The following is a 144,179-nucleotide window of genomic DNA, read 5'->3' as shown; positions in this document are numbered from 1 at the left end:
TACGAACATGGAAATATCTACACCGCCATCTGTATGAACATGTGAATATCTACACCGCCATCCATATGAACATGGAAATATCTACACCGCTAACTGTATGAACATGGAAATATCTACACCGCTATCTGTATGAACATTGAAATATCTACACCGCTATCTGTATGAACATGCAAATATCCACACAGCTATCTGTATATCAATGGAAATATCTGCACTGCTATCTCTATAAACATGGAAATAACTACACCGCTATCTGTATAAACTTGGAAATATCTACACCGCCATCTCTATGAACATGGAAATATCTACACCGCCATATATATGAACATGTAAATATCTACACCGCCATCTGTATGAACATGGAAATATCTTCACCGCCATCTGTATGAACATGGATATATCTACACCGGCATCTGGATGAACATGGAAATATCTACACCGCTATCTGCATGAACATGGAAATATCTACACAGCTATCTGCATACACATGGAAATAACTACACAGATTTCTCTATAAATATGGAAATACCTACAGCGCTATCTCTATAAACTTCGAAATATCTACACTGCCATCTGTATTAACATGGAAATATCTACACCGCCATCTGTACAAACATGGAGATATCTACACCGCCATCTGTATTAAGATGGAAATATCTACACTGCTATCTGTATAAACATGGAAATATCTGCCCAACTATCTGTATAAACATGGAAATATCCGCACCGCTATCTGTATAAACATGGAAATCTCTACACCGCTATCTGCATAAACATGGAAATACCCACACCGCTATCTGTGTAAACATGGAAATGTCTACACCGCTTTCTGTGTAAACATGGAAATATCTACACCGCCATCAGTGTAAACATGAAAATACCTACACCGCCATTTCAATAAACATGGAAATATCTACAGCGCCATCTGTATGAACATGTAAATATCTACACCGCCATCTGTATGAACATGGAAATATCTACACCGCTAACTGTATGTACATGGAAAACTTACACCGCTATCTCTATGAACATGGAAATATCTACACCACTATCTGTATGAACTTGGAAATATCTACACCACTGTCTGTATGAACATGGAAATATCTACACCGCTATCTTTATGAACATGGAAATATCTACACAGCTATCTGTATGAACATGCAAATATCTACACAGCTATCTGTATATCAATGGAAATATCTACACTGCTATCTCTATAACCATGGAAATAACTACACTGCTATCTATATAAACATGGAAATATCTACACCGCCATCTCTATGAACATGGAAATATCTACACCGCCACTTGTATGAGCATGGAAATATCTACACCGCCATCTCTATGAACATGGAAATATCTACACCGCCATTTGTATGAACATGGAATTATCTACACCGCCATCTGTATGAACATGGAAATATCTTCACCGCCATCTGTATGAACACGGATATATCTACACCAGCATCTGGATGAACATGGAAATATCTACACTGCTATCTGCATGAACATGGAAATATCTACAAAGCGATCTGCATTTACATGGAAATATCTACACAGATTTCTCTATAAATATGGAAATAAGTACAGCGCTATCTCTATAAACTTCAAAATATCTACATTGCCATGTGTATGAACATGGAGATATCTACACCGCCATCTGTATTAAGATGGAAATATATACACCGCTATCTGTACAAACATGGAAATATCTACAGCGCTATCTGTATAAACATGGAAATAACTACACCGCCATCTAAATAAACATGGAAATATCTACACCGCTATCTGTATGAACATGGAAATATCTACAATGCTATCTCTATAAACTTGGAAATATCTACACCGCTATCTGTATAAACCAGGAAATATCTAGACTGCCATCTCTATAAACATGTAAATATCTACTCTGCCCTCTGTATGAACATAGAAATATTTACACCACCATCTCTATAAATGTGGAATTATTTACACTGCTATCTGTATGAACATGGAAATATCTACACCGCTATCTGTATGAACATGCAAATATCTACAATGCTATCTGTATATCAATGGAAATATCTACACTGCTATCTCTATAAACATGGAAATAACTACACTACTATCTGTATAAAGATGGAAATATCTACACCGCCATCTCTATGAACATGGAATTATCTACACCACCATTTGTATGAACATGGAAATATCTACACCGCCATCTGTATGAACATGGAAATATCTCCACCGCCATCTGTATGAACATGGATATATCTACACCAGCATCTGGATGAACATGGAAATATCTACACTGCTTTCTGCATGAACATGGAAATATCTACACAGCTATCTGCATATACATGGAAATATCTACACAGATTTCTCTATAAACATGGAAATAACTACAGTGCTATCTCTATAATCTTCGAAATATCTACACCGCCATCTGTATGAACATGGAAATATCTACACCGCCATCTGTACGAACATTAACATATCTACACCGCCATCTGTATTAAGATGGAAATATCTACACCGCTATCTGTATAAACATGGAAATAACTTCACCGCTATCTGTATAAACATGGAAATATCTACAACGCTGTCTCTATAAACTTAGAAATAACTACACGACGATCTCTATAAACATGGAAATATCTAGACTGCCATCTCTATAAACATGGAAATATCTACACCACCATCTGTATAAACATGGAAATAACTATACCGCTATCTGCATAAACATGGAAATATCTACACCGCCATCTCTATGAACATGGAAATATCTACACCGCCATCTGCACGAACATGGAAATCTTTACACCGACATCTGTATGAACACGTAAATATCTACACCGCCATCTGTATGAACATGGAAATATCTACACCGCTAACTGTATGAACATGGAAATATCTACACCTCTATCTGTATGAACATGGAAATATCTACACCGTTATCTGTATGAACATGGAAATATCTACACCGCTATCTGTTTGAACATGGAAATATCTACACCGCTATCTGTATGAACATTGAAATATCTACACCGCTATCTGTATGAACATGGAAATATCTACACAGCTATCTGTATGAACATGCAAGTATCTACACAGCTATCTGTATATCAATGGAAATATCTACACTGCTATCTCTATATCCATGGAAATAACTACACTGCCATCTGTATAAACATGGAAATATCTACACCGCCATCTCTATTAACATGGAAATATCTACACCGCCATTTGTATGAGCATGGAAATATCTACATCGCCTTCTCTATTAACATGGAAATATCTTCACCGCCATCTGTATGAACACGGATATATCTACACCGGCATCTGGATGAACATGGAAATATCTACACTGCTATCTGCATGAACATGGAAATATCTACAAAGCGATCTGCATTTACATGGAAATATCTACACAGATTTCTCTATAAATATGGAAATAAGTACAGCGCTATCTCTATAAACTTCAAAATATCTACATTGCCATGTGTATGAACATGGAGATATCTACACCGCCATCTGTATTAAGATGGAAATATATACACCGCTATCTGTATAAACATGGAAATATCTACAGCGCTATCTGAATAAACATGGAAATATCTACACCGCCATCTGAATAAACATGGAAATATCTACACCGCTATCTGTATGAACATGGAAATATCTACAATGCTATCTCTATAAACTTGGAAATATCTACACCGCTATCTGTATAAACCAGGAAATATCTAGACTGCCATCTCTATAAACATGTAAATATCTACACTGCCATCTGTATGAACATAGAAATATTTACACCACCATCTCTATAAATGTGGAATTATATACACCGCTATCTGTATGAACATGGAAATATCTACACCGCTATCAGTATGAACATTGAAATATCTACACCGCTATCTGCATGAACATGCAAATATCCACACAGCTATCTGTATATCAATGGAAATATCTACACTGCTATCTCTATAAACATGGAAATAACTACACCGCTATCTGTATAAACTTGGAAATATCTACACCGCCATCTCTATGATCATGGAAATATCTACACCGCCATATATATGAACATGTAAATATCTACACCGCCATCTGTATGAACATGGAAATATCTTCACCGCCATCTGTATGAACATGGATATATCTACACTGGCATCTGGATGAACATGGAAATATCTACACCGCTATCTGCATGAACATGGAAATATCTACACAGCTATCTGCATACACATGGAAATATCTACACAGATTTCTCTATAAATATGGAAATAACTACAGCGCTATCTCTATAAACTTCGAAATATCTACACTGCCATCTGTATTAACAGGGAAATATCTACACCGCCATCTGTACGAACATGGAGATATCTACACCGCCATCTGTATTAAGATGGAAGTATCTACACTGCTATCTGCATAAACATGGAAATATCTGCCCAACTATCTGTATAAACATGGAAATATCCGCACTGCTATCTGTATAAACATGGAAATCTCTACATCGCTATCTGCATAAACATGGAAATACCCACACCGCTATCTGTGTAAACATGGAAATGTCTACACCGCTTTCAGTGTAAACATGGAAATATCTACACCGCCATCTGTGTAAACATGAAAATACCTACACCGCCATCTCAATAAACATGGAAATGTCTACAGCGCCATCTGTATGAACATGTAAATATCTACACCGCCATCTGTATGAACATGGAAATATCTACACCGCTAACTGTATGTACATGGAAATATCTACACCGCTATCTCTATGAACATGGAAATATCTACACCACTATCTGTATGAACTTGGAAATGTCTACACCGCTATCTGTATGAACATGGAAATATCTACACCGCTATCTTTATGAACATGGAAATATCTACACAGCTATCTGTATGAACATGCAAATATCTACACAGCTATCTGTATATCAATGAAAATATCTACACTGCTATCTCTATAACCTTGGAAATAACTACACTGCTATCTATATAAACATGGAAATATCTACACCGCCATCTCTATGAACATGGAAATATCTACACCGCCATTTGTATGAGCATGGAAATATCTACACCGCCATCTCTATGAATATGGAAATATATACACCGCCATTTGTATGAACATGGAATTATCTACACCGCCATCTGTATGAACATGGAAATATCTTCACCGCCATCTGTATGAAAACGGATATATCTACACCAGCATCTGGATGAACATGGAAATATCTACACTGCTATCTGCATGAACATGGAAATATCTACAAAGCGATCTGCATTTACATGGAAATATCTACACAGATTTCTCTATAAATATGGAAATAACTACAGCGCTATCTCTATAAACTTCAAAATATCTACATTGCCATGTGTATGAACATGGAGATATCTACACCGCCATCTGTATTAAGATGGAAATATATACACCGCTATCTGTATAAACATGGAAATATCTACAGCGCTATCTGTATAAACATGGAAATATCTACACCGCCATCTGAATAAACATGGAAATATCTACACCGCTATCTGTATGAACATGGAAATATCTACAATGCTATCTCTATAAACTTGGAAATATCTACACCGCTATCTGTATAAACCAGGAAATATCTAGACTGCCATCTCTATAAACATGTAAATATCTACACTGCCATCTGTATGAACATAGAAATATTTACACCACCATCTCTATAAATGTGGAATTATTTACACCGCTATCTGTATGAACATGGAAATATCTAAACCGCTATCTGTATGAACATGGAAATATCTACACCGCTATCTGTATGAACATGGAAATATCTACACCGCTATCTGTATGAACATGGAAATATCTATACCGCTATCTGTATGAACTTGGAAATAACTACACCGCTGTTTGTATGAACATGGAAATATCTACACCGCTATCTGTATGAACATGGAAATATCTTCACCGCTATCTGTATAAACATGGAAATATCTGCACCGCTATCTGCATAAACTTGGAAATATCTACACTGCTATCTGTATAAACATGGAAATATCCACACGGCTATCTGTGTAAACATGGAAATATCTTCACCGCTATCTGTATAAAGACGGAAATAACTACACCGCTATCTCTACAAACATGGCAATATCTACACCGCTATCTGTATAAATATGGAAATATCTACACCGCAGTCTCTATAAACTTGGAAATAACTACACCACTATCACTATAAACATCGAAATATCTAGACCGCCATCTGTATAAACATGTAAATATCTACACCGCTATCTGCATAAACATGGAAATATCTACGCCACCATCTCTATGAACATGGAAACATCTAAACCGCCATCTGTACGAACAAGGAGATATCTACACCGCCATCTGTATTAAGATGGAAATATCTACACCGCTATCTGTATAAACATGGAAATATCTGCACCACTATCTGTATAAACATGGAAATATCTACACCGCTATCTGCATAAACATGGAAATATCCACACCGCTATCTGTGTAAACATGGAAATGTCTACAGCGCTATCTGTGTAAACATGGAAATATCTACACCGCCATCTGTGTAAACATGAAAATATCTACACCGCCATCTGTATAAACATGGAAATATCTACACTGCCATCTGTATGAACATGGAAATATCTAAACCGCCATCCCTATAAACGAGGAAATATCTACACCGTTATCTGTATGAACTTGGAAATATCTACACTATCTGTATAAAATTGGAATTATCTACACCACTATCTCTATAAACATGGAAATACCTACAACGCTAACTGTATAAACATGCAAATATCTACACCGCTATCTGTATAAACATGGAAATATCTTCACCGCTATCTGTATAAACATGGAAATATCTACAACGCTGTCTCTATAAACTTGGAAAAACCTACACCACTATCTCTATAAACATGCAAATATCTAGACCGCCATGTCTATAAACATGGAAATATCTTCACCACCATCTGTATAAACTTGGAAATATCTATACCGCTATCTGCATAAACATGGAAATATCTACACCGCCATCTGTATGAACATGGAAATATCTACACCGCTAACTGTATGAACATGGAAATATCTACACTGCTATCTGTATGAACATCGAAATATCTACACCGTTATCTGTATGAACATGGAAATATCTACACCACCGTCTGTATGAGCATGGAAATATCTACACCGCCATCTGTATGAACATGGAATTTTCTACAACGCAATCTGTACGAAAATGGACATATATACACCGCCATCTTTATTAAGATGGAAATATCTACACCGCTATCTGTATAAACATGGAAATATCTGCCCAACTATCTGTATAAACATGGAAATATCCGCACCGCTATCTATATAAACATGGAAATATCTACACCGCTATCTGCATAAACATGGAAATATCCACACCGCTATCTGAGTAAACATGGAAATATCTACACCAACATCTTTGTAAACATGAAAATATCTACACCGCCATCTCTATAAACATGGCAATACCTACAACGCCATCTGTATGAACATGGAAATATCTACACCGCCATCTCTATAAACGTGGAAATATCTACACTGCAATCTGTATAAAATTGGAATTATCTTCACCACTATCTCTATAAACATGGAAATATCTACACCACTATCTGTATAAACATGGAAATATCTACACCGCTATCTGTATAAACATGGAAATATCTTCACCGCTATCAGTATAAACATGGAAATATCTACACCGCCATCTCTATAAACGTGGAAATATCTACACTGCAATCTGTATAAAATTGGAATTATCTTCACCACTATCTCTATAAACATGGAAATATCTACACCACTATCTGTATAAACATGGAAATATCTACACCGCTATCTGTATAAACATGGAAATATCTTCACCGCTATCAGTATAAACATGGAAATATCTACACCACCATCTGTATAAACATTGAAATATCTACACCGCTATCTGTATGAACATGCAAATATCTACACAGCTATCTGTATATCAATGGAAATATCAACACTGCTATCTCTATAAACATGGAAATAACTACACTGCTATCAGTATAAACATGGAAATATCTACACCGCCACCTGTATGAACATGGAAATATCTACACTACCATCCGTACGAACATGGAAATATCTACACCGCCGTCTGTATGAACGTGTAAATATCTACACCGCCATCTGTATGAACATGGAAATATCTTCACCGCCATCTGTATGAACATGGATATATCTACACCGGCATCTGGATGAAGACGGAAATATCTACACCGCTATCTGCATGAATATGGAAATATCTACATAGCTATCTGCATATACATGGAAATATCTACACAGATTTCTCTATAAAAATGAAAATAACTACACTGCTATCTATATAAACTTCGAAATATCTACCATGCCATCTGTATGAACATGGAAATATCTACACCGCCATCTGTACGAACATGGAGATATCTACACCGCCATCTGTATTAAGATGGTAATATATACACCGCTATCTGTATAAACATGGAAATATCTGCCCAACTATCTGTATAAACATGGAAATATCTGCACCGCTATCTGTATAAACATGGAAATATCTACACCGCTATCTGCATAAACATGGAAATATCCACACCGCTGTCTGTGTAAACATGGAAATGCCTACACCGCTTTCTGTGTAAACATGGAAATATCTACACCGCCATCTGTGTAAACATGAAAATATCTACACCGCCATCTCTATAAACATGGCAATAAGTACAACGCCATCTCTATGAACATGGAAATATCTACACCGCCATCTGTATAAACGTGGAAATATCTACACCGCTATCTGTATCAACTTGGAAATATCTACACTACTATCTGTATAAAATTGGAATTATCTACACCACTATCTCTATAAACATGGAAATATCTACACCGCTATCTGTATAAACATTTAAATATCTACACCGCTATCTGTATTAACATGGAAATATCTTCACCGCAATCTGTATAAACATGGAAATATCTACAACGCTGTCTCTATAAACTTGGAAATAACTACACCACTATCTCTATAAACATGGAAATATCTAGACAGCCATCTCTATAAGCATGGAAATATCTACACCACCATCTGTATAAACATGGAAATATCTATACCGCTATCTGCATAAACATAGTAGTATTTACACCGCCATCTCTATGAACATGGAAATATCAACACCGCCATCTGTACGAACATGGAAATACCTACACCGCCATCTGTATGAACATGTAAATATCTACACAGCCATTTGTATAAACATGGAAATACCTACACCGCTAACTGTATGAACATGGAAATATGTTCACCGCTATCTGTATGTACATGGAAATATCTGCATCATTATCTGTATGAACATGGAAATATCTACACCGCTATTTGTATGAACATGCAAATATCTACACAGCTATCTATATATCAATGGAAATATCTACAGTGCTTTCTCTATAAACTTGGAAATGACTACACTGCTATCTGTATAAACATGTAAATATCTACATCGCCACCTGTATGAACATGGAAATATCTACACTGCCATCCATACGAACATGGAAATATCTACAGCGCCATCTGTATGAATATGTAAATATCTACACCGCCATCTGTATGAACATGGAAATATCTACACGGCTAAGTGTATGAACTTGGAAATATCTACACCGCTATCTGTATGAACATGGAAATATCTACACCGCTATCTGTATGAACATGGAAATATCTACACCGCTATCTGTATGAACATGGAAATTAATTCACCGCTATCTGTATGAACATGCAAATATCTACACAGCTATCTGTATATCAGTGGAAATATCTACACTGCTATCTCTATAACCATGGAAATAACTACACTGCTATCTGTATAAACATGTAAATAACTACACAGCCATCTCTATGAACATGGAAATATCTACACCGCCATTTGTATGAGCATGGAAATATCTACACCGCCATCTCTATGAACTTGGAAATATCTTCACCGCCATCTCTATGAACTTGGAAATATCTACACTGCCATCTGTAGGAACATGGAAATATCTTCACCGCCATCTGTATGAACATGGATATATCTACACCGGCATCTGGATGAACATGGAAATATCTACACTGCTATCTGCATGAACATGGAAATATCTACACAGCTATCTGAATATACATGGAAATATCCACAGATTTCTCTATAAATATGGAAATAACTACAGCGCTATCTCTATAAACTTCGAAATATCTACACCGCCATCTGTATGAACATGGAATTATCTACAATGCAATCTGTACGAACATGGACATATCTACACCGGATTCTGTATTAAGATGGAAATATCTACACCGCTATCTGTCTAAACATGGAAATATCTGCCCAACTATCTGTATAAACATGGAAATATCCGCACCGCTATCTGTATAAACATGGAAAGATCTACACCGCTATCTGCATAAACATGGAAATATCCACACCGCTATCTGTGTAAACATGGAAGTGTCTACACCGCTATCTGTGTAAACATGGAAATATCTACACCGACATCTGTGTAAACATGAAAATATCTACACTGCCATCTGTACGAACATGGCAATATCTGCACCGCCATCTGTATGAATATGGAAATATCTACACCGCCATCTGAATGAACATGGATATATCTACACAGCCATCTGGATGAACATGGAAATATCTACACTGCTATCTGTATGAACATTTAAATATCTACACCGTTATCTGTATGAACATGGAAATATCTGCACCGCTATCGGTATAAACATTTAAATATCTACACCGCTATCTGTATTAACATGGAAATATCTTCACCGCTATCTGCATAAACATGGAAATATCTACAACGCTGTCTCTATAAACTTGGAAATAACTACACCACTATCTCTATAAACATGGAAATATATAGACCGCCATCTCTATAATCATGGAAATATCTACACCACCATCTGTATAAACATGGAAATATCTATACCGCTATCTGCCTAAACATAGAAATAACTACACCGCCATCTCTATGAACATGGAAATATCAACAGCGCCATCTGTACGAACATGGAAATATCTACACCGCCATCTGTATGAACATGTAAATATCTACACCGCCATCTCTATGAACATGGAAATACCTACACAGCTAACTGTATGAACATGGAAATATGTTCACCGCTATCTGTATGAACATGGAAATATCTACACCGTTATCTGTATGAACATGGAAATATCTACACCGCTATTTGTATGAACATGAAAATATCTACACAGCTATCTGTATATCAATGGAAATATCTACACTGCTATCTCTATAAACTTGGAAATAACGACACTGCTATCTGTTTAAACATGTAAATATCTACACCGCCACCTGTATGAGCATGGAAATATCTACACTGCCATCCATACGAACATGGAAATATCTACACCGCCATCTGTATGAACATGTAAATATCAACACCGCCATCTGTATGAACATGGAAATATCTACACCGCTAATTGTATGAACATAGAAATATCTACACCGCTATCTGTATGAACATGGAAATATCTACAACGCTATCTGTATGAACATGGAAATATCTACACCGCTATCTGTATGAACATGGAAATATCTACACCGCTATCTGTATGAACATGGAAATTTCTACACCGCTATCTGTATGAACATGCAAATATCTACACAGCTATCTGTATATCAATGGAAATATCTACACTGCTATCTCTATAAACATGGAAATAACTACACTACTATCTGTATAAACATGGAAATATCTACACCGCCATCTCTATGAACATGGAAATATCTACACCGCCATTTGTATGAACATGGAAATATCTACAACGCCATCTCTATGAACATGGAAATATCTACACAGCCATTTGTATGAACATGGAAATATCTACACCGCCATCTGTATGAACATGGAAATATCTTCACCGCTATCCGTAAGAACATGGATATATCTACACCGGCATCTGGATGAAGATGGAAATATCTACACCGCTATCTGCCTGAACATGGAAATATCTACACAGCTATCTGCATATAGATGGAAATATCTACACAGATTTCTCTATAAATATGGAAATAACTACAGCGCTATCTCTATAAACTTCGAAATATCTACACCGCCATCTGTATGAACATGGAAATATCTACACCGCCATCTGTACGAACATTTACATATCTACACCGCCATCTGTATTAAGATGGAAATATCTACACCGCTATCTGTATAAACATGGAAATATCTGCACCACTATCTGTATAAACATGGAAATAACCGCACCGCTATCTGTCTAAACATGGAAATGTCTACACCGCTATCAGTGTAAACACGGAAATATCTACACCGCCATCTGTGTAAACATGAAAACATCTGCACCGCCATCTCTATAAACATGGAAATATCTACACCGCCATCTGAATGAACATGGAAATATCTACACCGCCATCTGTATAAACGTGGAAATATCTACACCGCTATCTGTATGAACTTGGAAATATCTACACTGCTATCTGTATAAAATTGGAATTATCTACACCACTATCTCTATAAACATGGAAATATCTACACCACTATCTGTATAAACATGCAAATATCTACACCGCTATCTGTATAAACATGGAAATATCTTCACCACTACCTGTATAAACATGGAAATATCTACAACGCTGTCTCTATAAACTTGGAAATAACTACACGACTATCTCTATAAACATGGAAATATCTAGACTGCCATCTCTATAAACATGGAAATATGTACACCACCATCTGTATAAACATGGAAATATCTACACCGCTAACTGTATGAACTTGGAAATATCTTCAGGGCTATCTGTATGAACATGGAAATATCTACACCGTTATTTGTATGAACATGGAAATATCTACACCGTTGTTTGTATGAACATGGAAATATCTACACCGCTATGTGTATGAACAAGGAAATATCTACACCGCTATCTGTATGAACATGGAAATATCTACACCGCTAACTGTATAAACATGGAAATATCTACACCGCTATCTGTATGAACATGAAAATATCTACACAGACATCCGTATATCAAAGGAAATATCTACACTGCTATCTCTATAAACATGGATATAACCACACTGCTATCTGTATAAACAAGGAAATATCTACACCGCCACCTGTATGAACAAGGAAATATCTACACTGCCATCCGTACGAACATGGAAATATCTACACTGCCATCTATATGAACACGTAAATATCTACACCGCCACCTGTATGAACATGGAAATGTCTACACCGCTAACTGTGTGAACTTGGAAATTCCAACACCGCTATCTGTATGAACATAGAAATATCTCTACTGCTATCTGTATGAACATGGAAATATCTACACCGCTATCTGTATGAACATCTAAATATCTACTCAGCTATCTGTATGAACATGCAAATATCTACACAGCTATCTGTATATCAATGGAAATACCTACACTGCTATCTCTATAACAATGGAAATAACTACACTGCTATCTGCATAATCATGGAAATATCTACACCGCCATCTCGATGAACATGGAAATATCTACACCGCCATTTGTATGAGCATGAAAATATCTACACCGCCATCTCTATGAACATGGAAATATCTACACCGCCATCTCTATGAACATGGAAATATCTACACCACCATCTCTATGAAGATGGAAATATCTTCACCACCATCTGTATGAACACGGATATATCTACACCAGCATCTGGATGAACATGGAAATATCTACACCGCTATCTGCATGAACATGGAAATATCTACAAAGCTATCTGCATATACATGGAAATATCTACATAGATTTCTCTATAAATATGGAAATAACTACAGCGCTATCTCTATAAACTTCGAAATATCTACACCGCCATCTGTATTAAGATGGAAATATCTACGTCGTTATCTGTAAAAACATGGAAATATCTGCCCAACTATCTGTATAAACATGGAAATATCCGCACCGCTATCTATATAAACATGGAAATATCTACACCGCTATCTGCATAAACATGGAAATATCCACACCGCTATCTGTGTAAACATGGAAATGTCTACAACGCTATCTGTGTAAAGATGGAAATATCTACACCGCCATCTGAGTAAACATGAAAATATCTACACCACCATCTCTATAAACATGGAAATATCTACACCGCCATCTGTATGAACATGGAAGTATCTACACCGCCATCTCTATAAACGTGGAAATATCTACACCGCTATCTGTATGAACTTGGAAATATCTACACTGCTATCTGTATAAATTTGGAATTACCTACACCACTATCTCTATAAACATGGAAATATCTAGACCGCCATCTCTATAAACATGGAAATATCTACACCACCATCTGCATAAACATGGAAATATCTATACCGCTATCTGCATAAACATGGAAATAACTACGCCTCCATCTCTATGAACATGCAAATATCTACAACGCCATCTATATGAACATGGAAGCATCTACTCCACTAACTTTATGAACATGGAAATATCTACACCGCTATCTGCATGAACATGGAAATAGCTACACCGTTATCTGTATGAACATGGAAATATCTACACCGTTATCTGTATGAACATGGAAATCCCTACACCGCTATGTGTATGAACATGGAAATATCTACACTGCTATCTGTATGAACATGGAAATATCCACACCGCTATCTGTATGAACATGCAAATATCTACAAAGCTATCTGTATATCAACGGGAATATCTACACTGCTATCTCTATAAACATGGAAATATCTACACTGCTATCTGTATAAACATGGAAATATCTACACCGCCACCTGTATGAACATGGAAATATCTACACCGCCATTTGTACGAACATGGAAATATCTACACCGCCATCTGTATGAACATGTAAATATCTACATCGCCGTCCATATGAACATGGAAATATCTACACCGCTAACTGTATGAACATGGAAATATCTACACCGTTATCTGTATGAACATGGAAATAACTACACCGCTATCTGTATGGAGAAGGAAATATCTACACCGCTATCTGTATGAACATGGAAATATCTACACCGCTATCTGTATGAACATGGAAATATCTACACCGCTATCTGTATGAACATGGAAATATCTACACCGCTAACTGTATCAACAAGGAAATATCTATACCGCTATCTGTATGAACATGCACATATCTACACAGCTATCTGTATATCAATGGAAATATTTACACTGCTATCTCTATAAACATGGAAATATCTACACTGCTATCTGTATAAACATGGAAATATCCACACCGCTATCTGTGTAAACATGGAAATGTCTACACCGCTGTCAGTGTAAACATGGAAATATCTACACCGCCATCTCTATAAACAAGGAAATATCTACCCAACCTTCTGTATAAACATGGAAATATCTATACCGCTATCTGCATAAACATGAAAATATCAACTCCTCCATCTCTATGAACATGGAAATATCTACACCGCCATCTGCACGAACATGGAAATATCTACACCGCCATCTGTATGAACTTGTAAATAACTAAACCGCCATCTGTTTGAACATGGAAATATCTACACCGCTAAGTGTATGAACTTGGAAATATCTACACCGCCACCTGTATGAACATGGAAATATCTACACCGCCATCCATACGAACATGGAAATATCTACACCGCTATCTGCATAAACAAGGAAATATCCACACCGCTATCTGTGTAAACATGGAAATGTCTACACCACTATCAGTGTAAACATGGAAATATCTACCCCGCCATCTGTGTAAACATGAAAATATCAACACCGCCATCTCTATAAACATGGAAATATCTACACCGCCATCTGTATGAACTTAGAAATAACTACACTGCTATCTGTATAATATTGAAATTATCTACACCACTATCTCTATAAACATGGAAATATCTGCACCGCTATCTGTATAAACATGGAAATATCTACACCGCTATCTGTATAAACATGGAAATATCTTCACCACTATCTGTATAAACATGGAAATATCTAGACCGCTGTCTCTATAAACTTGGAAATAACTACACCACTATCTCTGTAAACATGGAAATATCTAGACCACCATCTCTATTAACACGGAAATATCTACACCACCATCTGTATAAACATGGAAATATCTATAACGCTATCTGCATAAACATGAAAATATCTACACCGCCATCTCTATGAACATGGAAATATCTACACCGCCATCTGTACGAACATGGAAATATCTATACCGCCATCTGTATGAACATGGAAATATCTACACCACCATCTGTATGAACATGGAAATATCTACACTGCTAACTGTATGAACATGGAAATATCTACACCGCTGTCTGTATGAACACGGAAATATCTACACCGTTATCTGTATGAACATGGAAATATCTACACCACTATCTGTATGAACATGGAAATATCTACACCGCTATCTGTACAAACATGGAAATATCTACACCGCTATCTGTATGAACATGCAAATATCTACACAGCTATCTGTATATCAATGGAAATATCTACACTGCTATCTCTGTAAACATTGAAATAACTACAATGCTATCTGTATAAATATGGAAATATCTACACCGCCACCTGTATGAATATGGAAATATCTTCACCGCCATCTGTATGAACATGGATATATGTACACCGACATCTGGATGAAGATGGAAATATCTACACCGCAATCTGCATGAAGATGGAAATATCTACACAGCTATCTGAATATACCTGGAAATATCTACACAGATTTCTCTGTAAATATGGAAATAACTACAGCGCTATCTCTATAAACTTCGAAATATCTACACCACCATCTGTAGGAAGATGGAAATATCTACACCGCTAACTGTATGAACATGGAAATATCTACACCACTATTGGTATGAACATGGAAATACCTACACCGCAATCTGTATGAACATGGAAATATCTACACCGCTATCTGTATGAACTTGGAAATATCTACACCGCTATCTGTATGAACTTAGAAATAACTACACTGCTATCTGTATAAAATTGGAATTATCTACACCACTATCTCTATAAACATGGAAATATATACACCGCTATCTGTATAAACATGGAAATATCTACACCGCTATCTGTATAAACATGGAAATATCTTCACCGCTGTCTGTATAAACATGGAAATATCTACAACGCTGTCTCTATAAACTTGGAAATAACTACACCACTGTCTCTATAAACATGGAAATATTTACACAGCCATCTGTACGAACATGTAAGTATCTACACCGCTATCTGTATAAAATTGAAATTATCTACACCACTATCTCTATAATCATTCTAATAACTACACTGCTATCTGTATGAACATAGAAATATCTACACCGACATCTTATGAACATGGAAATATCTACACCGCCATTTTTATGAACCTGGAAATATCTACACCGCCATCTCTATGAACATGGAAATATCTACACCGCCATTTGTATGAACATGGAAATATCTACACCGCCATCTGTATGAACATGGAAATATCTTCACCACCATCTGTATGAACATGGATATATCTACACCGGCATCTGGATGAACATGGAAATATCTACACGGCTATCTGCATGAACATGGATATATCTACACAGCTATCTGCATATACATGGAAATATCTACACAGATATCTCTATAAATGTGGAAATATCTACAGCGCTATCTCTATAAACTTCGAAATATCTACACCGCCATCTGTATGAACATGGAAATATCTACACCGCCATCTGAACGAACATGGACATATCTACACCGCCATCTGTAATTAAGATGGAAATATCTACACCGCTATCTGTATAAACATGGAAATATCTGCCCATCTGTATAAACGTGGAAATATCCGCACCACTATCTGTATAAACATGGAAATAACCGCACCGCTATCTGTATAAACATGGAAATATCAACACCGCTATCTGCATAAACATGGAAATATCCACACCGCTATCTGTGTAAACATGGAAATGTCTACACCGCTATCTAGGTAAACATGGAAATATCTACACCGCCATCTGTGTAAACATGAAAATATCTACACTGCCATCTCTACAAACGTGGAAATATCTACACCGCTATCTGTATGAACTTAGAAATATCTACACTGCTATCTGTATAAAATTGGAATTATCTACACCACTATCTCTATAAACATGGAAATATCTACACCGCTATCTGTATGAACATGGAAATATCTACACCGCTATCTGTATAAACATGGAAATATCTGCCCAACTATCCGTATAAACATGGAAATATCCGCACCGCTCTCTGTATAAACATGGAAATATCTACACTGCTCTCTGCATAAACATGGAAATATCCACACCGCTATCTGTGTAAACATGGAAATATCTACACCGCCATCTGTTTAAACATGAAAATATCTACACCGCCATCCCTATAAACATGGAAATATCTACAATGCCATCTGTATGAACATGGAAATATCTACACCGCCATCTCTATAAACGTGGAAATATCTACACCACTATCTGTATGAACTTTGAAATATCTACACTGCTCTCTGTATAAAATAAATTATCTACACCACTATCACTATAAACATGGAAATATCTTCACCGCTATCTGTATAAACATGGAAATATCTAGAACGCTGTCTCTATAAACGTGGAAATAACTACACCACTATCTCTGTAAACATGGAAATATCTGGACCGCCATCTCTATAAACACGGAAATAGCTACACCACCGTCTGTATAAACATGGAAATATGTATAACGCTATCTGCATAAACATGAAAATATCTACACCGCCATCTCTATGAACATGGAAATATCTACACCGCCATCTGTATGAACATGTAAATATCTACACCACCATCTGTATGAACATGGAAATATCTACACCGCCACCTGTATGAATATGGAAATATCTACACTGCCATCCATACGAACATGGAAATATCTACACCGCCATCTGTATGAACATGTAAATATCTACACCGCCATCTTTATGAACATGGAAATATCTACACCGCTAACTGTATGAACATGGAAATATCTACACCACTATTGGTATGAACATGGAAATACCTACACCGCTATCTGTATGAACATGGAAATATCTACACCGCTTTCTGTATGAACTTGGAAATATCTACACCGCTATCTGTATGAACTTAGAAATAACTACACTGCTATCTGTATAAAATTGGAATTATCTACACCACTATCTCTATAAAAATGGAAATATCTACACCGCTATCTGTATAAACATGGAAATATCTACACCGCTATCTGTATAAACATGGAAATATCTTCACCGCTGTCTGTATAAACATGGAAATATCTACAACGCTGTCTCTATAAACTTGGAAATAACTACACCACTGTCTCTATAAACATGGAAATATTTACACAGCCATCTGTACGAACATGTAAGTATCTACACCGCTATCTGTATAAAATTGAAATTATCTACACCACTATCTCTATAATCATTCAAATAACTACACTGCTATCTGTATGAACATAGAAATATCTACACCGACATCTTATGAACATGGAAATATCTACACCGCCATCTGTTTAAACATGAAAATATCTACACCGCCATCCCTATAAACATGGAAATATCTACAATGCCATCTGTATGAACATGGAAATATCTACACCGCCATCTCTATAAACGTGGAAATATCTATACCACTATCTGTATGAACTTGGAAATATCTACACTGCTCTCTGTATAAAATTGAAATTATCTACACCACTATCTCTATAAACATGGAAATATCTTCACCGCTATCTGTATAAACATGGAAATATCTAGAACGCTGTCTCTATAAACGTGGAAATAACTACACCACTATCTCTGTAAACATGGAAATATCTGGACCGCCATCTCTATAAACACGGAAATAGCTACACCACCGTCTGTATAAACATGGAAATATGTAAAACGCTATCTGCATAAACATGAAAATATCTACACCGCCATGTCTATGAACATGGAAATATCTACACCGCCATCTGTACGAACATGGAAATATCTATACCGCCATCTGTATGAACATGTAAATATCTACACCACCATCTGTATGAACATGGAAATATCTACACCGCTAACTGTATGAACATGGAAATATCTACACCGCTATCTGTATGAACATGGAAATATCTACACCGTTATCTGTATGAACATGGAAATATCTACACCGCTATCTGTATGAACATGGAAATATCTACACCGCTATCTGTACGAACATGGAAATATCTACACCGCTATCTGTATGAACATGTAAATATCTACAGAGCTATCTGTATATCAAAGGAAATATCTACACTGCTATCTCTGTAAACATGGAAATAACTACACTGCTATCTGCATAAATATGGAAATATCTACACCGCCACCTGTATGAATATGGAAATATCTACACTGCCATCCGTACGAACATGGAAATATCTACACCGCCATCTGTATGAACATGTAAATATCTACACCGCCATCTTTATGAACATGGAAATATCTACACCGCTATCTGTATAAAATTGAAATTATCTACACCACTATCTCTATAATCATTCAAATAACTACACTGCTATCTGTATGAACATAGAAATATCTACACCGACATCTTATGAACATGGAAATATCTACACCGCCATTTTTATGAACCTGGAAATATCTACACTGCCATCTCTATGAACATGGAAATATCTACACCGCCATTTGTATGAACATGGAAATATCTACACCGCCATCTGTATGAACATGTAAATATCTACACCGCCATCTTTATGAACATGTAAGTATCTACACCGCTGTCTGTATGAACATGGAAATATCTACACCGCTATCTGTATGAACATGGAAATATCTACACCGCTATCTGTGTGAACATGGAAATATCTTCACCGCTATCTGTATGAACATGGATATATCTACACCGCCATCTGGATGAACATGGAAATATCTACAGCGCCATCTTTAGGAACATGGAAATATCTACACTGCTATATTTATAAACATGAAAATAACTACACTGCTATCTGTATAAACATGGATATATCTACACCGCTCTCTCTATAAACTTGGAAATAACTATACCACTATCTCTGTAAACATGGAAATATCTAGACCCCCATCTCTATAATCATGGAAATATCTACACCGCCATCTGTATAAACATGGAAATATCTATACCGCTGTCTGTATAAACATGGAAATATCTTCAAGGCTACCTCTATATACTTGGAAATATCTACACTGCTTTGTGTATCAAGATGGAAATATCTACGCCGCTATCTGTGTAAACATGGAAATATCTAAACCGAACTCTGTATAAACATGGAAATATCTACACTGCCATCTGTATGGACATGGAAATATCTACACCGCCATCCGTATGAACATGGAAACATCTACACCGCCATCTCTATGAGCATGGAAATATCTACACCGCCATCTCTATGAACATGGAAATATCTACACCGCCATCTGTTTGAACATGTAAATATCTTCACCGCCATCTGTAGGAACATGGAAATATCTACACCGCCATCTGTATGAACATGGAAATATCTACACCGCTATCTGTATGAACTTGGAAATACCTACACTGCTATCTGTATGAACATGGAAATATCTACACCGCTATCTGTCTGAACAAGGAAATATCTACACCGCTATCTGTATGAACATGGATATATCTAGACAGCTATCTGCATGTCAATGGATATATCTTCACCCCTATCTACATGAACATGGAAATAACTACACCGCTATCTGTATAAACATGGAAATATCTACACCGCCATCTCTTTGAACATGGAAATATCTACACAGCCATGTTGTATGAAAATGGAAATATCTACAACGCCATCTGTATGAACATGGAAATATCTTCACCGCCATCTGTATGAACATGGATATATCTACACCGCCATCTGAATGAACATGGAAACATCTACACCGATATCTGTATGAACATGGAAATATCCACACAGCTATCTGCATATAAATCGAAATATCTACACAGCTTTCTCTATAAACATGGAAATAACTACACCGCTATCTCTATAAACTTGGAAATATCTACACCGCTATCTGTATGAACATGGAAATATCTACACCGCCATCTGTAGGAACATGGAAATTTCTACACCGCCATCTCTATGAACATGGAAATATCTACACCACCATCTGTATGAACGTGAAATATCTTCATCGCCATCTGTATGAACATATATATATCTACACCGCCATCTGGATGAACATGGAAATATCTACACCGCTATCTGGATGAACGTGGAAATATCTACACCGCTATTTGTATGAACGTTGAAATATCAACACAGCTATCTGCATATACATGGAAATATCTACACAGCTTTCTCTATACACATGGAAATAACTGCACCGCTATCTGTATGAACATGAAAATATGTACACCACCATCTGTAGGAACATGGAAATATCTACACCGCTATCTGTATGAACATGGAAATATCTACACCGCCATCTCTATGAACATGGAAATATCTACACCGCCATCTCTATGAACATGGAAATATCTTCACCGCCATCTGTATGAACATGGAAATATCTACACCGCCATGACTATGAGCATGGAAATATCTACACTGCCATCTCTATGAACATGGAAATATCTACACCGCCATCTGTTTGAACATGTAAATATCTTCACCGCCATCTGTATGAACATGGAAATATCTACACCGCCATCTGTATGAACATGGAAATATCTACACCGCTAACTGAACGTGGAAATATTTACACCGCTCTCTGTATGAACATGGAAATATGTACACCGCTATCTGTATGAACTTGGAAATACCTACACCGCAATCTGTATGAACATGGAAATATCTACACCGCTATCTGTCTGAACATGGAAATATCTAAACCGCTATCTGTATGAACATGGATATATCTAGACAGCTATCTGTATATCAATGGAAATATCTTCACCCCTATCTACATAAAGATGGAAATAACTACACCGCTATCTGTATAAACATGGAAATATCTACACCGCCATCTCTAGGAACATGGAAATAACTTCACAGCCATTTGTATGAAAATGGAAATATGTACACCGCCGTCTGCATGAACATGGAAATATCTTCACCGCCATCTGTATAAACATGGATATATCTACACCGCCATCTGCATGAACATGGAAATATCTACACCGCTATCTGTATGAACATGGAATATCTACACAGCTTTCTGCATATAAATAGAAATATCTACACAGCTTTCTCTATACACATGGAAATAACTACACCGCTATCTATAAACTCGGAAATATCTACACCGCTATCTGTATGAACATGGAAATATCTACACCGCCATCTGTAGGAACATGGAAATTTCTACACCGCCATCTGTATGAACATGGAAATATCTACACTGCTGTCTGTATGAACATGGAAATATATACACCGCTATCTGTATGAACATGGAAATATCTACACCGCTATCTGTGTGAACATGGAAATATCTTCACCGCCATCTGTATGAACACGGATATATCTACACCGCCATCTGGATGAACATGGAAATATCTACAACGCCATCTTTAGGAACATGGAAATATCTACACTGCTATATTTATAAGCATGAAAATAACTACACTGCTATCTGTATAAACATGGATATATCTACACCGCTCTCTCTATACACTTGGAAATAACTACACCACTATCTCTGTAAACATGGAAATATCTAGAACCCATCTCTATAATCATGGAAATATCTACACCGCCATCTGTATAAACATGGAAATATCTATACCGCTATCTGTATAAACATGGAAATATCTTCAACGCTATCATTATAAACACGGAAATATCTACAACGCTACCTCTATAAACTTGGAAATATCTACACCGCTTTGTGTATCAAGATGGAAATATCTACGCCGCTATCTGAGTAAACATGGAAATATCTAAACCGAACTCTGTATAAACATGGAAATATCTACACCGCCATCCGTATGGACATGGAAATATCTACACCGCCATCCGTATGAACATGGAAACATCTACACCGCCATCTCTATGAGCATAGAAATATCTACAACGCCATCTCTATGAACATGGAAATATGTACACCGCCATCTGTTTGAACATGTAAATATCTTCACCGCCATCTGTATGAACATGGAAATATCTACACCGCCATCTGTATGAACATGGATATATCTACACCGTTATCTGTATGAACATGGAAATATCTACACCGCTATCTGTATGAACTTGGAAATACCTACACCGCCATATGTATGAACATGGAAATATCTACACCACTATCTGTATGAACATGGATATATCTACACCGTTATCTGTATGAACATGGAAATATCTACACCGCTATCTGTATGAACGTGGAAATATCTACACCGCTATCTGTATGAACTTGGAAATACCTACACCGCCATATGTATGAACATGGAAATATCTACACCACTATCTGTATGAACATGGATATATCTACACCGTTATCTGTATGAACATGGAAATATCTACACCGCTATCTGTATGAACTTGGAAATACCTACACCGCCATATGTATGAACATGGAAATATCTACACCACTATCTGTATGAACATGGATATATCTACACCGTTATCTGTATGAACATGGAAATATCTACACCTCTATCTGTATGAACATGGAAATATCTACACCGTTATCTGTATGAACATGGAAATATCTACACCGCTATCTGCCTGAACATGGAAATATCTACACCACTATCTGTATGAACATGGATATATCTAGACAGCGATCTGTATATCAATGGAAATACCTTCACCCCTATCTACATAAACATGGAAATAACTACACCGCTATCTGTATAAACATGGAAATATCTACACAGCCATCTCTTTGAACATGGAAATATCTACACAGCCATTTGTATGAACATGGAAATATCTACACCGCCATCTGTATGAACATGGAAATATCTTCACCGCCATCTGTATGAACATAGATATATCTACACCGCCATCTGAATGAACATGGAAATATCTACACCGCTATCTGTATGAACATGGAAATATCTACACAGCTATCGGCATATAAATGGAAATATCTACACAGCATTCTCTATAAACATGGAAATAACTACACCGCTATCTCTATCAACTTGGAAATATCTACACCGCAATCTGTATGAACATGGAAATATCTACACCGCCATCTGTAGGAACAAGGAAATATCTACACCGCCATCTGTATGAACATGGAAATATCTACACCGCCATCTGTACGAACATGGGAATATCTACACCGCTATCTCTATAAACATGGAAATATCTACACCGCCATCCGTATAAACGTGGAAATATCTACACCGCCATCTCTATGAACATGGATATATCTACACCGCCATTTGCATGAACATGGAAATATCTACACCGCCATCTGTATGAACATGGAAATATCTTCAGCGCCATCTGAATGAACATGGATATATCTACACCGCCATCTGGATGAACATGGAAATATCTACACCGCTATCTGTATGAACATTGAAATATCAACACAGCTGTCTGCATATTCATGGAAATATCTACACAGCTTTCTCTATATACATGGAAATAACTCTACCGCTATCTGTATGAACATGGAAATATCTACACCACCATCTGTATGAGCATGGTAATATCTAAACCGCCATTTCTATGAACATGGAAATATCTACACCGCCATCTGTTTGAACATGTAAATAACTTCACCGCCATCTATATGAACATGGAAATATCTACACAGCTAACTGTATGAACATGGAAATATCTACACCGCTATCTGTATGAACATGGAAATATCTACACCGCTATCTGTATGAACATGGAAATATCTACACTGCTATCTGTATGAACATGGAAATATCTACACCGCTATCTGTACGAACATGGAAATAACTACACCGCTATCTGTATGAACATGGATATATCTACACAGCTATCTGTATATCAATGGAAATATCTTCACCCCTATCTATATAAACATGGAAATAACTACACCGCTAACTGTATAAACATCGAAATATCTACACCGCCATCTCTATGAACATGGAAATATCTACACAGCCATTTGTATGAACATGGAAATATCTACACCGCCATCTGTATGAACATGGAAATATCTTCACCGCCATCTGTATGAACATGGATATATCTTCACCGCCATCTTTATGAACATGGAAATATCTTCACCGCCATCTGTATGAACATGGATATATCTACACCGCTATCTGAATGAACATGGAAATATCTACACCGCCATCTTTAGGAACATGGAAATATCTACACCACCATCTGTATGAACACAGAAATTTCTACACCACCATCTCTGTGTGCATGGTAATATCTACACCGCCATTTCTATGAACATGGAAATATCTACACCGCCATCTGTTTGTAAAGGTAAATATCTTCACCGCCACCTATATGAACATGGAAATATCTACACCGCCATCTGAATGAATATGCAAATATCCAAACCGCTAACTGTTTGAACATGGAAATATCTACACCGCAATCTGTATGAACATGGAAATATCTACACCGCTATCTGTATGAACTTGGAAATATCTACACCGCTATCTGTATGAACATGGAAATATCTACACCGCTATCTGTATGAACTTGGATATATCTACACAGCTATCTGTGTATCAATGGAAATATCTACCCTTCTATCCCGATAAACATGGAAATAACAACACCGCTATCGGTATAAACATGGAAATATCTACACCACCCTCTCTATGGACATGGAAATATCTACACCGCCATCTGTATGAACATGGAAATATTTACACCGCTATCTGTATGAACATGGAAATATCTACACAGCTATCTGCATATACATGGAATTATCTACACAGCTTTCGCTATAAACATGGAAGTAACTACACCGCTATCTGTATGAACATGGAAATATCTTCACCGCCATCTCTATGCACATGGATACATCTACACCGCCATCTGGATGGGCATGGAAATATATACACCGCTGTCTGTATGAACATGGAAATGTCTACACAGCTATCTGAATATACTTGGAAATATCTACACAGCTTTCTCTATAAACATGGAAATAACTACACCGCTATCTGTATGAACATGGAAATATCTACACCGTCATCTGTAGGAACATTGAAATATCTACACCGCCATCTGTATGAACATGGAAATATCTTCACCGCCATCTGTATGAAAATGGAAGTATCTACACCGCTAACTGTATGAACATGCAAATATCTACACCGCTATCTGTATGAACATGGAAATATCTACACCACCATCTGTTTCAACATGTAAATACCTTCACCGCCATCTGTATGAACATGGAAATATCTACACTGCCATCTGTATGTACATGGAAATATCTACATCGCTAACTGTATGAACATGGAAATATCGACACCGTTATCTCTATGAACATGGAAATATCTACACCGATATCTGTCTGAACATGGAAATATCTACACCGCTATTTGTATGAACATGGATATATCTACACAGCTATCTGTATATCAATGGAAATATCTGCATTTCTATCTCTGTAAACATGGAAATAACTACACTGCCATCTGTATAAACATGGAAATATGTACACCGCCATCTCTATGAACATGGAAATATCTACACCGCTATCTGCATGAACATGGAAATACCTACACCGCCATCTGTATGAACATGGAAATATCTTCACCGCCATTTGTATGAACATGGATATATCTACACCGCCATCTGAATGAACATGGAAATACCTACACCGCTATCTGTATGAACATGGAAATATCTACACAGCTATCTGCATATACATGGAAATATCTACACAGCTTTCTCTATAAACATGGAAATAACTACACCGCTATCTCTATAAACTTGGAAATATCTACACCGCTATCTGTATGAACATGGAAATATCTTCACCGCCATCTGTATCAACATGGAAATATCTACACCAATAACTGTATGAACATGGAAATATCTACACCGCCACTTGTATGAACATGGAAATATCTATACCGCCATCTGTATCAACATGGAAATATCTACACCGCCATCTGTAGGAACATGGAAATATCTACACCACCATCTGCATCAACATGGAAATATCTACACCGCCAGCTGCATGAACATGGAAATATCTTCACTGCCATCTGTAAGAACATGGAAATATCTGAACCGCCGTTTCTATGAACATGGAAATATCTGCACCGCCATCTGTTTGAGCATGTAAATATCTTCAACGCCATCTATATGAACATGGAAATATCTACACCGCCTTCTGTATGAACATGGAAATATCTACACCGCTAACTGTATGAACATGGAAATATCTACACCGCTATCTGTATGAACATGGAAATATCTACACCGCTATCTGTATGAACATGGAAATATCTACACCGCTATCTGTATGAACATGGAAATATCTACACCGCTATCTGTATGAACATGGAAATATCTACACCGCTATCTGTACGAACATGGATATATCTACACAGCTATCTGTATATCAATGGTAATATCTACACTGCTATCTCTATAAACATGGAAATAATTACACAGCTCTCGGTATAAATAGGGAAATATCTACACCGCCGTCTCTATGAACATGGACATATTTACACCGCCATTTGTACGAAGATGGATATATCTACACCGCCATCTGGATGAACATGGAGATATCTACACCGCTATCTGGATGAACATGGAAATATCTACAGCGCTATCTATATGAACATTGAAATATCAACACAGCAATCTGCATATACATGGAAATATATACACAGCTTTCTCTATACACATGGAAATAACTGCACCGCTATCTGTATGAACATGAAAATATCTACACCACCATCTGTAGGAACATGGAAATATCTACACCGTCATCTGTATGAACATGGAAATATCTACACCGCCATCTCTGTGAACATGGAAATACCTTCACAGCCATCTGTATAAACATGGAAATATCTACACCCCCATCTTAAGGAACATGGAAATATCTACACAGCTATCTGAATATACATGGAAATATCTACACAGATTTCTATATAAACATGGAAATAACTACACCGCCATCTGTATGAACATGGAAATATCTTCACCGCCCTCTGTATGAACATGGATATATCTACACCGCCATCTGTATGAACATGGAAATATCTACACCGCTGTCTGTATTAACATGGAAATATCTACACAGCTATCTGCATATACATGGAAATATCTACACAGTTTTCTCTATAATGATGGAAATAACTACACCGCTATCTGTATGAACACGGAAATATCTACACCGCCATCTGTAGGAACATGGAAATATCTACACAGCCATCTGTACGAACATGGAAATATCTTCACCGCCATCTGTATGAACATGGAAATATCTAAACGGCTAACTGTATAAACATGCAAATATCTACACCGCTATATGTATGAACATGGAAATATCTACACCTATATCTGTATGAAGATGGAAATATCTACACCGATATCTGTATATCAATGGAAATATCTAAACTGCTATCTTTATAAACATGAAAATAACTACACCGCTATCTGTATAAACATGTATATATCTACACCACTCTCTCTATAAACTTGGAAATAACTACACTACTATATCTGAAAACATGGAAAAATCTAGACCGCCATTTCTATAATCATGGAAATATCTACACCGCCATCTGTATAAACATGGAAATATCTATACCGCTATCTGTATAAACATGGAAATATCTACAATGCTATCATTATAAACACAGAAATATCTACACCGCTACCTCTATAAACTTGGAAATATCTACACCGCTTTGTGTATCAAGATGGAAATATCTACACCGCTATCTGTGTAAACATGGAAATATCTAAAGCGAACTCTGAATAAACATGGAAATATCTACACCGCCATCCGTATGGACATGGAAATATCTACACCGCCATCCGTCTGAACATGGAAACATCTACACCGCCATCTCTATGAGCATGGAAATATCTACACCGCCATCTCTATGAACATGGAAATATCTACACCGCCATCTGTTTGAACATGTAAATATCTTCACCGCCATCTGTATGAACATGGAAATATCTACACCACCATCTGTATGAACATGGAAATATCTACACCGCTAAACTGTATGAACGTGGAAATATTTACACCGCTATCTGTATGAACATGGAAATATCTACACCGCTATCTGTATGAACTTGGAAATATCTACACCGCTATCCGTATGAACATGGAAATACCTACACCGCTATCTGTCTGAACATGGAAATATCTACACCGCTATTTGTATGAACATGGATATATCTACACAGTTATCTGTACATCAATGGAAATATCTTCACCCCTATCTATATAAATATGGAAATAACTACACCGCTATCTGCATATACATGGAAATATCTACACCGCCTTCTCTATGAACAAGGAAATATCTACACAGCCATTTGTATGAACATGGAAATATTTACACCGCCATCTGTATGAACATGGAAATATCTTCACCACCATCTGTATGAACATAGATATATCTACACCGCCATCTGAATGAACATGGAAATATCTACACCGCTATCTGTATGAACATGGAAGTATCTACACAGCTATCGGCATATAAATGGAAATATCTACACAGCTTTCTCTATAAACATGGAAATAACTACACCGCTATCTCTATCAACTTGGAAATATCTACACCGCAATCTGTATGAACATGGAAATATCTACACCGCCATCTGTAGGAACAAGGAAATATCTACACCGCCATCTGTATGAACATGGAAACATCCACACCGCCATCTGTAAGAACATGGGAATATCTACACCGCTATCTCTATAAACATGGAAATATCTACACCGCCATCGGTAAAAACGTGGAAATATCTACATCGCCATCTCTATGAACATGGATATATCTACACCGCCATTTGTATGAACATGGAAATATCTACACCGCCATCTGTATGAACATGGAAATATCTTCACTGCCATCTGTATGAACATGGATATATCTACACCGCCATCTGGATGAACATGGAAATATCTACACCGCTATCTGTATGAACATTGAAATATCAACACAGCCATCTGCATATACATGGAAATATCTACACAGCTTTCTCAATATACATGGAAATAACTCTACCGCTATCTGTATGAACATGGAAATATCTACACCGCTATCTGTATGAACATGGAAATATCTACACCGCTATCTTTATGAACATGGATATACCTACATCACCATCTGTAGGAACATGGAAATATCTACACAGCCATCCGTATGAACATGGAAATATCTACACAACCATCTGTATGAGCATGGTAATATCTACACCGCCATTTCTATGAACATGGAAATATCTACACCGCCATCTGTTTGAACATGTAAATAACTTCACCGCCATCTATATGAACATGGAAATATCTACACCGCTAACTGTATGAACATGGAAATATCTACACCGCTATCTGTATGAACATGGAAATATCTACACTGCTATCTGTATGAACATGGAAATATCTACACTGCTATCTGTATGAACATGGAAATATCTACACCGCTATCTGTATGAACATGGAAATATCTACACCGCTATCCGAATGAACATGGATATATCTACACAGCTATCTGCATATACATGGAAATATCTACACAGTTTTCTCTATAATGATGGAAATAACTACACCGCTATCTGTATGAACACAGAAATATCTACACTGCCATCTGTAGGAACATGGAAATATCTACACAGCCTTCTGTACGAACATGGAAATACCTTCACCGCCATCTGTATGAACATGGAAATATCTAAAAGGCTAACTGTATGAACATGCAAATACCTACACCGCTATATGTATGAACATGGAAATATCTACACCTATATCTGTATGAAGATGGAAATATCTACACCGATATCTGTATATCAATGGAAATATCTACACTGCTATCTTTATAAACATGAAAATAACTACACTGCTATCTGTATAAACATGTATATATCTACACCACTCTCTCTATAAACTTGGAAATAACTACACCACTATATCTGAAAACATGGAAAAATCTAGACCGCCATTTCTATAATCATGGAAATATCTACACCGCCATCTGTATAAACATGGAAATATCTATACCGCTATCTGTAGAAACATGGAAATATCTACAATGCTATCATTATAAACACGGAATTATCTACACCGCTACCTCTATAAACTTGGAAATATCTACACCGCTTTGTGTATCAAGATGGAAATATCTACACCGCTATCTGTGTAAACATGGAAATAACTAAAGCGAACTCTGAAGAAACATGGAAATATCTACACCACCATCCGTATGGACATGGAAATATCTACACCGCCATCCGTCTGAACATGGAAACATCTACACCACCATCTCTATGGGCATGGAAATATCTACACCGCCATCTCTATGAACATGGAAATATCTACACCGCCATCTGTTTGAACATGTAAATATCTTCACCGCCATCTGTATGAACATGGAAATATCTACACCGCAATCTGTATGAACATGGAAATATCTACACCGCTAAACTGTATGAACGTGGAAATATTTACACCGCTATCAGTATGAACATGGAAATATCTACACCGCTATCTGTATGAACTTGGAAATATCTACACCGCTATCTGTATGAACATGGAAATACCTACACCGCTATCTGTCTGAACATGGAAATATCTACACCGCTATTTGTATGAACATGGATATATCTACACAGTTATCTGTATATCAATGGAAATATCTTCACCCCTATCTATATAAATATGGAAATAACTACATGGCTGTCTGCATAAACATGGAAATATCTACACCGCCATCTCTATGAACAAGGAAATATCTACACAGCCATTTGTATGAACATGGAAATATCTACACCGCCATCTGTATGAACATGGAAATATCTTCACCACCATCTGTATGAACATAGATATATCTACACCGCCATCTGAATGAACATGGAAATATCTACACCGCTATCTGTATGAACACGGAAATATCTACACAGCTATCGGCATATAAATGGAAATATCTACACAGCTTTCTCTATAAACATGGAAATAACTACACCGCTATCTCTATCAACTTGGAAATATCTACACCGCAATCTGTATGAACATGGAAATATCTACACCGCCATCTGTAGGAACAAGGAAATATCTACACCGCCATCTGTATGAACACGGAAACATCCACACCGCCATCTGTAAGAACATGGGAATATCTACACCGCTATCTCTATAAACATGGAAATATCTACACCGCCATCCGTAAAAACGTGGAAATATCTACACCGCCATCTCTATGAACATGGATATATCTACACCGCCATTTGTATGAACATGGAAATATCTACACCGCCATCTGTATGAACATGGAAATATCTTCACTGCCATCTGTATGAACATGGATATATCTACACCGCCATCTGGATGAACATGGAAATATCTACACCACTATCTGTATGAACATTGAAATATCAACACAGCCATCTGCATATACATGGAAATATCTACACAGATTTCTCTATATACGTGGAAATAACTATACCGCTATCTGTATGAACATGGAAATATCTACACCGCTATCTGTATGAACATGGAAATATCTACACCGCTATCTGTATGAACATGGATATACCTACATCGACATCTGTAGGAACATGGAAATATCTACACCACCATCTGTATGAGCATGGTAATATCTACACCGCCATTTCTATGAACATGGAAATATCTACACCGCCATCTGTTTGAACATGTAAATAACTTCACCGCCATCTATATGAACATGGAAATATCTACACCGCTAACTGTATGAACATGGAAATATCTACACCACTATCTATATGAACATCGAAATATCAACACAGCTATCTGCATATACATGGAAATATCCACACAGCTTTCTCTATATACATGGAAATAACTACACCGCTATCTGTAGGAACATGGAAATATCTACACCGCCATGTGTAGGAACATGGAAATATCTACACCGCCATCTGTATGAACATGGAAACATCTACACCGCTATGTGAATGAACATGGAAATATCTTCACCGCCATCTGTAAGAAGATGGAAATATCTACACCGTTAACTGTATGAACATGGAAATATCTACACCGCGAACTGTATGAACATGGAAACACCTACACCGCTATCTGTATGAACATGGAAATATCTACACCGCTATCTGTATGAACATGGAAATATCTACACTGCTATCTGTATGAACATGAAAATATCTACACCGCTATCTGTATGAACATGGAAATATCTACACCGCTATCTGAATGAACATGGATATATCTATACAGCTATCTGTATATCAATGGAAATATCTTCACCCCTATCTATATAAACATGTAAATAACTACACCTCTATCTGTATAAACATGGAAATATCTACACCGTCATCTCTATGAACATGGAAATATCTACACAGCCATTTGTATGAACATGGAAATATCTACACCGCCATCTGTATGAACATGGAAATATCTTTACCGCCATCTGTATGAACATGGATATATCTACACCGCCATCTGAATGAACATGGAAATATCTACACCGCTATCTGTATGAACATGGATATATCTACACAGCTATCTGCATATAAATGGAAATATCTACACAGCTTTCTATATAAACATGGAAATAACTACACCGCTATCTCTATGAACTTGGAAATATCGACACCGCTATCTGTATGAACATGGACATATCTACACAGCCATCTGTAGGAACATGGAAATATCTACACCGCCTTCTGTATGAACATGGAAACATCTACACCGCCATCTGTAGGAAAATGGGAATATCTACACCCCTATCTCTATAAACATGGAAATATCTACACCGCCATCTGTATAAACATGGAAATATCTGCACTGCCATCTCTATGAACATGGATATACCTACACCGCCATTTGTATGAACATGGAAATATGTACACCCCCATCTGTATGAACATGGAATTATCTTCACCGCCATCTGTATGAACATGGATATATCTACACCGCCATCTGGATGAACATGGAAATATCTACACCGCTATCTATATGAACTTTGAAATATCAACACAGCTATCTGCATATACATGGAAATATCTACACAGCTTTCTCTATATACATGGAAATAACTATACCGCTATCTGTATGAACATGGATATATCTACACCGCCAGCAGGATGAGCATGCAAATATCTACACCGCTATCTGCATGAACATCGAAATATCAACACAGCTATCTGCATATACATGGAAATATCCACACAGCTTTCTCTATATACATGGAAATAACTACACCGCTATCTGTAGGAACATGGAAATATCTACACCGCCATGTGTAGGAACATGGAAATGTCTTCACCGCCATCTGTATGAACATGGAAATATCTACACCGATAACTGTATGAACATGGAAATATCTACACCGCTAACTGTATGAACATGGAAATATCTACACCGCTATCTGTATGAACATGGAAATATCTACACCGTTATCTGTATGAACATGGAAATATCTACACCGCTATCTGTATGAACATGGAAATATCTACACCGCTATCTGTACGAATATGGAAATATCTACACCGCTATCTGTATGAACATGTAAATATCTACAGAGCTATCTGTATATCAAAGGAAATATCTACACTGCTATCTCTGTAAACATGGAAATAACTACACTGCTATCTGCATAAATATGGAAATATCTACACCGCCACCTGTATGAATATGGAAATATCTACACAGCCATCCGTACGAACATGGAAATATCTACACCGCCATCCGTACGAACATGGAAATATCTACACCGCCATCTGTATGAACATGTAAATATCTACACCGCCATCTTTATGAACATGGAAATATCTACACCGCTAACTGTATGAACATGGAAATATCTACACCACTATTGGTATGAACATGGAAATACCTACACCGCTATCTGTATGAACATGGAAATATCTACACCGCTATCTGTATGAACTTGGAAATATCTACACCGCTGTCTGTATGAACTTAGAAATAACTACACTGCTATCTGTATAAAATTGGAATTATCTACACCACTATCTCTATAAACATGGAAATATCTACACCGCTATCTGTATAAACATGGAAATATCTTCACCGCTGTCTGTATAAACATGGAAATATCTACAACGTTGTCTCTATAAACTTGGAAATAACTACACCACTGTCTCTATAAACATGGAAATATTTACACAGCCATCTGTACGAACATGTAAGTATCTACACCGCTATCTGTATAAAATTGAAATTATCTACACCACTATCTCTATAATCATTCAAATAACTACACTGCTATCTGTATGAACATAGAAATATCTACACCGACATCTTATGAACATGGAAATATCTACACCGCCGTTTTTATGAACCTGGAAATATCTACACCGCCATCTCTATGAACATGGAAATATCTACACCGCCATTTGTATGAACATGGAAATATCTACACCGCCATCTGTATGAACATGGAAATATCTTCACCACCATCTGTATGAACATGGATATATCTACACCGGCATCTGGATGAACATGGAAATATCTACACGGCTATCTGCATGAACATGGATATATCTACACAGCTATCTGCATATACATGGAAATATCTACACAGATATCTCTATAAATGTGGAAATATCTACAGCCCTATCTCTATAAACTTCGAAATATCTACACCGCCATCTGTATGAACATGGAATTATCTACACCGCCATCTGAACGAACATGGACATATCTACACCGCCATCTGTAATTAAGATGGAAATATCTACACCGCTATCTGTATAAACATGGAAATATCTGCCCATCTGTATAAACGTGGAAATATCCGCACCACTATCTGTATAAACATGGAAATAACCGCACCGCTATCTGTATAAACATGGAAATATCAACACCGCTATCTGCATAAACATGGAAATATCCACACCGCTATCTGTGTAAACATGGAAATGTCTACACCGCTATCTAGGTAAACATGGAAATATCTACACCGCCATCTGTGTAAACATGAAAATATCTACACTGCCATCTCTACAAACGTGGAAATATCTACACCGCTATCTGTATGAACTTAGAAATATCTACACTGCTATCTGTATAAAATTGGAATTATCTACACCACTATCTCTATAAACATGGAAATATCTACACCGCTATCTGTATGAACATGGAAATATCTACACCGCTATCTGTATAAACATGGAAATATCTGCCCAACTATCCGTATAAACATGGAAATATCCGCACCGCTCTCTGTATAAACATGGAAATATCTACACTGCTCTCTGCATAAACATGGAAATATCCACACCGCTATCTGTGTAAACATGGAAATATCTACACCGCCATCTGTGTAAACATGAAAATATCTACACCGCCATCCCTATAAACATGGAAATATCTACAATGCCATCTGTATGAACATGGAAATATCTACACCGCCATCTCTATAAACGTGGAAATATCTATACCACTATCTGTATGAACTTGGAAATATCTACACTGCTCTCTGTATAAAATTGAAATTATCTACACCACTATCTCTATAAACATGGAAATATCTTCACCGCTATCTGTATAAACATGGAAATATCTAGAACGCTGTCTCTATAAACGTGGAAATAACTACACCACTATCTCTGTAAACATGGAAATATCTGGACCGCCATCTCTATAAACACGGAAATAGCTACACCACCGTCTGTATAAACATGGAAATATGTATAACGCTATCTGCATAAACATGAAAATATCTACACCGCCATCTCTATGAACATGGAAATATCTACACCGCCATCTGTACGAACATGGAAATATCTATACCGCCATCTGTATGAACATGTAAATATCTACACCACCATCTGTATGATCATGGAAATATCTACACCGCTAACTGTATGAACATGGAAATATCTACACCGCTATCTGTATGAACATGGAAATATCTACACCGTTATCTGTATGAACATGGAAATATCTACACCGCTATCTGTATGAACATGGAAATATCTACACCGCTATCTGTACGAACATGGAAATATCTACACCACTATCTGTATGAACATGTAAATATCTACAGAGCTATCTGTATATCAAAGGAAATATCTACACTGCTATCTCTGTAAACATGGAAATAACTACACTGCTATCTGCATAAATATGGAAATATCTACACCGCCACCTGTATGAATATGGAAATATCTACACTGCCATCCGTACGAACATGGAAATATCTACACCGCCATCTGTATGAACATGTAAATATCTACACCGCCATCTTTATGAACATGGAAATATCTACACCGCTAACTGTATGAACATGGAAATATCTACACCACTATTGGTATGAACATGGAAATACCTACACCGCTATCTGTATGAACATGGAAATATCTACACCGCTTTCTGTATGAACTTGGAAATATCTACACCTCTATCTGTATGAACTTAGAAATAACTACACTGCTATCTGTATAAAATTGGAATTATCTACACCACTATCTCTATAAACATGGAAATATCTACACCGCTATCTGTATAAACATGGAAATATCTACACCGCTATCTGTATAAACATGGAAATATCTTCACCGCTGTCTGTATAAACATGGAAATATCTACAACGCTGTCTCTATAAACTTGGAAATAACTACACCACTGTCTCTATAAACATGGAAATATTTACACAGCCATCTGTACGAACATGTAAGTATCTACACCGCTATCTGTATAAAATTGAAATTATCTACACCACTATCTCTATAATCATTCAAATAACTACACTGCTATCTGTATGAACATAGAAATATCTACACCGACATCTTATGAACATGGAAATATCTACACCGCCGTTTTTATGAACCTGGAAATATCTACACCGCCATCTCTATGAACATGGAAATATCTACACCGCCATTTGTATGAACATGGAAATATCTACACCGCCATCTGTATGAACATGGAAATATCTTCACCACCATCTGTATGAACATGGATATATCTACACCGGCATCTGGATGAACATGGAAATATCTACACGGCTATCTGCATGAACATGGATATATCTACACAGCTATCTGCATATACATGGAAATATCTACACAGATATCTCTATAAATGTGGAAATATCTACAGCGCTATCTCTATAAACTTCGAAATATCTACTCCGCCATCTGTATGAACATGGAAATATCTACACCGCCATCTGAACGAACATGGACAAATCTACACCGCCATCTGTAATTAAGATGGAAATATCTACACCGCTATCTGTATAAACATGGAAATATCTGCCCATCTGTATAAACGTGGAAATATCCGCACCACTATCTGTATAAACATGGAAATAACCGCACCGCTATCTGTATAAACATGGAAATATCAACACCGCTATCTGCATAAACATGGAAATATCCACACCGCTATCTGTGTAAACATGGAAATGTCTACACCGCTATCTAGGTAAACATGGAAATATCTACACCGCCATCTGTGTAAACATGAAAATATCTACACTGCCATCTCTACAAACGTGGAAATATCTACACCGCTATCTGTATGAACTTAGAAATATCTACACTGCTATCTGTATAAAATTGGAATTATCTACACCACTATCTCTATAAACATGGAAATATCTACACCGCTATCTGTATGAACATGGAAATATCTACACCGCTATCTGTATAAACATGGAAATATCTGCCCAACTATCCGTATAAACATGGAAATATCCGCACCGCTCTCTGTATAAACATGGAAATATCTACACTGCTCTCTGCATAAACATGGAAATATCCACACCGCTATCTGTGTAAACATGGAAATATCTACACCGCCATCTGTGTAAACATGAAAATATCTACACCGCCATCCCTATAAACATGGAAATATCTACAATGCCATCTGTATGAACATGGAAATATCTACACCGCCATCTCTATAAACGTGGAAATATCTACACCACTATCTGTATGAACTTTGAAATATCTACACTGCTCTCTGTATAAAATTGAAATTATCTACACCACTATCTCTATAAACATGGAAATATCTTCACCGCTATCTGTATAAACATGGAAATATCTAGAACGCTGTCTCTATAAACGTGGAAATAACTACACCACTATCTCTGTAAACATGGAAATATCTGGACCGCCATCTCTATAAACACGGAAATAGCTACACCACCGTCTGTATAAACATGGAAATATGTATAACGCTACCTGCATAAACATGAAAATATCTACACCGCCATCTCTATGAACATGGAAATATCTACACCGCCATCTGTACGAACATGGAAATATCTATACCGCCATCTGTATGAACATGTAAATATCTACACCACCATCTGTATGAACATGGAAATATCTACACCGCTAACTGTATGAACATGGAAATATCTACACCGCTATCTGTATGAACATGGAAATATCTACACCGTTATCTGTATGAACATGGAAATATCTACACCGCTATCTGTATGAACATGGAAATATCTACACCGCTATCTGTACGAACATGGAAATATCTGCACCGCTATCTGTATGAACATGTAAATATCTACAGAGCTATCTGTATATCAAAGGAAATATCTACACTGCTATCTCTGTAAACATGGAAATAACTACACTGCTATCTGCATAAATATGGAAATATCTACACCGCCACCTGTATGAATATGGAAATATCTACACTGCCATCCGTACGAACATGGAAATATCTACACCGCCATCTGTATGAACATGTAAATATCTACACCGCCATCTTTATGAACATGGAAATATCTACACCGCTAACTGTATGAACATGGAAATATCTACACCACTATTGGTATGAACATGGAAATACCTACACCGCAATCTGTATGAACATGGAAATATCTACACCGCTATCTGTATGAACTTGGAAATATCTACACCGCTATCTGTATGAACTTAGAAATAACTACACTGCTATCTGTATAAAATTGGAATTATCTACACCACTATCTCTATAAACATGGAAATATCTACACCGCTATCTGTATAAACATGGAAATATCTACACCGCTATCTGTATAAACATGGAAATATCTTCACCGCTGTCTGTATAAACATGGAAATATCTACAACGCTGTCTCTATAAACTTGGAAATAACTACACCACTGTCTCTATAAACATGGAAATATTTACACAGCCATCTGTACGAACATGTAAGTATCTACACCGCTATCTGTATAAAATTGAAATTATCTACACCACTATCTCTATAATCATTCAAATAACTACACTGCTATCTGTATGAACATAGAAATATCTACACCGACATCTTATGAACATGGAAATATCTACACCGCCATTTTTATGAACCTGGAAATATCTACACCGCCATCTCTATGAACATGGAAATATCTACACCGCCATTTGTATGAACATGGAAATATCTACACCGCCATCTGTATGAACATGGAAATATCTTCACCACCATCTGTATGAACCTGGATATATCTACACCGGCATCTGGATGAACATGGAAATATCTACACGGCTATCTGCATGAACATGGATATATCTACACAGCTATCTGCATATACATGGAAATATCTACACAGATATCTCTATAAATGTGGAAATATCTACAGCGCTATCTCTATAAACTTCGAAATATCTACACCGCCATCTGTATGAACATGGAAATATCTACACCGCCATCTGAACGAACATGGACATATCTACACCGCCATCTGTAATTAAGATGGAAATATCTACACCGCTATCTGTATAAACATGGAAATATCTGCCCATCTGTATAAACGTGGAAATATCCGCACCACTATCTGTATAAACATGGAAATAACCGCACCGCTATCTGTATAAACATGGAAATATCAACACCGCTATCTGCATAAACATGGAAATATCCACACCGCTATCTGTGTAAACATGGAAATGTCTACACCGCTATCTAGGTAAACATGGAAATATCTACACCGCCATCTGTGTAAACATGAAAATATCTACACTGCCATCTCTACAAACGTGGAAATATCTACACCGCTATCTGTATGAACTTAGAAATATCTACACTGCTATCTGTATAAAATTGGAATTATCTACACCACTATCTCTATAAACATGGAAATATCTACACCGCTATCTGTATGAACATGGAAATATCTACACCGCTATCTGTATAAACATGGAAATATCTGCCCAACTATCCGTATAAACATGGAAATATCCGCACCGCTCTCTGTATAAACATGGAAATATCTACACTGCTCTCTGCATAAACATGGAAATATCCACACCGCTATCTGTGTAAACATGGAAATATCTACACCGCCATCTGTGTAAACATGAAAATATCTACACCGCCATCCCTATAAACATGGAAATATCTACAATGCCATCTGTATGAACATGGAAATATCTACACCGCCATCTCTATAAACGTGGAAATATCTACACCACTATCTGTATGAACTTGGAAATATCTACACTGCTCTCTGTATAAAATAAATTATCTACACCACTATCACTATAAACATGGAAATATCTTCACCGCTATCTGTATAAACATGGAAATATCTAGAACGCTGTCTCTATAAACGTGGAAATAACTACACCACTATCTCTGTAAACATGGAAATATCTGGACCGCCATCTCTATAAACACGGAAATAGCTACACCACCGTCTGTATAAACATGGAAATATGTATAACGCTACCTGCATAAACATGAAAATATCTACACCGCCATCTCTATGAACATGGAAATATCTACACCGCCATCTGTATGAACATGTAAATATCTACACCACCATCTGTATGAACATGGAAATATCTACACCGCTAACTGTATGAACATGGAAATATCTACACCGCTATCTGTATGAACATGGAAATATCTACACCGTTATCTGTATGAACATGGAAATATCTACACCGCTGTCTGTATGAACATGGAAATATCTACACCGCTATCTGTACGAACATGGAAATATCTACACCGCTATCTGTATCAACATGTAAATATCTACAGAGCTATCTGTATATCAAAGGAAATATCTACACTGCTATCTCTGTAAACATGGAAATAACTACACTGCTATCTGCATAAATATGGAAATATCTACACCGCCACCTGTATGAATATGGAAATATCTACACTGCCATCCGTACGAACATGGAAATATCTACACCGCCATCTGTATGAACATGTAAATATCTACACCGCCATCTTTATGAACATGGAAATATCTACACCGCTAACTGTATGAACATGGAAATATCTACACCACTATTGGTATGAACATGGAAATACCTACACCGCTATCTGTATGAACATGGAAATATCTACACCGCTATCTGTATGAACTTGGAAATATCTACACCGCTATCTGTATGAACTTAGAAATAACTACACTGCTATCTGTATAAAATTGGAATTATCTACACCACTATCTCTATAAACATGGAAATATCTACACCGCTATCTGTATAAACATGGAAATATCTACACCGCTATCTGTATAAACATGGAAATATCTTCACCGCTGTCTGTATAAACATGGAAATATCTACAACGCTGTCTCTATAAACTTTTAAATAACTACACCACTGTCTCTATAAACATGGAAATATTTACACAGCCATCTGTACGAACATGTAAGTATCTACACCGCTATCTGTATAAAATTGAAATTATCTACACCACTATCTCTATAATCATTCAAATAACTACACTGCTATCTGTATGAACATAGAAATATCTACACCGACATCTTATGAACATGGAAATATCTACACCGCCATTTTTATGAACCTGGAAATATCTACACCGCCATCTCTATGAACATGGAAATATCTACACCCCCATTTGTATGAACATGGAAATATCTACACCGCCATCTGTACGAACATGGAAATATCTTCACCACCATCTGTATGAACATGGATATATCTACACCGGCATCTGGATGAACATGGAAATATCTACACGGCTATCTGCATGAACATGGATATATCTACACAGCTATCTGCATATACATGGAAATATCTACACAGATATCTCTATAAATGTGGAAATATCTACAGCGCTATCTCTATAAACTTCGAAATATCTACACCGCCATCTGTATGAACATGGAAATATCTACACCGCCATCTGAACGAACATGGACATATCTACACCGCCATCTGTAATTAAGATGGAAATATCTACACCGCTATCTGTATAAACATGGAAATATCTGCCCATCTGTATAAACGTGGAAATATCCGCACCACTATCTGTATAAACATGGAAATAACCGCACCGCTATCTGTATAAACATGGAAATATCAACACCGCTATCTGCATAAACATGGAAATATCCACACCGCTATCTGTGTAAATATGGAAATGTCTACACCGCTATCTAGGTAAACATGGAAATATCTACACCACCATCTGTGTAAACATGAAAATATCTACACTGCCATCTCTACAAACGTGGAAATATCTACACCGCTATCTGTATGAACTTAGAAATATCTACACTGCTATCTGTATAAAATTGGAATTATCTACACCACTATCTCTATAAACATGGAAATATCTACACCGCTATCTGTATGAACATGGAAATATCTACACCGCTATCAGTATAAACTTGGAAATATCTTCACCGCTATCTGTATAAACATGGAAATATCTACAACTCTGTCTCTGTAAACTTCGAAATAACTACACAACTATCTCTATAAACATGGGAATATCTAGACTGCCATCCCTATAAACACGGAAATATCTACACCAACATCTGTAAAAACATGGAAATATCTATACCGCTATCTGCATAAACATGGAAATATCTACACCGCCATCTCTATGAACATGGAAACATCTACACCGCCATTTGTATGAACATGGAAATATCTTCACCGCCATCTGTATGAACATGGAAATATCTTCACCGCCATCTGTATGAACATGGATATATCTACACCGGCATCTGGATGAACATGGAAATATCTACACCGCTATCTACATAAACATGGAAATATCTACACAGATAGCTGCATATACATGGAAATGTCTACACAGATTTCTCTATAAATATGGAGATAACTACAGCGCTATCTCTATAAACTTCGAAATATCTACACCGCCATCTGTATGAACATGGAAATATGTACAAGGCCATCTGTACGAACATGGACATACCTACACCGCCATCTGTATTAAGATGGTAATATCTACAGCGCTATCTATATAAACATGGAAATATCTGCACCAATATCTGTATAAACATGGAAATATCCACACCGCTATCTGTAAAAACATGGAAATATCTACACCGCTATCTGTATGAACACGGAAATATCTACACCGCTATCTGTATGAACATGGAAATATCTACACCGATATCTGTATGAACATGGAAATATCTACACCGCCATCTGTAGGAACATGGAAATTTCTACACCGCCATCTGTATGAACATGGAAATATCTACACCGCTGTCTGTATGAACATGGAAATATCTACACCGCTATCTGTATGAACATGGAAATATCTACACCGCTATCTGTGTGAACATGGAAATATCTTCACCGCTATCTGTATGAACATGGATATATCTACACCGCCATCCGGATGAACATGGAAATATCTACAGCGCCATCTTTAGGAACATGGAAATATCTACACTGCTATATTTATAAACATGAAAATAACTACACTGCTATCTGTATAAACATGGATATATCTACACCGCTCTCTCTATAAACTTGGAAATAACTATACCACTATCTCTGTAAACATGGAAATATCTAGACCCCCATCTCTATAATCATGGAAATATCTACACCGCCATCTGTATAAACATGGAAATATCTATACCGCTGTCTGTATAAACATGGAAATATCTTCAAGGCTACCTCTATATACTTGGAAATATCTACACTGCTTTGTGTATCAAGATGGAAATATCTACGCCGCTATCTGTGTAAACATGGAAATATCTAAACCGAACTCTGTATAAACATGGAAATATCTACACTGCCATCCGTATGGACATGGAAATATCTACACCGCCATCCGTATGAACATGGAAACATCTACACCGCCATCTCTATGAGCATGGAAATATCTACACCGCCATCTCTATGAACATGGAAATATCTACACCGCCATCTGTTTGAACATGTAAATATCTTCACCGCCATCTGTAGGAACATGGAAATATCTACACCGCCATCTGTATGAACATGGAAATATCTACACCGCTATCTGTATGAACTTGGAAATACCTACACTGCTATCTGTATGAACATGGAAATATCTACACCGCTATCTGTCTGAACATGGAAATATCTACACCGCTATCTGTATGAACATGGATATATCTAGACAGCTATCTGCATATCAATGGATATATCTTCACCCCTATCTACATAAACGTGGAAATAACTACACCGCTATCTGTATAAACATGGAAATATCTACACCGCCATCTCTTTGAACATGGAAATATCTACACAGCCATGTTGTATGAAAATGGAAATATCTACAACGCCATCTGTATGAACATGGAAATATCTTCACCGCCATCTGTATGAACATGGATATATCTACACCGCCATCTGAATGAACATGGAAACATCTACACCGATATCTGTATGAACATGGAAATATCTACACAGCTATCTGCATATAAATCGAAATATCTACACAGCTTTCTCTATAAACATGGAAATAACTACACCGCTATCTCTATAAACTTGGAAATATCTACACCGCTATCTGTATGAACATGGAAATATCTACACCGCCATCTGTAGGAACATGGAAATTTCTACACCGCCATCTCTATGAACATGGAAATATCTACACCACCATCTGTATGAACGTGAAATATCTTCATCGCCATCTGTATGAACATATATATATCTATACCGCCATCTGGATGAACATGGAAATATCTACACCGCTATCTGGATGAACGTGGAAATATCTACACCGCTATTTGTATGAACGTTGAAATATCAACACAGCTATCTGCATATACATGGAAATATCTACACAGCTTTCTCTATACACATGGAAATAACTGCACCGCTATCTGTATGAACATGAAAATATGTACACCACCATCTGTAGGAACATGGAAATATCTACACCGCTATCTGTATGAACATGGAAATATCTACACCGCCATCTCTATGAACATGGAAATATCTACACCGCCATCTCTATGAACATGGAAATATCTTCACCGCCATCTGTATGAACATGGAAATATCTACACCGCCATGACTATGAGCATGGAAATATCTACACTGCCATCTCTATGAACATGGAAATATCTACACCGCCATCTGTTTGAACATGTAAATATCTTCACCGCCATCTGTATGAACATGGAAATATCTACACCGCCATCTGTATGAACATGGAAATATCTACACCGCTAACTGAACGTGGAAATATTTACACCGCTCTCTGTATGAACATGGAAATATGTACACCGCTATCTGTATGAACTTGGAAATACCTACACCGCTATCTGTATGAACATGGAAATATCTACACCGCTATCTGTCTGAACATGGAAATATCTAAACCGCTATCTGTATGAACATGGATATATCTAGACAGCTATCTGTATATCAATGGAAATATCTTCACCCCTATCTACATAAAGATGGAAATAACTACACCGCTATCTGTATAAACATGGAAATATCTACACCGCCATCTCTAGGAACATGGAAATAACTTCACAGCCATTTGTATGAAAATGGAAATATCTACACCGCCGTCTGTATGAACATGGAAATATCTTCACCGCCATCTGTATAAACATGGATATATCTACACCGCCATCTGCATGAACATGGAAATATCTACACCGCTATCTGTATGAACATGGAAATATCTACACAGCTTTCTGCATATAAATAGAAATATCTACACAGCTTTCTCTATACACATGGAAATAACTACACCGCTATCTATAAACTCGGAAATATCTACACCGCTATCTGTATGAACATGGAAATATCTACACCGCCATCTGTAGGAACATGGAAATTTCTACACCGCCATCTGTATGAACATGGAAATATCTACACTGCTGTCTGTATGAACATGGAAATATATACACCGCTATCTGTATGAACATGGAAATATCTACACCGCTATCTGTGTGAACATGGAAATATCTTCACCGCCATCTGTATGAACATGGATATATCTACACCGCCATCTGGATGAACATGGAAATATCTACAACGCCATCTTTAGGAACATGGAAATATCTACACTGCTATATTTATAAGCATGAAAATAACTACACTGCTATCTGTATAAACATGGATATATCTACACCGCTCTCTCTATACACTTGGAAATAACTACACCACTATCTCTGTAAACATGGAAATATCTAGAACCCATCTCTATAATCATGGAAATATCTACACCGCCATCTGTATAAACATGGAAATATCTATACCGCTATCTGTATAAACATGGAAATATCTTCAACGCTATCATTATAAACACGGAAATATCTACAACGCTACCTCTATAAACTTGGAAATATCTACACCGCTTTGTGTATCAAGATGGAAATATCTACGCCGCTATCTGAGTAAACATGGAAATATCTAAACCGAACTCTGTATAAACATGGAAATATCTACACCGCCATCCGTATGGACATGGAAATATCTACACCGCCATCCGTATGAACATGGAAACATCTACACCGCCATCTCTATGAGCATGGAAATATCTACAACGCCATCTCTATGAACATGGAAATATGTACACCGCCATCTGTTTGAACATGTAAATATCTTCACTGCCATCTGTATGAACATGGAAATATCTACACCGCCATCTGTATGAACATGGAAATATCTACACCGCTAACTGTATGAACGTGGAAATATGTACACCGCCATCTGTATGAACGTGGAAATATCTACACCGCTATCTGTATGAACTTGGAAATACCTACACCGCCATATGTATGAACATGGAAATATCTACACCACTATCTGTATGAACATGGATATATCTACACCGTTATCTGTATGAACATGGAAATATCTACACGGCTATCTGTATGAACTTGGAAATACCTACACCGCCATATGTATGAACATGGAAATATCTACACCGCTATCTGTATGAACATGGATATATCTACACAGCTATCTGCATATACATGGAAATATCTACACAGCTTTCTCTATAAACATGGAAATAACTACACCGCTATCTCTATAAACTTGGAAATATCTACACCGCTATCTGTATGAACATGGAAATATCTTCACCGCCATCTGTATCAACATGGAAATATCTACACCAATAACTGTATGAACATGGAAATATCTACACCGCCACTTGTATGAACATGGAAATATCTACACCGCCATCTGTATCAACATGGAAATATCTACACCGCCATCTGTAGGAACATGGAAATATCTACACCACCATCTGCATCAACATGGAAATATCTACACCGCCATCTGCATGAACATGGAAATATCTTCACTGCCATCTGTAAGAACATGGAAATATCTGCACCGCCGTTTCTATGAACATGGAAATATCTGCACCGCCATCTGTTTGAACATGTAAATATCTTCAACGCCATCTATATGAACATGGAAATATCTACACCGCCTTCTGTATGAACATGGAAATATCTACACCGCTAACTGTATGAACATGGAAATATCTACACCGCTATCTGTATGAACATGGAAATATCTACACCGCTATCTGTATGAACATGGAAATATCTACACCGCTATCTGTATGAACATGGAAATATCTACACCGCTATCTGTATGAACATGGAAATATCTACACCGCTATCTGTACGAACATGGACATATCTACACAGCTATCTGTATATCAATGGTAATATCTACACTGCTATCTCTATAAACATGGAAATAATTACACAGCTCTCGGTATAAATAGGGAAATATCTACACCGCCGTCTCTATGAACATGGACATATCTACACCGCCATTTGTACGAAGATGGATATATCTACACCGCCATCTGGATGAACATGGAGATATCTACACCGCTATCTGGATGAACATGGAAATATCTACACCGCTATCTATATGAACATTGAAATATCAACACAGCAATCTGCATATACATGGAAATATATACACAGCTTTCTCTATACACATGGAAATAACTGCACCGCTATCTGTATGAACATGAAAATATCTACACCACCATCTGTAGGAACATGGAAATATCTACACCGTCATCTGTATGAACATGGAAATATCTACACCGCCATCTCTGTGAACATGGAAATACCTTCACAGCCATCTGTATAAACATGGAAATATCTACACCCCCATCTTAAGGAACATGGAAATATCTACACAGCTATCTGAATATACATGGAAATATCTACACAGATTTCTATATAAACATGGAAATAACTACACCGCCATCTGTATGAACATGGAAATATCTTCACCGCCCTCTGTATGAACATGGATATATCTACACCGCCATCTGTATGAACATGGAAATATCTACACCGCTGTCTGTATTAACATGGAAATATCTACACATCTATCTGCATATACATGGAAATATCTACACAGTTTTCTCTATAATGATGGAAATAACTACACCGCTATCTGTATGAACACGGAAATATCTACACCGCCATCTGTAGGAACATGGAAATATCTACACAGCCATCTGTACGAACATGGAAATATCTTCACCGCCATCTGTATGAACATGGAAATATCTAAACGGCTAACTGTATGAACATGCAAATATCTACACCGCTATATGTATGAACATGGAAATATCTACACCTATATCTGTATGAAGATGGAAATATCTACACCGATATCTGTATATCAATGGAAATATCTAAACTGCTATCTTTATAAACATGAAAATAACTACACCGCTATCTGTATAAACATGTATATATCTACACCACTCTCTCTATAAACTTGGAAATAACTACACTACTATATCTGAAAACATGGAAAAATCTAGACCGCCATTTCTATAATCATGGAAATATCTACACCGCCATCTGTATAAACATGGAAATATCTATACCGCTATCTGTATAAACATGGAAATATCTACAATGCTATCATTATAAACACGGAAATATCTACACCGCTACCTCTATAAACTTGGAAATATCTACACCGCTTTGTGTATCAAGATGGAAATATCTACACCGCTATCTGTGTAAACATGGAAATATCTAAAGCGAACTCTGAATAAACATGGAAATATCTACACCGCCATCCGTATGGACATGGAAATATCTACACCGCCATCCGTCTGAACATGGAAACATCTACACCGCCATCTCTATGAGCATGGAAATATCTACACCGCCATCTCTATGAACATGGAAATATCTACACCGCCATCTGTTTGAACATGTAAATATCTTCACCGCCATCTGTATGAACATGGAAATATCTACACCACCATCTGTATGAACATGGAAATATCTACACCGCTAAAGTGTATGAACGTGGAAATATTTACACCGCTATCTGTATGAACATGGAAATATCTACACCGCTATCTGTATGAACTTGGAAATATCTACACCGCTATCTGTATGAACATGGAAATAACTACACCGCTATCTGTCTGAACATGGAAATATCTACACCGCTATTTGTATGAACATGGATATATCTACACAGTTATCTGTACATCAATGGAAATATCTTCACCCCTATCTATATAAATATGGAAATAACTACACCGCTATCTGCATATACATGGAAATATCTACACCGCCTTCTCTATGAACAAGGAAATATCTACACAGCCATTTGTATGAACATGGAAATATTTACACCGCCATCTGTATGAACATAGAAATATCTTCACCACCATCTGTATGAACATAGATATATCTACACCGCCATCTGAATGAACATGGAAATATCTACACCGCTATCTGTATGAACATGGAAGTATCTACACAGCTATCGGCATATAAATGGAAATATCTACACAGCTTTCTCTATAAACATGGAAATAACTACACCGCTATCTCTATCAACTTGGAAATATCTACACCGCAATCTGTATGAACATGGAAATATCTACACCGCCATCTGTAGGAACAAGGAAATATCTACACCGCCATCTGTATGAACATGGAAACATCCACACCGCCATCTGTAAGAACATGGGAATACCTACACCGCTATCTCTATAAACATGGAAATATCTACACCGCCATCTCTATGAACATGGATATATCTACACCGCCATTTGTATGAACATGGAAATATCTACACCGCCATCTGTATGAACATGGAAATATCTTCACTGCCATCTGTATGAACATGGATATATCTACACCGCCATCTGGATGAACATGGAAATATCTACACCGCTATCTGTATGAACATTGAAATATCAACACAGCCATCTGCATATACATGGAAATATCTACACAGCTTTCTCAATATACATGGAAATAACTCTACCGCTATCTGTATGAACATGGAAATATCTACACCGCTATCTGTATGAACATGGAAATATCTACACCGCTATCTTTATGAACATGGATATACCTACATCACCATCTGTAGGAACATGGAAATATCTACACAGCCATCCGTATGAACATGGAAATATCTACACAACCATCTGTATGAGCATGGTAATATCTACACCGCCATTTCTATGAACATGGAAATATCTACACCGCCATCTGTTTGAACATGTAAATAACTTCACCGCCATCTATATGAACATGGAAATATCTACACCGCTAACTGTATGAACATGGAAATATCTACACCGCTATCTGTATGAACATGGAAATATCTACACTGCTATCTGTATGAACATGGAAATATCTACACTGCTATCTGTATGAACATGGAAATATCTACACCGCTATCTGTATGAACATGGAAATATCTACACCGCTATCCGAATGAACATGGATATATCTACACAGCTATCTGCATATACATGGAAATATCTACACAGTTTTCTCTATAATGATGGAAATAACTACACCGCTATCTGTATGAACACAGAAATATCTACACTGCCATCTGTAGGAACATGGAAATATCTACACAGCCTTCTGTACGAAGATGGAAATACCTTCACCGCCATCTGTATGAACATGGAAATATCTAAAAGGCTAACTGTATGAACATGCAAATATCTACACCGCTATATGTATGAACATGGAAATATCTACACCTATATCTGTATGAAGATGGAAATATCTACACCGATATCTGTATATCAATGGAAATATCTACACTGCTATCTTTATAAACATGAAAATAACTACACCGCTATCTGTATAAACATGTATATATCTACACCACTCTCTCTATAAACTTGGAAATAACTACACCACTATATCTGAAAACATGGAAAAATCTAGACCGCCATTTCTATAATCATGGAAATATCTACACCGCCATCTGTATAAACGTGGAAATATCTATACCGCTATCTGTATAAACATGGAAATATCTACAATGCTATCATTATAAACACGGAAATATCTACACCGCTACCTCTATAAACTTGGAAATATCTACACCGCTTTGTGTATCAAGATGGAAATATCTACACCGCTATCTGTGTAAACATGGAAATAACTAAAGCGAACTCTGAAGAAACATGGAAATATCTACACCACCATCCGTATGGACATGGAAATATCTACACTGCCATCCGTCTGAACATGGAAACATCTACACCACCATCTCTATGGGCATGGAAATATCTACACCGCCATCTCTATGAACATGGAAATATCTACACCGCCATCTGTTTGAACATGTAAATATCTTCACCGCCATCTGTATGAACATGGAAATATCTACACCGCAATCTGTATGAACATGGAAATATCTACACCGCTAAACTGTATGAACTTGGAAATATTTACACCGCTATCAGTATGAACATGGAAATATCTACACCGCTATCTGTATGAACTTGGAAATATCTACACCGCTATCTGTATGAACATGGAAATACCTACACCGCTATCTGTCTGAACATGGAAATATCTACACCGCTATTTGTATGAACATGGATATATCTACACAGTTATCTGTATATCAATGGAAATATCTTCACCCCTATCTATATAAATATGGAAATAACTACATGGCTGTCTGCATAAACATGGAAATATCTACACCGCCATCTCTATGAACAAGGAAATATCTACACAGCCATTTGTAAGAACATGGAAATATCTACACCGCCATCTGTATGAACATGGAAATATCTTCACCGCCATCTGTATGAACATAGATATATCTACACCGCCATCTGAATGAACATGGAAATATCTACACCGCTATCTGTATGAACACGGAAATATCTACACAGCTATCGGCATATAAATGGAAATATCTACACAGCTTTCTCTATAAACATGGAAATAACTACACCGCTATCTCTATCAACTTGGAAATATCTACACCGCAATCTGTATGAACATGGAAATATCTACACCGCCATCTGTAGGAACAAGGAAATATCTACACCGCCATCTGTATGAACATGGAAACATCCACACCGCCATCTGTAAGAACATGGGAATATCTACACCGCTATCTCTATAAACATGGAAATATCTACACCGCCATCCGTAAAAACGTGGAAATATCTACACCGCCATCTCTATGAACATGGATATATCTACACCGCCATTTGTATGAACATGGAAATATCTACACCGCCATCTGTATGAACATGGAAATATCTTCACTGCCATCTGTATGAACATGGATATATCTACACCGCCATCTGGATGAACATGGAAATATCTACACCACTATCTGTATGAACATTGAAATATCAACACAGCCATCTGCATATACATGGAAATATCTACACAGCTTTCTCTATATACGTGGAAATAACTATACCGCTATCTGTATGAACATGGAAATATCTACACCGCTATCTGTATGAACATGGAAATATCTACACCGCTATCTGTATGAACATGGATATAACTACATCGACATCTGTAGGAACATGGAAATATCTACACCACCATCTGTATGAGCATGGTAATATCTACAACGCCATTTCTATGAACATGGAAATATCTACACCGCCATCTGTTTGAACATGTAAATAACTTCACCGCCATCTGTATGAACATGGAAATATCTACACCGCTAACTGTATGAACATGGAAATATCTACACCACTATCTATATGAACATCGAAATATCAACACAGCTATCTGCATATACATGGAAATATCCACACAGCTTTCTCTATATACATGGAAATAACTACACCGCTATCTGTAGGAACATGGAAATATCTACACCGCCATGTGTAGGAACATGGAAATATCTACACCGCCATCTGTATGAACATGGAAACATCTACACCGCTATGTGAATGAACATGGAAATATCTTCACCGCCATCTGTAAGAAGATGGAAATATCTACACCGTTAACTGTATGAACATGGAAATATCTACACCGCGAACTGTATGAACATGGAAACACCTACACCGCTATCTGTATGAACATGGAAATATCTACACCGCTATCTGTATGAACATGGAAATATCTACACTGCTATCTGTATGAACATGAAAATATCTACACCGCTATCTGTATGAACATGGAAATATCTACACCGCTATCTGAATGAACATGGATATATCTATACAGCTATCTGTATATCAATGGAAATATCTTCACCCCTATCTATATAAACATGTAAATAACTACACCTCTATCTGTATAAACATGGAAATATCTACACCGTCATCTCTATGAACATGGAAATATCTACACAGCCATTTGTATGAACATGGAAATATCTACACCGCCATCTGTATGAACATGGAAATATCTTTACCGCCATCTGTATGAACATGGATATATCTACACCGCCATCTGAATGAACATGGAAATATCTACACCGCTATCTGTATGAACATGGATATATCTACACAGCTATCTGCATATAAATGGAAATATCTACACAGCTTTCTCTATAAACATGGAAATAACTACACCGCTATCTCTATGAACTTGGAAATATCGACACCGCTATCTGTATGAACATGGACATATCTACACAGCCATCTGTAGGAACATGGAAATATCTACACCGCCTTCTGTATGAACATGGAAACATCTACACCGCCATCTGTAGGAAAATGGGAATATCTAAACCCCTATCTCTATAAACATGGAAATATCTACACCGCCATCTGTATAAACATGGAAATATCTGCACTGCCATCTCTATGAACATGGATATATCTACACCGCCATTTGTATGAACATGGAAATATGTACACCGCCATCTGTATGAACATGGAATTATCTTCACCGCCATCTGTATGAACATGGATATATCTACACCGCCATCTGGATGAACATGGAAATATCTACACCACTATCTATATGAACATTGAAATTTCAACACAGATATCTGCATATACATGGAAATATCTACACAGCTTTCTCTATATACATGGAAATAACTATACCGCTATCTGTATGAACATGGATATATCTACACCGCCAGCAGGATGAGCATGCAAATATCTACACCGCTATCTGCATGAACATCGAAATATCAACACAGCTATCTGCATATACATGGAAATATCCACACAGCTTTCTCTATATACATGGAAATAACTACACCGCTATCTGTAGGAACATGGAAATATCTACACCGCCATGTGTAGGAACATGGAAATGTCTTCACCGCCATCTGTATGAACATGGAAATATCTACACCGATAACTGTATGAACATGGAAATATCTACACCGCTAACTGTATGAACATGGAAATATCTACACCGCTATCTGTATGAACATGGAAATATCTACACCGTTATCTGTATGAACATGGAAATATCTACACCGCTATCTGTATGAACATGGAAATATCTACACCGCTATCTGTACGAACATGGAAATATCTACACCGCTATCTGTATGAACATGTAAATATCTACAGAGCTATCTGTATATCAAAGGAAATATCTACACTGCTATCTCTGTAAACATGGAAATAACTACACTGCTATCTGCATAAATATGGAAATATCTACACCGCCACCTGTATGAATATGGAAATATCTACACAGCCATCCGTACGAACATGGAAATATCTACACCGCCATCTGTATGAACATGTAAATATCTACACCGCCATCTTTATGAACATGGAAATATCTACACCGCTAACTGTATGAACATGGAAATATCTACACCACTATTGGTATGAACATGGAAATACCTACACCGCTATCTGTATGAACATGGAAATATCTACACCGCTATCTGTATGAACTTGGAAATATCTACACCGCTGTCTGTATGAACTTAGAAATAACTACACTGCAATCTGTATAAAATTGGAATTATCTACACCACTATCTCTATAAACATGGAAATATCTTCACCGCTATCTGTATAAACATGGAAATATCTTCACCGCTGTCTGTATAAACATGGAAATATCTACAACGCTGTCTCTATAAACTTGGAAATAACTACACCACTGTCTCTATAAACATGGAAATATTTACACAGCCATCTGTACGAACATGTAAGTATCTACACCGCTATCTGTATAAAATTGAAATTATCTACACCACTATCTCTATAATCATTCAAATAACTACACTGCTATCTGTATGAACATAGAAATATCTACACCGACATCTTATGAACATGGAAATATCTACACCGCCATTTTTATGAACCTGGAAATATCTACACCGCCATCTCTATGAACATGGAAATATCTACACCGCCATTTGTATGAACATGGAAATATCTACACCGCCATCTGTATGAACATGGAAATATCTTCACCACCATCTGTATGAACATGGATATATCTACACCGGCATCTGGATGAACATGGAAATATCTACACGGCTATCTGCATGAACATGGATATATCTACACAGCTATCTGCATATACATGGAAATATCTACACAGATATCTCTATAAATGTGGAAATATCTACAGCGCTATCTCTATAAACTTCGAAATATCTACACCGCCATCTGTATGAACATGGAATTATCTACACCGCCATCTGAACGAACATGGACATATCTACACCGCCATCTGTAATTAAGATGGAAATATCTACACCGCTATCTGTATAAACATGGAAATATCTGCCCATCTGTATAAACGTGGAAATATCCGCACCACTATCTGTATAAACATGGAAATAACCGCACCGCTATCTGTATAAACATGGAAATATCAACACCGCTATCTGCATAAACATGGAAATATCCACACCGCTATCTGTGTAAACATGGAAATGTCTACACCGCTATCTAGGTAAACATGGAAATATCTACACCGCCATCTGTGTAAACATGAAAATATCTACACTGCCATCTCTACAAACGTGGAAATATCTACACCGCTATCTGTATGAACTTAGAAATATCTACACTGCTATCTGTATAAAATTGGAATTATCTACACCACTATCTCTATGAACATGGAAATATCTACACCGCTATCTGTATGAACATGGAAATATCTACACCGCTATCTGTATAAACATGGAAATATCTGCCCAACTATCCGTATAAACATGGAAATATCCGCACCGCTCTCTGTATAAACATGGAAATATCTACACTGCTCTCTGCATAAACATGGAAATATCCACACCGCTATCTGTGTAAACATGGAAATATCTACACCGCCATCTGTGTAAACATGAAAATATCTACACCGCCATCCCTATAAACATGGAAATATCTACAATGCCATCTGTATGAACATGGAAATATCTACACCGCCATCTCTATAAACGTGGAAATATCTACACCACTATCTGTATGAACTTGGAAATATCTACACTGCTCTCTGTATAAAATTGAAATTATCTACACCACTATCTCTATAAACATGGAAATATCTTCACCGCTATCTGTATAAACATGGAAATATCTAGAACGCTGTCTCTATAAACGTGGAAATAACTACACCACTATCTCTGTAAACATGGAAATATCTGGACCGCCATCTCTATAAACACGGAAATAGCTACACCACCGTCTGTATAAACATGGAAATATGTATAACGCTATCTGCATAAACATGAAAATACCTACACCGCCATCTCTATGAACATGGAAATATCTACACCGCCATCTGTACGAACATGGAAATATCTATACCGCCATCTGTATGAACATGTAAATATCTACACCACCATCTGTATGAACATGGAAATATCTACACCGCTAACTGTATGAACATGGAAATATCTACACCGCTATCTGTATGAACATGGAAATATCTACACCGTTATCTGTATGAACATGGAAATATCTACACCACTATCTGTATGAACATGGAAATATCTACACCGCTATCTGTACGAACATGGAAATATCTACACCGCTATCTGTATGAACATGGAAATATCTACAGAGCTATCTGTATATCAAAGGAAATATCTACACTGCTATCTCTGTAAACATGGAAATAACTACACTGCTATCTGCATAAATATGGAAATATCTACACCGCCACCTGTATGAATATGGAAATATCTACACTGCCATCCGTACGAACATGGAAATATCTACACCGCCATCTGTATGAACATGTAAATATCTACACCGCCATCTTTATGAACATGGAAATATCTACACCGCTAACTGTATGAACATGGAAATATCTACACCACTATTGGTATGAACATGGAAATACCTACACCGCAATCTGTATGAACATGGAAATATCTACACCGCTATCTGTATGAACTTGGAAATATCTACACCGCTATCTGTATGAACTTAGAAATAACTACACTGCTATCTGTATAAAATTGGAATTATCTACACCACTATCTCTATAAACATGGAAATATCTACACCGCTATCTGTATAAACATGGAAATATCTACACCGCTATCTGTATAAACATGGAAATATCTTCACCGCTGTCTGTATAAACATGGAAATATCTACAACGCTGTCTCTATAAACTTGGAAATAACTACACCACTGTCTCTATAAACATGGAAATATTTACACAGCCATCTGTACGAACATGTAAGTATCTACACCGCTATCTGTATAAAATTGAAATTATCTACACCACTATCTCTATAATCATTCAAATAACTACACTGCTATCTGTATGAACATAGAAATATCTACACCGACATCTTATGAACATGGAAATATCTACACCGCCATTTTTATGAACCTGGAAATATCTACACCACCATCTCTATGAACATGGAAATATCTACACCGCCATTTGTATGAACATGGAAATATCTACACCGCCATCTGTATGAACATGGAAATATCTTCACCACCATCTGTATGAACCTGGATATATCTACACCGGCATCTGGATGAACATGGAAATATCTACACGGCTATCTGCATGAACATGGATATATCTACACAGCTATCTGCATATACATGGAAATATCTACACAGATATCTCTATAAATGTGAAAATATCTTCAGCGCTATCTCTATAAACTTCGAAATATCTACACCGCCATCTGTATGAACATGGAAATATCTACACCGCCATCTGAACGAACATGGACAAATCTACACCGCCATCTGTAATTAAGATGGAAATATCTACACCGCTATCTGTATAAACATGGAAATATCTGCCCATCTGTATAAACGTGGAAATATCCGCACCACTATCTGTATAAACATGGAAATAACCGCACCGCTATCTGTATAAACATGGAAATATCAACACCGCTATCTGCATAAACATGGAAATATCCACACCGCTATCTGTATAAACATGGAAATGTCTACACCGCTATCTAGGTAAACATGGAAATATCTTCACCGCCATCTGTGTAAACATGAAAATATCTACACTGCCATCTCTACAAACGTGGAAATATCTACACCGCTATCTGTATGAACTTAGAAATATCTACACTGCTATCTGTATAAAATTGGAATTATCTACACCACTATCTCTATAAACATGGAAATATCTACACCGCTATCTGTATGAACATGGAAATATCTACACCGCTATCTGTATAAACATGGAAATATCTGCCCAACTATCCGTATAAACATGGAAATATCCGCACCGCTCTCTGTATAAACATGGAAATATCTGCACTGCTCTCTGCATAAACATGGAAATATCCACACCGCTATCTGTGTAAACATGGAAATATCTACACCGCCATCTGTGTAAACATGAAAATATCTACACCGCCATCCCTATAAACATGGAAATATCTACAATGCCATCTGTATGAACATGGAAATATCTACACCGCCATCTCTATAAACGTGGAAATATCTACACCACTATCTGTATGAACTTGGAAATATCTACACTGCTCTCTGTATAAAATTGAAATTAATCTACACCACTATCTCTATAAACATGGAAATATCTTCACCGCTATCTGTATAAACATGGAAATATCTAGAACGCTGTCTCTATAAACGTGGAAATAACTACACCGCTATCTCTGTAAACATGGAAATATCTGGACCGCCATCTCTATAAACACGGAAATAGCTACACCACCGTCTGTATAAACTTGGAAATATGTATAACGCTATCTGCATAAACATGAAAATATCTACACCGCCATCTCTATGAACATGGAAATATCTACACCGCCATCTGTACGAACATGGAAATATCTATACCGCCATCTGTATGAACATGTAAATATCTACACCACCATCTGTATGAACATGGAAATATCTACACCGCTAACTGTATGAACATGGAAATATCTACACCGCTATCTGTATGAACATGGAAATATCTACACCGTTATCTGTATGAACATGGAAATATCTACACCGCTATCTGTATGAACATGGAAATATCTACACCGCTATCTGTACGAACATGGAAATATCTACACCGCTATCTGTATGAACATGTAAATATCTACAGAGCTATCTGTATATCAAAGGAAATATCTACACTGCTATCTCTGTAAACATGGAAATAACTACACTGCTATCTGCATAAATATGGAAATATCTACACCGCCACCTGTATGAATATGGAAATATCTACACTGCCATCCGTACGAACATGGAAATATCTACACCGCCATCTGTATGAACATGTAAATATCTACACCGCCATCTTTATGAACATGGAAATATCTACACCGCTAACTGTATGAACATGGAAATATCTACACCACTATTGGTATGAACATGGAAATACCTACACCGCTATCTGTATGAACATGGAAATATCTACACCGCTATCTGTATGAACTTGGAAATATCTACACCGCTATCTGTATGAACTTAGAAATAACTACACTGCTGTCTGTATAAAATTGGAATTATCTACACCACTATCTCTATAAACATGGAAATATCTACACCGCTATCTGTATAAACATGGAAATATCTACACCGCTATCTGTATAAACATGGAAATATCTTCACCGCTGTCTGTATAAACATGGAAATATCTATAACGCTGTCTCTATAAACTTGGAAATAACTACACCACTGTCTCTATAAACATGGAAATATTTACACAGCCATCTGTACGAACATGTAAGTATCTACACCGCTATCTGTATAAAATTGAAATTATCTACACCACTATCTCTATAATCATTCAAATAACTACACTGCTATCTGTATGAACATAGAAATATCTACACCGACATCTTATGAACATGGAAATATCTACACCGCCATTTTTATGAACCTGGAAATATCTACACCGCCATCTCTATGAACATGGAAATATCTACACCGCCATTTGTATGAACATGGAAATATCTACACCGCCATCTGTATGAACATGGAAATATCTTCACCACCATCTGTATGAACATGGATATATCTACACCGGCATCTGGATGAACATGGAAATATCTACACGGCTATCTGCATGAACATGGATATATCTACACAGCTATCTGCATATACATGGAAATATCTACACAGATATCTCTATAAATGTGGAAATATCTACAGCGCTATCTCTATAAACTTCGAAATATCTACACCGCCATCTGTATGAACATGGAAATATCTACACCGCCATCTGAAAGAACATGGACATATCTACACCGCCATCTGTAATTAAGATGGAAATATCTACACCGCTATCTGTATAAACATGGAAATATCTGCCCATCTGTATAAACGTGGAAATATCCGCACCACTATCTGTATAAACATGGAAATAACCGCACCGCTATCTGTATAAACATGGAAATATCAACACCGCTATCTGCATAAACATGGAAATATCCACACCGCTATCTGTGTAAACATGGAAATGTCTACACCGCTATCTAGGTAAAAATGGAAATATATACACCGCCATCTGTGTAAACATGAAAATATCTACACTGCCATCTCTACAAACGTGGAAATATCTACACCGCTATCTGTATGAACTTAGAAATATCTACACTGCTATCTGTATAAAATTGGAATTATCTACACCACTATCTCTATAAACATGGAAATATCTACACCGCTATCTGTATGAACATGGAAATATCTACACCGCTATCTGTATAAACATGGAAATATCTTCACCGCTATCTGTATAAACATGGAAATATCTACGACTCTGTCTCTGTAAACTTCGAAATAACTACACAACTATCTCTATAAACATGGGAATATCTAGACTGCCATCCCTATAGACACGGAAATATCTACACCAACATCTGTAAAAACATGGAAATACCTATACCGCTATCTGCATAAACATGGAAATATCTACACCGCCATCTCTATGAACATGGAAATATCTACACCGCCATTTGTATGAACATGGTAATATATTCACCGCCATCTGTATGAACATGGAAATATCTTCACCGCCATCTGTATGAACATGGATATATCTACACCGGCATCTGGATGAACATGGAAATATCTACACCGCTATCTACATAAACATGGAAATATCTACACAGATATCTGCATATACATGGAAATGTCTACACAGATTTCTCTATAAATATGGAGATAACTACAGCGCTATCTCTATAAACTTCGAAATATCTACACCGCCATCTATGTGAACATGGAAATATGTACAAGGCCATCTGTACGAACATGGACATACCTACAACGCCATCTGTATTAAGATGGAAATATCTACAGCGCTATCTATATAAACATGGAAATATCTGCACCAATATCTGTATAAACATGGAAATATCCACACCGCTATCTGTAAAAACATGGAAATATCTACACCGCTATCTGTATGAACACGGAAATATCTACACCGCTATCTGTATGAACATGGAAATATCTACAGCGATATCTGTATGAACATGGAAATATCTACACCGCCATCTGTAGGAACATGGAAATTTCTACACCGCCATCTGTATGAACATGGAAATATCTACACCGCTGTCTGTATGAACATGGAAATATCTACACCGCTATCTGTATGAACATGGAAATATCTACACCGCTATCTGTGTGAACATGGAAATATCTTCACCGCTATCTGTATGAACATGGATATATCTACACCGCCATCTGGATGAACATGGAAATATCTACACCGCTATCTGGATGAACATGGAAATATCTACACCGCTATTTGTATGAACGTTGAAATATCAACACAGCTATCTGCATATACATGGAAATATCTACACAGCTTTCTCTATACACATTGAAAGAACTGCACCGCTATCCGTATGAACATGAAAATATCTACACCACCATCTGTAGGAACATGGAAATATCTACACCGCTATCTGTATGAACATGGAAATATCTACACCGCCATCTCTATGAACATGGAAATATCTACACCGCCATCTCCATGAACATGGAAATATCTTCACCGCCATCTGTATGAACATGGAAATATCTACACCGCCATGACTATGAGCATGGAAATATCTACACTGCCATCTCTATGAACATGGAAATATCTACACCGCCATCTGTTTGAACATGTAAATATCTTCACCGCCATCTGTATGAACATGGAAATATCTACACCGCCATCTGTATGAACATGGAAATATCTACACCGCTAACTGAACGTGGAAATATTTACACCGCTCTCTGTATGGACATGGAAATATGTACACCGCTATCTGTATGAACTTGGAAATACCTACACCGCTATCTGCATGAACATGGAAATATCTACACCGCTATCTGTCTGAACATGGAAATATCTAAACCGCTATCTGTATGAACATGGATATATCTAGACAGCTATCTGTATATCAATGGAAATATCTTCACCCCAATCTACATAAAGATGGAAATAACTACACCGCTATCTGTATAAACATGGAAATATCTACACCGCCATCTCTAGGAACATGGAAATAACTACACAGCCATTTGTATGAAAATGGAAATATGTACACCGCCGTCTGTATGAACATGGAAATATCTACACAGCTGTCTGCATATAAATAGAAATATCTACACAGCTTTCTCAATACACATGGAAATAACTACACCACTATCTATAAACTCGGAAATATCTACACCGCTATCTGTATGAACATGGAAATATCTACACAACCATCTGCATATAAATGGAAATATCTAAACAGCTATCTCTTTGCACATGGAAATAACTACACCGCTATATCTATAAACATGGAAATATCTACACCGCCATCTGTATGAACATGGAAATATCTTCACCGCCATCTGTATGAAAATGGAAGTATCTACACCGCTAACTGTATGAACATGCAAATATCTACACCGCTATCTGTATGAACCTGGAAATATCTACACCACCATCTGTTTCAACATGTAAATACCTTCACCGCCATCTGTATGAACATGGAAATATCTTCACCGCCATCTGTATGTACATGGAAATATCTACATCGCTAACTGTATGAACATGGAAATATCGACACCGTTATCTCTATGAACATGGAAATATCTACACCGCTATCTGTATGAACTTGGAAATATCTACACCGCTATCTGTATGAACATGGAAATACCTACACCGCTATCTGTCTGAACATGGAAATATCTAAACCGCTATTTGTATGAACATGGTTATATCTACACAGTTATCTGTATATCAATGGAAATATCTTCACCCCTATCTATATAAATATGGAAATAACTACACCGCTATCTGCATAAACATGGAAATATCTACACCGCCATCTCTATGAACAAGGAAATATCTACACAGCCATTTGTATGAACATGGAAATATCTACACCGCCATCTGTATGAACATGGAAATATCTTCACCACCATCTGTATGAACATAGATATATCTACACCGCCATCTGAATGAACATGGAAATATCTACACCGCTATCTGTATGAACATGGAAATATCTACACAGCTATCGGCATATAAATGGAAATATCTACACAGCTTTCTCTATAAACATGGAAATAACTACACCGCTATCTCTATCAACTTGGAAATATCTACACCGCAATCTGTATGAACATGGAAATATCTACACCGCCATCTGTAGGAACAAGGAAATATCTACACCGCCATCTGTATGAACATGGAAACATCCACACCGCCATCTGTAAGAACATGGGAATATCTACACCGCTATCTCTATAAACATGGAAATATCTACACCGCCATCCGTAAAAACGTGGAAATATCTACACCGCCATCTCTATGAACATGGATATATCTACACCGCCATTTGTATGAACATGGAAATATCTACACCGCCATCTGTATGAACATGGAAATATCTTCACTGCCATCTGTATGAACATGGAAATATCTTCACCGCCATCTGTATGAACATGGAAATACCTACACCGCTATCTGTATCAACATGGAAATATCTACACAGCTATCTGCATATACATGGAAATATCTACAAAGCTTTCTCTATAAACATGGAAATAACTACACCGCTATCTGTATGAACACGGAAATATCTACACCGCCATCTGTAGGAACATGGATCTATCTACACAGCCATCTGTAAGAACATGGAAATACCTTCACCGCCATCTGTATGAACATGGAAATATCTACACCGCTGTCTGTATGAACATGGAAATATCTACACCGCTATCTGTATGAACATGGAAATATCTACACCGCTATCTGTGTGAACATGGAAATATCTTCACCGCCATCTGTATGAACATGGATATATCAACACCGCCATCTGGATGAACATGGAAATATCTACAACGCCATCTTTAGGAACATGGAAATATCTACACTGCTATATTTATAAGCATGAAAATAACTACACTGCTATCTGTATAAACATGGATATATCTACACCGCTCTCTCTATACACTTGGAAATAACTACACCACTATCTCTGTAAACATGGAAATATCTAGACCCCCATCTCTATAATCATGGAAATATCTACACCGCCATCTGTATAAACATGGAAATATCTATACCGCTGTCTGTATAAACATGGAAATATCTTCAACGCTATCATTATAAACACGGAAATATCTACAACGCTACCTCTATAAACTTGGAAATATCTACACCGCTTTGTGTATCAAGATGGAAATACCTACGACGCTATCTGAGTAAACATGGAAATATCTAAACCGAACTCTGTATAAACATGGAAATATCTACACCGCCATCCGTATGGACATGGAAATATCTACACCGCCATCTGTATGAACATGGAAATATCTACACCGCCATGACTATGAGCGTGGAAATATCTACACTGCCATCTCTATGAACATGGAAATATCTACACCTCCATCTGTTTGAACATGTAAATATCTTCACCGCCATCTGTATGAACATGGAAATATCTACACCGCCATTTGTATGAACATGGAAATATCTACACCGCTAACTGAACGTGGAAATATTTACACCGCCATCTGTATGAACGTGGAAATATCTACACCGCTATCTGTATGAACTTGGAAATACCTACACCGCTATCTGTATGAACATGGAAATATCTACACGGCTATCTGTCTGAACATGGAAATATCTAAACCGCTATCTGTATGAACATGGATATATCTAGACAGCTATCTGTATATCAATGGAAATATCTTCACCCCTATCTACATAAAGATGGAAATAACTACACCGCTATCTGTATAAACAAGGAAATATCTACACCGCCATCTCTAGGAACATGGAAATATCTACACAGCCATTTGTATGAAAATGGAAATATCTACACCGCCATCTGCATGAACATGGAAATATCTTCACCGCCATCTGTATGAACATGGATATATCTACACCGCCATGTGCATGAACATGGAAATATCTACACCGCTATCTGTATGAACATGGAAATATCTACACAGCTATCTGCATATAAATGGAAATATCTACACAGCTTTCTCTATAGACATGGAAATAACTACACCGGTATCTATAAACTCGGAAATATCTACACCGCTATCTGTATGAACATGGAAATATCTACATCGCCATCTGTAGGAACATGGAAATTTCTACACCGCCATCTGTATGAACATGGAAATATCTACACCGCTATCTGTGTGAACATGGAAATATCTTCACCGCCATCTGTATGAACATGGATATATCTAGACCGCCATCTGGATTAACATGGAAATAGCTACAACGCCATCTTTAGGAACATGGAAATATCTACACTGCTATATTTATAAGCACGAAAATAACTACACTGCTATCTGTATAAATATGGATATATCTACACCGCTCTCTCTATACACTTGGAAATAACTACACCACTATCTCTGTAAACATGGAAATATCTAGACCCCCATCTCTATAATCATGGAAATATCTACACCGCCATCTGTATAAACATGGAAATATCTATAACGCTATCTGTATAAACATGGAAATATCTTCAACGCTATCATTATAAACACAGAAACATGTACAACGCTACCTCTATAAACTTGGAAATATCTACACCGCTTTGTGTATCAAGATGGAAATATCTACGCCGCTATCTGAGTAAACATGGAAATATCTAAACCGAACTCTGTATAAACATGGAAATATCTACACCGCCATCCGTATGGACATGGAAACATCTACACCGCCATCTGTATGAGCATGGAAATATCTACACCGCCATCTCTATGAACATGGAAATATCTACACCGCCATCTGTTTGAACATGTAAATACCTTCACCGCCATCTGTATGAAGATGGAAATATCTACACCGCCATCTGTATGAACATGGAAATATCTACACAGCTAACTGTATGAACGTGGAAATATGTACACCGCCATCTGTATGAACGTGGAAATATCTACACCGCTATCTGTATGAACTTGGAAATACCTACACCGCCATCTGTATGAACATGGAAATATCTACACCGCTATCTGTCTGAACATGGAAATATCTACACCGCTATCTGTATGAACATGAATATATCTAGACAATGATCTGTATATCAATGGAAATATCTTCACCCCTATCTACATAAACATGGAAATATCTACACCGCTATCTCTATAAAATTGGAAATATCTACTCCGCTATCTGTATGAAAATGGAAATATCTACACCGCCATCTGTAGGAACGTGGAAATTTCTACACCGCCATCTGTATGAACATGGAAATATCTACACCGTTAACTGTATGAACATGGAAATATCTACACCGCTGTCTGTATGAACATGGAAATATCTACTCCGCCGTCTGTATGAACATGGAAATATCTTCACCGCCATCTCTACGAACATGGATATATCTACACCGCCATGTGGATGATCATGGAAATATCTACACCGCCATCTGTTTGAACATGTAAATATCTTCACCGCCATCTATATGAACATGGAAATATCTAAACCGCCTTCTGTATGAACATGGAAATATCTACACCGATAACTGTATGAACATGGAAATATCTACACCGCTATCTGTATGAACATGGAAATATCTACACCGCTATCTGTATGAACATGGAAATATCTACACCGCTATCAGTATGAACATGGAAATATCTACACCGCTATCTGTATGAACATGGAAATATCTACACCGCTATCTGTACGAACATGGATATATCTACACAGCTATCTGTATATCAATGGAAATATCTGCACTTCTATCTCTATAAACATGGAAATAACTACACCGCTATCTGTATAAAGATGGAAATATCTACACCGCCATCTCTATGAACATGGAAATACCTTCACCGCTATCTGCATGAACAGGGAAATATCTACACCGCCATCTGTATGAACATGGAAATATCTTCACCGCCATCTGTATGAACATGGAAATACCTACACCGCTATCTGTATCAACATGGAAATATCTACACAGCTATCTGCATATACATGGAAATATCTACACAGCTTTCTCTATAAACATGGAAATAACTACACCGCTTTCACTATAAACTTGGAAATAGCTACACCGCTATCTGTATGAACATGGAAATATCTTCACCGCCATCTGTAGGAACATGGAAATATCTACACCGCCATCTGTATGAACATGGAAACATCTACACCGCCATCTGTAGGAACATGGGAATATCTACACCACCGTCTGTATAAACATGGAAATATCTACACCGCCATCTCTATGAACATGGACATATCTACACCGCCATCTGTATGAACATGGAAATATCTACACCGCTGTCTGAACACGGAAATATCTACACAGCTATCTGCATATACATGGAAAAATGTACACAGCTTTCTCTATAAACATGGAAATAACTACACCGCTATCTGTATGAACACGGAAATATCTACACCGCCATCTGTAGGAACATGGATCTATCTACACAGCCATCTGTAAGAACATGGAAATACCTTCACCGCCATCTGTATGAACATGGAAATATCTACACCGCTGTCTGTATGAACATGGAAATATCTACACCGCTATCTGTATGAACATGGAAATATCTACACCGCTATCTGTGTGAACATGGAAATATCTTCACCGCCATCTGTATGAACATGGATATATCAACACCGCCATCTGGATGAACATGGAAATATCTACAACGCCATCTTTAGGAACATGGAAATATCTACACTGCTATATTTATAAGCATGAAAATAACTACACTGCTATCTGTATAAACATGGATATATCTACACCGCTCTCTCTATACACTTGGAAATAACTACACCACTATCTCTGTAAACATGGAAATATCTAGACCCCCATCTCTATAATCATGGAAATATCTACACCGCCATCTGTATAAACACGGAAATATCTATACCGCTGTCTGTATAAACATGGAAATATCTTCAACGCTATCATTATAAACACGGAAATATCTACAACGCTACCTCTATAAACTTGGAAATATCTACACCACTTTGTGTATCAAGATGGAAATATCTACGACGCTATCTGAGTAAACATGGAAATATCTAAACCGAACTCTGTATAAACATGGAAATATCTACACCGCCATCCGTATGGACATGGAAATATTTACACCTCCATCCGTATGAACATGGAAACATCTACACCGCCATCTCTATGAGCATGGAAATATCTTCACCGCCATCTCTATGAACATGGAAATATCTACACCGCCATCTGTTTGAACATGTAAATATCTTCACCGCCATCTGTATGAACATGGAAATATCTACACCGCCATCTGTATGAACATGGAAATATCTACACCGCTATCTGTATGAACATGGAAATATCTACACCGCCATCTGTATGAACGTGGAAATATCTACACCGCTATCTGTATGAACTTGGAAACACCTACACCGCCATCTGTATGAACATGGAAATATCTACACCGCTATCTGTCTGAACATGGAAATATCTACACCGCTATCTGTATGAACATGAATATACCTAGACAGCGATCTGTATATCAATGGAAATATCTTCACCCCTATCTACATAAAGATGGAAATAACTACACCGCTGTCTCGATAAAATTGGAAATATCTACACCGCTATCTGTATGAAAATGGAAATATCTACACCGCCATCTGTAGGAACATGGAAATTTCTACACCGCCATCTGTATGAACATGGAAATATCTACACCGTTAACTGTATGAACATGGAAATATCTACACCGCTGTCTGTATGAACATGGAAATATCTACACCGCTATCTGTATGAACATGGAAATATCTTCACCGCCATCTCTACGAACATGGATATATCTACACCGCCATCTGGATGATCATGGAAATATCTACAACGCCATCTTTAGGAACATGGAAATATCTACATCGCTAACTGTATGAACATGGAAATATCTACATCGCTAACTGTACGAACATGGAAATATCTACACGGTTATCTGTATGAACATGGAAATATCTACAGCGATATCTGTCTGAACATGGAAATATCTACACCGCTATCTGTATGAACATGGATATATCTACACAGCTATCTGTATATCAATGGAAATATCTGCACTTCTATCTCTATAAACATGGAAATATCTACACCGCTATCTGTATAAACATGGAAATATCTACACCGCCATCTCTATGAACATGGAAATACCTTCACCGCTATCTGCATGAACATGGAAATATCTACACCGCCATCTGTATGAACATGGAAATATCTTCACCGCCATCTGTATGAACATGGATATATCTACACCGCCATCTGAATGAACATGGAAATACCTACACCGCTATCTTATCAACATGGAAATATCTACACAGCTATCTGCATATACATGGAAATATCTACACAGCTTTCTCTATAAACATGGAAATAACTACACCGCTATCACTATAAACTTGGAAATAGCTACACCGCTATCTGTATGAACATGGAAATATCTTCACCGCCAATTGGAACATGGAAACATCTACACCGCCATCTGTATGAACATGGAAACATCTACACCGCCATCTGTAGGAACATGGGAATATCTACACCACCATCTGTATAAACATGGAAATATATACACCGCCATCTCTATGAACATGGATATATCTACACCGCCATCTGTATGAACATGGAAATATCTACACCGCTGTCTGAACACGGAAATATCTACACAGCTATCTGCATATACATGGAAATATCTACACAGCTTTCTCTATAAACATGGAAATAACTACACCGCTATCTGTATTAACACGGAAATATCTACACCGCCATCTGTAGGAACATGGATCTATCTACACAGCCATCTGTAAGAACATGGAAATACCTTCACCGCCATCTGTATGAACATGGAAATATCTACACCGCTGTCTGTATGAACATGGAAATACCCACACCGCTATCTGTGTTAACATGGAAATATCTACACCGCTATCTGTGTGAACATGGAAATATCTTCACCGCCATCTGTATGAACATGGATATATCAACACCGCCATCTGGATGAACATGGAAATATCTACAACGCCATCTTTAGGAACATGGAAATATCTACACTGCTATATTTATAAGCATGAAAATAACTACACTGCTATCTGTATAAACATGGATATATCTACACCGCTCTCTCTATACACTTGGAAATAACTACACCACTATCTCTGTAAACATGGAAATATCTAGACCCCCATCTCTATAATCATGGAAATATCTACACCGCCATCTGTATAAACATGGAAATATCTATACCGCTGTCTGTATAAACATGGAAATATCTTCAACGCTATCATTATAAACACGGAAATATCTACAACGCTACCTCTATAAACTTGGAAATATCTACACCGCTTTGTGTATCAAGATGGAAATATCTACGCCGCTATCTGAGTAAACATGGAAATATCTAAACCGAACTCTGTATAAACATGGAAATATCTACACCGCCATCCGTATGGACATGGAAATATCTACACCGCCATCCGTATGAACATGGAAACATCTACACCGCCATCTCTATGAGCGTGGAAATATCTACACCGCCATCTCTATGAACATGGAAATATCTACACCGCCATCTGTTTGAACATGTAAATATCTTCACCGCCATCTGTATGAACATGGAAATATCTACACCGCCACCTGTATGAACATGGAAATATCTACACCGTTAACTGTATGAACGTGGAAATATGTACACCGCCATCTGTATGAACGTGGAAATATCTACACCGCTATCTGTATGAACTTGGAAATACCTACACCGCCATCTGTATGAACATGGAAATATCTACACCGCTATCTGTCTGAACATGGAAATATCTACACCGCTATCTGTATGAACATGAATATATCTAGACAGCGATCTGTATATCAATGGAAATATCTTCACCCCTATCTACATAAACATGGAAATAACTACACCGCTATCTCTATAAAATTGGAAATATCTACACCGCTATCTGTATGAAAATGGAAATATCTACACCGCCATCTGTAGGAACATGGAAATTTCTACACCGCCATCTGTATGAACATGGAAATATCTACACCGTTAACTGTATGAACATGGAAATATCTAAACCGCTGTCTGTATGAACATGGAAATATCTACACCGCTATCTGTATGAACATGGAAATATATACTCCGCTATCTGTATGAACATGGAAATATCTTCACCGCCATCTCTACGAACATGGATATATCTACACCGCCATCTGGATGATCATGGAAATATCTACAACGCCATCTTTAGGAACATGGAAATATCTACATCGCTAACTGTACGAACATGGAAATATCTACATCGCTAACTGTATGAACATGGAAATATCTACACGGTTATCTGTATGAACATGGAAATTTCTACAGCGATATCTGTCTGAACATGGAAATATCTACACCGCTATCTGTAAGAACATGGATATATCTACACAGCTATCTGTATATCAATGGAAATATCTGCACTTCTATCTCTATAAACATGGAAATAACTACACCGCTATCTGTATAAACATGGAAATATCTACACCGCCATCTCTATGAACATGGAAATACCTTCACCGCTATCTGCATGAACATGGAAATATCTACACCGCCATCTGTATGAACATGGAAATATCTTCACCGCCATCTGTATGAACATGCATATATCCACACCGCCATCTGAATGAACATGGAAATACCTACACTGCTATCTGTATCAACATGGAAATATCTACACAGCTATCTGCATATACATGGAAATATCTACACAGCTTTCTCTATAAACTTGGAAATAGCTACACCGCTATCTGTATGAACATGGAAATATCTTCACCGCCATCTGAAGGAACATGGAAATATCTACACCGCCATCTTTATGAACATGGAAACATCTACACCGCCATCTGTAGGAACATGGGAATATCTACACCGCCATCTGTGTGAACATGGAAATATCTTCACCGCCATCTGTATGAACATGGATATATCTACACCGCCATCAGGATGAACATGGAAATATATACACTGCTATCTGTATGAACATTGAAATATCAACACAGCTATCTGCATATACATGGAAATATCTACACAGCTTTCTCTATATACATGGAAATAACTATACCGCTATCTGTATGAACATGGAAATATCTACACCGCCATCTGTAGGAACATGGAAATATCTACACCGCCATCTGTATGAACTTGGAAATATATACACGACCATCTGCATGAATATGGAAATATCTACACCGACATCTGAATGAACATGGAAATATCTTCACCGCCATCTGTATGAACATGGAAATATCTACACCGCTATGTGTATGAACATGGAAATATCTACAGTGCTATCTGTATGAACATGGAAATATCTACACCGCTATCTGAATGAACATGGACATATCTACACCGCTATCTGTCTGAACATGGAAATATCTACACAGCTATCTGTATGAACATGAATATATCTAGACAGCGATCTGTATATCAATGGAAATATCTTCACCCCTATCTACATAAACATGGAAATAACTACACCGCTAACTCTATAAAATTGGAAATATCTACACCGCTATCTGTATGAAAATGGAAATATCTACACCGCCATCTGTAGGAACATGGAAATTTCTACACCGCCATCTGTATGAACATGGAAATATCTACACCGTTAACTGTATGAACATGGAAATATCTACACCGCTGTCTGTATGAACATGGAAATATCTACTCCGCTATCTGTATGAACATGGAAATATCTTCACCGCCATCTCTACGAACATGGATATATCTACACCGCCATGTGGATGATCATGGAAATATCTACAACGCCATCTTTAGGAACATGGAAATATCTAAATCGCTAACTGTATGAACATGGAAATATCTACATCGCTGACTGTATGAACATGGAAATATCTACACGGTTATCTGTATGAACATGGAAATATCTACAGCGATATCTGTCTGAACATGGAAATATCTACACAGCTATCTGTAAGAACATGGATATATCTACACAGCTATCTGTATATCAATGGAAATATCTGCACTTCTATCTCTATAAACATGGAAATAACTACACCGCTATCTGTATAAACATGGAAATATCTACACCGCCATCTCTATGAACATGGAAATAACTTCACCGCTATCTGCATGAACATGGAAATATCTACACCGCCATCTGTATGAACATGGAAATATCTTCACCGCCATCTGTATGAACATGGATATATCCACACCGCCATCTGAATGAACATGGAAATACCTACACCGCTATCTGTATCAACATGGAAATATCTACACAGCTATCTGCATATACATGGAAATATCTACACAGATTTCTCTATAAACATGGAAATAACTACACCGCTATCACTATAAACTTGGAAATAGCTACACCGCTATCTGTATGAACATGGAAATATCTTCACCGCCATCTGTAGGAACATGGAAATATCTACACCGCCATCTGTATGAACATGGAAACATCTACACCGCCATCTGTAGGAACATGAGAATATCTACACCACCATCTGTATAAACATGGAAATATCTACACCGCCATCTCTATGAACATGGATATATCTACACCGCCATCTGTATGAACATGGAAATATCTACACCGCTGTCTGAACACGGAAATATCTACACAGCTATCTGCATATACATGGAAATATCTACACAGCTTTCTCTATAAACATGGAAATAACTACACCGCTATCTGTATGAACACGGAAATATCTACAACGCCATCTGTAGGAACATGGATCTATCTACACAGCCATCTGTAAGAACATGGAAATACCTTCACCGCCATCTGTATGAACATGGAAATATCTACACCGCTGTCTGTATGAACATGGAAATATCTACACCGCTATCTGTATGAACATGGAAATATCTACACCGCTATCTGTGTGAACATGGAAATATCTTCACCGCCATCTGTATGAACATGGATATATCTACACCGCCATCTGTATGAACATGGAAATAACTACACAGATATGTGTATATCAATGGAAATATCTACACTGCTATCTTTATAAACATGAAAATAACTACACCGCTATCTGTATAAACATGGATATATCTACACCGCTCTCTCTATAAACTTGGAAATAACTACACAACTATCTCTGTAAACATGGAAATATCTAGACCGCCATCTCTATAATCATGGAAATATCTACACCGCCATCTGTATAAACATGGAAATATCCATACCGCTATCTGTATAAACATTGAAATATCTACAACGCTATCATTATAAATACGGAAATATCTACACCGCTACCTCTATAAACTTGGAAATATCTACACCGCTTTGTGTATCAAGATGGAAATATCTACGCCGCTATCTGTGTAAACATGGAAATATCTAAACCGAACTCTGTATAAACATGGAAATATGTACACCGCCATCCGTATGGACATAGAAATATCTACACCGACATGCATATGAACATGGAAACATCTACACCACCATCTCTATGAGCATGGGAATAACAACACCGCCATCTCTATGAACATGGAAATAAATTCACTGCCATCTGTTTCAACATGTAAATACCTTCACCACCATCTGTATGAACATGGAAATATCTACACCGCAATCTGTATGAACATGGAAATATCTACACCGCTAACTGTACGAACGTGGAAATATTTACACCGCTATCTGTATGAACTTGGAAATACCTAAACTGCTATCAGTATGAACATGGAAATATCTACACCGCTATCTGTCTGAACATGCAAATATCTATACCGCTATCTGTATGAACATGGATATATCTAGACAGCTATCTGTATATCAATGGAAATATCTTCACCCCAATCTACATAAACATGGAAATAACTACACCACAATCTGTATAAACATAGATATATCTACACCGCCATCTCTATGAACATGGAAATATCTACACAGCCATTTGTATGAACATGGAAATATCTACACCGCCATCTGTATGAACATGGAAATAGCTTCACCGCCATCTGTATGAACATGGATATATCTACACCGCCATCTGAATGAACATGGAAATATCTACACCGCTATCTGTATGAACATGGAAATATCTACACAGCTATCTGCATATAAACGAAAATATCTACACAGCTTTCTCTATAAACATGGAAATAACTACACCGCTATCTCTATAAACTTGGAAATATATACACCGCTATCTGTATGAACATGAAAATATCTACACCGCCATCTGTAGGAACATGGAAATTTCTACACCGTCATCTGTATGAACATGGAAACATCTACACCGCCATCTGTAGGAACATGGGAAAATCTACACCGCTATCTCTATAAACATGGAAATATCTACACCGCCATCTGTATAAACATCGAAATATCTACACCGCCATCTCTATGAACATGGATATATTTACATCGCCATTTGTATGAACATGGAAATATCTACACCGCCATCTGTATGAACATGGAAATATCTTCACCGCCATCTGTATGAACATGGATATATCTACACCGCCATCAGAATGAACATGGAAATATATACACCGCTATCTGTATGAACATTGAAATATCAACACAGCTATCTGCATATACATGGAAATATCTACACAGCTTTCTCTATATACATGGAAATAACTATACCGCTATCTGTATGAACATGGAAATATCTACACCGCCATCTGTAGGAACATGGAAATATCTACACCACCATCTGTATGAACTTGGAAATATCTACACGACCATCTGCATGAATATGGAAATATCTACACCGACATCTGAATGAACATGGAAATATCTTCACTGCCATCTGTATGAACATGGAAATATCTACACCGCTATGTGTATGAACATGGAAATATCTACAGTGCTATCTGTATGAACATGGAAACATCTACACCGCTATCTGAATGAACATGGAAATATCTACACCGCTATCTGTATGAACATGGATATACCTACACCGCCATCTGTAGGAACATGGAAATATCTACAATGCCATCTGTATGAACATGGAAATATCTTCAACGCCATCTGTATGAAAATGGAAGTATCTATACCACTAACTGTATGAACATGCAAATATCTACACCGCTATCTGTATAAACGTGGAAATATCTACATCGATATCTGTATGAACATGGAAATATCTACACAGATATCTGTATATCAATTTAAATATCTACACTGCTATTTTTATAAACATGAAAATAACTACACCAATACCTGTATAAACATGGATATATCTACACCGCTCTCTCTATAAACTTGGAAATAACCACACCACTATCTCTGTAAACGTGGAAATATCTAGACCGCCATCTCTATAATCATGGAAATATCTACACCTCCTCTGTATAAACATGGAAATATCAATATCGCTATCTGTATAAACATGGAAATATCTACAATGCTATCATTATAAACATGGAAATATCTACACCGCTACCTCTATAAACTTGGAAATATCTGCACCGCTTAGTGTATCAAGATGGAAATATCTACACCACTATCTGTGTAAACATGGAAATATCTAAACCGAACTCTGTATAAACATGGAAATATCTACACCACCATCCGTATGAACATGGAAATATCTACACCGCCATCTCTATGAACATGGAAATATCTACAATGCCATCTGTTTGAACATGTAAATATCTTCACCGCCATCTGTATGAACATGGAAATATCTACACCGCCATCCGTATGAACATGGAAATATCTACACCGCTAACTGTATGAACATGGAAATATCTACACCGCTATCTGTATGAACATGGAAATATCTACACCGCTATCTGTATGAACATGGAAATATCTACACCGCTATCTGTATGAACATGGATATATCTACACAGCTATCTGTATATCAATGGAAATATCTGCAATGCTATCTCTATAAATATGGAAATAACTACACCGCTATCTGTATAAACATGGAAATATCTACAACGCCATCTCTAGGAATACGGAAATATCTACACCGCCATTTGCATGAACATGGAAATAGCTTCACTGCCATTTGTATGAACATGGAAATATCTCCACCGCCATCTGTATGAACATGGATATATCTACACCGCAATCTGAATGAACATGGAAATATCTACACCGCTATCTTAATGAACATGGAAATATCTACAAAGCTATCTGCATATGCATGGAAATATCTACACAGCTTTCTCTATAAACATGGAAATAACTACACCGCTATCTGTATGAACATGGAAATATCTACACCGCCAACTGTTTCAACATGTAAATATATTAACCGCAATCTGTATGAACATGGAAATATCTACACCGCCATCTTCATGAACATGGAAATATCTACACCGCCATATGTAAAACATGGAAATAACTTCACCACCATCTGTATGAACATGGAAATATCTACACTGCTATCTGCATGAACATGGAAATATCTACAGCGCTATCTGTATGAACATGGAAATATCTACACCGCTATCTGAATGAACATGGAAATACCTACACCGCCATCTGTATGAACATGGAAATACCTACACCGCCATCAGTAGGAACATGGAAATATCTACACCGCCTTCAGTTTCAACAAGTAAATATCCTCACCGTCATCTGTATGAACATGGAATTATCTACACCGCCATCTGTATGAACACGGAAATAGCTACATCGCTAATTGTATGAACATGGTAATATCTACACCGCTATCTGTATGAACATGGAAATATCTACACCGCTATCTGTAAGAACATGGAAATATCTACACCGCCATCTGTATGAACATGGAAATATCTTCACCGCCATCTGTATGAACATGGAAATATCTACACCGCTAAATGTATGAACATGCAAATATCTACACCGCTAGCTGTATGAACATGGAAATATCTACACCGATATCTGTATGAACATGGAAATACCTACAGAGATATCTGTATATCAATGGAAATATCTACACTGCTATCTTTATAAACATGAAAATAACTACACCGCTATCTGTATAAACATGGATATATTTACACCGCTCTCTCTATAAACTTGGAAATAACTACACCACTATCTCTGTAAACCTGGAAATATCTAGACCGCCATATCTATAAACATGGAAATATCTACACCACCATCTGTATAAATATGGAAATATCTATACCGCTATCTGTATAAACATGGAAATATCTGCACCGCCATCTGTTTGAAAATGTAAATAACTTCACCGCCATCTGTATGAACATGGAAACATCTACACCGCCATCTGTATGAACATGGAAATATCTACACCGCTAACTGTATGAACATGGAAATATCTTCACCGCCATCTGTATGAACATGGAAATATCTACACCGCCATCTGTATGAACATGGAAATGTCTTCACCGCCATCTGTATGAACATGGAAATACCTACATCGCTAAATGTATGAACATGGAAATACGTACACCGCTATCTGTATGAACATGGAAATATCTACAGCGCTATCTGTATGAACATGGAAATATCTACAGCGCTATCTGTATGAACATGGAAATATCTACACCGCCATCTGTATGAACATGGAAATATCTTTACCGCCATCGGTATGAACATGCAAATATCTACACTGCTAACTGTATGAACATGCAAATATCTACACCGCTATCTGTATGAACATGGAAATATCTACACCGATATCTGTATGAACATGGAAATACCTACAGAGATATCTGTATATCAATGGAAATATCTACACTGCTATCTTTATAAACATGAAAATAACTACACCGCTATCTGCATAAACATGGATATATCTACACCGCTCTCTCTATAAACTTGGAAATAACTACACCACTATCTCTGTAAACCTGGAAATATCTAGACCGCCATCTCTATAAACATGGAAATATCTACACCGCCATCTGTATAAACATGGAAATATCTATACCGCTATCTGTATAAAGATGGAAATATCTACACCGCCATCTGTTTGAACATGTAAATATCTTCACCGCTAAGTGTATGAACATGGAAATATCCACACCGCTATCTGTAGGAACATGGAAACATCAACACCGCTATCTGTATGAACATGGAATTATCTACACAGCTATCTGCATATACATGGAAATATCTACACAGCTTTCTCTATAAATTTTAAATAACTACACGGCTATCTCTATAAACTTGGAAATATCTACATTGCCATCTGTATGAACACGGAAATATCTACAGCGCCATCTGTAGGAACATGGAAATATCTAAACCGCCATCTGTATTAAGATGGAAATATCTACACCGCTATCTGTATAAAAATGGAAGTATCCACACCGCTGTCTGTGTAAACATGGAAATAACTTCAGCGCAATCTGTATAAACATGGAAATAACTACACCGCTATCTCTATAAACATGTAAATATCTACAACGCTATCTGTGTAAACATGGAAATATCTACACCGCTCTCTGTATGAACATGGAAATATCTACACTGCTATATGTATAAAATTGGAAATACCTACACCGCTATCTCCATAAACATGGAAATATCTACACCGCTATCTGTATAAACAAGAAAATATCTAAACCGCCATCTCTATAAACATGTAAATATATACACCGCTATCTGTATAAACACGGAAATATCTACACTGCTATCTGTATAAACATGGAAATATCTACACCGCTCTCTCTGTAAAGTTGGAAATAACTGCACCACTATCTCTATAAACGTGGAAATATCTACACTGCCATCTATATAAACATGGAAATAACTACACCGCCATCTGTATAAACATGGAAATAACTACACCGCTATCTATATAAACTTGTAAATATCTACACTGCTATCTGTATGAATATGGAAATATCTACACCACTATGTGTATGAACACGGAAATATCTACACCGCTATCTGCATGAACATGGAAATATCTACACAGCTATCTGTATATCAATGGAAATATATACACCACTATCTCTATAAGCATGAAAATAACTAAATCGCTTTCTGTATGAACATGGAATTATCTACACCGCCATCTGTAGGAACATGGAAATATCTACACCGCCATCTGTATGAACATGGAAACAACTACACCGCCATCCCTATAAACATGGAAATATCTACACCGCCGTCTGTATGAAGATGGAAATATCTACACCGCCATCTCTATGAGCATGGTAATATCTACACCGCCATCTCTATGAACATGGGAATATCTACACAGCTATCTGTTTGAACATGGAAATACTTTCACCGCCATCTGTATGAACATGGAAATATCTACACCGCCATCTGTGTGGACATGGAAATATCTACACCACCATTTGTATGAACTTGGAAATATTTACACCGCCATCTGTATGAACATGGAAATATCTTCACCGCCATCTGTATGAACATGGATATATCTACACCACCATTTGAATGAACATGGAAATATCTACACCGCTATCTGTATGAACATGGAAATATCTACACAACTATCTGCATATACATGGAAATATCTACACAGCTTTCTCTATAAACATGGAAATAACTAAACCGCTATCTCTATAAACTTGGAAATATCTACACCGCTATCTGTATGAACATGGTATTATCTACACCGCCATCTGTAGGAGCATGGAAATAACTACACCGCCATCTGTATGAACATGGAAACAACTACACCGCCATCTGTAGGAACATGGGAATATCTACACCGCTATCTCAATAAACATGGAAATATCTACACCGCCATATGTATAAACATGGAAATATCTACCCTGCCATCTCTATGAAGATGGAAATATCTACACCACCATTTGTATGAACATGGAAATATCTACACCGCCATCTGTATGAACATGGAAATATCTTCACCGCCATCTGTATGAAAATGGATATATCTACAAAGGCATCTGGATGAACATGGAAATATCTACAACTCCATATGTAGGAACATGGAAATATCTACACTGCTATATTTATAAACATGAAAATAACTACACTGCAATCTGTATAATCATGGATATATCTCCACCGCTCTCTCTACAAACTTGGAAATAACTACACCACTATCTCTGTAAACATGGAAATATCTACACCCCCATCTCTATAATCATGGAAATATCTACACCGCCATCTGTATAAACATGGAAATATCTATACCGCTATCTGTATAAACATGGAAATATCTACAACGCTATCATTATAAACATAGAAATATCTACACTGCTACCTCTATAAACTTGGAAATATCTACACCGCTTTGTGTATCAAGATGGAAATATCTACACCGCTATCTGTGTAAACATGTTAATATCTAAACCGAACTCTGTATAAACGTGGAAATATCTACACCACCATCCGTGTGCACATGGAAATATCTACACCGCCGTCCGTATGAACATGGAAACATCTACACCGCCATCTCTATGAGCATGGTAATATCTACACCGCCATCTCCATGAACATGGAAATATCTACACCGCCATCTGTTTGAACATGTAAATATCTTCACCGCTATCTCTAGAAACATGGAAATATCTACACCGACATCTGTATAAACATGGAAATATCTGCACTGCCATCTCTATGAACATGGATATATCTAAACCGCCATTTGTATGAACATGGAAATATGTACACCGCCATCTGTATGAACATGGAATTATCTTCACCGCCATCTGTATGAACATGGATATATCTACACCGCCATCTGGATGAACATGGAAATATCTACACCAATATCTATATGAACATTGAAATATCAACACAGCTACCAGCATATACATGGAAATATCTACACAGCTTTCTCTATGTACATGGAAATAACTATTCCGCTATCTGTATGAACATGGATATATCTACACCGCCATCAGGATGAACATGGAAATATCTACACCGCTATCTGCATGAACATTGAAATATCAACACAGCTATCTGCATATACATGGAAATATCCACACAGCTTTCTCTATATACATGGAAATAACTCCACCGCTATCTGTAGCAACATGGAAATATCTACACCGCCATGTGTAGGAACATGGAAATATCTACACCGCCATCTGTATGAACATGGAAACATCTACACCGCTATGTGAATGAACATGGAAATATCTTCACAGCCATCTGAATGAACATGGAAATATCTACACCGATAACGGTATGAACATGGAAATATCTACACCGCGAACTGTATGAACATGGAAATATCTACACCGCTATCAGTATGAACATGGAAATATCTACACTGCTATCTGTATGAACATGGAAATATCTACACCGCTATGTGTATGAACATGGAAATATCTACACCTCCATCTGTATGAACACGGAAATATCTACACTGCTATCTGTATGAACATGGATATATCTACACAGCTATCTGTATATCAATGGAAATACCTTCACCCCTATCTATATAAACATGGAAATAACTACACCGCTATCTGTATAAACATGGAAATATCTACACCGCCATCTCTATGAACATGGAAATATCTACACAGCCATTTGTATGAACATGGATATATCTACACCGCCATCTGTATAAACATGGAAATATCTTCACCGCCATCTGTATGAACATGGATATATCTACACCGCCATCTGAATGAACATGGAAATATCTACACCGCTATCTGTATGAACATGGAAATATCTACACAGCTATCTGCATATAAATGGAAATATCTACACAGCTTTCTCTATTAACATGGAAATAACTACACCGCTATCTCTATAAACTTGGAAATAACTACACCGCTATCTGTGTGAACATGGAAATATCTACACCGCCATCTGTAGGAACATGGAAATATCTACACCGCCATCTGTATGAACATGGAAACATCTACACCGCCATCTAGGAACATGGGAATACCTACACTTGCTATCTCTATAAACATGGAAATATCTACACTGCCATCTGTATAAACATGGAAATATCTACACCACCATCTCTATGAACATGGATATATCTACACCGCCATTTGAATGAACATGGAAATATCTACACCGCCATCTGTATGAACATGGAAATATCTTCACCGCCATCTGTATGAACATGGATATATCTACACCGCCATCTGGATGAACATGGAAATATCTACACCGCTATCTGAATGACCACTGAAATATCAACACAGCTATCTGCATATACATGGAAATATCTACAGAGCTTTCTCTATATACATGGAAATATCTACACCGCTATCTGTATGAACATGGAAATAACTACACCGCCATCGGTAGGAACATGGAAATATCTATACCACCATTTATAGGAACATGGAAATATCTACATCGCCATCTGTATTAACATGGATGTATCCTCACCGCCATCTGTATGAACATGGAAATATCTACACAGCTAACTGTATGAACATGGAAATAGGTACACCACCATCTGTTTGAACATGGAAATATCTACACCGCCATCTGTAGCAACATGAAAATATCTACACCGCCATCTGCATGAACATGGAAATATCTACACCGCCATCAGTTTGAACATGGAAATATCTTCACCACCATCTGTATGACCATGGAAATATCTACATCCCTATCTGTATGAACATGGAAATATCTACAGCGCTATCTATATGAACATAGGAATATCTACACCGCTATCTGAATGAACATGGAAATATCTACACTGCTATCTGTATGAACATGGAAATACCTACAACGCCATCTGTAGGAACATGGAAATATCTACACCGCCATCTGTTTCAACATGTAAATATCTTCACTGCCATCTGTATGAACATGGAAACATCTACACCGCTATCTGAATGAACATGGAAATACCTACACCGCCATCTGTGGGAACATGGAAATATCTACACCGCCATCTCTATGAGCATGGAAATATCCGCACCGCCGTTTCTATGAACATGGAAATATCTACACCGCCATCTGTTTGAACATGTAAATATCTTCACCGCCATCTATATGAACATGGAAATATCTACACCGCCTTCTGTATGAACATGGAAATATCTACACCGATAACTGTATGAACATGGAAATATCTACACCGCTATCTGTATGAACATGGAAATATCTACACCGCTATCTGTATGAACATGGAAATATCTACACCGCTATCTGTATGAACATGGAAATATCTACACCGCTATCTGTACGAACATGGATATATCTACACAGCTATCTGTATATCAATGGAAATATCTACACTGCTATCTCTATAAACATGGAAATAACTACACCGCTATCGGTATAAACAGGGAAATATCTACACCGCCATCTCTATGAACATGGAAATATCTACACCGCCATTTGTATGAACATGGAAATATCTACACCGCCATCTGTATGAACATGTAAATATCTTCACCGCCATCTGTATGAACATATATATATCTATACCGCCATCTGGATGAACATGGAAATATTTACACCGCTATCTGGATGATCATGGAAATATCTACACCGCTTTCTGTATGAACGTTGAAATATCAACACAGCTATCTGCATATACACGGAAATATCTATACAGCTTTCTCTATACACATGGAAATAACTACACCGCTATCTGTATGAACATGAAAATATCTACACCACCATCTGTAGAAACATGGAAATATCTACACCGCCATCTGTATGAACATGGAAATATCTACACTGCCATCTCTACAAACATGGAAATAACTACACCGCCATCTGTACAAACATGGAAATAACTACACCGCCATCTATATAAACTTGTAAATATCTACACTGCTATCTGTATGAATATGGAAATATCTACACCTCTATGTGTATGAACATGGAAATATCTACACCGCTATCTGCATGAACATGGAAATATCTACACAGCTATCTGTATATCAATGGAAATATATACACCACTATCTCTATAAGCATGAAAATAACTACATCGCTACCTGTATGAACATGGAATTATCTACACCGCGATCTGTAGGAACATGGAAATATCTACACCGCCATCTGTATCAACATGGAAACAACTACAACGCCATCCCTATAAACATGGAAATATCTACACTGCCGTCTGTATGAAGATGGAAATATCTACACCGCCATCTCTATGAGCATGGTAATATCTACACCGCCATCTCTATGAACATGGGAATATCTACACAGCCATCAGTTTGAACATGGAAATACTTTCACCGCCATCTGTATGAACATGGAAATATCTACACCGCCATCTGTGTGAACATGGAAATATCTACACCGCCATTTGTATGAACATGGAAATATCTACACCGCAATCTGTATGAACATGGAAATATCTTCACCGCCATCTGAATGAACATGGATATATCTACACCACCATTTGAATGAACATGGAAATATCTACACCGCTATCTGTATGAACATGGAAATATCTACACAACTATCTGCATATACATGGAAATATCTACACAGCTTTCTCTATAAACATGGAAATAACTACACCGCTATCTCTATAAACTTGGAAATATCTACACCGCTATCTGTATGAACATGGTATTATCTACACCGCCATCTGTAGGAACATGGAAATATCTACACCGCCATCTGTATGAACATGGAAACAACTACACCGCCATCTGTAGGAACATGGGAATATCTACACCGCTATCTCTATAAACATGGAAATATCTACACCGCCATCTCTATGAACATGGAAATATCTACCCTGCCATCTCTATGAAGATGGAAATATCTACACCGCCATTTGTATGAACATGGAAATATCTACACCGCTATCTGCATGAACATGGAAATATCTACAGCGCTATCTGTATGAACATGGAAATATCTACACCGCTATCTGAATGAACATGGAAATACCTACACCGCCATCTGTATGAACATGGAAATACCTACACCGCCATCAGTAGGAACATGGAAATATCTACACCGCCATCAGTTTCAACAAGTAAATATCCTCACCGTCATCTGTATGAACATGGAAATATCTACACCGCCATCTGTATGAACACGGAAATAGCTACATCGCTAATTGTATGAACATGGTAATATCTACACCGCTATCTGTATGAACATGGAAATATCTACACCGCTATCTGTAAGAACATGGAAATATCTACACCGCCATCTGTATGAACATGGAAATATCTTCACCGCCATCTGTATGAACATGGAAATATCTACACCGCTAAATGTATGAACATGCAAATATCTACACCGCTAGCTGTATGAACATGGAAATATCTACACCGATATCTGTATGAACATGGAAATACCTACAGAGATATCTGTATATCAATGGAAATATCTACACTGCTATCTTTATAAACATGAAAATAACTACACCGCTATCTGTATAAACATGGATATATCTACACCGCTCTCTCTATAAACTTGGAAATAACTACACCACTATCTCTGTAAACCTGGAAATATCTAGACCGCCATATCTATAAACATGGAAATATCTACACCACCATCTGTATAAATATGGAAATATCTATACCGCTATCTGTATAAACATGGAAATATCTGCACCGCCATCTGTTTGAAAATGTAAATAACTTCACCGCCATCTGTATGAACATGGAAACATCTACACCGCCATCTGTATGAACATGGAAATATCTACACCGCTAACTGTATGAACATGGAAATATCTTCACCGCCATCTGTATGAACATGGAAATATCTACACCGCCATCTGTATGAACATGGAAATGTCTTCACCGCCATCTGTATGAACATGGAAATACCTACATCGCTAAATGTATGAACATGGAAATACGTACACCGCTATCTGTATGAACATGGAAATATCTACAGCGCTATCTGTATGAACATGGAAATATCTACAGCGCTATCTGTATGAACATGGAAATATCTACACCGCCATCTGTATGAACATGGAAATATCTTTACCGCCATCGGTATGAACATGCAAATATCTACACTGCTAACTGTATGAACATGCAAATATCTACACCGCTATCTGTATGAACATGGAAATATCTACACCGATATCTGTATGAACATGGAAATACCTACAGAGATATCTGTATATCAATGGAAATATCTACACTGCTATCTTTATAAACATGAAAATAACTACACCGCTATCTGCATAAACATGGATATATCTACACCGCTCTCTCTATAAACTTGGAAATAACTACACCACTATCTCTGTAAACCTGGAAATATCTAGACCGCCATCTCTATAAACATGGAAATATCTACACCGCCATCTGTATAAACATGGAAATATCTATACCGCTATCTGTATAAAGATGGAAATATCTACACCGCCATCTGTTTGAACATGTAAATATCTTCACCGCTAAGTGTATGAACATGGAAATATCCACACCGCTATCTGTAGGAACATGGAAACATCAACACCGCTATCTGTATGAACATGGAATTATCTACACAGCTATCTGCATATACATGGAAATATCTACACAGCTTTCTCTATAAATTTTAAATAACTACACGGCTATCTCTATAAACTTGGAAATATCTACATTGCCATCTGTATGAACACGGAAATATCTACAGCGCCATCTGTAGGAACATGGAAATATCTAAACCGCCATCTGTATTAAGATGGAAATATCTACACCGCTATCTGTATAAAAATGGAAGTATCCACACCGCTGTCTGTGTAAACATGGAAATAACTTCAGCGCAATCTGTATAAACATGGAAATAACTACACCGCTATCTCTATAAACATGTAAATATCTACAACGCTATCTGTGTAAACATGGAAATATCTACACCGCTCTCTGTATGAACATGGAAATATCTACACTGCTATATGTATAAAATTGGAAATACCTACACCGCTATCTCCATAAACATGGAAATATCTACACCGCTATCTGTATAAACAAGAAAATATCTAAACCGCCATCTCTATAAACATGTAAATATATACACCGCTATCTGTATAAACACGGAAATATCTACACTGCTATCTGTATAAACATGGAAATATCTACACCGCTCTCTCTGTAAAGTTGGAAATAACTGCACCACTATCTCTATAAACGTGGAAATATCTACACTGCCATCTATATAAACATGGAAATAACTACACCGCCATCTGTATAAACATGGAAATAACTACACCGCTATCTATATAAACTTGTAAATATCTACACTGCTATCTGTATGAATATGGAAATATCTACACCACTATGTGTATGAACACGGAAATATCTACACCGCTATCTGCATGAACATGGAAATATCTACACAGCTATCTGTATATCAATGGAAATATATACACCACTATCTCTATAAGCATGAAAATAACTAAATCGCTTTCTGTATGAACATGGAATTATCTACACCGCCATCTGTAGGAACATGGAAATATCTACACCGCCATCTGTATGAACATGGAAACAACTACACCGCCATCCCTATAAACATGGAAATATCTACACCGCCGTCTGTATGAAGATGGAAATATCTACACCGCCATCTCTATGAGCATGGTAATATCTACACCGCCATCTCTATGAACATGGGAATATCTACACAGCTATCTGTTTGAACATGGAAATACTTTCACCGCCATCTGTATGAACATGGAAATATCTACACCGCCATCTGTGTGGACATGGAAATATCTACACCACCATTTGTATGAACTTGGAAATATTTACACCGCCATCTGTATGAACATGGAAATATCTTCACCGCCATCTGTATGAACATGGATATATCTACACCACCATTTGAATGAACATGGAAATATCTACACCGCTATCTGTATGAACATGGAAATATCTACACAACTATCTGCATATACATGGAAATATCTACACAGCTTTCTCTATAAACATGGAAATAACTAAACCGCTATCTCTATAAACTTGGAAATATCTACACCGCTATCTGTATGAACATGGTATTATCTACACCGCCATCTGTAGGAGCATGGAAATAACTACACCGCCATCTGTATGAACATGGAAACAACTACACCGCCATCTGTAGGAACATGGGAATATCTACACCGCTATCTCAATAAACATGGAAATATCTACACCGCCATATGTATAAACATGGAAATATCTACCCTGCCATCTCTATGAAGATGGAAATATCTACACCACCATTTGTATGAACATGGAAATATCTACACCGCCATCTGTATGAACATGGAAATATCTTCACCGCCATCTGTATGAAAATGGATATATCTACAAAGGCATCTGGATGAACATGGAAATATCTACAACTCCATATGTAGGAACATGGAAATATCTACACTGCTATATTTATAAACATGAAAATAACTACACTGCAATCTGTATAATCATGGATATATCTCCACCGCTCTCTCTACAAACTTGGAAATAACTACACCACTATCTCTGTAAACATGGAAATATCTACACCCCCATCTCTATAATCATGGAAATATCTACACCGCCATCTGTATAAACATGGAAATATCTATACCGCTATCTGTATAAACATGGAAATATCTACAACGCTATCATTATAAACATAGAAATATCTACACTGCTACCTCTATAAACTTGGAAATATCTACACCGCTTTGTGTATCAAGATGGAAATATCTACACCGCTATCTGTGTAAACATGTTAATATCTAAACCGAACTCTGTATAAACGTGGAAATATCTACACCACCATCCGTGTGCACATGGAAATATCTACACCGCCGTCCGTATGAACATGGAAACATCTACACCGCCATCTCTATGAGCATGGTAATATCTACACCGCCATCTCCATGAACATGGAAATATCTACACCGCCATCTGTTTGAACATGTAAATATCTTCACCGCTATCTCTAGAAACATGGAAATATCTACACCGACATCTGTATAAACATGGAAATATCTGCACTGCCATCTCTATGAACATGGATATATCTAAACCGCCATTTGTATGAACATGGAAATATGTACACCGCCATCTGTATGAACATGGAATTATCTTCACCGCCATCTGTATGAACATGGATATATCTACACCGCCATCTGGATGAACATGGAAATATCTACACCAATATCTATATGAACATTGAAATATCAACACAGCTACCAGCATATACATGGAAATATCTACACAGCTTTCTCTATGTACATGGAAATAACTATTCCGCTATCTGTATGAACATGGATATATCTACACCGCCATCAGGATGAACATGGAAATATCTACACCGCTATCTGCATGAACATTGAAATATCAACACAGCTATCTGCATATACATGGAAATATCCACACAGCTTTCTCTATATACATGGAAATAACTCCACCGCTATCTGTAGCAACATGGAAATATCTACACCGCCATGTGTAGGAACATGGAAATATCTACACCGCCATCTGTATGAACATGGAAACATCTACACCGCTATGTGAATGAACATGGAAATATCTTCACAGCCATCTGAATGAACATGGAAATATCTACACCGATAACGGTATGAACATGGAAATATCTACACCGCGAACTGTATGAACATGGAAATATCTACACCGCTATCAGTATGAACATGGAAATATCTACACTGCTATCTGTATGAACATGGAAATATCTACACCGCTATGTGTATGAACATGGAAATATCTACACCTCCATCTGTATGAACACGGAAATATCTACACTGCTATCTGTATGAACATGGATATATCTACACAGCTATCTGTATATCAATGGAAATACCTTCACCCCTATCTATATAAACATGGAAATAACTACACCGCTATCTGTATAAACATGGAAATATCTACACCGCCATCTCTATGAACATGGAAATATCTACACAGCCATTTGTATGAACATGGATATATCTACACCGCCATCTGTATAAACATGGAAATATCTTCACCGCCATCTGTATGAACATGGATATATCTACACCGCCATCTGAATGAACATGGAAATATCTACACCGCTATCTGTATGAACATGGAAATATCTACACAGCTATCTGCATATAAATGGAAATATCTACACAGCTTTCTCTATTAACATGGAAATAACTACACCGCTATCTCTATAAACTTGGAAATAACTACACCGCTATCTGTGTGAACATGGAAATATCTACACCGCCATCTGTAGGAACATGGAAATATCTACACCGCCATCTGTATGAACATGGAAACATCTACACCGCCATCTAGGAACATGGGAATACCTACACTTGCTATCTCTATAAACATGGAAATATCTACACTGCCATCTGTATAAACATGGAAATATCTACACCACCATCTCTATGAACATGGATATATCTACACCGCCATTTGAATGAACATGGAAATATCTACACCGCCATCTGTATGAACATGGAAATATCTTCACCGCCATCTGTATGAACATGGATATATCTACACCGCCATCTGGATGAACATGGAAATATCTACACCGCTATCTGAATGACCACTGAAATATCAACACAGCTATCTGCATATACATGGAAATATCTACAGAGCTTTCTCTATATACATGGAAATATCTACACCGCTATCTGTATGAACATGGAAATAACTACACCGCCATCGGTAGGAACATGGAAATATCTATACCACCATTTATAGGAACATGGAAATATCTACATCGCCATCTGTATTAACATGGATGTATCCTCACCGCCATCTGTATGAACATGGAAATATCTACACAGCTAACTGTATGAACATGGAAATAGGTACACCACCATCTGTTTGAACATGGAAATATCTACACCGCCATCTGTAGCAACATGAAAATATCTACACCGCCATCTGCATGAACATGGAAATATCTACACCGCCATCAGTTTGAACATGGAAATATCTTCACCACCATCTGTATGACCATGGAAATATCTACATCCCTATCTGTATGAACATGGAAATATCTACAGCGCTATCTATATGAACATAGGAATATCTACACCGCTATCTGAATGAACATGGAAATATCTACACTGCTATCTGTATGAACATGGAAATACCTACAACGCCATCTGTAGGAACATGGAAATATCTACACCGCCATCTGTTTCAACATGTAAATATCTTCACTGCCATCTGTATGAACATGGAAACATCTACACCGCTATCTGAATGAACATGGAAATACCTACACCGCCATCTGTGGGAACATGGAAATATCTACACCGCCATCTCTATGAGCATGGAAATATCCGCACCGCCGTTTCTATGAACATGGAAATATCTACACCGCCATCTGTTTGAACATGTAAATATCTTCACCGCCATCTATATGAACATGGAAATATCTACACCGCCTTCTGTATGAACATGGAAATATCTACACCGATAACTGTATGAACATGGAAATATCTACACCGCTATCTGTATGAACATGGAAATATCTACACCGCTATCTGTATGAACATGGAAATATCTACACCGCTATCTGTATGAACATGGAAATATCTACACCGCTATCTGTACGAACATGGATATATCTACACAGCTATCTGTATATCAATGGAAATATCTACACTGCTATCTCTATAAACATGGAAATAACTACACCGCTATCGGTATAAACAGGGAAATATCTACACCGCCATCTCTATGAACATGGAAATATCTACACCGCCATTTGTATGAACATGGAAATATCTACACCGCCATCTGTATGAACATGTAAATATCTTCACCGCCATCTGTATGAACATATATATATCTATACCGCCATCTGGATGAACATGGAAATATTTACACCGCTATCTGGATGATCATGGAAATATCTACACCGCTTTCTGTATGAACGTTGAAATATCAACACAGCTATCTGCATATACACGGAAATATCTATACAGCTTTCTCTATACACATGGAAATAACTACACCGCTATCTGTATGAACATGAAAATATCTACACCACCATCTGTAGAAACATGGAAATATCTACACCGCCATCTGTATGAACATGGAAATATCTACACTGCCATCTCTACAAACATGGAAATAACTACACCGCCATCTGTACAAACATGGAAATAACTACACCGCCATCTATATAAACTTGTAAATATCTACACTGCTATCTGTATGAATATGGAAATATCTACACCTCTATGTGTATGAACATGGAAATATCTACACCGCTATCTGCATGAACATGGAAATATCTACACAGCTATCTGTATATCAATGGAAATATATACACCACTATCTCTATAAGCATGAAAATAACTACATCGCTACCTGTATGAACATGGAATTATCTACACCGCGATCTGTAGGAACATGGAAATATCTACACCGCCATCTGTATCAACATGGAAACAACTACAACGCCATCCCTATAAACATGGAAATATCTACACTGCCGTCTGTATGAAGATGGAAATATCTACACCGCCATCTCTATGAGCATGGTAATATCTACACCGCCATCTCTATGAACATGGGAATATCTACACAGCCATCAGTTTGAACATGGAAATACTTTCACCGCCATCTGTATGAACATGGAAATATCTACACCGCCATCTGTGTGAACATGGAAATATCTACACCGCCATTTGTATGAACATGGAAATATCTACACCGCAATCTGTATGAACATGGAAATATCTTCACCGCCATCTGAATGAACATGGATATATCTACACCACCATTTGAATGAACATGGAAATATCTACACCGCTATCTGTATGAACATGGAAATATCTACACAACTATCTGCATATACATGGAAATATCTACACAGCTTTCTCTATAAACATGGAAATAACTACACCGCTATCTCTATAAACTTGGAAATATCTACACCGCTATCTGTATGAACATGGTATTATCTACACCGCCATCTGTAGGAACATGGAAATATCTACACCGCCATCTGTATGAACATGGAAACAACTACACCGCCATCTGTAGGAACATGGGAATATCTACACCGCTATCTCTATAAACATGGAAATATCTACACCGCCATCTCTATGAACATGGAAATATCTACCCTGCCATCTCTATGAAGATGGAAATATCTACACCGCCATTTGTATGAACATGGAAATATCTACACCGCTATCTGCATGAACATGGAAATATCTACAGCGCTATCTGTATGAACATGGAAATATCTACACCGCTATCTGAATGAACATGGAAATACCTACACCGCCATCTGTATGAACATGGAAATACCTACACCGCCATCAGTAGGAACATGGAAATATCTACACCGCCATCAGTTTCAACAAGTAAATATCCTCACCGTCATCTGTATGAACATGGAAATATCTACACCGCCATCTGTATGAACACGGAAATAGCTACATCGCTAATTGTATGAACATGGTAATATCTACACCGCTATCTGTATGAACATGGAAATATCTACACCGCTATCTGTAAGAACATGGAAATATCTACACCGCCATCTGTATGAACATGGAAATATCTTCACCGCCATCTGTATGAACATGGAAATATCTACACCGCTAAATGTATGAACATGCAAATATCTACACCGCTAGCTGTATGAACATGGAAATATCTACACCGATATCTGTATGAACATGGAAATACCTACAGAGATATCTGTATATCAATGGAAATATCTACACTGCTATCTTTATAAACATGAAAATAACTACACCGCTATCTGTATAAACATGGATATATCTACACCGCTCTCTCTATAAACTTGGAAATAACTACACCACTATCTCTGTAAACCTGGAAATATCTAGACCGCCATATCTATAAACATGGAAATATCTACACCACCATCTGTATAAATATGGAAATATCTATACCGCTATCTGTATAAACATGGAAATATCTGCACCGCCATCTGTTTGAAAATGTAAATAACTTCACCGCCATCTGTATGAACATGGAAACATCTACACCGCCATCTGTATGAACATGGAAATATCTACACCGCTAACTGTATGAACATGGAAATATCTTCACCGCCATCTGTATGAACATGGAAATATCTACACCGCCATCTGTATGAACATGGAAATGTCTTCACCGCCATCTGTATGAACATGGAAATACCTACATCGCTAAATGTATGAACATGGAAATACGTACACCGCTATCTGTATGAACATGGAAATATCTACAGCGCTATCTGTATGAACATGGAAATATCTACAGCGCTATCTGTATGAACATGGAAATATCTACACCGCCATCTGTATGAACATGGAAATATCTTTACCGCCATCGGTATGAACATGCAAATATCTACACTGCTAACTGTATGAACATGCAAATATCTACACCGCTATCTGTATGAACATGGAAATATCTACACCGATATCTGTATGAACATGGAAATACCTACAGAGATATCTGTATATCAATGGAAATATCTACACTGCTATCTTTATAAACATGAAAATAACTACACCGCTATCTGCATAAACATGGATATATCTACACCGCTCTCTCTATAAACTTGGAAATAACTACACCACTATCTCTGTAAACCTGGAAATATCTAGACCGCCATCTCTATAAACATGGAAATATCTACACCGCCATCTGTATAAACATGGAAATATCTATACCGCTATCTGTATAAAGATGGAAATATCTACACCGCCATCTGTTTGAACATGTAAATATCTTCACCGCTAAGTGTATGAACATGGAAATATCCACACCGCTATCTGTAGGAACATGGAAACATCAACACCGCTATCTGTATGAACATGGAATTATCTACACAGCTATCTGCATATACATGGAAATATCTACACAGCTTTCTCTATAAATTTTAAATAACTACACGGCTATCTCTATAAACTTGGAAATATCTACATTGCCATCTGTATGAACACGGAAATATCTACAGCGCCATCTGTAGGAACATGGAAATATCTAAACCGCCATCTGTATTAAGATGGAAATATCTACACCGCTATCTGTATAAAAATGGAAGTATCCACACCGCTGTCTGTGTAAACATGGAAATAACTTCAGCGCAATCTGTATAAACATGGAAATAACTACACCGCTATCTCTATAAACATGTAAATATCTACAACGCTATCTGTGTAAACATGGAAATATCTACACCGCTCTCTGTATGAACATGGAAATATCTACACTGCTATATGTATAAAATTGGAAATACCTACACCGGTATCTCCATAAACATGGAAATATCTACACCGCTATCTGTATAAACAAGAAAATATCTAAACCGCCATCTCTATAAACATGTAAATATATACACCGCTATCTGTATAAACACGGAAATATCTACACTGCTATCTGTATAAACATGGAAATATCTACACCGCTCTCTCTGTAAAGTTGGAAATAACTGCACCACTATCTCTATAAACGTGGAAATATCTACACTGCCATCTATATAAACATGGAAATAACTACACCGCCATCTGTATAAACATGGAAATAACTACACCGCTATCTATATAAACTTGTAAATATCTACACTGCTATCTGTATGAATATGGAAATATCTACACCACTATGTGTATGAACACGGAAATATCTACACCGCTATCTGCATGAACATGGAAATATCTACACAGCTATCTGTATATCAATGGAAATATATACACCACTATCTCTATAAGCATGAAAATAACTAAATCGCTTTCTGTATGAACATGGAATTATCTACACCGCCATCTGTAGGAACATGGAAATATCTACACCGCCATCTGTATGAACATGGAAACAACTACACCGCCATCCCTATAAACATGGAAATATCTACACCGCCGTCTGTATGAAGATGGAAATATCTACACCGCCATCTCTATGAGCATGGTAATATCTACACCGCCATCTCTATGAACATGGGAATATCTACACAGCTATCTGTTTGAACATGGAAATACTTTCACCGCCATCTGTATGAACATGGAAATATCTACACCGCCATCTGTGTGGACATGGAAATATCTACACCGCCATTTGTATGAACTTGGAAATATTTACACCGCCATCTGTATGAACATGGAAATATCTTCACCGCCATCTGTATGAACATGGATATATCTACACCACCATTTGAATGAACATGGAAATATCTACACCGCTATCTGTATGAACATGGAAATATCTACACAACTATCTGCATATACATGGAAATATCTACACAGCTTTCTCTATAAACATGGAAATAACTACACCGCTATCTCTATAAACTTGGAAATATCTACACCGCTATCTGTATGAACATGGTATTATCTACACCGCCATCTGTAGGAGCATGGAAATAACTACACCGCCATCTGTATGAACATGGAAACAACTACACCGCCATCTGTAGGAACATGGGAATATCTACACCGCTATCTCTATAAACATGGAAATATCTACACCGCCATATGTATAAACATGGAAATATCTACCCTGCCATCTCTATGAAGATGGAAATATCTACACCACCATTTGTATGAACATGGAAATATCTACACCGCCATCTGTATGAACATGGAAATATCTTCACCGCCATCTGTATGAAAATGGATATATCTACAAAGGCATCTGGATGAACATGGAAATATCTACAACGCCATATGTAGGAACATGGAAATATCTACACTGCTATATTTATAAACATGAAAATAACTACACTGCAATCTGTATAATCATGGATATATCTCCACCGCTCTCTCTACAAACTTGGAAATAACTACACCACTATCTCTGTAAACATGGAAATATCTACACCCCCATCTCTATAATCATGGAAATATCTACACCGCCATCTGTATAAACATGGAAATATCTATACCGCTATCTGTATAAACATGGAAATATCTACAACGCTATCATTATAAACATAGAAATACCTACACTGCTACCTCTATAAACTTGGAAATATCTACACCGCTTTGTGTATCAAGATGGAAATATCTACACCGCTATCTGTGTAAACATGTTAATATCTAAACCGAACTCTGTATAAACGTGGAAATATCTACACCACCATCCGTGTGCACATGGAAATATCTACACCGCCGTCCGTATGAACATGGAAACATCTACACCGCCATCTCTATGAGCATGGTAATATCTACACCGCCATCTCCATGAACATGGAAATATCTACACCGCCATCTGTTTGAACATGTAAATATCTTCACCGCTATCTCTATAAACATGGAAATATCTACACCGACATCTGTATAAACATGGAAATATCTGCACTGCCATCTCTATGAACATGGATATATCTAAACCGCCATTTGTATGAACATGGAAATATGTACACCGCCATCTGTATGAACATGGAATTATCTTCACCGCCATCTGTATGAACATGGATATATCTACACCGCCATCTGGATGAACATGGAAATATCTACACCAATATCTATATGAACATTGAAATATCAACACAGCTACCAGCATATACATGGAAATATCTACACAGCTTTCTCTATGTACATGGAAATAACTATTCCGCTATCTGTATGAACATGGATATATCTACACCGCCATCAGGATGAACATGGAAATATCTACACCGCTATCTGCATGAACATTGAAATATCAACACAGCTATCTGCATATACATGGAAATATCCACACAGCTTTCTCTATATACATGGAAATAACTCCACCGCTATCTGTAGCAACATGGAAATATCTACACCGCCATGTGTAGGAACATGGAAATATCTACACCGCCATCTGTATGAACATGGAAACATCTACACCGCTATGTGAATGAACATGGAAATATCTTCACCGCCATCTGTATGAACATGGAAATATCTACACCGATAACTGTATGAACATGGAAATATCTACACCGCGAACTGTATGAACATGGAAATATCTACACCGCTATCAGTATGAACATGGAAATATCTACACTGCTATCTGTATGAACATGGAAATATCTACACCGCTATGTGTATGAACATGGAAATATCTACACCGCCATCTGTATGAACACGGAAATATCTACACTGCTATCTGTATGAACATGGATATATCTACACAGCTATCTGTATATCAATGGAAATACCTTCACCCCTATCTATATAAACATGGAAATAACTACACCGCTATCTGTATAAACATGGAAATATCTACACCGCCATCTCTATGAACATGGAAATATCTACACAGCCATTTGTATGAACATGGATATATCTACACCGCCATCTGTATAAACATGGAAATATCTTCACCGCCATCTGTATGAACATGGATATATCTACACCGCCATCTGAATGAACATGGAAATATCTACACCGCTATCTGTATGAACATGGAAATATCTACACAGCTATCTGCATATAAATGGAAATATCTACACAGCTTTCTCTATTAACATGGAAATAACTACACCGCTATCTCTATAAACTTGGAAATAACTACACCGCTATCTGTGTGAACATGGAAATATCTACACCGCCATCTGTAGGAACATGGAAATATCTACACCGCCATCTGTATGAACATGGAAACATCTACACCGCCATCTAGGAACATGGGAATACCTACACTTGCTATCTCTATAAACATGGAAATATCTACACTGCCATCTGTATAAACATGGAAATATCTACACCACCATCTCTATGAACATGGATATATCTACACCGCCATTTGAATGAACATGGAAATATCTACACCGCCATCTGTATGAACATGGAAATATCTTCACCGCCATCTGTATGAACATGGATATATCTACACCGCCATCTGGATGAACATGGAAATATCTACACCGCTATCTGAATGACCACTGAAATATCAACACAGCTATCTGCATATACATGGAAATATCTACAGAGCTTTCTCTATATACATGGAAATATCTACACCGCTATCTGTATGAACATGGAAATAACTACACCGCCATCGGTAGGAACATGGAAATATCTATACCACCATTTATAGGAACATGGAAATATCTACATCGCCATCTGTATTAACATGGATGTATCCTCACCGCCATCTGTATGAACATGGAAATATCTACACAGCTAACTGTATGAACATGGAAATAGGTACACCACCATCTGTTTGAACATGGAAATATCTACACCGCCATCTGTAGCAACATGAAAATATCTACACCGCCATCTGCATGAACATGGAAATATCTACACCGCCATCAGTTTGAACATGGAAATATCTTCACCACCATCTGTATGACCATGGAAATATCTACATCCCTATCTGCATGAACATGGAAATATCTACAGCGCTATCTATATGAACATGGGAATATCTACACCGCTATCTGAATGAACATGGAAATATCTACACTGCTATCTGTATGAACATGGAAATACCTACAACGCCATCTGTAGGAACATGGAAATATCTACACCGCCATCTGTTTCAACATGTAAATATCTTCACTGCCATCTGTATGAACATGGAAACATCTACACCGCTATCTGAATGAACATGGAAATACCTACACCGCCATCTGTAGGAACATGGAAATATCTACACCGCCATCTCTATGAGCATGGAAATATCCGCACTGCCGTTTCTATGAACATGGAAATATCTACACCGCCATCTGTTTGAACATGTAAATATCTTCACCGCCATCTATATGAACATGGAAATATCTACACCGCCTTCTGTATGAACATGGAAATATCTACACCGCTATCTGTATGAACATGGAAATATCTACACCGCTATCTGTATGAACATGGAAATATCTACACCGCTATCTGTATGAACATGGAAATATCTACACCGCTATCTGTATGAACATGGAAATATCTACACCGCTATCTGTATGAACATGGAAATATCTACACCGCTATCTGTACGAACATGGATATATCTACACCGTTATCTGTATGAACATGGAAATATCTACACCGCTATCTGAATGAACATGGAAGTATCAGCACCGCTATCGGTATGAACATGGAAATATCTACACGGTTATCTGTATGAACATGGAAATATCTACAGCGATATCTGTCTGAACATGGAAATATCTACACCGCTATCTGTATGAACATGGATATATCTACACAGCTATCTGTATATCAATGGAAATATCTGCACTTCTATCTCTATAAACATGGAAATAACTACACCGCTATCTGTATAAAGATGGAAATATCTACACCGCCATCTCTATGAACATGGAAATACCTTCACCGCTATCTGCATGAACATGGAAATATCTACACCGCCATCTGTATGAACATGGAAATATCTTCACCGCCATCTGTATGAACATGGAAATATCTACACCGCTATCTGTATGAACATGGAAATATCTACACCGCTATCTGTATAAACATGGAAATATACACACCGCCACCTGTATCAACATGGAAATCCCTACACCGCCATCCGTTCGAACATGGAAATATCTAAACCGCCATCTGTATGAACATGTAAATATCTACACCGCCATCTGTATGAACATGGAAATATCTACACCGCTAACTGTATGAACATGGAAATATCTACACCGCTATCTGTATGAACAAAGAAATATCTACACCGCTATCTGTATGAACATGGAAATATCTATAAAGCTATCTGTATGAACATGGAAATATCTACACCGCTATCTGTATGAACATGCAAATATCTACACAGCTATCTGTATATCATTGAAAATATCTACACTGGTATCTCTATAAACATGGAAATAACTACACTGCTATCTGTATAAACATGGAAATATCTACACCGCAATCTCTATGAACATGGAAATATCTACACCGCCATTGGTATGAACATGGAAATATATACACCGCCATATCTATGAACATGGAAATATCTACACCGCAATTTGTATGAACATGGAAATATCTACACCGCCATCTGTATGAACATGGAAATATCTACAACGCCATCTCTATAAACGTGGAAATATCTACACCGCTATCTGTATGAACTTGGAAATATCTACACTGCTCTCGGTATAAAATTGAAATTATCTGCACCACTATTTCAATAAACATGGAAATATCTACACTGCTATCTGTATAAACATGGAAATATCTACACCGCTAACTGTATGAACATGGAAATACCTACACCACTATCTGTATGAACATGGAAATATCTACACCGCTATCTGTATAAACATGGAAATATCTACAACGCTGTCTCTATAAACTTGGAAATAACTACACCACTATCTCTGTAAACATGGAAATATCTAGACCGCCATCTCTATAAACAGGGAAATATCTACACCACTATCTGTATAAACATGGAAATATCTGTACCGCTATCTGCATAAACATGGAAATATCTACACCGCCATCTCTATGAACATGGAAATATCTACACCGTCATCTGTACAAACATGGAAATATCTACACCGCCATCTGTATGAACATGTAAATATCTACACCGCCATCTGTATGAACATGGAAATATCTACACCGCCATCTCTATGAACATGTAAATATCTACACCGCCATCTGTATGAACATGGAAATATCTACATCGCTAACTGTATGAACATGGAAATATCTACACCGCTATTGGTATGAACATGGAAATATCAACACCGCCATCTGCATGAACATGGAAATATCTGCACTGCTATCTGTATGAACATGGAAATATCTACACCGCTATCTGTATGAACATGGAAATATCTACACAGCCATCTGAATGAACATGTAAATATCTACACCGCCCTCTGTATGAACATGGAAATATCTACACCGCTAACTGTATGAACATATAAATATCTACACCGCTATCTGTATGAACATGGAAATATCTACACCGCTATCTGTATGAACATGGAAATATCTACACCGCTATCTGTATGAACATGGAAATATCTACACCGCTCTCTGTATGAACATGGAAATATCTACACCGCTATCTGTATGAACATACACATATCTACAGAGCTATCTGTATATCAATGGAAATATCTACACTGCTATCTCTATAAACATGGAAATAACTACACTGCTATCTGTATAAACCTGGAAATATCTACACCATCATCACTATGAACATGAAAATATCTACACCGCCATTTGTATGAACATGGAAATATCTACACCACCATCTCTATGAACATGGAAATATCTCCACCGCCATCTGTATGAACATGGAAATATCTACACCGCCATCTGTATGAACATGGAAATATCTTCACCGCCATCTGTATGAACATGGAGATATCTACACCGGCATCTGGATGAACATGGAAATATCTACACCGCTATCTGCATGAACATGGAAACATCTACACAGCTATCTGAATATACATGGAAATATCTACACAGATTTCTCTATAAATATGGAAATAACTACAGCACTATCTCTATAAACTTCGAAATATCTACACCGCCATCTGTATGAACATGGAAATATGTACACCGCCTTCTGTACAAACATGGACATATCTACACCGCCATCTGTATTAAGATGGAAATATCTACACCGCTATCTGTATAAACATGGAAATATCTGCCCAACTATCTGTATAAACATGGAAATATCCGCACCGCTATCGGTATAAACATGGAAATATCTACACTGCTATCTGCATAAACATGGAAATATCCACACCGCTATCTGTGTAAACATGGAAATGTCTACACCGCTATCTGTGTAAACATGGAAATATCTACACCGCCATCTGTGTAAACATGAAAATATCTACACCGCCATCCCTATAAACATGGAAATATCTACACCGCCATCTGTATGAACATGGAAATATCTACACCGCCATCTCTATAAATGTGGAAATATCTACACCGCTATCTGTATGAACTTGGAAATATCTACACTGCTCTCTGTATAAAATTGAAATTATCTACACCACTATCTCTATAAACATGGAAATATCTACACTGCTATCTGTATAAACATGGAAATATCTGCACCGCTATCTGTATAAACATGGAAATATCTTCACCGCTATCTGTATAAACATTTAAATATCTACAAAGCTGTCTCTATAAACTTTGAAATAACTACACCACTATCTCTGTAAACATGGAAATATTTAGACAGCCATCTCTATAAACATGGAAATATCTACAGCACCATCTGTATAAACATGGAAATACCTATACCGCTATCTGCATAAACATGGAAATATCTACACCGCCATCTATATGAACATGGAAATATCTACGCCGCCATCTGTACGAACATGGAAATATCTATACCGCCATCTGTATGAACATGTAAATATCTACACCGCCATCTGTATGAACAAGGAAATATCTACACCGATAACTGTATGAACATGGAAATATCGACACTGCTAACAGTATGAACATGGAAATATCTACACCGCTATCTGTAGGAACATGGAAATATCTACATCGCTATCTGTACGAAAATGGAAATATCTTCACCACTATCTGAATGAACAAGCAAGTATCTACACAGCTATCTGTATATCAATGGAAATATCCACTCTGCTATCTCTATAAACATGGAAATAACTACACTGCTATCTGTATAACAATGGAAATATCTACACCGCCACCTGTATGAACATGGAAATATCTACACTGCCATCCGTACGAACATGGAAATATCTACACCGCCATCTGTATGAACATGTAAATATCTACACCGCCATCTGTAGGAACATGGAAATATCTACACCGCTAAGTGTATGAACATGGAAATATCTACACCGCTATTGGTATGAACATGGAAATATCTACACCGCCATCTGTATGAACATGGAAATATCTATACCGCTATCTGCATAAACATGGAAATATCTACACCGCCATCTATATGAACATGGAAATATCTACGCCGCCATCTGTACGAACATGGAAATATCTATACCGCCATCTGTAAGAACATGTAAATATCTACACCGCCATCTGTATGAACATGGAAATATCTACACCGCTAACTGTATGAACATGGAAATATCTACACCGCTATCTGTATGAACATGGAAATATCTACACCGCTATCCATATGAACATGGAATTATCTACACCGCTATCTGTATGAACATGGAAATATCTACACAGCTATCTATATATCAATGGAAATATCTACACTGCTATCTCTATAAACATGGAAATAACTACACTGCTATCTATATAAACATGGAAATATACACACCACCACCTGTATCAACATGGAAATCCCTACACCGCCATCCGTTCGAACATGGAAATATCTACACCGCCATCTGTATGAACATGTAAGTATCTACACCGCCATCTGTATGAACATGGAAATATCTACACCGCTAACTGTATGAACATGGAAATATCTACACCGCTATCTGTATGAACAAAGAAATATCTACACCGCTATCTGTATGAACATGGAAATATCTACACCGCTATCTGTATGAACATCGAAATACCTACACCGCTATCTGTATGAACATGCAAATATCTACACAGCTATCTGTATATCAATGAAAATATCTACACTGCTATCTCTATAAACATGGAAATAACTACACTGCTATCTGTATAAACATGGAAATATCTACACCGCAATCTCTATGAACATGGAAATATCTACACCGCAATTTGTATGAACATGGAAATATCTACACCGCCATCTGTATGAACATGGAAATATCTACAATGCCATCTCTATAAACGTGGAAATACGTACACCGCTATCTGTATGAACTTGGAAATATCTACACTGCTCTCGGTATAAAATTGAAATTATCTGCACCACTATCTCTATAAACATGGAAATACATATACTGCTATCTGTATAAACATGGAAATATCTACACCGCTAACTGTATGAACATGGAAATACCTACACCGCTATCTGTATGAACATGGAAATATCTACACCGCCATCTGTACAAACATGGAAATATCTACACCGCCATCTGTATGAACATGAAAATACACCGCCATCTGTATGAACATGGAAATATCTACACCGCCATCTGTATGAACATGTAAATATCTACACCGCCATCTGTATGAACATGGAAATATCTACATCGCTAACTGTATGAACATGGAAATATCTACACCGCTATTGGTATGAACATGGAAATATCTACACCGCCATCTGCATGAACATGGAAATATCTACACCGCTATCTGTATGAACATGGAAATATCCAGACCGCTATCTGTATGAACATGGAAATATCTACACAGCCATTTGAATGAACATGTAAATATCTACACCGCCCTCTGTATGAACATGGAAATATCTACACCGCTATCTGTATGAACATGCAAATATCTACAGAGCTATCTGTATATCAATGGAAATATCTACACTGCTATCTCTATAAATATGGAAATAACTACACTGCTATCTGTATAAACCTGGAAATATCTACACCGTCATCACTATGAACATGAAAATATCTACACCGCCATTTGTATGAACATGGAAATATCTACACCACCATCTCTATGAACATGGAAATATCTCCACCGCCATCTGTATGAACATGGAAATATCTACACCGCCATCTGTATGAACATGGAAATATCTTCACCGCCATCTGTATGAACATGGAGATATCTACACCGGCATCTGGATGAACATGGAAATATCTACACCGCTATCTGCATGAACATGGAAACATCTACACAGCTATCTGAATATACATGGAAATATCTACACAGATTTCTCTATAAATATGGAAATAACTACAGCACTATCTCTATAAACTTCGAAATATCTACACCGCCATCTGTATGAACATGGAAATATGTACACCGCCTTCTGTACAAACATGGACATATCTACACCGCCATCTGTATTAAGATGGAAATATCTACACCGCTATCTGCATAAACATGGAAATATCTGCCCAACTATCTGTATAAACATGGAAATATCCGCACCGCTATCGGTATAAACATGGAAATATCTACACTGCTATCTGCATAAACATGGAAATATCCACACAGCTATCTGTGTAAACATGGAAATGTCTACACCGCTATCTGTGTAAACATGGAAATATCTACACCGCCATCTCTGTAAACATGAAAATATCTACACCGCCATCCCTATAAACATGGAAATATCTACACCGCCATCTGTATGAACATGGAAATATCTACACCGCCATCTCTATAAATGTGGAAATATCTACACCGCTATCTGTATGAACTTGGAAATATCTACACTGCTCTCTGTATAAAATTGAAATTATCTACACCACTATCTCTATAAACATGGAAATATCTACACTGCTATCTGTATAAACATGGAAATATCTGCACCGCTATCTGTATAAACATGGAAATATCTTCACCGCTATCTGTATAAACATTTAAATATCTACAAAGCTGTCTCTATAAACTTTGAAATAACTACACCACTATCTCTGTAAACATGGAAATATTTAGACAGCCATCTCTATAAACATGGAAATATCTACAGCACCATCTGTATAAACATGGAAATATCTATACCGCTATCTGCATAAACATGGAAATATCTACACCGCCATCTATATGAACATGGAAATATCTACGCCGCCATCTGTACGAACATGGAAATATCTATACCGCCATCTGTATGAACATGTAAATATCTACACCGCCATCTGTATGAACATGGAAATATCTACACCGCTAACTGTATGAACATGGAAATATCGACACTGCTAACAGTATGAACATGGAAATATCTACACCGCTATCTGTAGGAACATGGAAATATCTACATCGCTATCTGTACGAAAATGGAAATATCTTCACCGCTATCTGAATGAACAAGCAAGTATCTACACAGCTATCTGTATATCAATGGAAATATCCACTCTGCTATCTCTATAAACATGGAAATAACTACACTGCTATCTGTATATCAGTGGAAATATCTACACCGCCACCTGTATGAACATGGAAATATCTACACTGCCATCCGTACGAACATGGAAATATCTACACCGCCATCTGTATGAACATTTAAATATCTACACCGCCATCGGTAGGAACATGGAAATATCTACACCGCTAACTGTATGAACATGGAAATATCTACACCGCTATTGGTATGAACATGGAAATATCTACACCGCCATCTGTATGAACATGGAAATATCTATACCGCTATCTGCATAAACATGGAAATATCTACACCGCCATCTATATGAACATGGAAATATCTACGCCGCCATCTGTACGAACATGGAAATATCTATACCGCCATCTGTATGAACATGTAAATATCTACACCGCCATCTGTATGAACATGGAAATATCTACACCGCTAACTGTATGAACTTGGAAATATCTACACCGCTAACTGTATGAACATGGAAATATCTACACCGCTATCTGTATGAACATGGAAATATCTACACCGTTATCCATATGAACATGGAATTATCTACACCGCTATCTGTATGAACATGGAAATATCTACACAGCTATCTATATATCAATGGAAATATCTACACTGCTATCTCTATAAACATGGAAATAACTACACTGCTATCTATATAAACATGGAAATATACACACCACCACCTGTATCAACATGGAAATCCCTACACCGCCATCCGTTCGAACATGGAAATATCTACACCGCCATCTGTATGAACATGTAAGTATCTACACCGCCATCTGTATAAACATGGAAATATCTACACCGCTAACTGTATGAACATGGAAATATCTACACCGCTATCTGTATGAACAAAGAAATATCTACACCGCTATCTGTATGAACATGGAAATATCTACACCGCTATCTGTATGAACATCAAAATACCTACACCGCTATCTGTATGAAGATGCAAATATCTACACAGCTATCTGTATATCAATGAAAATATCCACACTGCTATCTCTATAAACATGGAAATAACTACACTGCTATCTGTATAAACATGGAAATATCTACACCGCAATCTCTATGAACATGGAAATATCTACACCGCCATTTGTATGAACATGGAAATATCTACACCGCCATCTGTATGAACATGGAAATATCTACACCGCAATTTGCATGAACATGGAAATATCTACACCGCCATCTGTATGAACATGGAAATATCTACAACGCCATCTCTATAAACGTGGAAATACGTACACCGCTATCTGTATGAACTTGGAAATATCTACACTGCTCTCGGTATAAAATTGAAATTATCTGCACCACTATCTCTATAAACATGGAAATACATACACTGCTATCTGTATAAACATGGAAATATCTACACCGCTAACTGTATGAACATGGAAATACCTACACCGCTATCTGTATGAACATGGAAATATCTACACCGCCATCTGTACAAACATGGAAATATCTACACCGCCATCTGTATGAACATGAAAATTCACCGCCATCTGTATGAACATGGAAATATCTACACCGCCATCTGTATGAACATGTAAATATCTACACCGCCATCTGTATGAACATGGAAATATCTACATCGCTAACTGTATGAACATGGAAATATCTACACCGCTATTGGTATGAACATGGAAATATCTACACCTCCATCTGCATGAACATGGAAATATCTACACCGCTATCTGTATGAACATGGAAATATCCAGACCGCTATCTGTATGAACATGGAAATATCTACAGAGCCATTTGAATGAACATGTAAATATCTACACCGCCCTCTGTATGAACATGGAAATATCTACACCGCTATCTGTATGAACATGCAAATATCTACAGAGCTATCTGTATATCAATGGAAATATCTACACTGCTATCTCTATAAATATGGAAATAACTACACTGCTATCTGTATAAACCTGGAAATATCTACACCGTCATCACTATGAACATGAAAATATCTACACCGCCATTTGTATGAACATGGAAATATCTACACCACCATCTCTATGAACATGGAAATATCTCCACCGCCATCTGTATGAACATGGAAATATCTACACCGCCATCTGTATGAACATGGAAATATCTTCACCGCCATCTGTATGAACATGGAGATACCTACACCGGCATCTGGATGAACATGGAAATATCTACAACGCTATCTGCATGAACATGGAAATATCTACACAGCTATCTGAATATACATGGAAATATCTACACAGATTTCTCTATAAATATGGAAATAACTACAGCACTATCTCTATAAACTTCGAAATATCTACACCGCCATCTGTATGAACATGGAAATATGTACACCGCCTTCTGTACAAACATGGACATATCTACACCGCCATCTGTATTAAGATGGAAATATCTACACCGCTATCTGTATAAACATGGAAATATCTGCCCAACTATCTGTATAAACATGGAAATATCCGCACCGCTATCTGTATAAACATGGAAATATCCGCACCGCTATCTGTATAAACATGGAAATATCTACACTGCTGTCTGCATAAACATGGAAATATCCACACCGCTATCTGTGTAAACATGGAAATGTCTACACCGTTATCTGTGTAAACATGGAAATATCTACACCGCCATCTGTGTAAACATGAAAATATCTACACCGCCATCCCTATAAACATGGAAATATCTACACCGCCATCTGTATGAACATGGAAATATCCACACCGCCATCTGTATGAACATGGAAATATCTACACCGCCATCTCTATAAATGTGGAAATATCTACACCGCTATCTGTATGAACATAGAAATATCTACACCGCTATCTGTATAAACATGGAAATATCGACACCGCTATCTGTATGAACATGCAAATATCTACACCGCTATCTGTATATCAACGGAAATATCTACACAGCTATCTGTATATCAATGGAAATATCTACAATGCTATCTCTATAAACATGGAAATAACTACACTGCTATCTGTATAAACATGGAAATAACTACCCCGCCACCTATATGAACATGGAAATATCTACACTGCCATCCGTACGAACATGGAAATAACTACACCGCCATCTGTATGAACATGTAAATATCTACACCGCCATCTGTATGAACATGGAAATATCTACATCGCTAACTGTATGAACATGGAAATATCTACACCGCTATTGGTATGAACATGGAAATATCAACACCGCCATCTGCATGAACATGGAAATATCTGCACTGCTATCTGTATGAACATGGAAATATCTACACCGCTATCTGTATGAACATGGAAATATCTACACAGCCATCTGAATGAACATGTAAATATCTACACCGCCCTCTGTATGAACATGGAAATATCTACACCGCTAACTGTATGAACATATAAATATCTACACCGCTATCTGTATGAACATGGAAATATCTACACCGCTATCTGTATGAACATGGAAATATATACACCGCTATCTGTATGAACATGGAAATATCTACACCGCTCTCTGTATGAACATGGAAATATCTACACCGCTATCTGTATGAACATACACATATCTACAGAGCTATCTGTATATCAATGGAAATATCTACACTGCTATCTCTATAAACATGGAAATAACTACACTGCTATCTGTATAAACCTGGAAATATCTACACCATCATCACTATGAACATGAAAATATCTACACCGCCATTTGTATGAACATGGAAATATCTACACCACCATCTCTATGAACATGGAAATATCTCCACCGCCATCTGTATGAACATGGAAATATCTACACCGCCATCTGTATGAACATGGAAATATCTTCACCGCCATCTGTATGAACATGGAGATATCTACACCGGCATCTGGATGAACATGGAAATATCTACACCGCTATCTGCATGAACATGGAAACATCTACACAGCTATCTGAATATACATGGAAATATCTACACAGATTTCTCTATAAATATGGAAATAACTACAGCACTATCTCTATAAACTTCGAAATATCTACACCGCCATCTGTATGAACATGGAAATATGTACACCGCCTTCTGTACAAACATGGACATATCTACACCGCCATCTGTATTAAGATGGAAATATCTACACCGCTATCTGCATAAACATGGAAATATCTGCCCAACTATCTGTATAAACATGGAAATATCCGCACCGCTATCGGTATAAACATGGAAATATCTACACTGCTATCTGCATAAACATGGAAATATCCACACAGCTATCTGTGTAAACATGGAAATGTCTACACCGCTATCTGTGTAAACATGGAAATATCTACACCGCCATCTCTGTAAACATGAAAATATCTACACCGCCATCCCTATAAACATGGAAATATCTACACCGCCATCTGTATGAACATGGAAATATCTACACCGCCATCTCTATAAATGTGGAAATATCTACACCGCTATCTGTATGAACTTGGAAATATCTACACTGCTCTCTGTATAAAATTGAAATTATCTACACCACTATCTCTATAAACATGGAAATATCTACACTGCTATCTGTATAAACATGGAAATATCTGCACCGCTATCTGTATAAACATGGAAATATCTTCACCGCTATCTGTATAAACATTTAAATATCTACAAAGCTGTCTCTATAAACTTTGAAATAACTACACCACTATCTCTGTAAACATGGAAATATTTAGACAGCCATCTCTATAAACATGGAAATATCTACAGCACCATCTGTATAAACATGGAAATATCTATACCGCTATCTGCATAAACATGGAAATATCTACACCGCCATCTATATGAACATGGAAATATCTACGCCGCCATCTGTACGAACATGGAAATATCTATACCGCCATCTGTATGAACATGTAAATATCTACACCGCCATCTGTATGAACATGGAAATATCTACACCGCTAACTGTATGAACATGGAAATATCGACACTGCTAACAGTATGAACATGGAAATATCTACACCGCTATCTGTAGGAACATGGAAATATCTACATCGCTATCTGTACGAAAATGGAAATATCTTCACCGCTATCTGAATGAACAAGCAAGTATCTACACAGCTATCTGTATATCAATGGAAATATCCACTCTGCTATCTCTATAAACATGGAAATAACTACACTGCTATCTGTATATCAGTGGAAATATCTACACCGCCACCTGTATGAACATGGAAATATCTACACTGCCATCCGTACGAACATGGAAATATCTACACCGCCATCTGTATGAACATTTAAATATCTACACCGCCATCGGTAGGAACATGGAAATATCTACACCGCTAACTGTATGAACATGGAAATATCTACACCGCTATTGGTATGAACATGGAAATATCTACACCGCCATCTGTATGAACATGGAAATATCTATACCGCTATCTGCATAAACATGGAAATATCTACACCGCCATCTATATGAACATGGAAATATCTACGCCGCCATCTGTACGAACATGGAAATATCTATACCGCCATCTGTATGAACATGTAAATATCTACACCGCCATCTGTATGAACATGGAAATATCTACACCGCTAACTGTATGAACTTGGAAATATCTACACCGCTAACTGTATGAACATGGAAATATCTACACCGCTATCTGTATGAACATGGAAATATCTACACCGTTATCCATATGAACATGGAATTATCTACACCGCTATCTGTATGAACATGGAAATATCTACACAGCTATCTATATATCAATGGAAATATCTACACTGCTATCTCTATAAACATGGAAATAACTACACTGCTATCTATATAAACATGGAAATATACACACCACCACCTGTATCAACATGGAAATCCCTACACCGCCATCCGTTCGAACATGGAAATATCTACACCGCCATCTGTATGAACATGTAAGTATCTACACCGCCATCTGTATAAACATGGAAATATCTACACCGCTAACTGTATGAACATGGAAATATCTACACCGCTATCTGTATGAACAAAGAAATATCTACACCGCTATCTGTATGAACATGGAAATATCTACACCGCTATCTGTATGAACATCAAAATACCTACACCGCTATCTGTATGAAGATGCAAATATCTACACAGCTATCTGTATATCAATGAAAATATCCACACTGCTATCTCTATAAACATGGAAATAACTACACTGCTATCTGTATAAACATGGAAATATCTACACCGCAATCTCTATGAACATGGAAATATCTACACCGCCATTTGTATGAACATGGAAATATCTACACCGCCATCTGTATGAACATGGAAATATCTACACCGCAATTTGCATGAACATGGAAATATCTACACCGCCATCTGTATGAACATGGAAATATCTACAACGCCATCTCTATAAACGTGGAAATACGTACACCGCTATCTGTATGAACTTGGAAATATCTACACTGCTCTCGGTATAAAATTGAAATTATCTGCACCACTATCTCTATAAACATGGAAATACATACACTGCTATCTGTATAAACATGGAAATATCTACACCGCTAACTGTATGAACATGGAAATACCTACACCGCTATCTGTATGAACATGGAAATATCTACACCGCCATCTGTACAAACATGGAAATATCTACACCGCCATCTGTATGAACATGAAAATTCACCGCCATCTGTATGAACATGGAAATATCTACACCGCCATCTGTATGAACATGTAAATATCTACACCGCCATCTGTATGAACATGGAAATATCTACATCGCTAACTGTATGAACATGGAAATATCTACACCGCTATTGGTATGAACATGGAAATATCTACACCTCCATCTGCATGAACATGGAAATATCTACACCGCTATCTGTATGAACATGGAAATATCCAGACCGCTATCTGTATGAACATGGAAATATCTACAGAGCCATTTGAATGAACATGTAAATATCTACACCGCCCTCTGTATGAACATGGAAATATCTACACCGCTATCTGTATGAACATGCAAATATCTACAGAGCTATCTGTATATCAATGGAAATATCTACACTGCTATCTCTATAAATATGGAAATAACTACACTGCTATCTGTATAAACCTGGAAATATCTACACCGTCATCACTATGAACATGAAAATATCTACACCGCCATGTGTATGAACATGGAAATATCTACACCACCATCTCTATGAACATGGAAATATCTCCACCGCCATCTGTATGAACATGGAAATATCTACACCGCCATCTGTATGAACATGGAAATATCTTCACCGCCATCTGTATGAACATGGAGATACCTACACCGGCATCTGGATGAACATGGAAATATCTACAACGCTATCTGCATGAACATGGAAATATCTACACAGCTATCTGAATATACATGGAAATATCTACACAGATTTCTCTATAAATATGGAAATAACTACAGCACTATCTCTATAAACTTCGAAATATCTACACCGCCATCTGTATGAACATGGAAATATGTACACCGCCTTCTGTACAAACATGGACATATCTACACCGCCATCTGTATTAAGATGGAAATATCTACACCGCTATCTGTATAAACATGGAAATATCTGCCCAACTATCTGTATAAACATGGAAATATCCGCACCGCTATCTGTATAAACATGGAAATATCCGCACCGCTATCTGTATAAACATGGAAATATCTACACTGCTGTCTGCATAAACATGGAAATATCCACACCGCTATCTGTGTAAACATGGAAATGTCTACACCGTTATCTGTGTAAACATGGAAATATCTACACCGCCATCTGTGTAAACATGAAAATATCTACACCGCCATCCCTATAAACATGGAAATATCTACACCGCCATCTGTATGAACATGGAAATATCCACACCGCCATCTGTATGAACATGGAAATATCTACACCGCCATCTCTATAAATGTGGAAATATCTACACCGCTATCTGTATGAACATAGAAATATCTACACCGCTATCTGTATAAACATGGAAATATCGACACCGCTATCTGTATGAACATGCAAATATCTACACCGCTATCTGTATATCAACGGAAATATCTACACAGCTATCTGTATATCAATGGAAATATCTACAATGCTATCTCTATAAACATGGAAATAACTACACTGCTATCTGTATAAACATGGAAATAACTACCCCGCCACCTATATGAACATGGAAATATCTACACTGCCATCCGTACGAACATGGAAATAACTACACCGCCATCTGTATGAACATGTAAATATCTACACTGCCATCTGTATGAACATGGAAATATCTACACCGCCATCTCTATAAATTTGGAAATATCTACACCGCTATCTGTATGAACTTGGAAATATCTACACTGCTCTCTGTATAAAATTGAAATTATCTACACCACTATCTCTATAAACATGGAAATATCTACACTGCTATCTGTATAAACATGGAAATATCTGCACCGCTATCTGTATAAACATGGAAATATCTTCACCGCTATCTGTATAAACATTTAAATATCTACAACGCTGTCTCTATAAACTTTGAAATAACTACACCACTATCTCTGTAAACATGGAAATATTTAGACAGCCATCTCTATAAACATGGAAATATCTACAGCACCATCTGTATAAACATGGAAATATCTATACCGCTATCTGCATAAACATGGAAATATCTACACCGCCATCTATATGAACATGGAAATATCTACGCCGCCATCTGTACGAACATGGAAATATCTATACCGCCATCTGTATGAACATGTAAATATCTACACCGCCATCTGTATGAACATGGAAATATCTACACCGCTAACTGTATGAACATGGAAATATCGACACTGCTAACAGTATGAACATGGAAATATCTACACCGCTATCTGTAGGAACATGGAAATATCTACATCGCTATCTGTACGAAAATGGAAATATCTTCACCGCTATCTGAATGAACAAGCAAGTATCTACACAGCTATCTGTATATCAATGGAAATATCCACTCTGCTATCTCTATAAACATGGAAATAACTACACTGCTATCTGTATATCAGTGGAAATATCTACACCGCCACCTGTATGAACATGGAAATATCTACACTGCCATCCGTACGAACATGGAAATATCTACACCGCCATCTGTATGAACATTTAAATATCTACACCGCCATCGGTAGGAACATGGAAATATCTACACCGCTAACTGTATGAACATGGAAATATCTACACCGCTATTGGTATGAACATGGAAATATCTACACCGCCATCTGTATGAACATGGAAATATCTATACCGCTATCTGCATAAACATGGAAATATCTACACCGCCATCTATATGAACATGGAAATATCTACGCCGCCATCTGTACGAACATGGAAATATCTATACCGCCATCTGTATGAACATGTAAATATCTACACCGCCATCTGTATGAACATGGAAATATCTACACCGCTAACTGTATGAACTTGGAAATATCTACACCGCTAACTGTATGAACATGGAAATATCTACACCGCTATCTGTATGAACATGGAAATATCTACACCGTTATCCATATGAACATGGAATTATCTACACCGCTATCTGTATGAACATGGAAATATCTACACAGCTATCTATATATCAATGGAAATATCTACACTGCTATCTCTATAAACATGGAAATAACTACACTGCTATCTATATAAACATGGAAATATACACACCACCACCTGTATCAACATGGAAATCCCTACACCGCCATCCGTTCGAACATGGAAATATCTACACCGCCATCTGTATGAACATGTAAGTATCTACACCGCCATCTGTATAAACATGGAAATATCTACACCGCTAACTGTATGAACATGGAAATATCTACACCGCTATCTGTATGAACAAAGAAATATCTACACCGCTATCTGTGTGAACATGGAAATATCTACACCGCTATCTGTATGAACATCGAAATACCTACACCGCTATCTGTATGAAGATGCAAATATCTACACAGCTATCTGTATATCAATGAAAATATCTACACTGCTATCTCTATAAACATGGAAATAACTACACTGCTATATGTATAAACATGGAAATATCTACACCGCAATCTCTATGAACATGGAAATATCTACACCGCCATTTGTATGAACATGGAAATATCTACACCGCCATCTCTATGAACATGGAAATATCTACACCGCAATTTGTATGAACATGGAAATATCTACACCGCCATCTGTATGAACATGGAAATATCTACAACGCCATCTCTATAAACGTGGAAATACGTACACCGCTATCTGTATGAACTTGGAAATATCTACACTGCTCTCGGTATAAAATTGAAATTATCTGCACCGCTATCTCTATAAACATGGAAATACGTACACTGCTATCTGTATAAACATGGAAATATCTACACCGCTAACTGTATGAACATGGAAATACCTACACCGCTATCTGTATGAACATGGAAATATCTACACCGCCATCTGTACAAACATGGAAATATCTACACCGCCATCTGTATGAACATGAAAATACACCGCCATCTGTATGAACATGGAAATATCTACACCGCCATCTGTATGAACATGTAAATATCTACACCGCCATCTGTATGAACATGGAAATATCTACATCGCTAACTGTATGAACATGGAAATATCTACACCGCTATTGGTATGAACATGGAAATATCTACACCGCCATCTGCATGAACATGGAAATATCTACACCGCTATCTGTATGAAGATGGAAATATCCAGACCGCTATCTGTATTAACATGGAAATATCTACACAGCCATTTGAATGAACATGTAAATATCTACACCGCCCTCTGTATGAACATGGAAATATCTACACCTCTATCTGTATGAACATGCAAATATCTACAGAGCTATCTGTATATCAATGGAAATATCTAAACTGCTATCTCTATAAATATGGAAATAACTACACTGCTATCTGTATAAACCTGGAAATATCTACACCGTCATCACTATGAACATGAAAATATCTACACCGCCATTTGTATGAACATGGAAATATCTACACCACCATCTCTATGAACATGGAAATATCTCCACCGCCATCTGTATGAACATGGAAATATCTACACCGCCATCTGTATGAACATGGAAATATCTTCACCGCCATCTGTATGAACATGGAGATATCTACACCGGCATCTGGATGAACATGGAAATATCTACACCGCTATCTGCATGAACATGGAAATATCTACACAGCTATCTGAATATACATGGAAATATCTACACAGATTTCTCTATAAATATGGAAATAACTACAGCACTATCTCTATAAACTTCGAAATATCTACACCGCCATCTGTATGAACATGGAAATATGTACACCGCCTTCTGTACAAACATGGACATATCTACACCGCCATCTGTATTAAGATGGAAATATCTACACCGCTATCTGTATAAACATGGAAATATCTGCCCAACTATCTGTATAAACATGGAAATATCCGCACCGCTATCTGTATAAACATGGAAATATATACACTGCTGTCTGCATAAACATGGAAATATCCACACCGCTATCTGTGTAAACATGGAAATGTCTACACCGCTATCTGTATGAACGTGGAAATATCTACACCGCTATCTGTATGAACATCAAAATACCTACACCGCTATCTGTATGAAGATGCAAATATCTACACAGCTATCTGTATATCAATGAAAATATCCACACTGCTATCTCTATAAACATGGAAATAACTACACTGCTATCTGTATAAACATGGAAATATCTACACCGCAATCTCTATGAACATGGAAATATCTACACCGCCATTTGTATGAACATGGAAATATCTACACCGCCATCTGTATGAACATGGAAATATCTACACCGCAATTTGTATGAACATGGAAATATCTACACCGCCATCTGTATGAACATGGAAATATCTACAACGCCATCTCTATAAACGTGGAAATATGTACACCGCTATCTGTATGAACTTGGAAATATCTACACTGCTCTCGGTATAAAATTGAAATTATCTGCACCACTATCTCTATAAACATGGAAATACATACACTGTTATCTGTATAAACATGGAAATATCTACACCGCTAACTGTATGAACATGGAAATACCTACACCGCTATCTGTATGAACATGGAAATATCTACACCGCCATCTGTACAAACATGGAAATATCTACACCGCCATCTGTATGAACATGAAAATTCACCGCCATCTGTATGAACATGGAAATATCTACACCGCCATCTGTATGAACATGTAAATATCTACACCGCCATCTGTATGAACATGGAAATATCTACATCGCTAACTGTATGAACATGGAAATATCTACACCGCTATTGGTATGAACATGGAAATATCTACACCGCCATCTGCATGAACATGGAAATATCTACACCGCCATCTGTATGAACATGGAAATATCCAGACCGCTATCTGTATGAACATGGAAATATCTACACAGCCATTTGAATGAACATGTAAATATCTACACCGCCCTCTGTATGAACATGGAAATATCTACACCGCTATCTGTATGAACATGCAAATATCTACAGAGCTATCTGTATATCAATGGAAATATCTACACTGCTATCTCTATAAATATGGAAATAACTACACTGCTATCTGTATAAACCTGGAAATATCTACACCGTCATCACTATGAACATGAAAATATCTACACCGCCATTTGTATGAACATGGAAATATCTACACCACCATCTCTATGAACATGGAAATATCTCCACCGCCATCTGTATGAACATGGAAATATCTACACCGCCATCTGTATGAACATGGAAATATCTTCACCGCCATCTGTATGAACATGGAGATATCTACACCGGCATCTGGATGAACATGGAAATATCTACACCGCTATCTGCATGAACATGGAAATATCTACACAGCTATCTGAATATACATGGAAATATCTACACAGATTTCTCTATAAATATGGAAATAACTACAGCACTATCTCTATAAACTTCGAAATATCTACACCGCCATCTGTATGAACATGGAAATATGTACACCGCCTTCTGTACAAACATGGACATATCTACACCGCCATCTGTATTAAGATGGAAATATCTACACCGCTATCTGTATAAACATGGAAATATCTGCCCAACTATCTGTATAAACATGGAAATATCCGCACCGCTATCTGTATAAACATGGAAATATATACACTGCTGTCTGCATAAACATGGAAATATCCACACCGCTATCTGTGTAAACATGGAAATGTCTACACCGCTATCTGTATGAACGTGGAAATATCTACACCGCTATCTGTATGAACATCAAAATACCTACACCGCTATCTGTATGAAGATGCAAATATCTACACAGCTATCTGTATATCAATGAAAATATCCACACTGCTATCTCTATAAACATGGAAATAACTACACTGCTATCTGTATAAACATGGAAATATCTACACCGCAATCTCTATGAACATGGAAATATCTACACCGCCATTTGTATGAACATGGAAATATCTACACCGCCATCTGTATGAACATGGAAATATCTACACCGCAATTTGTATGAACATGGAAATATCTACACCGCCATCTGTATGAACATGGAAATATCTACAACGCCATCTCTATAAACGTGGAAATACGTACACCGCTATCTGTATGAACTTGGAAATATCTACACTGCTCTCGGTATAAAATTGAAATTATCTGCACCACTATCTCTATAAACATGGAAATACATACACTGCTATCTGTATAAACATGGAAATATCTACACCGCTAACTGTATGAACATGGAAATACCTACACCGCTATCTGTATGAACATGGAAATATCTACACCGCCATCTGTACAAACATGGAAATATCTACACCGCCATCTGTATGAACATGAAAATTCACCGCCATCTGTATGAACATGGAAATATCTACACCGCCATCTGTATGAACATGTAAATATCTACACCGCCATCTGTATGAACATGGAAATATCTACATCGCTAACTGTATGAACATGGAAATATCTACACCGCTATTGGTATGAACATGGAAATATCTACACCGCCATCTGCATGAACATGGAAATATCTACACCGCTATCTGTATGAACATGGAAATATCCAGACCGCTATCTGTATGAACATGGAAATATCTACACAGCCATTTGAATGAACATGTAAATATCTACACCGCCCTCTGTATGAACATGGAAATATCTACACCGCTATCTGTATGAACATGCAAATATCTACAGAGCTATCTGTATATCAATGGAAATATCTACACTGCTATCTCTATAAATATGGAAATAACTACACTGCTATCTGTATAAACCTGGAAATATCTACACCGTCATCACTATGAACATGAAAATATCTACACCGCCATTTGTATGAACATGGAAATATCTACACCACCATCTCTATGAACATGGAAATATCTCCACCGCCATCTGTATGAACATGGAAATATCTACACCGCCATCTGTATGAACATGGAAATATCTTCACCGCCATCTGTATGAACATGGAGATACCTACACCGGCATCTGGATGAACATGGAAATATCTACAACGCTATCTGCATGAACATGGAAATATCTACACAGCTATCTGAATATACATGGAAATATCTACACAGATTTCTCTATAAATATGGAAATAACTACAGCACTATCTCTATAAACTTCGAAATATCTACACCGCCATCTGTATGAACATGGAAATATGTACACCGCCTTCTGTACAAACATGGACATATCTACACCGCCATCTGTATTAAGATGGAAATATCTACACCGCTATCTGTATAAACATGGAAATATCTGCCCAACTATCTGTATAAACATGGAAATATCCGCACCGCTATCTGTATAAACATGGAAATATCTACACTGCTGTCTGCATAAACATGGAAATATCCACACCGCTATCTGTGTAAACATGGAAATGTCTACACCGTTATCTGTGTAAACATGGAAATATGTACACCGCCATCTGTGTAAACATGAAAATATCTACACCGCCATCCCTATAAACATGGAAATATCTACACCGCCATCTGTATGAACATGGAAATATCCACACCGCCATCTGTATGAACATGGAAATATCTACACCGCCATCTCTATAAATGTGGAAATATCTACACCGCTATCTGTATGAACATAGAAATATCTACACCGCTATCTGTATAAACATGGAAATATCGACACCGCTATCTGTATGAACATGCAAATATCTACACCGCTATCTGTATATCAACGGAAATATCTACACAGCTATCTGTATATCAATGGAAATATCTACACTGCTATCTCTATAAACATGGAAATAACTACACTGCTATCTGTATAAACATGGAAATAACTACCCCGCCACCTGTATGAACATGGAAATATCTACACTGCCATCCGTACGAACATGGAAATAACTACCCCGCCACCTGTATGAACATGGAAATATCTACACCGCCATCTGTATGAACATGTAAATATCTACACCGCCCTCTGTATGACCATGGAAATATCTACACCGCTAACTGTATGAACATATAAATAACTACACCGCTATCTGTATGAACATGGAAATATCTACACCGCTATCTGTATGAACATGGAAATATCTACACCGCTCTCAGTATGAACATGGCAATATCTACACCACTATCTGTATGAACATGGAAATATCTACACCGATATTTGTATGAACATGCAAATATCTACAGAGCTATCTGTATATCAATGGAAATATCTACACTGCTATCTCTATAAACATGGAAATAACTACACTGCTATCTGTATAAACATGGAAATATCTACACCGTCATCTCTATGAACATGAAAATATCTACACCGCCATTTGTATGAACATGGAAATATCTACACCGCCATCTCTATGAACATGGAAATATCTCCAACGCCATTTGTATGAACATGGAAATATCTACACCGCCATCTGTATGAACATGGAAATATCTTCACCGCCATCTGTATGAACATGGATATATGTACACAGGCATCTGCATGAAAATGGAAATATCTACACCGCTATCTGCATGAACATGGAAATCTCTGCACAGCTATCTGAATATACATGGAAATATCTACACAGATTTCTCTATAAATATGGAAATAACTACAGCACTATCTCTATAAACTTCAAAATATCTACACCACCATCTGTATGAACATGGAAATATGTACACCGCCTTCTGTACAAACATGGACATATCTACACCGCCGTCTGTATTAAGATGGAAATATCTACACTGCTATCTGTATTAACATGGAAATATCTGCCCAACTACCTGTATAAACGTGGAAATATCCGCAACGCTATCTGTATAAACATGGAAATATCTACACTGCTATCTGCATAAACATGGAAATATCCACACCGCTATCTGTGTAAACATGGAAATGTCTACACCGCTATCTGTGTAAACATGGAAATATCTACACCGCCATCTGTGTAAACATGAAAATATCTACACCGCCATCCCTAAAAACATGGAAATATCTACACCGCCATCGGTATGAACATGGAAATATCTACACCGCCATCTCTATAAATGTGGAAATATCTACACCGCTATCTGTATGAACTTGGAAATATCTACACTGCTCTCTGTATAAAATTGAAATTATCTACAACACTATCTCTATAAACATGGAAATATCTACACTGCTATCTGTATAAACATGGAAATATCAACACCGCTATCTGTATAAACATGGAAATATCTTCACCGCTATCTGTATAAACATTAAAATATCTACAACGCTGTCTCTATAAACTTCGAAATAACTACACCACTATCTCTGTAAACATGGAAATATTTAGACTGCCATCTCTATAAACATGGAAATATCTACAGCACCATCTGTATAAACATGGAAATATCTATACCGCTGTCTGCATAAACATGGAAATATCTACACCGCCATCTATATGAACATGGAAATATCTACGCTGCCATCTGTACGAACATGGAAATAACTATACCGCCATCTGTATGAACATGTAAATATCTACACCGCCATCTGTATGGACATGGAAATATCTACACCGCTAACTGTATGAACATGGAAATATCTACACCGCTAACTGCATGAACATGGAAATATCTACACCGCTATCTGTATGAACATGGAATTATCTACACCGTTATCTGTATGAACATGGAAATATCTACACCGCTATCAGTATGAACATTGAAATATCTACCCAGCTATCTGTATATCAATGGAAATATCTACACTGCCATCTCTATAAACATGGAAATAACTTCAATGCTATCTGTATAAACATGGAAATATATACACCGCCACCTGTATGAACATGGAAATATCTACACTGCCATCCATACGAACATGGAAATATCTTCACCGCCATCTGTATGAACATGTAAATATCTACACCGCCATCTGTATGAACATGGAAATATCTACACAGCTAACTGTATGAACATGGAAATATCTACACCGGCATCTGGATGAACATGCAAATATCTACACCGCTTTCTGCATGAACATGGAAATATCTACACCGCTATCTGTATATCTATGGAAAATCTACACTGGTATCTCTATAAACATGGAAATAACTACAATGCTATCTGTATCAACATGGAAATATCTACACTGCCATCTGTATGAACATGGAAATATCTACACCGCCATCTCTATAAACGTGGAAATATCTACACCGCTATCTGTATGTACATGGAAATATCTACACTGCTATCTGTATAAAATTGGAAATATCTACACCGCTATGTCTATAAACATGGAAATACCTACAACGCTATCTGTATAAACAAGAAAATATATAGACCGCCATCTCTATAAACATGTAAATCTCTGCACCGCTATCTGTATAAACGTGGAAATATCTACACCGCTATCTGTATGAACATGGAAATATCTACACCGCTATCTGTATGAACATGCAAATATCTACACAGCTACCTGTATATCAATGAAAATATCTAAACTGCTATCTCTATAAACTTGGAAATAACTACACTGCTATCTGTATAAACATGGAAGTATCTACACAGCAATCTCTATGAACATGGAAATATCTTCACCGCCATTTGTATGAACATGGAAATATCTACACCGCCATCTCTATGAACATGGAAATATCTACACCGCCATTTGTATGAACATGGAAATATCTACACCGCCATCTGTATTAAGATGGAAATATCTACACCGCTATCTGTATAAACATGGAAATATCTGCCCAACTATCTGTATAAACATGGAAATATCCGCACCGCTATCTGTATAAACATGGAAATATCTACACTGCTATCTGCATAAACATGGAAATATCCACACCGCTATCTGTGTAAACATGGAAATGTCTACACCGCTATCTGTGTAAACATGGAAATATCTACACCGCCATCTGTTTAAACATGAAAATATCTACACCGCCATCCCTATAAACATGGAAATATCTACACCGCCATCGGTATGAACATGGAAATATCTACACCGCCATCTCTATAAATGTGGAAATATCTACACCGCTATCTGTATGAACTTGGAAATATCTACACTGCTCTCTGTATAAAATTGAAATTATCTACAACACTATCTCTATAAACATGGAAATATCTACACTGCTATCTGTATAAACATGGAAATATCAACACCGCTATCTGTATAAACATGGAAATATCTTCACCGCCATCTGTATAAACATTTAAATATCTACAACGCTGTCTCTATAAACTTCGAAATAACTACACCACTATCTCTGTAAACATGGAAATATTTAGACCGCCATCTCTATAAACATGGAAATATCTACAGCACCATCTGTATAAACATGGAAATATCTATACCGCTGTCTGCATAAACATGGAAATATCTACACCGCCATCTATATGAACATGGAAATATCTACGCTGCCATCTGTACGAACATGGAAATACCTATACCGCCATCTGTATGAACATGTAAATATCTACACCGCCATCTGTATGGACATGGAAATATCTACACCGCTAACTGTATGAACATGGAAATATCTACACCGCTAACTGCATGAACATGGAAATATCTACACCGCTATCTGTATGAACATGGAATTATCTACAACGTTATCTGTATGAACATGGAAATATCTACACCGCTATCTGTATGAACATTGAAATATCTACCCAGCTATCTGTATATCAATGGAAATATCTACAATGCCATCTCTATAAACATGGAAATAAGTTCACTGCTATCTGTATAAACATGGAAATATATACACCGCCACCTGTATGAACATGGAAATATCTACACTGCCATCCATACGAACATGGAAATATCTTCACCGCCATCTGTATGAACATGTAAATATCTACACAGCTAACTGTATGAACATGGAAATATCTACACCGCTATCTGTATGAACATGGAAATATCTACACCGCTATCTCTATGAACATGGAAATATCTTCACCGCTATCTGTATGAACATGGAAATATCTACACCGCTATCTGTATGAACATGCAAATATCTACACAGCTATCTGTATATCAATGGAAATATCTACACTGCTATCTGTATAAACATGGAAATAACTACACTGCTATCTGTATAAACATGGAAATATCTACACCGCCATCTCTATGAACATGGAAATATCTACACCGCCATTTGTATGAACATGGAAATATCTACACCGCCATCTCTATGAACATGGAAATATCTACACCGCCATTTGTATGAACGTGGAAATATCTACACCACCATCTCTATGAACATGGAAATATCTTCACCGCCGTCTCTATGAACATGGGTATATCTACACCGGCATCTGGATGAACATGGAAATATCTACACCGCTTTCTGCATGAACATGGAAATATCTACACCGCTATCTGTATATCTATGGAAAATCTACACTGGTATCTCTATAAACATGGAAATAACTACAATGCTATCTGTATCAACATGGAAATATCTACACTGCCATCTGTATGAACATGGAAATATCTACACCGCCATCTCTATAAACGTGGAAATATCTACACCGCTATCTGTATGTACATGGAAATATCTACACTGCTATCTGTATAAAATTGGAAATATCTACACCGCTATGTCTATAAACATGGAAATACCTACAACGCTATCTGTATAAACAAGAAAATATATAGACCGCCATCTCTATAAACATGTAAATCTCTGCACCGCTATCTGTATAAACGTGGAAATATCTACAACGCTATCTGTATGAACATGGAAATATCTACACCGCTATCTGTATGAACATGCAAATATCTACACAGCTACCTGTATATCAATGAAAATATCTACACTGCTATCTCTATAAACTTGGAAATAACTACACTGCTATCTGTATAAACATGGAAGTATCTACACAGCAATCTCTATGAACATGGAAATATCTACACCGCCATTTGTATGAACATGGAAATATCTACACCGCCATCTCTATGAACATGGAAATATCTACACCGCCATTTGTATGAACATGGAAATATCTACACCGCCATCTGTATTAAGATGGAAATATCTACACCGCTATCTGTATAAACATGGAAATATCTGCCCAACTATCTGTATAAACATGGAAATATCCGCACCGCTATCGGTATAAACATGGAAATATCTACACTGCTATCTGCATAAACATGGAAATATCCACACCGCTATCTGTGTAAACATGGAAATGTCTACACCGCTATCTGTGTAAACATGGAAATATCTACACCGCCATCTGTGTAAACATGAAAATATCTACACCGCCATCCCTATAAACATGGAAATATCTACACCGCCATCTGTATGAACATGGAAATATCTACACCGCCATCTCTATAAATGTGGAAATATCTACACCGCTATCTGTATGAACTTGGAAATATCTACACTGCTCTCTGTATAAAATTGAAATTATCTACACCACTATCTCTATAAACATGGAAATATCTACACTGCTATCTGTATAAACATGGAAATATCTGCACCGCTATCTGTATAAACATGGAAATATCTTCACCGCTATCTGTATAAACATTTAAATATCTACAACGCTGTCTCTATAAACTTTGAAATAACTACACCACTATCTCTGTAAACATGGAAATATTTAGACAGCCATCTCTATAAACATGGAAATATCTACAGCACCATCTGTATAAACATGGAAATATCTATACCGCTATCTGCATAAACATGGAAATATCTACACCGCCATCTCTATGAACATGGAAATATCTACACCGCCATTTGTATGAACATGGACATATCTACACCGCCATCTGTATTAAGATGGAAATATCTACACCGCTATCTGTATAAACATGGAAATATCTGCCCAACTATCTGTATAAACATGGAAATATCCGCACCGCTATCGGTATAAACATGGAAATATCTACACTGCTATCTGCATAAACATGGAAATATCCACACCGCTATCTGTGTAAACATGGAAATGTCTACACCGCTATCTGTGTAAACATGGAAATATCTACACCGCCATCTGTGTAAACATGAAAATATCTACACCGCCATCCCTATTAACATGGAAATATCTACACCGCCATCTGTATGAACATGGAAATATCTACACTGCCATCTCTATAAATGTGGAAATATCTACACCGCTATCTGTATGAACTTGGAAATATCTACACTGCTCTCTGTATAAAATTGAAATTATCTACACCACTATCTCTATAAACATGGAAATATCTACACTGCTATCTGTATAAACATGGAAATATCTGCACCGCTATCTGTATAAACATGGAAATATCTTCACCGCTATCTGTATAAACATTTAAATATCTACAACGCTGTCTCTATAAACTTTGAAATAACTACACCACTATCTCTGTAAACATGGAAATATTTAGACAGCCATCTCTATAAACATGGAAATATCTACAGCACCATCTGTATAAACATGGAAATATCTATACCGCTATCTGCATAAACATGGAAATATCTACACCGCCATCTATATGAACATGGAAATATCTACGCCGCCATCTGTACGAACATGGAAATATCTATACCGCCATCTGTATGAACATGTAAATATCTACACCGCCATCTGTATGAACATGGAAATATCTACACCGCTAACTGTATGAACATGGAAATATCGACACTGCTAACAGTATGAACATGGAAATATCTACACCGCTATCTGTAGGAACATGGAAATATCTACATCGCTATCTGTACGAAAATGGAAATATCTTCACCGCTATCTGAATGAACAAGCAAGTATCTACACAGCTATCTGTATATCAATGGAAATATCCACTCTGCTATCTCTATAAACATGGAAATAACTACACTGCTATCTGTATATCAATGGAAATATCTACACCGCCACCTGTATGAACATGGAAATATCTACACTGCCATCCGTACGAACATGGAAATATCTACACCGCCATCTGTATGAACATGTAAATATCTACACCGCCATCTGTAGGAACATGGAAATATCTACACGGCTAACTGTATGAACATGGAAATATCTACACCGCTATTGGTATGAACATGGAAATATCTACACCGCCATCTGTATGAACATGGAAATATCTATACCGCTATCTGCATAAACATGGAAATATCTACACCGCCATCTATATGAACATGGAAATATCTACGCCGCCATCTGTACGAACATGGAAATATCTATACCGCCATCTGTATGAACATGTAAATATCTACACCGCCATCTGTATGAACATGGAAATATCTACACCGCTAACTGTATGAACTTGGAAATATCTACACCGCTAACTGTATGAAACTGGAAATATCTACACCGCTATCTGTATGAACATGGAAATATCTACACCGTTATCCATATGAACATGGAATTATCTACACCGCTATCTGTATGAACATGGAAATATCTACACAGCTATCTATATATCAATGGAAATATCTACACTGCTATCTCTATAAACATGGAAATAACTACACTGCTATCTATATAAACATGGAAATATACACACCACCACCTGTATCAACATGTAAATCCCTACACCGCCATCCGTTCGAACATGGAAATATCTACACCGCCATCTGTATGAACATGTAAGTATCTACACCGCCATCTGTATGAACATGGAAATATCTACACCGCTAACTGTATGAACATGGAAATATCTACACCGCTATCTGTATGAACAAAGAAATATCTACACCGCTATCTGTATGAACATGGAAATATCTACACCGCTATCTGTATGAACAAAGAAATATCTACACCGCTATCTGTATGAACATGGAAATATCCACACCGCTATCTGTGTAAACATGGAAATGTATACACCGTTATCTGTGTAAACATGGAAATATCTACACCGCCATCTGTGTAAACATGAAAATATCTACACCGCCATCCCTATAAACATGGAAATATCTACACCGCCATCTGTATGAACATGGAAATATCCACACCGCCATCTGTATGAACATGGAAATATCTACACCGCCATCTCTATAAATGTGGAAATATCTACACCGCTATCTGTTTGAACATAGAAATATCTACACCGCTATCTGTATAAACATGGAAATATCGACACCGCTATCTGTATGAACATGCAAATATCTACACCGCTATCTGTATATCAACGGAAATATCTACACAGCTATCTGTATATCAATGGAAATATCTACACTGCTATCTCTATAAACATGGAAATAACTACACTGCTATCTGTATAAACATGGAAATAACTACACCGCCACCTGTATGAACATGGAAATATCTACACTGCCATCCGTACGAACATGGAAATAACTACACCGCCATCTGTATGAACATGTAAATATCTACACTGCCATCTGTATGAACATGGAAATATCTACACCGTTAACTGTATGAACATGGAAATATCTACAACGCTATCTGTATGAACATGGAAATATCTACACTGCTATCTGTATGAACATGGAAATATCTACACCGCTATCTGTATGAACATGCAAATATCTACACAGCTACCTGTATATCAATGAAAATATCTACACTGCTATCTCTATAAACTTGGAAATAACTACACTGCTATCTGTATAAACATGGAAATATCTACACCGCAATCTCTATGAACATGGAAATATCTACACCGCCATTTGTATGAACATGGAAATATCTACACCGCCATCTCTATGAACATGGAAATATCTACACCACAATTTGTATGAACATGGAAATATCTACACCGCCATCTGTATGATCATGGAAATATCTACACCGCCATCTCTAAAACATGGAAATATCTACACCGCTATCTGTATGAACTTGGAAATATCTACACTGCTCTCGGTATAAAATTGAAATTATCTGCACCACTATCTGTATAAACATGGAAATATCTACACTGCTATCTGTATAAACATGGAAATATCTACACTGCTAACTGTATGAACATGGAAATACCTACACCACTATCTGTAAGAACATGGAAATATCTACACCGCTATCTGTATAAACATGGAAATACCTACAACACTGTCTCTATAAACTGGGAAATAACTACACCACTATCTCTGTAAACATGGAAATATCTAGACCGCCGTCTCTATAAACATGGAAATATCTACACCACCATCTGTATAAACATGGAAATATCTATACCGCTATCTGCATAAACATGGAAATATCTACACCGCCATCTCTATGAACATGGAAATATCTACACTGCCAACTGTACAAACATGGAAATATCTACACCGTCATCTGTATGAACATGTATATATCCACACCGCAATCTGTATGAACATGGAAATATCTACACCGCTTACTGTATGAAAATGGAAATATCTACACCGCTATTGGTATGACCTTGGAAATATCTACACCGCCATCTGTATGAACATGGAAATATCTACACCGCTATCTGTATGAACATGGAAATATCTACACCGCTATCTGTATGAACATGGAAATATCTACACCGCCATCTGTATGAACATGTAAATATCTACACCGCCCTCTGTATGACCATGGAAATATCTACACCGCTAACTGTATGAACATATAAATAACTACACCGCTATCTGTATGAACATGGAAATATCTACACCGCTATCTGTATGAACATGGAAATATCTACACCGCTCTCTGTATGAACATGGAAATATCTACACCACTATCTGTATGAACATGGAAATATCTACACCGCTATTTGTATGAACATTCAAATATCTACAGAGCTATCTGTATATCAATGGAAATATCTACACTGCTATCTCTATAAACATGGAAATAACTACACTGCTATCTGTATAAACCTGGAAATATCTACACCGTCATCTCTATGAACATGAAAATCCCTAGATCGCCATCAGTATGAACATGGAAATATCTTCACTGCCATCTGTATGAACATGGATATATCTACACAGGTATCTGGATGAACATGGAAATATCTTCACAGCTATCTGCATGAACATGGAAATATCTACACAGATTTCTTAATAAATATGGAAATAACTACAGCGCTATCTCTATAAATTTCGAAATATCTACACCGCCATCTGTATGAACATGGAAATATCTACACCGCCATCTGTACGAACGTGGACATATCTACACCGCCATCTGTAATAAGATGGAAATATGTACACCGCTATCTGTATAAACATGGAAATATCTCCACCACTATCTGTATAAACATGGAAATAACCGCACCACTATCTGTATAAACATGGAAATATCTACACCGCTATCTGCATAAACATGGAAATATCCACACCGCTATCAGTGTAAACATGGAAATGTCTACACCGCTATCTGTGTAAACATGGAAATATCTACACTGCCATCTGTGTAAACATGAAAATATCTACACCGCCATCTCTATAAACATGGAAATATCTACATTGCCATCTGTATGAACATGGAAATATCTACACCGCTATCTGTATGAACTTAGAAATATCTACACTGCAATCTGTATAAAATTGGAAATATCTACACCACTATCTCTATAAACATGGAAATATTTACACCGCTATCTGTATAAACATGGAAATACCTACACCGCTATCTGTATAAACATGGAAATATCTTCACCGCTATCTGTATAAACATGGAAATATCTACAACCCTGTCTCTATATACTTGGATATAACTACACCACTGTCTCTATAAACATGGAAATATCTAGACTAACATCTCTGTAAACATGGAAATATCTACAGCACCATCTGTATAAACATGGAAATATCTACACCGCTATCTGCAGAAACATGGAAATATCTACACCGCCATCTCTATGAACATGGAAATATCTACACCGCTATCTGTATGAACATGGAAATATCTACGCCGCTATCTGTATGAACATGGAAATATCTACACCGCTATCTGTACGAACATGGAAATATCTACACCGCTATCTGTATGAACATGCAGATATCTACACAGCTATCTGTATATCAGTGGAAATATCCACACCGCTATCTCTATAAACATGGAAATAACTACACTGCTATCTGTATAAACATGGAAATATCTACACCGCCACCTGTATGAACATGGAAATATCTATACTGCCATCCGTACGAACATGGAAATATCTACACCGCCATCTGTATGAACATGGAAATATCTACACCGCCATCTGTATGAACATGGAAATATCTACACCGCTAACTGTATGAACATGGAAATATCTACACCGCTATCTGTATGAACAAAGAAACATCTACACCGCTATCGGTATGAACATGGAAATATCTACACCGCTATCTGTATGAACATGGAAATATCTACACCGCTATCTGTATGATCATGCAAATATCTACACAGCTATCTGTTTATCAATGGAAATCTCCACACTGCTATCTCTATAAACATGGAAATAACCACACTGCTATCTGTATAAACATGGAAATATCTACACCGCCATCTCTATAAACATGGAAATATCTACACCGCCATTTGTATGAACCTGGAGATATCTACACTGCCATCTCTATGAACATGAAAATATCTACACCGCCATCTCTATGAACATGGAAATATCTACACCGCCATCTGTATGAACATGGAAATATCTTCACCGCCATCTGTATGAACATGGATATATGTACACCGGCATCTGGATGAACATGGAAATATCTACACCGCTATCTGCATGAACATGGAAATATCTACACAGCTATCTGAATATACATGGAAATATCTACACCGCTATCTGTGTAAACATGGAAATATCTACACCGCCATCTGTATGAACATGGAAATACCTTCACCGCCATCTCTATGAACATGGATATATCTACACCGGCATCTGGATGAACATGGAAATATCTACACCACTTTCTGCATGAACATGGAAATATCTACACAGCTATCTGCATATACATGGAAATATCTACACAGATTTCTCTATAAATATGGAAATAACTACAGCGCTATCTCTATAAACTTCGAAATATCTACACCGCCATCTGTATGAACATGGAAATATCTACACCGCCATCTGTACGAACATGGACATATCTACACCGCCATCTGTATTAAGATGGAAATATCTACACCGCTATCTGTATAAACATGGAAATATATGCACCACTATCTGTATAAACATGGAAATATCCGCACCGCTATCTGTATAAACATGGAAATATCTACACCGCTATCTGCATAAACATGGAAATATCCGCACCGGTATCAGTGTAAACATGGAAATGTCTGCACCGCTATCTGTTTAAACATGGAAATATCTTCACCGCCATCTGTGTAAACATGAGAATATCTACACTGCCATCTGTATGAACATGGAAATATCTACACCGCCATCTGTATGAACATGGAAATATCTACACCGCCATCTCTATAAACGTGGAAATATCTACACCGCTATCTGTATGAACTTGGAAATATCTACACTGCTTTCTGTATAAAATTGGAATTATCTTCACCACTATCTCTATCAACATGGAAATATCTACACCGCTCTCTGTATAAACATGGAAATATCTACACCACTATCTGTATAAACTTGGAAATATCTTCACCGCTATCTCTATAAACATGGAAATATCTACAAAGCTGTCTCTATAAACATGGAAATATCTACAATGCTGTCTCTATAAACTTGGAAATAACTACACTACTATCTCTATAAACATGGAAATAACTAGACCGCCATCTCTATAAACATGGAAATATCTACACCACCATCTGTATAAACATGGAAATATCTATACCGCTATCTGCATAAACATGGAAATATCTACACCACCATCTCTATGAACATGGAAATATCTACACTGCCATCTGTATGAACATGGAAATATCTACACCGCCATCTTACGAACATGGAAATATCTACACCGCCATCTGTATGAACATGTAAATATCTACACCGCCATCTGTATGAACATGGAAATATCTACACCGCTTTCTGTACGAACATGGAAATATCTGTACCGCTATCTGTACGAAGATGTAAATATCTACACCGTTATCTCTATGAACATGGAAATATCTACACCGCTATCTGTATGAACATGGAAATATCTACACCGCTATCTGTATGAACATGGAAATATCTACACCGCTATCTGTATGAACATGCAAATATCTACAAAGCTATCTGTATATCAACGGAAATATCTACACTGCTATCTATATAAACAGGGAAATAACTACACTGCAACCTGTATAAGCATGGAAATAGCTACACCGCCATCTCTATGAACATGAAAATCCCTAGATCGCCATCAGTATGAACATGGAAATATCTTCACTGCCATCTGTATGAACATGGATATATCTACACAGGTATCTGGATGAACATGGAAATATCTTCACAACTATCTGCATGAACATGGAAATATCTACACAGATTTCTTAATAAATATGGAAATAACTACAGCGCTATCTCTATAAATTTCGAAATATCTACACCGCCATCTGTATGAACATGGAAATATCTACACCGCCATCTGTACGAACGTGGACATATCTACACCGCCATCTGTAATAAGATGGAAATATGTACACCGCTATCTGTATAAACATGGAAATATCTCCACCACTATCTGTATAAACATGGAAATAACCGCACCACTATCTGTATAAACATGGAAATATCTACACCGCTATCTGCATAAACATGGAAATATCCACACCGCTATCAGTGTAAACATGGAAATGTCTACACCGCTATCTGTGTAAACATGGAAATATCTACACTGCCATCTGTGTAAACATGAAAATATCTACACCGCCATCTCTATAAACATGGAAATATCTACACTGCCATCTGTATGAACATGGAAATATCTACACCGCTATCTGTATGAACTTAGAAATATCTACACTGCAATCTGTATAAAATTGGAAATATCTACACCACTATCTCTATAAACATGGAAATATTTACACCGCTATCTGTATAAACATGGAAATACCTACACCGCTATCTGTATAAACATGGAAATATCTTCACCGCTATCTGTATAAACATGGAAATATCTACAACCCTGTCTCTATATACTTGGATATAACTACACCACTGTCTCTATAAACATGGAAATATCTAGACTGCCATCTCTGTAAACATGGACATATCTACAGCACCATCTGTATAAACATGGAAATATCTACACCGCTATCTGCATAAACATGGAAATATCTACACCGCCATCTCTATGAACATGGAAATATCTACACCGCTATCTGTATGAACATGGAAATATCTACACCGCTATCTGTATGAACATGGAAATATCTACACCGCTATCTGTACGAACATGGAAATATCTACACCGCTATCTGTATGAACATGCAGATATCTACACAGCTATCTGTATATCAGTGGAAATATCCACACCGCTGTCTCTATAAACATGGAAATAACTACACTGCTATCTGTAAAAACATGGAAATATCTACACCGCCACCTGTATGAACATGGAAATATCTACACTGCCATCCGTACGAACATGGAAATATCTACACTGCCATCTGTATGAACATGTAAATATCTACACCGCCATCTGTATGAACATGGAAATATCTACACCGCTATCTGTATGAACATGCAAATATCTACACAGATATCTGTATATCAATGGAAATATCTTCACTGCTATCTCTATAAACATGGAAATAAGTACACTGCTATCTGTATAAACACGGAAATATCTACACCGGCATCTCTATGAACATGGAAATATCTACACCACCATTTGTATGAACATGGAAATATCTACACCGCCATCTCTATGAACATGGAAATATCTACACCGCCATTTGTATGAACGTGGAAATATCTACATGGCCATCTGTATGAACATGGAAATATCTACACCGCCATCTCTATAAACGTGGAAATATCTACACCGCTATCTGTGTGAACTTGTAAATATCTATACTGCTCTCGGTATAAAATTGAAATTATCTACACCATTATCTCTATAAACATGGAAATATCTACACTGCTATCTGTATAAACATGGAAATATCTACACCGCTATCTGTATAAACATGGAAGTATCTTCACCGCTATCTGTATAAACATAGAGATATCTACAACGCTGTCTCTAAAAACTTGGAAATAACTACACCACTATCTCTGTAAACATGGAAATATATAGGCCGCCATCTCTATAAACATGGAAATATCTACACCACCATCTGTATATACATGGAAATATCTATACCGCTATCTGCATAAACATTGAAATATCTACACCGCCATCTCTATGAACATAGAAATAACTACACCGCAATCTGTACGAACATGGAAATATCTACACCGCCATCTGTATGAACATGTAAATATCTACACCGCCATCTGTATGAACATGGAAATATCTACACTGCTAACTGTATGAACATGGAAATATCTACACTGCTATTGGTATGAACATGGAAATATCTACACCACCATCTGTATAAACATGGAAATATCTACACCGCTATCTGTATAAACATGGAAGTACCTTCACCGCTATCTGTATAAACATGGAAATATCTACAACACTGTCTCTAGAAACTTGGAAATAACTACACCACTCTCTCTATAAACACGGAAATATCTAGACCGCCATCTCTATAAACATGGAAATATCTACAACACCATCTGTATAAACATGGAAATATCTATACCGCTATCTGCATAAACATGGAAATATCTACACCACCATCTCTATGAACATGGAAATATCTACACTTCCATCTGTATGAACATGGAAATATCTACACCACCATCTGTATGAACATGTAAATATCTACACCGCCATCTGAATGAACCTGGAAATATCTACACCGCTAACTGTATGAACAAGGAAATGTCTACACCGCTATCTGTATGAACATGAAAATATCTACACCGCTATCTGTATGAACATGGAAATATCTACACCGCTATCTGTATGAACCTGGAAATATCTACACCGCTATCTGTATGAACATGGAAATATCTACACCAATATCAGTATGAATATGCAAATATCTACACAGCTATCTGTATATCAATGGAAATATCTACACTGCTATCTCTATAAACATGGAAATATCTACAACGCTATCTGTATAAACATGGAAATATGTTCACCGCTATCTGTTTAAACATGGAAATATCTACAACGCTGTCTCTTTAAATTTGGAAATAACTACACTACTATCTCTATAAACATTTAAATATCTAGACCGCCATCTCTATAAACATGGAAATACCTACACCACCATCTGTATAAACATTGAAATATCTATACCGATATCTGCATAAACATGGAAATATCTACACCGCCATCACTATGAACATGGAAATATCTACACCGCTAACTGTATGAACATGGAAATATCTACACCGCTATCTGTATGAACATGGAAATATCTACACCGGTATCTGTATGAACATGGAAATATCTACACTGCTATCTGTATGAACATGGAAATATCTACACCGCTACGTGTACCAACATGGAAATATCTACACCGCTATCAGTATGAACATGCACATATCTACAGAGCTATCTGTATATCAATGGAAATATCTACACCGCTATCTCTATAAACATGGAAATAACTACATTGCTATCTGTATAAACATGGAAATATCTTCACCGCCACCGGTATGAACATGGAAATATATACACTGCCATCCGTACGAACATGGAAATATCTACACCGCCATCTGTATGAACATGGAAATATCTACACCGCCATCTGTATGAACATGGAAATATCTACACCGCTAACTGTATGAACATGGAAATATCTACACCGGTATCAGCATGAACATGGAAATATCTACACCGCTATCTGTATGAACATGCAAATATCTACACAGCTATCTGTATATCAATGGAAATATCTACACTGCTATCTCTATAAAAATGGAAATAACTACATTGCTATCTGTATAAACATGGAAATATCTACACCGCCATCTCCATGAACATGGAAATACCTACACCGCCATTTGTATGAACATGGGAATATCTACACCGCCATCTGTATGAACATGGAAATATCTACACCGCCATCTGTATGAACATGGAAATATCTACACCGCTAACTGTATGAACATGGAAATATCTACACCGCTATCTGTATGAACAAAGAAACATCTACACCGCTATCGGTATGAACATGGAAATATCTACACCGCTATCTGTATGAACATGGAAATATCTACACCGCTATCTGTATGATCATGCAAATATCTACACAGCTATCTGTTTATCAATGGAAATCTCCACACTGCTATCTCTATAAACATGGAAATAACCACACTGCTATCTGTATAAACATGGAAATATCTACACCGCCATCTCTATAAACATGGAAATATCTACACCGCCATTTGTATGAACCTGGAGATATCTACACTGCCATCTCTATGAACATGAAAATATCTACACCGCCATCTCTATGAACATGGAAATATCTACACCGCCATCTGTATGAACATGGAAATATCTTCACCGCCATCTGTATGAACATGGATATATGTACACAGGCATCTGGATGAACATGGAAATATCTACACCGCTATCTGCATGAACAT

Source organism: Gorilla gorilla, chromosome 20 (assembly GCF_029281585.2).
Source record: "Gorilla gorilla gorilla isolate KB3781 chromosome 20, NHGRI_mGorGor1-v2.1_pri, whole genome shotgun sequence".
NCBI classification, from domain to species: Eukaryota; Metazoa; Chordata; class Mammalia; order Primates; family Hominidae; genus Gorilla; species Gorilla gorilla.
Note: the sequence above shows the minus strand (reverse complement) of the source record.